Source organism: Nipponia nippon, unplaced genomic scaffold (assembly GCF_047370975.1).
Source record: "Nipponia nippon isolate SJK-2023a ecotype South Korea unplaced genomic scaffold, ASM4737097v1 scaffold_34, whole genome shotgun sequence".
Classification (NCBI taxonomy): domain Eukaryota; kingdom Metazoa; phylum Chordata; class Aves; order Pelecaniformes; family Threskiornithidae; genus Nipponia; species Nipponia nippon.
The window spans coordinates 523,965-648,642 of record NW_028262352.1 but is presented as its reverse complement, the minus strand read 5'-3'; the positions used below and the strand labels follow the sequence as shown (position 1 = coordinate 648,642).

At 38.9% G+C, this 124,678-nt stretch overlaps 1 protein-coding gene across 4 annotated transcripts; it reads left to right on the top strand.

Annotated features, from left to right (window-relative positions):
* Positions 1-23,474: 23,474 nt before the first annotated feature.
* Positions 23,475-114,962, top strand: LOC104020924 (rapamycin-insensitive companion of mTOR). 4 transcript variants are annotated; one of them, XM_087770899.1, is made up of 38 exons: positions 23,475-23,786; positions 23,955-24,002; positions 40,390-40,487; positions 53,823-53,887; positions 57,401-57,532; positions 58,564-58,627; positions 63,606-63,732; positions 64,710-64,879; positions 65,121-65,188; positions 66,208-66,275; positions 70,062-70,144; positions 70,851-70,938; positions 71,994-72,084; positions 72,220-72,286; positions 72,394-72,474; positions 77,315-77,415; positions 79,875-80,037; positions 80,439-80,540; positions 83,060-83,106; positions 85,127-85,262; positions 85,890-86,089; positions 87,109-87,235; positions 91,287-91,451; positions 91,907-91,983; positions 92,095-92,173; positions 94,109-94,218; positions 94,350-94,437; positions 95,231-95,323; positions 96,277-96,383; positions 97,084-97,313; positions 98,102-99,128; positions 103,033-103,210; positions 104,515-104,599; positions 105,992-106,225; positions 107,777-107,929; positions 108,737-108,860; positions 109,796-109,934; positions 110,102-114,962. In XM_087770899.1, the coding sequence occupies exons 1-38, from the start codon at positions 23,738-23,740 to the stop codon at positions 110,174-110,176; spliced, it is 5,139 nt and encodes a 1,712-aa protein (XP_087627025.1). In that variant the 5' UTR covers positions 23,475-23,737; the 3' UTR covers positions 110,177-114,962. The 4 variants fall into 4 exon arrangements, 3 of the variants coding, with proteins under 3 accessions (XP_087627025.1, XP_087627028.1, XP_087627027.1); XR_015707670.1 differs by lacking the exons at positions 108,737-108,860; positions 109,796-109,934; positions 110,102-114,962 and adding an exon at positions 107,328-107,413 and having other exon boundaries at positions 23,609-23,786; positions 107,777-107,914; XM_087770902.1 differs by lacking the exons at positions 23,475-23,786; positions 23,955-24,002; positions 40,390-40,487; ... (5 more) ...; positions 65,121-65,188; positions 66,208-66,275 and adding exons at positions 66,770-67,847; positions 67,950-68,291.
* Positions 114,963-124,678: the final 9,716 nt, after the last annotated feature.

The window sequence follows — 124,678 nt, the reverse complement described above, 5'->3', positions numbered from 1 at the left end:
GAGAGTGGCTTGGTGAGCACTTCCACCAGCTCCCTCACTACCCTTGGGTGGATCCCATCCGGCCCCATAGACTTGTGTGTGTGTGTCTAAGTGGTGTAGCAGGTCACTAACCATTTCCCCTTGGATTATGGGGGTTTCATTCTGCTCCCTGTCCCTGTCTTCCAGCTCAGGGGGCTGAGTACCCCAAGAACAACTGGTCTGACTATTAAAGACTGAGGCAAAGAAGGCATTAAGTACCTCAGCCTTTTCCTCATCCTTTGTCACTATGTTTCCCCCTGCATCCAATAAAGGACGGAGATTCTCCTTAGCCCTCCTTTTATTTCTAATGTATTTATAGAGACATTTTTTATTGTCTTTTATGGCAGTAGCCAGATTAAGTTCTAGTTGGGCTTTGGCCCTTCTAATCCTCTCCCTGCATAACCTCACAACATCCTTGTAGTCCTCCTGAGTTGCCTGCCCCTTCTTCCAAAGGTCATAAACTCTCCTTTTATTCCTGAGTTCCAGCCACAGCTCTCTGTTCAGCCAGGCTGGTCTTCTCCCCCGCCAGCTCGTCTTTCAGCACATGGGGACGGACTGCTCCTGTGCCTTTGAGATTTCCTCCTTGAATAACATCCAGCCTTCCTGGACTCCTTTGCCCTTCAGGACTGCCTCCCAAGGGACTCTGTCAACCAGGCTTCTAAACAGGCCAAAGTCTGCCCTCCGGAAGTCCAAGGTAGCAGTTCTGCTGAACCCCTCCTTACTTCTCCAAGAATTGAAAACTCTGTCATTTCATGATCACTATGCCCAAGACGACCTCCAACTGTCACATCACCCACAAGTCCTTGTCTGTTTGCAAACAAGAGGCCCAGCGGGGTGCCTTCCCTAGTTGGCTCACTTACCAGCTGTGTCAGGAAGTTATCTTCCACATACTCCAGGAACCTCCTAGACTGTTTCCTCTCCACTGTATTGTATTTCCAGCAGGCATCTGGTAAGTTGAAGTCCCTCATGAGAACAAGGGCTAGCGATCGTGAGACTTCTCCCAGCTGCTTATAGAATGTTTCATCCACCTCTTCATCCTGGTTGGGTGGTCTATAACAGACTCCCACCATGATATCTGCCTTGTTGGCCTTCCCCCTGATTCTTACCCATAAACATTCAACCCTATCGTCACCATCATTAAGCTCTAGACAGTCAAAACATTCCCTAACATACAGGGCTACCCCACCGCCTCTCCTTCTTTGCCTATCCCTTCTGAAGAGTTTATAGCCATCCATTGCAGCGCTCCAGTTGTGTGAGTCATCCCACCATGTTTCCATGATGGCAACTATGTCATAGATTTCCTGCTGCATAATGGCTTCCAGCTCCTCCTGTCTGTTGCCCATGCTGCGTGCATTGGTGTAGATGCACTTCAGTTGGGCCATTGATCCTGCCACCTTTTTTGGGGGAGAAGCCTTAGTTCCTGTGTGACTGTTCTCAGGCGCTTCCGTGGTTTCTAACACAGCCGTAGCCCTTGCGTCTTTGCTGCCGCATGGATATCCATCCCCTACCTCCACTGAGACGGCAGACCAAAGGACCTCACAAGCACACCGTCCCTCAAATATTGGCATGCTGCCCCCAGGCTTATCTCTAGCAAGCCTGGTTTTATCCCTTTCCCCCTTCCAATCTAGTTTAAAGCTCTTTCAATGAGCCCTGCTTACTCCTGTGCTAGGATCCTTTTCCCCCTTTGAAACAGGTGTACCCCATCCGTCACCAGCAGGCCTGGTGTCATGTAGACCAACCCATGATCAAAAAACCCAAAATTTTGCCAGAGGCACCAGGCTCGGAGCCAGGTATTGATCTGCTGCCTCTTCCTGCATCTTCCCTCATCATTCCCTGCAACTGGAAGGGTAGAGGAGAACACTAATTGTACTCCTGATCCCTTAAGCAGTCATCCCAAGGCCCTGAAGTCTCTCTTGACTGCCCTTGGACTTCTTGTTGCAAATTCCTCACTGCCTACCTGAAAAACCGATAATGGATAATAATCTGAGGGCCATACCAGGGTAGGAAGCTTTCTCTTCACATCTTTAACCTGGGCCCCAGGGAGGCAGCAGACTTCCCTAAGAAGTGGGTCTGGTCTGCATATTGGGCCTTCTGTTCCCCTCAAGAGAGAGTCTCCTATGACAATGACCCATCATCTTTTTTTCTTTGTGGAAGCTGTTTTGATGCAGGGTGTAGGCTGACTTAACCTTGGCGACACCTCCGAGCTGGATGTACCATCATCCCCATCATTGTTTGGTTCCACTTGCAGAGCTTCATACCTGTTTTGCAAGGGCACCTGGGAAGGTGGGGCAGTCACAGAGGAGACATCTGCTGCACTGGGCAGGAACTTGTCACCATTGCCCCCATCCCTTAAGTCACTGTGTTCAGCCAGGTGGAGAGAAGATAGGGAATCCTCCATATCATGGGTCCTGTCTGCCTGTTAGAATCGTATAATCGTTAAGGTTGGAAAAGACCTCTGAGATCATCGAGTTCAACCGTTAACCTAACTGCCTGGTCCACCTCTAAACCATGTCCCTAAGCACCACATCCACATGTTTTATGAATACTTCCAGGGACTGTGATTGCACCGCTTCCCTGGGCAGTCTATTGGGCTTGTCTCAGGGAAGGTAGGGTGCGATTCCAGTAATCTCTCTCTCTTACACTCCCTGATACTGCTCAGCCTACTCACCTCCTCCCAGAGCTCTATCACTAAGCAGAGGAGCTCCTCTACCTGGGCACACCTCACACACCTCCCACAGGTGTGCTCACTGCTGCCATCAGATACTGGCCTAAGAGTAGGGCACACCCTGCAACCTGACACCTGGGTGGCAGCATGTTCCCATCGGAGCTCTGTCTGGGAAGCTGTGTCAGTCGTGGTGGGTGCAGAGCTTAGAGAGGCCATGGCTTTTTGCCAGGTGGAGACCATTGCTCCCTGGTCTAGTTGGCAGAGCTACAGCGCCCTTCCTGCGCCGCGCCCTGTTTACCCGCCCTGGTCCCTAACACTCCCCAGAGGCTTCTTTTATACGTGTGGGGGGAGGGGCTTGGCCGCCGTTGTTCCTGGCCCCGCCCGGGTCTCGGCAGCCGTTGTCGCGCGAGCTGCGGGCTCCTGGCAGCTCTTTCGGCTCCCCTGGGGTTTCCCCGGTTCAGGAAACCCCCCTGTGCACCGTGCTAGAGCGCTCCGCTGCGGATCGTGCTGGCACCGGAGCTGCTCGTCTCAGCGACTGTATATTCATGTATATTTACATGAGAAAATGAATAGAAGAAACAGAGACTAGAATAGCCAAATGATTTGAAATGATTCCCAGTGAGACTTCAGGAGTCCTGGAAATTATTGAACTCTACTTAAAGAGAATTTTAAAAAGATAATGTCTTTAAAAAAAAAAATCCATTTCCACGCCTTTATCCCAGATAATAAAATCTGAGGAAAGACAACCAGGCTAAGAATATCCTGAACAGGCAGAGCTTTCCCTGTGTGTACTGACTTTCATTCAGCCTGAGAGAATACGCGGGTGACTGAAAATCTGCAGCGTTAGGTTCTTTGACTATTGAAGATTACCTGCAGTTTAACATTTTTAGTAGGCAAAAGTTATAATAGAATTTATGTACGTATCAAATCTTCATGACCCTGAAGATATAAATACAGGCAAATTAAGCATCTATTTTATCTTATATAGCTGCAATCAAATATTAAATGTGTAGAACTATTTTTTTCATTTTCTTAGCGACAAGAGCTTGTATCATTTTTCTCAAAGGATAACTGTAATGATTGCAAGTTTCAGATACCATTCAAAATAAGAAAACTGGTAAATTAATTGTTAACTTTCTTACAGAGAGTGCATTGTGGTTTGATGATTAATTTAAAATAGTTATTGAACTCATAGAGGCTTTAGCTAACACATTGGTTTATATAGAGGGCTAAGAAGGTTATTTTTCACTCTGCATTCATGTAACTGTTAAGTCATAAACAGAAGCTAAAGCAGATTAGAGTCAAATAAAATATTATCACATGAAATTAATGCCTTTCAGGCAACCTTCAGCTCTAGCACAAGACAGAAGTTTTCTTTAAAAATGCAGTGTGTTTTTCATGTATTATGGCCTTCACAGAGCAAATTGCTAATTTGTTCTACTTTATATGATTAGCAATTAATATAGCATATTATGGAAAAAAACTTATTTACATTTGAGATTTATAGCAATATCTGATATCTACCTATTTTAAGATGGAAATACCCCAAGTTAAAATGAATTATGCAAATGTTTCTTTATGAAGACAAGCTGTATATAAGAATTAGTTACTTATTACTATTTGGGATATTATTCTTGACATATAACTTGTCCAATATTCCATATAGGAATCATAGGGCATTTATATATTTCAAAACATTGGCCAGCTGAAGACTCTGATAATTCAGCAGCTTTTGGGAACAGTACTAGCTCATTGTGTCTGATGCCAATTTACAAGGGAAGGTTTCCCCTACTAGTAAAGTTACAGATCTTGTAAAGGGCAATTTCTGTTAGAATAAAACTAGGGACAACAACAAAAAACTTTCACGTCTTGTGTATCAATCGGAAAAGAAAAGTTCATGTGAAGGAGGAAATAATTCCTTTAGGTAAAACAGTAAGATCTGTGGATTCAGATAGACTGACATGAAGAATCACCACCAGAAATACTAGCAGAAAACTGATACTTTCTGTACTATATAATGGTTCCTCTAAGTACATGGAGCAGTAGCAGCTCCAAGAATGCAAAGGAGCTTTACAAGTAAAGCTAATAAATTTATTCTAAAACCTATCAATATGGTAGTGTATGAATTACTAAAAAACTGTAATTTTAGTGTGACCATTTAAGCCTCCTAATGAATAAAAGAAGGAAACTTATATAGTAATTTATAAATCTCCTTTAAAACTGTCCTAGTTTTGTACAAAAATACTAATGTTTACCTACAAATGTGTAATTATCGTTATGGCTTTCTCTTCGCTTGTATATGTTATACCAATTGACAAGTATTTCAGTAGATATCTTTTACCAAAGACAGCAAGTAATGTTTTTCAAGACATTAAATATATCGAAGAAGAATATGTGTAGTTTTATCTGATTTCATTAGTAATGCAACAGAGTAATAGAATAATTCACCAGTGAGTAGCTTCTCTAAGGTATTTCCATTGTCTTGTATAAAGAGTTCTTATCAATATGATACAGTTAAAAAAATTTAAACAATTACATTTAATGATAATTAATTGGTGTATATGTCTTGAAAGACATTTTTGTCCCTGTAACTATGCATATTTTTGTGATTTATTATTATAAATATTATTATGTGGTTATTATTATACCACATTTTTGTGCTATATTTTGTGAACTGTGCTATATTTTGTGTTATTAGCTATTGTTTCACACCCCTCTCATGCAATCAGAAAACTAAAATATAAGATGAAAACATAATCTTGCATAAATTGTATGTCTTGGTTTCAACTGGGATAGAGTTAATTTCCTTCCTAGTAGCTGGTATAGTGCTGTGTTTTGGGATTAGGATGAGAATAATGTTGATAACACGCTGATGTTTTAGTTGTTGCTAAGGAGTGCTTACACCAGTCAAGGACTTTTTAGCTTCCCATGCTCTGCCAGGTGCACAAGAAGCTGGGAGGGGGCACAGCCAGGACAGCTGACCCAGACTGGCCAAAGGGCTATTCCATACCATATGATGTCATGCTCAGTATATAAACTGGGGGGATTCAGCCAGGGGGCAGCGATCGCTCCTCGGGGACAGGCTGGGCATTGATCAGCGGGTGGTGAGCAATCCCATTGTGCATCACTTGTTTTGTATATTCTTTTATCATTATTATTATTATTATTATTATTATTATTATTATTATTATTATTATTATTATTATTATTATTATTATTATTATCTCTTCCTCTGCTGTCCTATTAAACTGTCTTTATCTCAACCCATAGGTTTTACTTTTTTTTCCAATTCTCTCCCCCATCCCACTGTGGAGGGGGGAGGGTGAGCGAGCAGCTGTGTGGTGCTTAGTTGCCGACTGGGGTTAAACCACAACATTGTATTACTATTTTTCTCCTTTCAGCACTAGTTTTGTACACAATAGAAACTATTGCAATGAAACAAGAGAAATTACATTGTATGAATATGTGAAGAACCTGACACATTAGACATCTGACTGGAGCTGCTGTAATATTCTGATTCCCTATCTAAGGCACCATGATATACTAAACAAGTAGATAAGAATAATTAAAACTAAAATTAGACATATCAAAATTTTCCATGAGTACATATCCATTGTACATTTTTATCCATCTATACATCTTTCTGTCTGAAATATCTAAAAGAGAAAAACTGCATTTCACTAATGCTAGCAACAGAAGAAATAAATAACATGAATATTTTGGTTTAACTTAAATACATATATATTTCAATTTTACAGATGGCTATGTTCTGAGAAGCAATTTAGTTGAGAAGTAAGTACAAAGTGATCCTTTTGAAAAATTTGTTTTAACACTCAATTTTGTTCTAAACTGTTTGTTAAATAAAAGTGAAATGTAGTTATTTTAGTATGTCATTCTAGTTCTGTAAATTGAGGTATTTTAATGGAGTTTAGATTTCTCAAGAATTAGTCGCATCATATATCCATGCTGGAAATTTTCCAGGGCCCCATTCCTCATTGCTTAACCATAAACTCTGGTTTAAACTATGAAAAATGACATAAGTATTATTGGTACTAGAATATGTTACTGAACTGCACATTAATGTGATTAAGTGTATTGATGCCATTTTCAAATGTTTAACTACAATGGACCAATTTTTCTTTAGGTTTATTTTTATTTCAGTCTTATTGGGATTGAGCAGATTTGGCTCAGTGTTGCTCCAAATAATTGCGTGGAGTTCAGTATTTAGGTTCTAACCCAAAACCCTCGTCAGACAAAGCCTTTCCATTTCCTTCAATGGGCTTTATGTTAGACCCTTAAATATCAAATCAGATGTCATTTTTAGAATTCAGGCCTGCAAACACTTATACACATGCTTAACATATATATATAAATAGCCTTATTGGCTTCCATGGGGCTGTTCACGTATCTAAGTGACATATTTTGAAAATTCCTACTCATGGAGCATGTATCATTTATAGACATTACCTAAATTCATTATCTAAAAAGCTGCTCCTCCAAAACTATTACGGCATTGCCAAGTACAGAAACAAATAAGAATTTCAAGGGCATACTGATTTTTTTTACTCATCTTTTCTGGTTTTGATTTTAAAAATTCAGTAAATATTTAATTTTTTATGGAAATGTCTCTATGAGTTTGTTAGAATAGCTACTTTAAAACTTAATTAAAAAACCCCACCTTTTAATAAAGCAAGCCTTTCACATTAGAAAGAAATGTATCCAGCTCTACCCTTCACTGAAAATCCTTTGACCTGACCATCTTGCTCAACACTGTTCTGTTACCACAAAGGTTGCACTTTTCAAATTAGGAAATGAATTGCTTGATAGCATGTCTGCACCATACTGCTACACTATTTTATATCTTCATGCAAATAGTAATATATATATGATGTCTCAATTTTTAAATACATTATTTTTCTCTTTTTCTAACTTACAGTGATGGAGAGATTTACAATGATATTGGTGATGGTATGTTGAACATTTCAAACAATACAATAACTATATTCAATTACAACAAATAACTTTATCCTTGAGTCAAAGTACTACACAATACTAATATTTTTGCATTTTATTTTCATTTCGGATTGCATCTATGATAATGACTGATGCAGAATTCTATGCAAGTAAGAGCTTCATTGAAGACCAAAATCTATTTTGGACTTCCTAATTGTCAAAGCAAGAGAAGTCACTAAAACTGATTACAAGTTAATCGGTTACAGTCTTCTAAATGTACAACATTCGGTTAACCTTTTATAAGATTTCAGGGTTTTGTCATCAGTTGCTTTGTATATGACATTCTTATTGCCATTTATCAGAGCAATTAAAATTCAGGGAATATGAGCTAAAGTTAAGGTTATCATTTTCCACTTCCTTTCCACATTTGTGACAGTCCATGTAAAAACAGTTCTTCAATTAGCTATACCCAAAGAGGCCAGTTCAGGTCTATGAAGGATACAGAGGACAACAAACCCTGGGAACAGGTTTTACTCTGGTTTGGGTCTATTAAACACCAGAGACTGCCACTCCGGGGAGGACAGTATCCTGAAAAGAAATGCCTCCTTTGGTGATAACATCCTGTTGTGAAAACAGGAAATCAAAAGTGGGCATCAGAGAAGACAATACATTGCTGACCTGCCATTCCAACAGTAATAGCTTTAGCTACACTGACATGTACAGCCATGTGCCATTATTGCTGAAGTTTCTTTTTCTACATTGTACTAGTGATAGAATACCATTTTCTAAAATTTGCTTGACCATTTTGTAAGTACTTTTTGACTAATATTAATAGTAAAACAGTAACAATAAGTTATATGTGTTACATACAGCACTCTGAGATATAAACCATAGAAGAGTCTACTTTATAGTATAATGTTGCTCGAATTATATTCAGAATGTTTAGGTTAAGATTTAATTTCTGTTTAGTTTGAAGATATGTTGTTGTCATCACTATAGTGATTTAGGCATTAAAACAGACCTATAAACTTATGATAAACTGGTTGGAAATAACTTCTAGATTAAATATATGTGTATATTTATCACACCATTTCGATGCTATCTTTTACTTCTAAGTATTATTTTTTACACTGGACTTGGCTAAATGAGAGTATATAAATTAAACATTTCCATGCTTATCCATTGTAGAAACAACATTTATCCTTAAAGATCATAGGTGATGCTATTATCTGAATGAGCAAGTAGCAAAACAAAGTAAAATGAACAGATGAATCATAATAATAAATATCACTTTGCACTTACTTATATATCAGAACTCACTGGAAATCAAAAGAAGTTTTCAGTGAACACCCAATAAAGAGGGTGAGCATGTGCAGAAAATGGAACATGTATTTGTAATGTGTGATGCTTTTGCTGTAGTGCAAGATAATCAAAAACCTGTAACAACCAATGTGGCTGGATCAGTGCAAGCAACTCCTCTTGATAATCAAGTCTCCTACAATCCTCAAGGGAAGTAAGGTACACTGTGCAAACCAGTGCAATGTAGCAAGCTAGCAAGTTTAGCTTATAAACATAAAGAAATTTTGGCTCTGTTGAAGTCAGTGAGTTTTGGTCTTGCCTCCAGTGGAGCTGAGATTTCATCTTACACAAGTGCCTTTTACTGATGGTTCAAAATACAGTAAATCTCTAAGGAGATATAATGCTATGGGGATATCAAACATAAAATTAACTGTAGAGATAATAGCCTGTAAGCTATTTTATACTGTATTTAAAATCACTGATAATACATTGAAAAGCTATATGCAAACTTAAGTTTCCAGTTCTATATTTGCTATTCAAACCAGCATCCAGGCACACAAATACCAATTTTATATGTAAACACCCAAATTTAAAACATGACCTTATAGCTTCTTCACTGAAAGAGTAGTCAGGCACTGGAACAGGCTGCCCAGGGAAGTGGTTGAGTCCCCATCCCTGGAGGTATTTAAAAGATGGGCAGACGTGGTGCTTAAGGACATGGTTTAGTGGTGGACTTGGCAGTGCTAGGTTAACGGTTGGACTCGATGATCTTAAGGGTCTTTTTCAACCTTAACAGTTCTATGATTCTATGATTCTATATAAAGTACAGTGAATGTGTCTGGCTATTTGGCTATGTAGCTGCTGCTGGTTTATTTATTTTTCAGGGGCATTCAAGAGGGTATCTGCATCAAATTAGTGATATGCCAAAGAACTGAGAGGGAACTCAGACATTTAGAAATACACAACCACTTGTCAGTTAACAATACGATAAATATTTTCATGCTTTACACAGTTAATTATCTCAAAAAGAGTTTGTGTTAAATTCCAACATATAAGCCCAGTCTTGTTTTAGTTTTAACTGATAGTAGAAATTCATGTGTTGCAGTAACATAGCATTTCCAACAAAGGATCTTTCCTTTTGTATATACTTTATCTTATATTAAAGGACTTCAGTAGAACACAAATCTCTTTTGTCCCCCTGCACAGATGTGAATTTTATTCTTTGTGAATTTTTTTTTTATATATTTTGAATAGCTTTTCCATTTTCTTAACTTTGATGTGATGTAGGTACTGTGTTTCCTTACTGATTATACTGACTGTATTGGTCTTATGATACATTAAATCACCATAAGAAATAATCATAAGATACCTTAAGCTAAAAATCTGTGCATTGTTTTCACAGATCAAATATAATGTGATTGTTACAGGATGTTGAAATGTATTTATAAGGTACTACACACTGAAAAATTACTGGTATCTCATATTTTTTCTTTTTATTATTTTACCAATGCCTTTCACTGGATACAATTTTTTTCTTTCTTCTGAATAAAAGTGTGCTTTCTCACAAGAAATGTGGTTATACCATCTTCTGCCAAAGTAGAACAGCAGTAGCTGAAAAATAACTTCTGAAAATTATCACCAAGCAACAGACAGTGAAAATCAACTTTATTATTGCTGCAATGGCAGCACAACTACAATGTGGCATTTGTTTGTCAGTAATTAGTATTCAGAAAGTGAAATGTAAACAGAAAGACTTCCAGACGGGAAAATCTATACTTAGGCAGTTTAATAAAGACTGTATTTTAAGGGTTTCTCACCTGTAATTTATTCTATTATCCTTAAAAAGTCATAAAGAAAGAAAAGATCGCTGTCCCAGTAAACAGACTAAGCAAAACAAAAACTGGGAGGGCAAAAAAGACTTCTCTAATTCAGGAGCTTTAGAGCATTTCTCTGCTGTTACCGCACGCTTTGGACTGCAGGAATGCAGCTGATCTCCTGTGCATTCCTGTGTAAGAGGTTTATATTCTCGATCCACATAATTGCAGATCCCTTGGCTACTCCTCCCACGGTGGTAACAAAACCCTCCTCTATGTGCGATCTTGTTGCATAATCCACCTCATCTGTGAAGATCAGTGCTTTAGTAAGGGGAAGGAAATTCAGTGGAGGAACCTAGATTCACTGTGTGAATTAGATTAGCCCTTACCACTACATTACTTCATGACAGATATAGGTGTAAGCATGTGTGTGTACGCATATGTGTGTCTCTGTGTATGTGTGTGTATTTTATGTCAAATAAGACAACTTCTGAGGAAACTAATGGACCCATAAAAGAGTACCCTTATGACTTCTGCATAGCAGCCCCAGACCATCCTACATGGAAAAGCTTTTACATGTAGCTTCACTAGAGAGTGAAACACTCAAATGCTAGGACGTGCAAGAAATGAGTTTGTATTTGCACAGCCTCAGTTCTGCCTCCTTGTGTGGATGCATCTTTAAATGTGTGCGCAGTCTATAATTCAATGATGACTCAGTATTTTTTCCCACAGGATCCCTGCCTCATTTAATGCTGAATGAGAGTTAACAGAAAAGGCAGTTGTTCAGCCCTGTTCATTCAGTTTCTGGCCACTCCTTTATTTAGTGCAAATCTTCCCAAGCCTATGCTGCACCCAGAACTATTAGTTTCTCATGGCATTCATCACAATGATATATCAGATTCCCATGAATAGGAATGGATTTATCTTGTGAAACAGGAAAATATTTTATTCCTTTTTTTAATGTATGAAAGGAAGGCACTAACAGAGGACAATTTGTGGAACATATCCATTAATTCTGGGTAAAAAACCAAATTGCTAAAGCTAGATTAATGATATTTTTAGTGCTTTCCTAGATTAGGACTCTCACTATTTTCTCTTCCTCTTCTTTGCCTGTACTTGTGGTTAAACACAAAGAGAAGAGAGAAAACACTTGTGTTTAAAAAGTATTAGCATCCAAAGTGTATCTTTTAAATACACCATGTTTACAGTAATAAAAAGGGGGCATATATAGGGGACACTGATTAAAATTTAATTTAAATAATAGTTTAGATGTGTCCTGGTTTCAGCTGGGATAGAGTTAATTTTCTTCTTAGTAGCTGGCAGAGTGCTGTGGTTTGGATTTAGGATGAGAATAATGTTGATATAACGCACTGATTATTTTGGTTCTTGCTGAGCAGAGTTTACACCAGTCAAGGACTTTTCAGCTTCCTGTGCTCTGCCAGGTGCATAAGAAGCTGGGAGGGAGCATAGCTAGGACAGCTGACCCAGACTGCCCAAAGGGCTATTCCATACCATATGACATCATGCCCAGTATATAAGCTGGGGGAAGAAGGAAGGGGGAGACGTTCGGAGTGATGGCGTTTGTCTTCCCAAGTAACCATTACGCGTGATGGAGCCCTGCTTTCCTGAGGATGGCTGAACACCTGCCTGCCGATGGGAAGTAGTGAATGAATTCCTTGCTTTGCTTTGCTTGTACGCATGGCTTTTGCTTTACCCATTAAACTGTCTTTATCTCAACCCACGAGTTTTCTCACTTTTACTCTTCCGATTCTCTCCCCCATCCCACCAGGGGGGAGTGAGCGAGCGGCTGTGTGGTGCTTAGTTGCTGGCTGGGGTGTCGTGGTTTAACCCACCAGCGGGATGGGGAGAGAATCGGAAGGGTAAAAGGGAGAAAACTCGTGGGTTGAGATAAGAACAGTTTAATAATTGAAGTAAAATAAATTAGAACAGTTAAATAGGCAAAGCAAAAACCATACACGCAAGCAAAAGCAAAACGAGGAATTCATTCACTACTTCCCGTCGGCAGGCAGGTGTTCAGCCATCCCCAGGAAAGCAGGGCTCCATCACGCGTAACGGTTACTTGTGAAGACAAACGCCATCATGCCCAATGTCCCACCCTTCCTTCTTCTTCTCCCAGCTTATATACTGAGCATGACGTCATATGGTATGGAATAGCCCTTTGGCCAGTCTGGGTCAGCTGTCCTGGCTGTGCTCCCTCCCAGCTTCTTGTGCCCCTGGCAGAGTATGGGAAGCTGAAAAGTCTTTGACCAGTGTGAGCGCCACTTAGCACCTATTTAGCAACAGCTTAGCACTACTTAGCAAGAACCAAAGCATCAGTGCATCATCGACATTGTTTTCATCCTAAACCCAAACCACAGCCCCATGCCGGCTACCAAGACGAAAATTAACTCTATCCCAGCTGAAACCAGGACATGGGGTTAAACAACAACAGTCCTTTTTGGCGCCCAATGTGGGGCTCGAAGGGTTCGAGATAATGACAGGTTTGATTGGAATGTGCTAGCTCGAATTTATAGCTGTTAGTGCTGTTTAGGTATTAATCGGCAGGCTTCTGTGCTTGCCACGGGGCTTGCTTGCCTTACTGTATATTAGAGTCTAGTGCTCGTTAGTGGCTGCTTTTTGCTTTTGCTGCTTGCTGAACTGCTTATCATCTTACTCTGCTGTGCCTGGGAACATTTTGATAACAGCAATGGCCATGCGCCTGGGCTGGCAGATGGCCAGGGCATTGCTGCTGTTTCTGTGCTGCTGTACTGGACAGGCTGGAACTCCAGTGTGAACTCGAGTCGAAGGGACTGTGACCTGTGGATGAGTCCATGTGGGAGCAGGACACCCCGAAGCGTCTGTGGACATGGATAAGCCCATGCCAGAGCAGGTACATCTCGAAGCGTCTGCAGCTGTGGTTATGTCTGTGCTGCAGCAGGTATACCTCTTGAAGGGATTGTGGCCCAAGGATAAATCCACACTGGAGAAGGTACACCTCGAAGCATCTGTGGCTGTGGATAAGTCCATGCTGCAGCAGGTACACCTTGAGGCATCAGTGGCTGTGCATGAGGTCATGCTGGAGTACCTCAAAGCGTGTGGCCATGGGTAAGGCCATGGTGGAGCAAGTTTACTTCTGAAGAGACTGTGGCTGCGGGCAAGGCCACGCTGGAGCAGGTATATCTCTGAAAGCATTGTGGCCCATGGAGAAGGCCATGCTGGAACAGGTGCACCTCTAAGTGACTGTGGCTGTGGATAAATCCATGCCGCAGCAGGTATACCCCTGGAGAGACTGTGGCTCATAGACAAGGCTCCACTTGGAGCAGGTAAACCCCTAAGGGACTGCAATCTGTGGATAAGTCCAAGCCGGAGCAGGGGCAAGGGGAGGAGTCCATTGCAGTGTTAAACCCAATGGTCTGGTCCAAAGGGACCAGGGGTGGAGATTGTAATGGAAATACCTTTAAATTGTTGTAACCCAGGATTTGAGTTGCATGTTATGGGAATTAGTATAGCAGGAACCCCTTGTTGCTAGCCAGGCTAGGAGCAAGGGGAGGAGTTCCTTGCAATGTTAATCCTGGCCCAAAGGGGCCAGGGGTGGAGATTGTAATGGAAATACCTTTAAATTGTTGTAACCCATGATCTGAGTTGCATGTTATAGGAATTACCATAGCAGGAACCACCTGAACCAATGGAGGACAAGCCTTACAAGAAGCAGTGCAAGTGCAGCAGTGACCCGACCTGAGCTGGCTTTGGTGCCCAATAACTCCATGCAACACACCACCTCTCCTGTCCTGAGTGACCACCATCACAGATGGAGCCCAAAGTCACGGACTAAATGAACTCAATGGACATTATGTGGACATTTGTGGGTGTTTATGGACCTTTTACAGACATTTCACAGGGGTGGTCCATAGAATAAGTGGGGTGGTGGTTAATGAGGATGTACTGGATAATGTGGGACCTGAGCATGACGTAAATGGTATGGAATAAGGGGTGGATACTGTCCTGGTTTCAGCTGGGATAGAGTTAGTTTTCTTCCTAATAGCTGGCATAGTGCTGTGTTTTGGATTTAGGATGAGAATAATGTTGATAACGCACTGATGTTTTGGTTCTTGCTGAGCAGAGTTTACACTAGTCAAGGACTTTTCAGCTTCTCGTGCTCTGCCAGGTGCATAAGAAGCTGGGAGGGAGCATAGCTAGGACAGCTGACCCAGACTGCCCAAAGGGCTATTCCATACCATATGACATCATGCCCAGTATATAAGCTGGGGGAAGAAGGAAGGGGGAGACGTTCGGAGTGATGGCGTTTGTCTTCCCAAGTAACCATTACGCGTGATGGAGCCCTGCTTTCCTGAGGATGGCTGAACACCTGCCTGCTGATGGGAAGTAGTGAATGAATTCCTTGCTTTGCTTTGCTTGTGCGCATGGCTTTTGCTTTACCTATTAAACTGTCTTTATCTCAACCCATGAGTTTTCTCCCTCTTACCCTTCTGATTCTCTCCCCCATCCCACCGGGGGGGAGTGAGCGAGTGGTTGTGTGGTGTTTAGTTGCTAGCTGGGGTTAAACCACGACAAGATGATATTCTGAAACTTAATAAAAACTGGGGACAAATTTTAGAATCGAATGGTCTACATTTTTCCCTCCATTTACATCATTTGCTGTCTGCCAGCTCCCATGTTGACAACAAGTTTGTTGGCATGGTTTTCAGTCTATGGCTTTTGCCAGAATTAAACACTTACTTACGTGTAGATGATCTGGGGATATGCCAGGCTGAGACACCCAAACCAGTTCTGAAAGAATTAACTTATTTATCAGAAGCCATTCACACAGAATAGCAGCGTAGCACTCCACCTCGACTACTTAGCCTGTCTAAGAAACAGGGTAGTAGTCCAGCTGAAGGGTCGTTCTAAGCAGTTTCCAGCATCCTAGCCAGCTGGAAGATATTTCCATGCCACTCAGATTAGCCACGGTACTGCAGAATGCCACTGCAACATGTCCTAACCTTGTGCAGAGCAGCAGCGTGGTAGCCCCAGGTCCCCTTCTTTGCCTGGATGGAGCAAAATGACAATGATCTCACAAAGCCTTTCTTCTCTGTGTTTCATTCTAGCTAGCTGGCTCCTGAACATATCTAGTATTTGTTAAATTATCTCTATTTGCCTCCTTCTAAAGCACTTTGAGAGAGAGGTTTAAGCTGTTATTAAATGTATCGAGTTTCTTACTTGAAGCTTTTTATATTGTGGGCCTTGTTGAAAAGAATATAGGAAACTATGTTTATTTTCTTTCTTAATGCATAGACACAGAAATATTGCTTAAACTTAAAATGTTCACTGTTAGGCAGAAAGGAAGTATGCAAAATGTCAACACGAATGTGAATGAAATGTGAATTAGATGGATATCAAGGGTTTTAAGAAACACTCTGCGATTTGTGTTACTTCAGTAGTATCGCCAAATCCTACAGCTCAAGCATCATGAGACAGACAAAGAAAAGAAAAATCAGCACTGCCTTTTTTTCCTGCCTTTTAATTCTTTTTTTGGCCTGATTCCTGATTTTCAAGTTCTTAGCAGGAAAAGCTGCCTGCTCCTTCATTTGCATGTGGGTGTACTTCAGGTGGAAAATGTACACAAAACACAGACACAGAATTCGGGGCTCCCGTCCCCTTTTCTTGCTGACAGAAGGGACACCCTGCCAAGCTCCCTTCCCTTCTCTGCATCTCAGCTTCTTTCATGTTCTCCTGCCCTGAATGATGCCATCACACACTTTCCAGCTCACACAGGTAAGCCCAGTTTCTTCTTCTGTATTGATCCAAAGACATCCTTTTTTTTTGTTGTCATTGCCTCCTTTCACCACCTGAGATGTTCTCTGTACTCTTCTACTTGCTTTCTCGATTACTTCCTGTTCCCTATAATTATTCCTCTTTTCCTTGATCCTCTGACCATGGTGTTCTGTCCTTTGCTTTTCTGCTTCCTTGTTCCTTTCTCTTTTCATCCTTTTAAACTTTTCCCCTACTTCTGCATTCCTGCCCCGGCACTTTCATTTTTATCTCATTTTTAAAAGCTGCTCTGTTTAAATGCCCATTTTTTGTGCAAGATTCCTAACTCTGTGGGTGACACCAGCAGAGGTTTTATGACTCACTCAACCACTGAGAAGACTTACAATTCTTGTATTTTGCATTCTACGCTGTTTATCCCATAGCATTTAAATTAGGCCAAACATACCTTCCTTCTGCCCTCAGTATTTGGTGGAGATTTTTTCAGTACTTAAGTTGGGATGCTATATGTAAGTAAATTTTACTACCAGCAGCTTAAACTAAATAAAAAATAAATCTTTTCTATCCCGTTCCTTTTTCTGCTCCTTTCCGTACTGCCAGGAATGTTCATAGCAAGCTACTTGCTACCAGCCATGTAAGAGACTAAAGCCTGTTCTGATGATATCCACTGACTGCTGAGCATCTCAGAAATTAAAATATTTCAGTATGGATACCATGATGTATAACAGTATTGCTATTAAAACGTTAGCCAGTGCCCAAAGAAAATGTTAATGGGCTTCTTCAGTTTCAAAAAAAGGACCATGAAGACTAAAAAAAAAGTTTCTGTTGCCATAAGGATTTTGAATCGGATGATGATAAATTATCCTTACATATAGCTTCAGCCCTCTTACTGGAGTTTATTTGGACTGAAATACTTAACAGCTGTGGTTTTTTTAAAGTGTTTTTTTCTTCAGGTCTAATTAATATGCCAACCATATGCAGACTCAACATCTGTTGCTTTTCACAGCTTCAATAGGATTATGTAGTGCAGAATGTCGTGAAAAATCTTACATGAATGGGTGCCTAAATGTGAGGTTGCACTAATTAACAATCTAGTTAGCAACCTGCCCAGTTAATCAGGAAGACTTGTTGCATCACTTGACATTCTGTTATTTTGCAGCTGGTTGTTGTTGCTTTAGTATGCTACTTATTGCTACTCTTGCATAATTTTCTGTCATGCACTGTATGTTCACTTTTTAATTTCTTCCATTACTGGATACTGAAGAAATATTAATATTTTTCCCAGTTGCAATCAATTCAAGTTTTTATTAATATTTGTTTATTTCTAGCTGGATTTAAGGGTACTATATTAATTAATTAACTTAGATCATGCTATCTTCCAAAATCAGAGCAATTCCAGAAAAAGATGTTTACTGAGCTAAAAATTTTGTTAGGAATTGTTTTTTCTTTAGCCAAATCATTTTGCTTTTGCAAACTGTATTATTGATACTGAAAATGTTATATATAAACTCCTTTTCCATAACAATATATGCAGAAATACACCTATTGGATTGTATTTGAAAAGGCTATCATAGGAATATATTAGGAATATACCACATCAGCCAGGAGAGCAATTACACCTCAGAAAGCAAATCCAGTGGAAACAGCCTCCCTGGGGAGCAAACTGTAAATTGCCCCTTGCTTTTTCTACAAGCTGCTAGGTGAATATGAGACCAAAAGGAGTTAATCAAAAAGCTAACACATGGCTCAAAAGTTCAACAAAAAATATTCAGCATCCATCTAAACCTAGTGGTGCCTTTACACACTAGGGTCCTCTTTGCTTGACTCATTCTCTGCACTGTCCCAGTCTGAGCAGTTTGGCAATTCACCCCTTGCCTATAACCAAATACAGCCTAGGCACTATAGCTGCATCCATACTAGTCACTTAAAACAGTGCCAGGGAACGAACATCCCTGGGCACCGGACCTTGATGGTCTCTACTGCCACATTGGCCAAACCGGACAGTTTTGGCTCAGGACCACTGTAAGGCTGTCCAAGATGGCCCAGCATGTACTTACAGGATCTCCATGTCACCAGTGCCCTCCCCAAGCGACCCCATGAGCCAGCTGGATTCCCAAGGGGACAGATGTGTGTAAAATGCAATATCCATGCTTTCACATTGCACTTGTGTTTCAAGTCCTCCATCCTTCCTGATAGCCCAAATTCTGCTAGGTTTTCAACAGAGCTCTGGCCACATTCACGTTTTCTCAGACCCTCTGGCAGGGTCCAGGGCAAAGAGAGACGATTCCCAGGAGGCAACTAGTTTTATACACAGGAGGAAGGACTTTTCCTATTTCTGCTCATTGCTGTATTATAGAGACACAGAACACAAATCTCAAGAACGGCTCATTAAAGGACTTTGATTTATGTAGATTAAGCTGCAGCTAGTAGGGTCACCTTTTTCCCCTCATTTCCTTTCCTGCATCCTCTGAAGATTCAGCCTTTTTAATCTTGCAGCACAACCCTCTCCCTAGCAGATCCTAGTGCCTTCCATTGAAAAACAGGCACACAAGCCCTGAGCTGCAGCTGCATCCTCCCACAAATTGCTCTGCATCACTGGATGGAGATGAGGTGTGTAGGCTCTTGCCACTTTGCACCCACTGTGTAGCACTTGGAGGTCTGAGAATATCGGTGTGTGGCTGCCCATGGGCCACACATTGTACAGATCTGCTCTAGTACCTGTGTGTTACTTCAGTGACCGCTGGTAGTACAGAGCTGCCAATAACTTAATTTGATTTTATGTGTTTGTCCAGCTGCTAAAAAAGTGCTTATGAGCTGGATTTGATTGTCTCAAACTGTAGAACTTCTAAACCAAACGCCCACCAGCATCTGTTCTTGACCTGACTCTGAGCTGCTGCTGAGCCAGACATTTTTACAGTCTAAGATTTTTTTACATAAGAAAAACCAGGTCAAGTGATTCTTGCAATATCAAATAGACAAACCAATATCTAGTCATTTTTGGTGCAGACCGGTTCATCTATCGTATTTGGCCACTGATCAACTTCCAAGATGCTTCATTCAATCAGTGATGGTTTCGTTATACCTTCCTTTTTTTATAACTCCATTGCCAATATTTCTTGACTGCAGAAAATAGAGCTCATGTCTTATCCTTTCCTAAGTAGTTTGATGGGCTTCATGTGAAGAAAAAGATTAAAGAAATAGAATGATTACAAAATTCTTGCTAACAATACTGAGTAGCAAAAGAAGCAATGATGTTTTTTAAACCTTTTAATCTCATTAACTAGATTTTTTCCTCTTCCTGTTTGTCCCACTGTCATTCAGGATTTAATGTCTATTTAAAGCCAATTTTATGATATTGCAAATTAAGGAAGATGACTGTTACAAATACAATTGGGTAAGATAAAATGCTCAAGTACAAACCACTGTAGCTCAGTTGAATTTAGTAGGCTAACTTCTTATTTGCATAGCTTGATTCAAGTTTACGTCTTTTCTCCTTCTACGTGTCTATAAAGGGCAAGCTGCAGCTGGTGTAAATTGCACATCCATATTCATTTCCATGGAGTTTTAACAATTTAAGCCAGTTAAAGCTCTGCCCCTAGCTTGTGCCTCATACCCATATTTCTTCATTTGACCCCAAACAAATAGAAAGCTCTTCTCCTTGATCTTCATATTAGATTTTAAATCTTGAAGATTTATAATTCATGTAGTAGCGTCACGTCCCACCTGGGGAGGAGGGGAGAGGAGTGACAAAGATTCGCAAATCCTCTCGGTGTGGATTAAGGTGGGCCAACACTCAAGGTCCGTACACAAACAGCAGCTTTAATAGAAAGCTTCTATAGAGACAAATATTGAGTACAAATATTCGATACCCGCCAACCCTCTCACAGTTATATTCAGCCCAGCTATGCAGTTTTACAGAAAATCAAGGTAGGCCATGCAGTACTTGACTTCAATTTAACAACTTTAACAACTTAATCACCTTAGGAAAAGTGAAACAAAAAGAGAGAGAGAGAGAGAGAGAGAGAAAGAAAGAGAGAGAGAGAGAGAATCACCAGTCCTGGATCCAGCGTTGGTCCTGCCAACAAGGGTATTCGGTGAGGAAAGAAGAAGATTCTTATAGAGATGTTAATTCTGCGCAGGGTGCTCGGTGAGAATAATTCCACAAACCACGCACGCACGAGCATGAGCACGAACGTAAACACGAGTACCGGTACACACACGAGAACACACCACACACAAACTACAGCACATTTATCAGGCTACATGATTAGTATAAACCCGCCTAAATTTACACTTATTGGTTAGTGATTAACATTTCGTACACTATTGGTTTACTGTATTTAAATTAGCCTTGCTTGCTATGTAAATTAGCACGCATGCTCCTTTCAGGTGGGGGGGGCAAGTCTTTTCGGTCCTGAATTGAGTCGGTGGTCGTGATCTCCCCTCGCCACATTTACCTTTCACCTACTTTCTGCAGTTTTATCTTCTCTGGCCACCGTCCAGTCTTTGGTGCCAAGATGGTCACTTTTGTCGGCTTGGTAGCTCTTCTTCAAGGTCAGAGCCGTTAGTTTTCCACAGTTTGTTATCTTTTAGCTCCCTCCCAAATTCCTTTCCCAAGGCACAAGTGGTTAGTAGTTTTGCTAATTGGAAAATTACATCAGCGACCAGTCAAAACTAAGAGGAGTGATACCAGGACTGTCCCCCAGGCAGTAGGTGTGTGTGGGGGGAATAAGACGCTTCACAGACCACGGGGAATGGGGCCGAGGCAAGGCCGCCCTGTCTCCACAGGACTCCCTCCCTCACCCCCACTCCAGGGTACTGTCCGGTCCTGGGTCCTAGCGACTGTCGCTCTGCATTGTGGTTTTAGCACCAGGCAGGTGTTCAGCCATCCCCAGGAAAGCAGGGCTCCATCACGCGTAACGGTTACTTGGGAAGACAAACGCCATCATGCCCAATGTCCCACCCTTCCTTCTTCTTCTCCCAGCTTATATACTGAGCATGACGTCATATGGTATGGAATAGCCCTTTGGCCAGTCTGGGTCAGCTGTCCTGGCTGTGTCCCCTCCCAGCTTCTTGTGCACCTGGCAGAGCATGGGAAGCTGAAAAGTCCTTGACTAGTGTAAACTCTGCTCAGCAAGAACCAAAACATCAGCCTGTTATCAACATTATTCTCATCCTAATCCCAAAACACAGCACTATACCAGCTACTAAGAAGAAAATTAACTCTATCCCAGCCAAAACCAGGACACATTTAGTATGAGGTCCAAAGCATTTTACATACAGATTACAGGTTCAAATCCAATCCAGAAGTTTAATAGCAGGCCAACTCTTAGTGGTGCTTCAAAGCTTATGTGAAATTAATTAGTCCCAGTAGAATTTGTAGTAAACAGGATACAACATTACTACCAGAAGCAGCGCTTAATTTGGCATATTCAGGAAGTCAAGGGTTCCCTGGACATAAAATTTTAAAGGGCAGCTCTGAGGCATATTGATGAAATAATTTAAGGAAGTTTGATTTGCTTTGGTCCTGTGTTATGGATGGATGGGATATTATTATTTAGACCTTCTCATTTTGAGAACATGAGGTTCTTCAGGAACATTAGTTTATGTGTGTCATGAACTGATATGCCAGAAAGTTAAAAGTGATACTACCACTGTTTTTCTACTCTGGCTTTATAAATAATTATTTTTAATCTCCTAAATTAGTATTAACATTTTAGAAGTGCAACCAATCAGTGTAAAAACTAATTTACAGTTTTTCAGATGAAACTTAATATTCATGAATACTTAATAAAATCAGATTTTTATGAGTAATGCAGGATCTGAATTGAAAGACTACCCTTAGAGAGGAGGGAAAGCTAAGTGGAAAATGATGGACTGCAAAACAGGAAAACAATTACCTGACCTTGCAAAGCTATTTTTATATGCCTGGCTACTTCTACACATCAATTTGATTATTATTTGCTGTTTTTTGAAGGTTTTGTTCCTGAGAATTTGGGAAGTCTGGGTGACAGAACTTGTCTTGGCTACAGCTGTTGGAAGCTTCAGGACAAGATGCAAAGTATATCTGCTTATTTAAACTTTTGCCTAAAAAGGACAAGAGCAAGTATATGCAAGTATACTGTTTCTTGTAGTGGAACTTCTTTTCCTTTATGAGTTAATTTTTTTATACATACACTGATTTTATTAGGTAATTTTAACAAACATCAATGTAAAAAATAGATCAACACATGAGCCTGCAGAGAGACCCACTGACTAAATCAAGAAAGCAATTAAAATATATTTTTTTCTTTAATTACTTCACATATTAAAAAGTGGAGCGCTGAAAACATCCGTTGTATAATGCCAATGGTCATGCTGTATCCACTTGAATTACCATCTCATCACAAGGCAAGTGCAGCTTAAAAAAGGAAAAGTAAGCGGGAAAACGTCATAAAAACAAAACAAAAAGTAACTTCACTTGACAGACCAAAATCTTTAGATGTGGTGATAGAGCAGTTATGTAGGAAGTCAGTTCCCAGCAGCACAAGCTCTTCAGGAAAAGACGACATTTTGCCACGTTTTCTGGCGGAGCGTACGCCTGCGACCGAAGCCGGCGCACCGACACGGAGCGGGGGCGGAGGGGAAGCCCCTCGGATGCCCTTTCGCCTCGCCACCCTCCTCTCCCCTCGACTTTGGCCTCTTGGGGCAGAGCTACCGGAGGCGCCTGCGGAGAAGTTATTACCGCGCCGAAGCCCCGCAGCGAACCCCGGCGGCGGACGCGGCCCTTGGGATCGCACGGCTCTGAGGACACCGCTGCTTCTCCCTAGGTCACGCTTCCAGCGCCTCTGTGCGGCGGGGTGGGCGCCACCCAGGCGTGACCCAGATGTTGCGCTTGGCAGGCAGAGCCCTACACCGCCGCTCCAGGGAGCCCGAAAAGCAGCAGCCCTCACCCGCCCTCTAGTACTTGAGGCCGCCGCCGCCCGTCCCCCCCCCGCGCCGAGTGGCCCTAGGGTCACAGGGCACCGCTTCGACAAGGAAGAGGGGCCGCGGCCAAGCAGGGCCTCACGGGGACGGGGACGACAACGGCCGCTCAGCCTCGCCTCGCCTCAGCCGCCCCCACGCTCCTCCCGCCGGTGGCGCGACTACAGGGGAGGGGGTGCTAGCCGTGGCGGCAGCTCCGCGGGTTTCTCCTCGCGAGAGTGGGCGAGGTTTCCGGTGTTGTGACTGTGGGGCCTTGAACATGGCGGTGAGTCTCCGCGCCCGCTCGTTGAGGCACCTCCGCATTCGAGGTAAGGGGCTCGGGCAGGTCGTTGCCGTTCCTCTACCTTCCCCCGGCGACTCTTGCCCTACGCCGGTATCTAGCCATCCCCTCTGCTCCCTCCTCTTTCTCTTCCTCCTCTTTCTTCGGTTCCTTCCTCCCCGCTAGCCTAACGCGCTTCTCTCACCTATCCCCGCAGGTCGAAACGATAGCGGTGAGGAGAACGTCCCCCTCGATCTCAGCCGAGGTATGGGCCGGTGGGGCGGGGGTTGCCGCCTGCCCCTTGCTGCGCGCCCGCCGAGAGGGGGGCCGCCGGTGGCGAGCGGCCTGGTGCCCCGGGCCGGCGTGGTGGCGCGTGGGGGGGGGTGGGGTGGGAAGACAGAGTAGGGGTCGCCGAGTGCTGGTGCCCGGCGTCCTGTAGCGAGCGGACCTTCCCGTAGGTGGAAGTCTCTCCCCAGCCCCCGCCGCCTGCGGGGCAGTACGGGCGCCCCTCGGGCACCGCGGGGCCGTGCCGGGGATACAGGGCTGGCCTTCCCCAGCCGCGGGCCAGGAGAGCCCCTGCGTGTGGGCAGAGGCTCTTCGGCCGCTTCTGGGATTGTTTTTGAAGGGGGCTGTTTGTAGACGGGGCTGTTTATAGTGTCCGGCCCACGGTGGGGCTGCCCGCGCCGTGCCTGTTGGCTTCGCCACCGGGGCTCCCTCTGGCCGTGGTTCCGCTCGGCGGGTCGGGACCGTGCGCCTCTGGGGAGCACCTCGGCAGTGCCGGCTAGTCCTGCCTCAGTCCCTTGTATATCCGTATCTGTCCTAGGCAGGCTGGCCGCGGTGCTTGCCGTGAGACCAGAAGACACTCATCTCCCATTTACTTGTTAAGTTGCTCCAGAATGCCCTCCACTGCTCTCAGATGTTTGGGGGGGATAAGAGGAAAGAAACAACGATAACATTTGCTGCACACTAACTAGTTGTCTCTCAGACAAATGGCAACTCGTTCCCTACCCAAATCTGTAGTTTGTCTTGTCTTGCTGAGGGCTAAGGTAAGGGTTCGACTCTCCCCAAGAGCTGGATAAAATGCAGAAAACAAAGTGGCCCACTAGCAGCAATGATCTTCCCTGGGGCAGAAGATCTTGATCTGGGGGAGGGAATAACTGTTCTGCTTCAGGAGATCCAGGACTGCTGCTATCCTGAATAGATCCATTTTATGAGGAAATAGGCAGGGAAATGACAGAATCAATGAGAGAAAAGTGGACTGTGAAATGTAAAGGAAGTACAAATATTAGCAGCATCAATAAAGTTTTCAGATTAGTATAAAGCTGTATCAACAATTCCACCTCTAATTCTTTTTTTCCCAGTATAATCTGGTTTTAGAATTTTCTTATTAAGCAGCTGAAAGTTATCTCTGGATAACCATGGGCTGAAAGTTATCTCTGCATATACATATCATATTTACAAATGTATTTTAGTTCCTGGGAAAAGCTGTGAGGTTTTTTCAGTTTAAAGCAACAGGCTCTTATGTCTCCTTCCATCCTATATCCAAATGGACATGATTGCTTTAGTGAGACATTGTCTTTAGAATTAAAACAAGTGGAACTTTTGTCAACAGAATGCGGGACAAAGGCCTCAACAGTTCAAACACATGACACAATTATTACTGTAAGCAGTGTTATCTGTTTATGAACTTGACAGAATCAGGATTTTATTGAATGGGTTTAGTAACTTTTTTATGCTGTGTAGCATACTGAATCGTTTTGATGTGAAAGAACAATACACAAAATTTAAATGCTGGAGCAGTTTCTATTTAGTGATGGCTTGCTGAACAATGAGTTAGCATACAAGTCAGACCTTTGCTAGTCCATAGTTGTGGACTATATATTAACTCAATTCTTTTCATGCAAGAAGCCAGTGCTGTTAAGTATTTCAGAACTAATAATAGATGCGGGGAGGGTGCTAGCCTTATTTGTGCTGCTTTGGGTCCTACTTCTTCCTGGCTTTTTGTGCAGTAAGACTCAGAGAATGCTTTGCTGCATGTAGAGCTGATCTAACTTTCTCTGTATGCTTTTTGTTTGCTCTTTTCTCTGCTGCTGTAGTTTGAGGGGTGCCCACATTTTCCCAGAACACACCATGTTGTTCTCTTAACGTATTTTTACCATGGCTGGTATAGTAGGTTTTACTCTTTGGAGCTTTTTGGTGTTCTGCATTTTTAAAAATATATATAATGTTTATGAAAGGCATTTTTATATGATGGTGCATTGTGTGTGATCACTCTATGTACAAGATTAGCCTGGTAAAAGATCATAATGTAAATTCTCTTATTCTGATAAATAGATCATAATGTAAAATCTTTTATTCTGATAAATCTTCTTTTGGGACAATGATTTTCTTAACTTTTTCCTAGAAAATCAGTTTGCTGAAAGGATGATCAACTCTGGAAAAATTGTCCCCAGCACAAACGTGTTTGGGCGTAGTTTTGGTATAGCAAGAAAAAAAACCTGTGCTGATACAGGTTAAACTGGTTGCTTTTGTCTACTTGAGGTCATATATCATGTCTTCTGTTGATTACAAAATTGCAATTAATAATTGGGATTCAGAATAGTCAGGTTTTGGCCTTGCGTTATATTACCTGCTCAGAATAGAACAGAAAAGGGAAAGGAGGACAGACTTGCCACCAGTGCAACTCCTATTGCAGTCACCTGACTACTGAAATCAAGCTCGTAACTTCTTAAGGCCAGAAAGGACAATTAGCGTTATTGCATTTGGTAGGAATTCTTGCATTGAGTCCAGTCATGGTTGTGTATGTAACCATGCTACAAGTAATATATGCTTTTAGCATAACTCATCTTCATCTCTAATTGTTTTACAGGGATTCCAAGCTGAATTACGGAAGCTTATATACCTCCCAAAGCTCTGGGCACTGTAAAAGGCTTATGTAATCTACACTTCGTTGCTAAATTCTTTGCTCATCTCTGTAACTGAATCTACGTACAAACTGATTTTTGAAAATTTGTTACTGTTTCAGTATCGCCTTATCCTGTTCGGTGACCAACACCCCTTCCTTTGTTGGAGTTTCAGCTGTTGCCTTTGGGCTGCGAAGGCCTAAATAGTTTGGAACTTGCCTAGTTGAGAGCAGTGTCTTACGGTGCCTTATCTGTAGTCAGGCTCCTTTTAAATGCCCTTCTTTCAAGGGATCCCCGTTTTCTTGGATTCCTGTAGCTCTGAGCCTGAAATGGCTATTAGGAACTTTTCAGAGCTTGTTCATTTACTGAAGCTTTGGAGAGATACAAGGGTGCCAACTGCTGATGGTCGAGTGCTGTTCATGTCTGTATGTTTTCATTTCCTCCTTTTTGAGGGTAACAGGTACATTTCAGTTAGTCTTCACTTTTAATTATCTCCAACATTGATACTTTCATTTATTATTAATAAATGTGCATTATGAGATACTACTTTGATTTAGCAACTTTTCTTGTATGGCTGATTCCTGTTTTGTAAATGTTGAGTCTTCTAGCTATAACACGAGACAAATATGAATAAAGTAGCTGAGAAAACTGGCTTTTTTTTCCTCCCCAAGAGTGAGTTTCACAAAATTGGCTTAGTGTTATCTGAAAAAATACCCTTTTCCTTTTTTTCTTCCCTTCTCCATCATTTCCTTCTATCATGTAGGTAAAAATAAATACAAAAGTTCAATTTAACTTCGCAAGATCTGAACTATATTGCTTTTCTTACTGTGCTTACATCATTTTAAACCATGTTGTATTTGATTTCATGTGCCGACATGGCAAATCGTAATGCATTGCATGCAGGGCAAATGTCTTGGGATGTTATTTGCAGTTTACAGCCCACAAAAATGTTGGGTGTTTTTAAGGGTTATTTGTGGGATAGTTAAAGAAGGCTGGATGAATTTTGTTTCCAAATTCAGCTTGAGATTTGGTGACCGTGCTGTTTCCAGCTTCCTTCATCAGTATGGAAGAAGCAGGGAGGGATGCTGCACACCTGTCTGATACTGAGAGTTCAGGTAGTGGTGGAGGAAAAAACCCTTTTGGAGTGCTTGCAGCAAGGTAGTAGGGAACCAGTGCAGAGATGGTAGCTGGTGTATACTTTCTTGGTGGCTCAAAGGCAATTCTTCCACACTAACAGCAAGACTGTTACGGAAAGCCTTTAAGTTCTTCTTTGCATACTCTTGCAATACATGGTCCGGCTTGAAAATATGGAGAAGTGGGGCTCCGCTGCACCTTAGAAACACTATTTTAATAATACCCAAATAAACAAAATGTGTGGGCACCTTTAACCCTCGCTTTGCGGTATGCCATTGTGATGGGTAACTATAGCAGGATGCTTGCGTTGGAGCAAATCACACAGAGCAATAGCTCTTTTTTTGCTTCTTTGTTTGTGAATCTGTAACAGAAGCTGTAATAGGAGCAAGGCAATATTTAGCAGCGTTTTTCTTGGTTCTTCTGAGATATAGAGGGGCAACTTGAAAAACAGCTGGAGGGAGATCTTACTTGCCTTGCTGTCTGAGAAATTCTCTACTGCATTATTCTTGAATATTGTTTTTGGTTTTGTTTTTTTATATAGTTGGAGACTAAAGGGGAAGTGATTGATGGTGGCAGCTTGCTAACTTTTTTGGCAACATGTAACCTTTTGGTAGATTTTGAAAGTAAGGGAGTTAGAGACACTCAGTATATGCACTCCAAAAAAAATTAAGGCATATGCTTAGCTTTCCTGTCTGCACTTGTGCTTCAGTTGACCCTTGTTTTGGAATTGTATAGCACTCTGGCCTGTTTAGATTAATAACACTTGCATACCTTTGGCTTTGCTTCCTAAGGTATTACTGCTTTTACAGTCTTAAGACTTTTCGGAACTACTAAAATGGTGCGTGCTTAAAATATTTTCACTTTCATTTCTTGAAAACAGGAACAACATCTTTAATGAAGGAAAGATCTTAACAAAAGGCAACTTTAAAACATTATCATTTGCTTACCTAGTGTTAAGGTATCTGTAGGAGCTGGGCACTACCATGTCTTTCAAGATCTGCATTCATGTCTGTCTTTTTGAAGTTATTGTAGGTGGATTCTTTGTTTTTCCTGCTGTGGTTCAGATTGGTCAATCTCTAATTTCTGTTGCCTTCTTGATATGAATGTTTTAGTCTTTGCCATAAATGTTCTTCAGGTTTGTTTTTTTTTTTTCTTCCCCTCTACCCACTTCCCCCCCCCCCCCCCCCCTTGAGATTAATACAGTGCTTAGTTTCAGGAATTTTTTTTGTGTGTGTGTGAGAGCCTATCTGGTGTAGATGATGTGTAAAGAAACACACCCCTCATCATAATTACAGTAAATAAGGAAGCTATGTCAATGATAGCCTTCCCAGAAAGAAATACATCAGATATTTGCCCAATCTCATGATCTTCATGCATACTTTACCAATTACCTGTCAATCTTGGAATTTTTTCCCTAATAACATAGAAGAGATGCTCAATATCAGGTAGAGGTTTTGTGTTTGTTTTTTGGTTGGTTTTTTTTTTTTCCTTTCTTAAAAGTGGGAAGAAGTGAAATAGTTATAGTGGAAAAATGGCTGTTTACAAACTGGTTATATCCATACAAACCCAAACACTGCAGGAAAGAAGGATGTTCAAGAGGGTTATAGGATGGCTTGAGAATTTGTGTTGAAATGATGGCTGACTAGTTTTGGGGAATGCGCTAAAAAATCAGATATGCTTTTTATCTTTCATACTAATTGAGACTCCTGCCTGAGACTTTTTAAAATAACAATAAATTACATGAATCATCTACCTTAAAATCAACCAGCTTCTTACAACGAAGACATAAGCATGTGACTTGAGGCTTTGATAACTACACAATAGATTACATAAAGAGGTTTGCTTTTCATTAGAAGTGTGTTTTACAGCATGCAGGTAGGCAGATGCTTATACCATAGTGCAGGTTACTTTGCATACTGAGCAGTGCTCCTGTGATGACTTCTGATACAGAAGGGAAGGTGCTATAACACTGGTACACAAGTGCTGGCTGATATTTGACAAATTGTTTTAACTGGAGCACTTTTTCACAGTAAAATGTATTTTGCTTTATTCTAGTTTAAAAATCTGTAGTATTAATATATTCATGTATACTGCAGAAATGATTTTTTTTTTTTTTCCTCATTTGCCAACCATCTGTTGTGGTGATGGAAAATTTGGGTGGAATGGATCAGAAAAAAAGTAGGAGTTGGCAAAACTTTAGAGCATGATTAGTAAAGAGTGTATTCGCGAAATCCTTGCAGCTGGTGAAGAGGAGGAATGCTGATAAAGATGTATAAGTGAGAAAATGGAGTAAAAAACCCAACACAAAACCCAACCAAAAAAACCCAGTCCCAAAGAACAAAAAGCCCTACTTACAGTTGTATTTTCTTAGTTATGTGACTGAATTTTACTGTTCTTCACTATCTAGACTTCTTTAAGCTCCTTGGTTTTGTCTGAGTGCTACTTATTGTTACTGTTTTGGCCACATCTAACCATTTATTCAGGTAGCTGCTCCTGGAACATTTCAAGAAGCTACTTTTTAAAAGTTATTTTTATTTTGTAGAAATTAAAGACACTTAATTGTCTGAGGTGTAAAATGAAAAGCACAAAGATTTTGAATTACCTTTCAGTTGGAGAAATGGGTAGTTAACAAAATTTCATGCTGTTTATGAGTGATACTTTGAGTAACCTTGTGAGTCTAAGACCAAAAGGATGGCAAAATGGTAAAGACGATAGGACAGTTACCCACCCATACTAGAAATGGCTACTGACAGTTAGCACTTGTTTGGTTAATATGAAAGAGGTACATCTCTATACCCAATGTATATAGATTTTATTTGTTGTGAAATGAACTACAGCTGTTGATTTATGAATACAGAATAATTAGTAGGAGATACTTGTGCATAGATGTATGGTATTTACAACAAAACAATATGGCCTTGCTTTATGGAAAAATATGTAATTAATATAAAAGAATAACAGAATAATTTCATTAATCTCTTTTATAGGAGTAAAAGGCTTGAACAGTCACAGCTGTGGGCAGATGAGACCTGTCCTGTCCCTAGTGCAAGGGACTGGAGTTTCCAAGCATCATCAATCTGTGCACTATTTTTAACTCTTCAGTTTATAACATTTTTTTTTGGGAGATGGCTGGGTAGTTATCATATATTCGCCACAGTTTAAAGGTTTCCTGTTGCAGTTAGTGCTGTGTTTCAACTATAAAACCTGTTTTTTAGAAGTTTTAGCAGTAAAGCAATACCGTCTCACTCACTAGGAATAATTAACATAATTCCAAGGGTGAGAATGTAAGGATGGCTTTTCTACACACATAATCTCAGCATCTTGGTTAGAAATAATATAAGAAAGTAATTTGGAAAGTGGTCCATTTTTGAGCTGCTGTCACTACTTCAAGCTGACTGCAACATCGGAATGTATATTTCATGTGACCTTTATCCATAGTTAGGAATCTTTAAAAAAAAAAAAAAAAAAAAAATTGTCATGGTTTAACCCCAGCTAGCAACTAAACACCACACAACCACTCGCTCACTCCCCCCTGCCCTGGTAGGATGGGGGAGAGAATCGGAAGGGTAAAAGTGAGAAAACTCATGGGTTGAGATAAAGACAGTTTAATAGGTAAAGCAAAAGCCAAGCACACAAGCAAAGCAAAGCAAGGAATTCATTCACTACTTCCCATCGGCAGGCAGGTGTTCAGCCACCTCCAGGAAAGCAGGGCTCCATCACACGTAATGGTTACTTGGGAAGACAAATGCCATCACACCAAATGTGTCGTTCCCCCCCTTCCTTCTTCTTCCCCTAGCTTATATATTGAGTATGATGTCATATGGTATGGAATAGCCCTTTGGGCAGTCTGGGTCAGCTGTCCTGGCTGTGCTCCCTCCCAGCTTCTTGTGCACCTGGCAGAGCATGGGAAGCTGAAAAGTCCTTGATTAGTGTAAACTCTGCTTAGCAACAACTAAACCATCATTGTGTTATCAACATTATTCTCATCATAAATCCAAAACACAGCACTATGCCAGCTACTAGGAAGAAAACTCGCTCTATCCCAGCTGAAACCAGGACAGTATCCACCCCTTATTCCATACCATTTACTTCATGCTCAGGTCCCACATTATCCAATACATCCTCATTAACCACCACCCCACTTATTCTATGGACCACCCCTGTGAAGTGTCTGTAAAAGGTCCATAAACATCCACAAATGTCCACAAAATGTTCATTGAGTTCATTTACTCCATGACTTTAGGCTCCATGTGTGATGGTGGTCACTCAGGACAGGAGAGGTGGTGTGTTGTGTGGAGTTATTGGGCACCAAAGCCAGCTCAGGTCGGGTCACTGCTGCACTTGCACTGCTTCTTGTAAGGCTTGTCCTCCATTGGTTCAGGTGGTTCCTGCTATAGAAATTCCTATAACGTGCAACTCGGATCATGGGTTACAACAATTTAAAGGTATTTCCATTACAATCTCCACCCCTGGTCCCTTTGGACCAGACCATTGGGTTTAACACTGCAATGGACTCCTCCCCTTGCCCCTGCTCTGGCTTGGGGTCCTTCCTACGGCAGACAGACCTCCATGAACTTCTCCAATGTTGGTCCTTCCCACAGGCTGCAGTTCTTCATGAATTTGCTCCAGCATGGGTCCCTTCCATGGGGTGCAGTCCTTCAGGAACAGACTGCTCCAGTGCGGGTCCACCCGTGGGGTCACAAGTCCTGCCAGCAAACGTGCTCCAGGCTGGGCTCCTCTCTCCACGGGTCTGCAGGTCCTGCCAGGAGCCTGCTCCAGTGCAGACTTCCCATGGGGTCACAGCCTCCTTCGGGTGCATCCACCTGCTCCGGCATGGGGTCCTCCACAGGCTGCAGGTGGATATCTGCTCCACCCTTAACTTCCATGGGCTGCTCTGGCATGGGATTATCCACATCCACAGATGCTTTGGGGTGTCCCGCTCCTGCGTGGACTCATCCACACGTCACGGTCCCTTTGACTCGAGTTCACACTGGAGTTCCAGCCTGTCCAGTACAGCAGCGCAGAAACAGCAGTGATGCCCTGGCCATCTGCCAGCCCAGGCGCATGGCCATTGCTGTTATCAAAATGTTCCCAGGCACAGCAGAGTAAGATGATAAGCAGTACAGCAAGCAGCAAAAGCAAAAAGCAGCCAGTAACGAGCACTAGACTCTAATGTACAGTAAGGCAAGCAAGCCCCGTGGCAAGCACAGAAGCCTGCCGATTAATAGCTAAACAGCACTAACAGCTATAAATTCGATCTAGCACATTCTAATCAAATCTGTCATTATCTCAAACCCTTCGAGCCCCACATTGGGCGCCAAAAAGGACTGTTGTGGTTTAACCCCAGCCGGCAACTAAGCACCACGCAGCTGCTCGCTCACTCCTCCCTACTGGTGGGATGAGGGAGAGAATCAGAAGGGTAAAAGGGAGAAAACTCATGGGTTGAGATAATAACAGTTTAATAATGGAAGTAAAATAAAATAGTAGTAAAACAAAAAGCCGCGCGCGCAAGCAAAGCAAGGAATTCATGTTATGAGAGATTACATAATTGTCCTGATATCCCCCCCCCCCCCCCCCCCAGCAAGTTGATAATAGCAGGATATGCCTTCTCATTGGTGTTTCATTTCATTATTTAAGGTGTTGATAGAAAGTGTTTTAGCAGACTGATTATCTGCCTTCTAGGCTTACTGTCCTGGTTTCAGCTGGGATAGAGTTAATTTTCTTTTTAGTAGCTGGTATAGTGCTGCGTTTTGGGTTTAGGATGAGAACAATGTCGATAACACACTGATGTTTTGGTTCGTGATAAGTAGTGCTAAGTTGTTGCTAAGTAGTGCTTACACTGGTCAAGGACTTTTCAGCTTCTCGTGCTCTGCCAGGTGCACAAGAAGCTGGGAGGGGGCACAGCCAGGACAGCTGACCCAGACTGGCCAAAGGGCTATTCCATACCATATGACATCATGCTCAGTATATAAGCTGGGGTGAGTTGGCCAGGGGGGAGCGATCCCTGCTTGGGGACGGGCTAGGCATTGGTCTGCAGGTGATGAGCAATTGTATAGTGTATCACTTGCTTTGTATATTATTATTGTATTATTATTTGGTTTTTTTATTATTGTTGTTATTATTGCTACTATTCTATTTTATTTTCCTTCAGTTATTAAACTGTTTTTACCTCAACCCACGAGTTTTCTGAGTTTTACCCTTTGATTCTCTCCCCCATCCCACTGGTGGGGGGGAGTGAACGAGCGGCTGTGTGGTGCTTAGTTGCTAGCTGGGGTTAAACCATGACACTTGCATAGACACCTTTAAGTAACTGATTCCTAATGTTTCATTGCTTTTAATAACTGATAACTCATTACTATTTCAGTGGAAATGGAGAACAGTGCATTAATGATCCTAGTTGCTGTGTGTTTCAGTCGTCTTCCTTCATTTTGGCAGCATGTGGTTTAGCAAGCCACTAAGAGCATCTTTGCAATATACAGTCACATAGCACTTAGACTTTAAAAATCTCTATTAAATGTAAAGATGTATAGTAAGCTAAGCAGGATCATCTATTGTGATTCTTTCCTTCAGTAAGAGGAAAATATTTCTTGTGTTCTTAGTCAATTATTAAATGCTTAACTGTAGTGAATACAACTTCCGTCTTTAAGAGAGGTCTTTAGGCATATTTAGTCTTTTATTATGTCACTGGAAAGCGGCAAAATAATTCACTCTCTCAAACTTAATTTTGGAGTTTTAGAAAGCAGGCATTCTTTATTGCGGCGCCAGGCAGCACTGGGGATAATTCTACCATAAGTGCTCCGAAGGCTTGATAGACTTTCAGTAATTATATACTACATATTCATAGGATTTCCGAGAATTCGTCTACATAAACATGAGATTTCCTGGAGCTTATTAACATATGTAACTGTCCGATCCGCATGCACAATCATCTTCCGTGGTGGTCTTCAAGTGGTCTTTGGGGGTCTTCAGATGAAGGCTCGTAGTCTTCTTCACTGTGTTTGCTGACTGACCTTTACTTCTGCACAAACTCAGTTCTGGGATCACGCATACTATGTCCTTCAAGGTCGGTTTGTTCTGGTCTAATGGTCATCTTGCAACTTTCTTATCCTCATGGCTCCGCATATCTGCTCTCCCAAGGCCTAGCTGTCTAAAGGGGAGTATTCAGGAGCTTCTTATCTTACAAGTGTCTTAACTATTCTCAAAGATTTGCTTTTTGTTTGGTAAAGGGGAGTATTTAGGAGCTTCTATCTATATTTGCAGGTATCAATTACACTTTTTGGCACTATCATTCTAGTAGGTGTGATACAGCTGCTAGTGCATTCTCTCACTTGAGAGTTTACTTACTGTACGTACATTGGTTACTGTGTACAGCTACTGTCCTAGCATCTGCCAAGTGATGCATATAAAATATACAATCCTCAGTTTAACTCATTATGCCTGACTTCAGAGTTACTGGATTATTTGCATACTAAAGCCTACCATTCTTTTTGTTTGCTTTTTATTCACATGCGCATAACAATAGTGAACTGCCATGCTGCTAGCCTACTGAATGTGGTCAAACAATGCTGCTAAATCCATCAGGGGAAAGGAGTCCTCACTTGTGCTAATATAGCTATTGCTGGTCCTGTTTCATCCCTGCATTAGATGGAGCCTAGCTGTTTTGTGTAGCTTGAGCTCTGCGATGATATTTCTTTCTGGAGAATGGGATCTGTCAGAATGCATCGTGATTCTCATTGGGGAAAAACAATGTCACAGTCCTGAAGGGATGAAAAAAATTAGTCAAGCCCTAAACAGTTATGAGAGTTTAAAAACAAACAACAGCACAACTTTGAAGATTTTTAATATACATTCATCTATGAATTACTTTCAGGCATAGAGAATCATGGAATTCTTGAGGCTAGGGTTTTAAAAACGCATTTCACTGTGTGCTAAGGATTATCATTATGTGTACCTGGTGTTACTCAGTGCAAACAGGTGTGGGTGAAGAACTGTGTTTGGTGTAGTAGGAATACACAGAACAAATATTGGCTACTGCAAAGTGCTTGCTGTCCAAAAAAGGAAGACAGATATACAGAAAATGAGACGGTAGTGATCAGCAAGTTAAGCTGCTGTTGCAGAACACAAGTGGGCTGGCTTGAAACTTTTGTATATATCAACAAGTTTTTAGATGAGATTTGAGACAAAGTGGCTTTGTATACATTAATCGAGACAACTTGCCGGGTGTAAAAATGCAGGTAAAAAAAAAGATAGTCTGACTTTTGTCTAATGAGTCTCTTCTGCTGTGTGTAGATTTTTGTATGACTTCAGTATTCAGTTTGACTCAGTAACCCAGCATAAAACTTACCCAGCCAAAAGAATGAAAAGTATCCTGCCGAATTAGTTAACAGAATCATTTTAATGTGAAGTCAATGGGTGCCAGAGTAGTTTAAAGGATAGGGTGTATCGTATAGTGGGACAGAGTAGAGGGAAGGAAAGTAAGGGAGGGGGTTGTGCATCTTTTGGTAGAAGAAAGCTGTAAGATCAGCTCAGTCATTTTGCACAGTTCCGCCCTCAGAAGCACCATGGGAAAGAATGGGAAGATATTTGGTTATCATTATGGGCGAACTTGAGTCAGCATCTCAGTGATAAATGAGGAAGTCGGGAAAGAATAGACTATTGAGGGGTCTTAAAATTATAATGAGTAGCTTCTCTTTTTTATTTCAGATAGAAAAGCAAGAACTTCTGAAGGGGTAAAGAGTAAGGGCTGGTTAATCAGAGCTAAGAAATCTCTGCAACAATGGTCTGAACTGGGGTTGTAAAAAAAAAAATAAATTTGTCCTTATCAACACCAACATGAGCTGTTAAGCTTGACAATGAAATGTTAAGGCCATGATACTACTACTATTGGGAGATCAGTTTCTGATTGTGTGCCATGTTTTTTCTGTTTCTGCGTTAGTCCATGTTCCTCAATGCTGTTGCATGAGATTTTATGACAGGAAGATATGCAGTGCTGTAACTGATCTTTAAGAGAAAGCCACATGGCTTAGTTGGTAGAATCTAGAATGTATTTAGTCTCTTTTCAAGTCTATTTTAATGTAAGGGACAGAATAGCAAGAAACTATATCTCTATTTGTGAAGTCACGTTATTTTGTTTAAATTTTTATATCTGCAACGTGTGACGTTCCATTAGGCCTGCCTACCTTCCCTATTGACTTTATTTTTATTAAAAATGAGTCATGCTAGAGTAACTGAGTAAATTTTCTACTTCTTTCTAATATATCATGCATTTCCAGAAGAGGAGAAGCAGGATAGCCTGTCTTTCCTTGAAGTTAATATGTCACAATTCTTTTGTTAACTTTTTTGAAGAGTTTTTTTGCAAGAAGGTTCTTCTGAAGTTTAAAACAAGGCTTGATGGAAAAGACTTAAACAATCTTAGTTCTTTCTGAGGTAGCATGCCATTAGAGGTTTTTTTTTTTTTTACTGTCTTGTTTTTTCTACAGCACTAGTGTTGCTGATATTATCAAAGTGTGAGCCAGATAACTTGCTGTATTCATATTATCCATTTGATAGTGGAAATGTCTGTCATGTCCTCAATTTTCTCACAGTGTTGTAGATCTTATGCTGGGGTCCCTACTTTGCTCCAAATTACTTATCTGCTAGTGAAGCTTCTGGGAAATAACTGGCTGCTCTGCTAAGCACTACAAAGATGGTTTTCCTCGGACTTTTCTGTCTCTCTAGAAATGAGAGCTTTTCTCAGCAGAAAGAGGACGATGTGAGAAAAGTTGTTATAACTGCAGTTTTTCATACATGTGTAGAGTAAAATGGGTTTTGTGCACGTTTTAATTATGCAGCCTCATTATAAAGGTGTGCTATTGCTACAGAATTGTTAACGTGGGAAGTGACAGCATCATCGTGTCCTGGTTTCTTCATGTCCAAATTGGCTGCCTTTCTGCACAGCACACCTCGCTCACTTCTGAGTTACTGCCCACAGTATCAGGTAGCTGAATAGAAACGTTCATTGCCAATGACATATAAGAGGTTTCCTGGGTTAGTCTCGTGGTCTTTCCTGTCCATATAGTGAGCTTAGTTTTGGTAGAGGTTTACCTTGAGTATGTAACCATCTGCACTTTCAAAATTAAAACTTATAAGCATATTTCCAGTCATTTTGGAAAGTTATTGTTGCTGCTTGTTCTTCAGGGAATTGAAGTAGAACATTCTGGAGAGCTCTAAGGCTGCTCAACTGGGATCTTTCTTGTGGTGTAATGGGGATATGTTACAGGTCCAAAAGTGGTGTGAGCCAGGGAAATTCCCACTCATAACCCACGGCAGGCCAAAGTGTAGAAATCAACCAAACTGTATTTTCAGAGAAACCAAATTATGAGGAAGTTATTTTCCTCTCTTATTATGTTCCCTTGAAATTAGGGGTTATGATGTAAACTATACCAACCTATTTGTCTTCAATGTTTCTCTTTTTTATTTTTTTTTTTTTTTTATGTTTTATGCTATTGCAAACCTCTAAAACTGAATTAAGCCCTGGAAAAATAAACTATGCAGAGGAATCCTAAACTTGGGATGGATCCAGTAAGATTTTCATTGTCTAATTTCTGTGATTGTATCAAAGATTTTTTTGTTGTTGTTGTTGCAGGGTGGGGGAGTCCAAACAGATGCATACACGTGTTCCAATTTAAATACAAAGTTATTGCATGTTTGGTTTCACTGTTTCATTATGCATAGTGTTCTGCAATGCAAGGTAGCTCTGTCTTGTGGCTGTGTATCTGACAGTTGACTTTGCTTATTGCTGTGACTAAGGTTTGTGGAAGAGGATATTTCATACAAGCTGTTGATGATTGAGATTGATGCCTGTCTTGTCTTCCCAAAATCCCACTGACCCTTTGTCTGAAAAAAATCATAATTATGTGGTGTGGCAGTAGCATGTCTGTACATGTGCTAAAGTCTCATTATAAGCAGTGTAGTCAATACAATTGATTCACCTTACCCTTGAGTAGACACCTTGCAGCTAGTCAGGTTAATTGTTTTAGACTTCATTGGCTGATAGATGAGAGATCCATTAACTACAATGGGAGCTGAGATATCTAGCACAGGTTTACGTACCTGAATTCAGGTGCCTACCTGTAGGTGTCTTAATCTTTAAATAGTGCCTTGTATTCCTGATGGTAGTGCAAGTACAGGCTCTTGTCTTTCCAAATATGTTCTGAATATATCCTGATGAGATTGCTAGATATGTCTGCTTTTTCAAATTTGTTGCTTTTTAAATTTTTTAAACTACAGAAGTTGATAACAAACTCGACTTGGTTTGTAGAGAGGTGGTGAGAAAGTCCTTTCTTTACATCTCTGATACTTTCTATTTCCTTTGTATAGTGAAAAATATACAAATATCCTTTCAGGATGAACAGGGAAATAAAAGACTATATATACTCCACAAATTCAGCTGTAGCTGTTCATACTGTAGTAGGAAGCAAGTTTCTTTTACTGGAAGCCAGTATGGGGCACCACACACAAACCCCTTCTCTTTGCTGCTTTCCAGATGTCCAATGTTTGGACTCTTCTTCAGGCTTTTTCTAAAGACTTTATTTTATGTAATGCATTTTTTTTTTCTTTTTTGGTAATGTAGTACTTTTTAACAGCTCACGTCTCCAGCGTAGCCTTGGTATTTCATTTATTTCAAGCTACAGTGCTGTTGATAGTGTTGTAGTGCCTGTCGCAGAATACAGTGTCTAATTCAAGACTGCACAAAAATCCTGCAGTCAAGCATCTCCCTTTGAAAACTGTCCTACCGCAATACCGTTGTGCACAGAGTTTACTGCAGTTTCTGTTACAGTAGCTCTGTGTGCAGCTCTCTGTGCCCAGCCCCACTCTATGCTGCTTGTCCCACTGCCTCAACTCCCAGACTTATTCCCAAAGGCAGGGCAATATTGTCTCTTCTCCCCATGTTTGGTAGTCCTTTTCCATTTCCCAACAAAATTCAGGGTTATCAACTGGTGTCTGAATCCTGGGGATTTTTTTGTTGGGATGGTGGACCCTTAGGAAGAAAGGAGAAGTTCCTACTCCCCCTGCTTACCTTGTAGTTCACTTCCCATGTCACTGCAAAGTCCCAGCCCTCTAGTAAGTTTAGGGTGATTGTGGACAGAGATTAATATGGAGAGCAGAAAGAGAGTCCTGTCTTCCCAAAATCTCACCGACCCTTTGTCTGAAGGGAAAAAAAAAAAAATCACGTAGTGTGGCAGTAACATGATATCTTTTTACTTCTGTCTTTAAGTTTACTTCTTGTCTTTAAATTACAAGGGGATTAAGGATAAAGCTGTTCAGTTATGAGATGCTAGGATTGGAGTTTCAGACACTAAATGGATTTCTTCATCAACTGTAAATCTAAGATATTGATTGAAATCTGCTTTAAAATAGGAGTCTCTCCTCCATAGGCTTTAGTATTTATTCTAGAGAACTCGGGTATGCCTGGTTTTGGTTCTAGGCATAAATCAAATTAATGCTTCTTGAGGGAAAATGATCTGCGTCCTTAATTAAGACCAGGAGAGTACCTGTTATATTTAGGAAACTGTATGTTGAATGCATGTTTAGATTTTAGATTTTTTTTTAAACTGTATCTGTTTTCTTTTGCAGAACCCTGTGATAATATGCGAGAGATTCTCCAAAATGTGGCCAAGTTACAAGGCGTTTCAAATATGAGAAAACTAGGACACTTGAATAATTTTACTAAGGTAAGAGCTCAAATGGCATCAGAACAAGTGATCATATGGGCAAAATATTTTATATGTACTCTATCAGGTGTTGGCTGGGAGATTCATGAAACAGCTTAGTATCATGGAACAGTACTTGGAATCTATGTACTGTGGGAGAGGAAAGGAGCAAATAAGGACAAGCAAATATGTGAATGCAGGGTTATGCTGAAGTTTGTCTACATGTCTTACTGGCTGAATTTTCGCAGTATTTTAGTGCTTAGAAGCCTGAATTATCTCTCAATTCATGCAATTCATATTGCACAGATAGAACTAAAGATTGGTTCCTGCTCCACAGAATAGAATAAAAAATATGAAATGCCAGACTCTCTGGATGTAAACTGACAAAGTATGGTGAGGGAGAGGACTGTATCGATGAGCATGATATGCAGTGGTTTGGGCATTAATAGAATAGCAACTGTCAACTTTCATTGCAGGTTTCATAGTGAAAAAGATTTAAAGGGACAATTTCTAGAAATGGTCTGTATTGCTGATTTTTGAGGTGCTGCTTCCAAATCATAGGAATGTGAAAGGTACTTGCCTGAAAGTATGACAGATACGTTGGAAGCTGATGTTGTGAGCTGACAGGGGGCAAGAATTAAAAACTTACTGCAGAATGAGAGATGGTAGTCTGAAGAAAGAGACCATGAAAGGCCCTCAGAAGGAGAGCAAGTACCATTTTTTTGGTAGAGGGGGAACACGTGGAGAGCAGCAGAGAGGGCTGATGGGATGTGAGCAGGTAGTTATGAAAGGGGTGTTTGTTGTAGCATACTGAATGGTTGTGGTTGGACCAGTGTTCCATTTGTTGAGGCAAGGGAAAAGTGCGCTGCAGTCAATGAGCTAGGAGACATTGGAGCTTCAGTGTGAGTGTTACCCAAATGGATGGACTGATAAACAGAAGGAGCTGGTAAGTTGTACACCTTTCTGATAGAGCGCCACAGATAGGGTGGCATGCCTGAAGATGAAAGCCAAGTTTCTGTGACACAGGATGAATCCTGCAATCAGCAGTAGCCAAGAAACAAGTTAGTAGTGGAAAATTTTGTGGGGAAAGTAAGGTTTAAATTACTGTTGTTGTAGATGAGCTGATAAAAAATCATTGAGTAAGATAACTGGGAGGCTGCTTGACAGTTTTGAAACAATCTCAAGTGAAAGAATAAATGCTCAAGGGCAGGTTTGGGGGACCAATTGATATGAGAAGGACAAACATGCATCATAGTCTTTGAAGTAGGCATGCTTCTTGGCTGTTGAAAGCACTCCTTGTAAAATTGAACAACACTTCAGTGGTAGTGTATGAGATTCAGTTAGCAGGAGGGTGAGTACTGAGAACAAAATTATGATAGCAAATAACTTTATCTTCTAGTGCATTAATAACAAATCTGTAAATGTTCCATTTTCTGAGTTGGTTCAGAGCACATGTAGGTGCATAGCATTCACTGAGGAACTGAACTTGTTTATACTGAAATCTTTTCTTTGGGTCATTGCCTTATTGCATCTATCAGTTTATGTCAGACATCCACCACTGGCAAAATGCTGCTGCTATTACTGAGATTCTGAACTGTATTTCAAGAAAACCCATTTTTCTGCTAGAAAAGGCTGATGCATAGCTGTATTTCCTTTTTGTGCTGACCTGGAAACTTATAAATGTAGGTGCTTCCAAATTCTCTAGTTGCCTTAAAATTAAAGAGCTGGATTAGGTTTGCAGATGAATGATCCTAGTGAAAAGTCAATATTTGGAAGTATGTATCTTAAAAGTGTTGATTTTACTACTGCAGATGTTAAGCACCTATAAATGTGGTAAATTAACAAATATGCATAATGTAATTAAAGAATGAACCAAATTTTTTTAAAGTTAATTTTGAAAAATTGAATAATTCCATAATTGAATATTTGAAGAATTTGTTCCTTATACTTACGTAGTGATAAAACTGGAAAATACGTACAAAAACACAAGGAAGGTTTTCATAAATTGAACTTAAGACTGGCAAGAAATGATGAATTTGTGAAAAGCAAATCGTTAAAATTAAATATGACTTTTGAAGACAGAGACTGTAGTTCATAACCTGGTTTTGATCCTGAATCAGAGTGATCCTGTATAAAGGAATCATCCAACTCTATTTGATGTTTAGCACTTGTTCTTACAGTCATCTCCCTGGAATATCTGTTTTTATAAATGTATAACTTGTGCATTTGGTTTTGGAAACTTCCTATTTTTATTTGAACTGTAAATGCAGTTATGAAAATAGAATAAAAGTTGCAAATTGTATTGTCTCCTTTGTGCTTGGAACAGTTCTGTGTTTTTTTTTCAGTGCAGTGGTTAAGACTGAAAGACTGGAGCTTGGGGGAGATGGTTTTATTTCCTTTTTGCACTCTGCTCTTCTACCATGAGTTGATATAGTCTCAGTTCCTCCTTTGTGAGATGGAAGTGTGGGGAAGACAGTGAGGTTTTGTGATGTTAGATGTGCTAAGGGCCAAGGATGTTTGTATCCTGTCTTGGAATTATATTGATGGTGATGAACTTGATTTGTCTGTAAATTCTTGCATTTTATGGTCCATCTAAAAGGCTACTAGTTATCTAGGATATTTGTCCTATGGGCAGGGAAAGTACCTTTGAAAATTTGTTTTATAGCATATTTCTGATAAAATAATACAGAAAAATCTATAAAACTTAACCTTCTTGCTAGGAATATTATTATACTTAAAAGAAAATGTCAGCACCAGTCTAAGCAGTTGCTCCCCACTGCCACAAATTTTTCCTTCAAAGACTGGGCAACTCTCACATTTTTGGTCAGAGGAAGCAAAATATTTGTATTCATATGGAAACAAGTAATGCAAGTTAACATGGATTTTCCTGACAGATATCATGGTAGACATTGTTTTGTATTAATTCCGAGACATCTGAGGTATGTTAGGTTCAGGTTTCTTTCCTTGAAAGAGGACTAGATTTTTAAGGGGGTGGTGGGGTATCCCCATATTTATTAAGGAGAAGGAAAGCAATCACCCTTCAAAAATTATTGAACTAGACTCCAGGATTTTATGCAGAAGTTAAATAACTTTGTATAAAATTGATTAAAATAATGGTGGTCAGCAGTCAACAGAATTTGTTACTTTATCTGCAAGAATGATACCGTACGGCAGATACTTTATTTGACGTTTGCATGCCTAAGAGATGTGACTCCATTTTCATTTGTCTTTCCCTTCAAGAGGAGTTTTAACTAGTGACGTTCAAGTCACCACAGCACCCATGCTTACTGTGCAAAGTACGCTGTATACATGATATTTTACAAAAGCTTGCATTTCATTCATCAAATTTTAGCTAGTACTTATTAGTAAAATCTTTAATGTTCACGTTCTTGGCTCTTTGGCTGTAGAACATGGGTTATTCTTGCTTAACAGGTGCTGTAGCATCTTAAGTTTTCTGCTCCAAGAAATTAGCATTCCTAGTTCTGATGATACTCAGGCTATGAAAGTTATGTTTTGTTCTGAATTGCAGCTGTGGCAGACTCAGAAATTTTTCTCCTCGTCTGCTGCTCATCACCTGATACCTGAAGCTGCAGTTTTGTGTGCAAAAGGGCTTGTGAAGTACTGCCTAATCTGTACTGGACAAAAATAATTTTCTTTCTTTCAAACTGCCTGTATCACTATTTAAGGTAACCTCGCACAACTGGAGTGCTGCAATGGATGGCTACAAGCTCTTCAGAAGGGATGGGCAAGGAAGGAGAGGTGGTGGGGTAGCCTTGTACGTTAGAGAGTTTTGACTGTCTAGAACTCAACGACGGTAATGATAAGGTTGAGTGCTTATGGGTAAAGATCAGGGGGAAGGCTAACAAGGCAGATATCCTGGTGGGAGTCTGTTATAGACCACCCAACCAAGATGAAGAAACAGATCAAGTATTCCACAAGCGGTTAGCTGAAGTCTCAGAATCCCTAGCCCTTGTTCTCATGGGAGACTTCAACTTACCAGATATCTGCTGGAAATACAACACAGCAGAGAGAAAGCAGTCTCGGAGGTTCCTGGAGTGTGTGGAAGATAACTTCCTGACGCAGCTGGTAAGTGAGCCAACCAGGGGAGGTGCCCTGCTGGACCTGCTGTTGACAAACAGAGAAGGCCTGGTGGGTGATGTGGTGGTCGGAGGCTGTCTTGGGCTCAGTGACCATGAAATGATAGAGTTTTCAATTCTTGGAGAAGTAAGGAGGGGGGGTCAGCAAAACTGCTACCCTGGACGTTAGAAAGGCAGACTTTGGCTTGTTTAGGAGTCTGGTTAACAGAGTCCCTTGGGAAGCAGTCCTGAAGGGCAAAGGAGTCCAGGAAGGCTGGATGTTATTCAAGGAGGAAATCTCAAAGGCACAGGAGCAGGCCATCCCCATGTGCTGAAAGTCGAGCAGGTGGGGGAGAAGACCAGCCTGGCTGAACAGAGAGCTGTGGCTGGAACTCAAGAAAAAAAGGAGAGCCTACCGCCTTTGGAAGAAGGGGCAGGCAACTCAGGAGGACTACAAGGATGTTGTTGAGGTTATGCAGGGAGAAGATTAGAAAGGCAAAGGCCCAGCTAGAACTTAAACTGGCCACTGCAGTGAAGGATAACAAAAAATGTTTTTGCAAATATATCAGCGACAAAAGGAGGGCCAAGGAGAATCTCCATCCTTTGTTGGATGCAGAGGGAAACATTGCCACGAAGGATGAGGAGAAGGCTGAGGTACTTAATGTCGTCTTTGCCTCAGTCTTTAATAGTCAGACTGGTCATCCTCAGGGTATTCAGATCCCTGAGCTGGGAGATGGAGATAGGATGCAGAATGAAGCCCCGGTTGTCAAAGAGGTGGCAGTCACTGACCTGCTCCTCCACCTGGATGCCCACAAGTCCATGGGGCCAGACAGGATCCACGCGAGGATACTGAGGGAGCTGGCACAGGACCTTGCCAAGCCACTCTCCATCATTTATCAGCAGTCCTGGCTAACTCAGGAGGTCCCAGTTGACTGGAAGTTAGCAAATGTGATGCCTACAAGAAGGGTCGGAAGGAGGATCCGGGGAACTACAGGCCTGTCAGCCTGACCTCGGTGCTGGGACAGGTCATGGAGCAGATCATCTCGAGTGCCATTATGCGGCACGTGCGGGACAACCGAGGGATCAGGCCCAGCCAGCATGGGTTTATGAAAGGCAGGTCCTGCTTCACTAACCTGGTCTCCTTCCATGACAAGGTGACCCGCTTGGTGGATGAGGGGAAGGCTGTGGATGTTGTCTACTTGGACTTTAGTAAGGCCTTTGACACTGTCTCCCACAGCATTCTCCTGGAGAAGCTGGCTGCTCACGGCTTGGATAAGTGCACTCTGCGCTGCGTTAAAAACTGGCTGGACGGCCGAGCCCAGAGAGTGGTGGTGAATGGAGTCAAATCCAGTTGGCGGCTGGTCACGGGTGGTGTTCCCCAGGGCTCAGTGTTGGGGCTGATTCTGTTCAATATCTTTGTCAATGATCTGGACGAGGGGATCGAGTGCACCCTCAGGAAGTTCACAGATGACACCAAGTTGGGTGGAAGTGTCGATCTGCTGGAGGGTAGGAAGGCCCTACAGAGGGACCTGGACAGGCTGGATCGTTGGGCCGGGGCCAACTGTATGAGGTTCAACAAGGCTAAGTGCCGGGTCCTGCGCTTGGGTCACAACAACCCCATGCAACGCTACAGGCTGGGGGAGGAGTGGCTGGAGAGCTGCCTGGTGGAAAAGGACCTGTGGGTGTTGGTTGACAACTGCCTGAACATGAGCCAGCAGTGTGCCCAGGTGGCCAAGGCGGCCAATGGCATCCTGGCTTGTATCAGGAATAGTGTGGCCAGCAGGACCAGGGAGGTGATAGTGCCCCTGTACTTGGCCCTGGTGAGGCCGCACCTCGAATACTGTGTTCAGTTTTGGGCCCCTCACTACAAGAAGGACATTGAGGTGCTGGAGTGTGTCCAAAGAAGGGCAACGAAGCTGGTGAAGGGTCTAGAGAACAAGTCTTATGAGGAGCGGCTGAGGGAACAAGGGTTGTTTAGTTTGGAGAAGAGGAGGCTGAGGGGAGACCTTATCGCTCTCTACAACTACCTGAAAGGAGGTTGTAGTGAGGTGGGGGTCGGTCTCTTCTCCCAAGTAACAAGCGATAGGACAAGAGGAAACGGCCTTAAGCTGCGCCAGGGGAAGTTTAGGTTGGATATTAGGAAAAACGTCTTCACCGAAAGGGTAGTGAGGCTCTGGAACAGGCTGTCCAGGGAAGTGGTTGAGTCTCCATCCCTGGAGATATTTAAAAGAAGAGTAAACGTGGCTCTTAGGGACATGGTTTAGTGGTGGACTTGGCAGTGTTAGGTTAACGGTTGGACTCGATGATCTTAAAGGTCTTTTCCAACCTTAATGATTCTATGATTCTATGAATTTTGACCTGAAAACTGTTTGAGGATTTCATAGAATCATAGAATCGTCAAGGTTGGAAAAAGACCCTGAAGATCATCGAGTCCAACCGTCAACCTATCACTGCCAAGTTCATCTATACCATGTTTTCAAGCACCATATCTGTCCGTTCTTTAAATACCTCCAGGGACGGAGACTCAACCACTTCCCTGGGCAGCCTGTTCCAATGCTTGACCACCCTTTCGGTGAAGAAGTTTTTCCTAATATCTAACCTAAACCTCCCCTGGCGCAGCTTGAGGCCGTTTCCTCTGATCCTATCACTTGCTACTTGGGAGAAGAGACCGACCCCCACCTCGCTACAACCTCCTTTCAGGTAGTTGTAGAGAGCAATAAGGTCTCCTCTCAGCCTCCTCTTCTCCAGACTAAACAACCCCAGCTCCCTCAGCCGCTCCTCATAAGGCTTGTTCTCCAGACCCTTCACCAGCTTCGTTGCCCTTCTTTGGACACGCTCCAGCACCTCGATGTCCTTCTTGTAGTGAGGGGCCCAAAAGTGAACACAGTACTCGAGGTGCGGCCTCACCAGTGCCGAATACAGGGGCACTATCACCTCCCTGGTCCTGCTGGCCACACTGTTTCTGATACAAGCCAGGATGCCATTGGCCCTCTTGGGCACCTGAGCACACTGCTGGCTCATGTTCAGCTGGCTGTCGACCAACACCCACAGGTCCTTTTCCACCAGGCAGCTCTCCAGCCACTCCTCCCCAAGCCTGTAGGGTTGCATGGGGTTGTTGTGACCCAAGCACAGGACCCGGCACTTAGCCTTGTTGAACCTCATACAGTTGGCCCTGGCCCAACGATCCAGCCTGTCCAGGTCCCTCTGTAGGGCCTTCCTACCCTCCAGCAGATTTGAACTCTAGTAAATGGTCAGTGACTCCTTCGGTTGTCACAGCAGTTCGCAAGCTCAGTATGTGCCTTTGGCTCCAATAAGCTGACTAGGTTTACCCATCTTTCATTTATATGGCCAGCTACATAAGGCAAGCGCCTTGAAGTTTCCTGACTTCTGCTGATTAGTACTAAAACATCATGGTTATTTCTTTTGGGTTTTCCCCACCCCCATGAGAAGTAGTAAGTGACAAATTACTGAAAACCAGAAGGAACTGTACAGTTGCATTTACCTAGTGGAAAATATCTTTTTGATTTGAAGTATTCATTTAGAATCCTTTATTATAGAAAGTTTATTCCACTGTTAGGTTCCGAGAGGTCCTTCATACCTTTTTAAACCTAAAAGCATATTTAAATAATGAACAGAAAAAAAGATCCACAGATATTGTTATCGGGATTTTTATTTTTCCTTCAAAAAGAAAGGTGCTTCTTTAAGGACAAAATGAAACTTAATTCATTTTAGCTTAACCCTAGCAATTGAATAGCATCAGTTATATGGAAGATGATAGTTTCAATCTGCTCAAAACTAATTCTATCATTATTTAATGAGGCTCCATTACTCTGCTTTATATATCTGTTAGCTTTTGACCATGCTGCTAAGTTTCACTAGGATATGGATTGATTTTGGAGCTACAGGGGCTCTCACAGATTCAGTCTGTCTGTCTGATTCATAGTCTCTTGCATCATTTCTTGCTCTGCTTCTGTTGTCATTTTAGGGTCTTGGCTGTCCTTTGCAAAACCTAAGTATCTTAGAATCTGAATATAGTATTGACTGACTGTAACATTCACCCAAATAGCTATACACCACTATGGGCAAAACTTGATACCTTATGATGAAATATGTAGCAGATAGGAACAGAATATCTGCTTAGGGGCATTCAGCTGTGGAACAAACATGGAGAGCTAATGGGTCTAAATTCAGAGGATGCGTTTTCAGTAAGGGCTTCTCTTAAGACTAGAATCTACTAAGTAGTCTCCTCATAAATATTACCAGTGATTGTTCACACTGTATTTCCAAAATTACAGTATAATAATTACATTTTGGACACTTGGAATAATATCATACTTTTACCTATTAATTGCTGTGATTATTCTGTTAAATTTGAATGGTCTTGGTGTGCACTCAACTTGTGTATGCTGTTGACCTCCTGTGGTTTTGTTGTTTTGAGCTGTTTCCAAGACATGTTGATGTGTTACTCATATTGCTATGACTCATCCAAGTAGCACGAAAAACTCATAGCTGACATTAAACATGAAAAAAACCTTCACTGTAAGTTAGTTACTGTCTGGCCTAGCATAAGTATCATTTTGTCCTAATATTAAATCATCCACTCAAAGATTCTGTGCTATTCCCATTCATTTACCATTATATCAAAAATTTAGAATTTTAGAGTTGAATTATAGGCAGTTTTAACAGGCAAAGTATATTCTGTGTGTGTATATGTATAAAAAAATTAAAATTTATTGTGTATATATAAAAATATACACACTTTTTATAAAATATATATGTAAAATATGAAGTCTATTTGCATAATTACAGGCATTTACATGATATGATAATCAATTGCCATTTTAGTAAAATATAGCAATGTGTAGCCAAAAGCAGATTTTAGTATTCTGGTATTGCTTGCCTTCAAACTTATACTACAATGATATGAATATTAATTGTTAAATGTTACAGTCAAAAACATGACAGTTATACTTGGCTTTGTCAGGAATTCAGACGTCTACAAACATCACTGCATTTGGGCTGGAATCATTGACCTGCTTAATGTTGTTTGAAGTTGAAATGAGAAGAAAGTGGCAAAGTTTTCCCTTAAATATATTTTTTAAGACCAGACATTTATAACTGAGCAAATACCCAAAGCATTGAGACCAGCTGAACAGTATCTTCTTTATAGCAGCTTCCATGACTCCCCCCCCCCCCCCAACATATATCAATCCAACCTTACTTTTGCCAATTTTTTCCCCTAGACTAAATAAACCCAGTGTTTCAGCCTTCATGGGTGTATTTTCTAGCTGCCTTGTACATTTTTCTGCTACACTTTTTCCAGTTTGTCTGCTTTTAAAATGTGGTGCCCAAAATTTTGTTCTTTATGCAGTTTTGAGAGCAACCTGTGAAGTGGAAAAAACTTCTTCAAGGCTAGAGCCGTTAGTTTTCCACAGTTCGTTACTTATACAAACACTTTCATATCTCTTAGCTCCCTCCCAAATTCCTTTCCCAAGGCACAAGTGGTTAGTAGTTTTGCTAATTAGAAAATTACTGTTTCTGCAGGACATCAAAAGGTCTCTTAATCTCAAACATAATGCAGTCCTATTAGTATTTCCAAAAGTAAAATTTCCTTTTTTGGAAACGACATCACATTAACTCAGTTTATATATTGCTGTAACTTATAGATCTTGCTTTACTTCTGAAATTTGTTTTTGTATTTGACATTCTGAATGTTTTCTGGACATCTTGTATTTCTCTGCTGGGATCCTTTCAGCTTTTCTGTCTCTCTTAATGTGTGGTACCCTGAATTATATGATATGCTGTTCCCTTTATTTAATTGAATTTTCTTATCCAGTTTGGGTGCTCCTTTCAAATCACTGAAACATTTTGAATTCTGATCTTGCTGTCCATCTTTTAAATTCTTTTCTAGCTGGAAATCCTGTAAGCACACTACTGTGTGTAAATTGTAAAGAAAGCCAATACATAAGTAATGGTGGCCTGTTGGAATGAGAGTAAACTAATAGCTGAAGTAGCTAATCTTGTACTTACTTTTTTTCAGCTAATTTTATCTGTTCATTTTCTGTGAGAAATGTTTCACATGTATGCACAGACACAATCACACACTTTGATAATAATTATCATCACATTCAGAAATTTGTATCCACACAGCGGTTAAACTTTCCTCAAGTTATAACTGTTGTCAGGTTACATGACTATGAGTTTCAAGATAAGGTCAAGTTTCTTTTTACATCAGTGAGGGTGTGTGCAATGGGAGTACATATATAGAGCAAAACAGTTGGTACTGAGGAGCTAATATCCACACTGTATGTGTTTGGTAAGGAGTGGTTACTGAAGACTAGACTAGACTAGAGTCCTGAATGCCCTTTAGCAATTGCAGCAGGTTAGGTGTGGGTTCCTGGAACTTGTCATCTGCTTTAGTTTCATCTCAGGACTGCTCAAGATGCAAACCAAAGCATGGTGAATGTGATGACAGGAGACTCGCTTCAAAAATGCACTCGTGTTCCACACAATAGCAGCTTTCTCAGAACTGTTTTTTTTTCCCCTACATCAGAATTATAATTTTTTTTTTTTAGTAGGAAAAAAGAGTGTTGAAGATAATCTGGTATGTTAAATTAGGATTTGTCATTTGTGTCTGGGGTGGAATGAATGGGAAAGGGTTAGATGTATAAATGATGAGCCTAAACAAATATTGATGTACTAGTCTGAAAAACGAACTGGTTTTACTTACTGTCTTATCACACTGTTTTGCTTATACTGCCAGCCAATTTTTAGAGTTCATAACTTGTCAACAGAAATGCTAAAGCAGCAGCGGTGGCCTTAGGCAGTCCAAGAACATGGCATAAAAATAGATTGATGCTAAGAAGTAACATACTGTCATAACCAGTTAATGCACGCAATTGCCTAGTTTTATTATCACTTAAATTTGAAAGGTGGGGGAAAATAGGATGTATAATAACTTTCCTTATGTTTTATAATCATCTCTGATTATAGCCACTGTTAAAAATGCAAAATCCCAAATATTTCAACTAACTTAGATTATTTGAGCCCAAATATGGAGCTGATCTGGGTCAATTTAATAATCTCTCTTATTAACAACTTTGGATTTCACCATTACCACTCTGCATTTTTCTCACAATATGAAAAATAATTGTGGTAAAAAAAGACGTAATGTGGTCCTTGGAAGAATTTGTACTCTGAGCATAAACTTAAGTGTTTGAATTTAAACCTTCATGCTAATAAAATGGATTTACTTAAAAGCAGAGTTTCTGTGCAGTATGCTGATTTTTCAGGTGGAGGTGAACAGTAGAACAGGAGCATGGAACATGTTAAATATTTCAACTTACAGTAGTCTTAATTTAACTGGTTATTTAGTTTATTATAAATTTCTTATTGTTAGTAGTAAATACATATAACAAATCATAGAATCATAGAATGCTTTGGGTTGGAAGGGACCTTTAAAGGTCATCTAGTCCATCCCCCCTGCAATTGGCAGGGACATCTACAACTAGATCAGGTTGCTCAGAGCCCCATCCAGCCTGACCTTGAATGTTTCCAGGGATGGGGCATCTACCACCTCTCTGGGCAACCCGTTCCAGTGTTTCACCACCCTCATCGTAAAAATTTTTTTCCTTATATCTAGTCTGAATCTACCCTCTTTTAGTTTAAAACCATTACCCCTTGTCCTATCGCTACAGGCCCTGCTAAAAAGTCTGTCCCCATCTTTCTTATAAGCCCCCTTTAAGTATTGAAAGGCCGCAATAAGGTCTCCCCGCAGCCTTCTCTTCTCCAGGCTGAACAGCCCTAGCTCTTTCAGCCTTTCCTCATAGCAGAGGTGTTCCAGCCCTCTGATCATTTTTGTGGCCCTCCTCTGGACCCTCTCCAACAGGTCCATGTCCTTCTTGTACTGAGGACTCCAGAGCTGGACGCAGTACTCCAGGTGGGGTCTCACCAGAGCAGAGTACAGGGGCAGAATCACCTCCCTCAACCTGCTGGCTACGCTTCTTTTGATGCAGCCCAGGATACGGTTGGCTTTCTGGGCTGCGAGAGCACATTGCTGGCTCATGTCCAGCTTTCCCTCCATCAGTACCCCCAAGTCCTTCTTGGCAGAGCTGCTCTCAATCCCTTCATCCCCCAGCCTGTACTGATACCGGGGATTGCCCCAACCCAGGTGCAGGACTTTGCACTTGGCACAGAACATGAACGTGGCACAGAGTTTGATATGTTTTAATAATTTTAGAACAGGGATATTCACTAATTGGCACAAACGCTTCCTGAATTCCTCACTGAGGAGAAACTGTTAATAACGCACTGGCTCAGAACTGAACGCAAAACTGAACCTCTTTCAAAAAGGACAAAGTGTAAAGCTATTGCAATCAGTATTAGTCACTTGAGTTTTTAGAAGTGCTTGGAAAAGTGCTTTGGGATTTGGACATAATATTAAAGTATGTTATAATTTTAGCTATGAGTAGTACATGAGGTTACTAGGAATTTCTTTGTGGCTCTTGCAAAGGAGAACAGCATCAGCTCTTCTTATAGAAGAGACCGTTTTCCTTTTCTCAGGAGGCCAAAACATAGGCACGCACTAGATTGCTCCTTTGGAGATTGGTTTTGGATGTAAAAACTGCACTTGTAAATTTTCAGTCTTGTGCTCAAAACAGACAGATATGGTTGACATGTTCAGCATTTGGGACAGTTTATTGGTGTCTTTTTGTGTGCATACATTCAACCTTTGCACTGATTTTTTCAGAGGTACAAATTCTATGGAATCGATGGCAGGCCAGGCCAAATGTCAATTACGGGACACTTGGCAGTGCCTTTTTTTCTACCTGTGCTGCTGTGGCAAAACATGACAGTGGACCATCAGTGTCAATCTTTGCTTTAAAACTCTCACCCAAGCCCTCTTTTTGAATGCAGATGTGCTTTGACTTCAGTCAATTTGTCTCTGCTCAGGTTAGGGATTGCTAACTAATGGCTCTTCTGAAAAGAGCTTAAAGGCAGCAAGAGGAGCAACCTGGAGTTGAAAAATTGATCAGTAGGCAGCTTACACAATTGTGCAAGCTTTTTTCTAGTATGAGAGGCCACAGATTTGTGTGTGTCTGGCATATATAGGCATAGAATACTGACAGTAGAAATTCTCAGGGAAGTCTGAAGTTGATAAGTTTCCCCTTGCCATGAATGAAATTCCTCAGCTTTCTTTGAAAGATTTGCCAGAAATCTTCAATTTTACATAGTAATTTTTAAAGACATACAAGTAATAGATGTTTTCTTTTATTTTCAGCTTCTTTGTAGTACTGGCCATGCTGAAGAAAAGCTAGGTTTTACGTATGACAGCATCATAATATGGTAAGTAATAAGGTGCGCTAGAGCAATACTAGGGTACTTTAATTGTTCTAGGTGCAATTAAATCAATTTTATTTGTACTTTTGAGCTAGTATTTTGTAGTTCTAATGTGTTTGAAATTTTATAATGCTGAATATATACACTTTATAAATATTTTAATAAGTAAAATCAAATACATTATATGTTTTGAGGCAAAGAGGGGAAAAACCCCTCCAAGTTAAAGTGTGAATTTATTATATTCCTCATAAATGTAGAAAATACCTCTAAATATCTCAGTACTTGCAGAAAGCACTTTCAGTAAAAATGTGCTCTTACAGAATTTAGAGTATATTCTTGATGTAGAACCAGGATTTAAAGATAAACATTTTATGTTAATTTGGTGTGAATATATATCTTTGTAGTATCGCTTTCCTTGCTATTAAAACACCCTGTGTATGTACTTTCAAGGGGAATTTTCCTATATTTTGTTGCTGTTTCTGAGAGTCAAAAGTAACTACATGCTTATTTCCAGAACTTCTGTGTTTTTGCACAGGCGTTGGTAAATTTGTCCTGAGTCTCAGCATTGGTGGCAGAAACAACTAAGATCTAGTATTTAATATGATTTAGTGTTCTTTCAATTTAGTTATCTGACTTAAGAAAGCAAGCTTAGAAAAAGCTAGTCACTTTAAGTAAAATTTTGGGAAAACTTGTGTACCTTTTCTTGTGGAAATATTGTAAGTTGTTTTCTTAAATAGAACTGATTTTCCTTGCTAGAGCTAGAAAATGCTAATAAGTGTTTTTGTGAATCCGTATTTTGCTGTGAGCTTTAATAGGTTATCATCTTCTGATCTTGTTTATGTAATCTATTATAGTGTTTTATGATGGGACTAAACATCACTTGAAAGTATAACTTCAAAATTCAGAGTTCTTTACAAAATGTTTTTAAATACAAGTCTTAAAAGTGTTATGCAAATACTATTGTTTGTTTTTATAGGAAAAAGTTTGCAAAAAGATCTGCTAATCCAAACACAATTAAGGATATTAATAAGGAACAGATAAAAATGTTGTTTTCAGCAGACACATGAAGAAAAATAGCCCCCTACTTAAAAAAATGCCAAAAATGGTTTCTCAAAAAATTAAAGACACATAGCAGGACAATTATCTTGGTTAGTGACGTTACTTTGGTCAGTCCAGTGATTCCTCTGTGTATGTACATCAGAAGCAAAATTTTTATACATATATGTAGATTATTCTGCTATAGTGATAATTTTCAAGCTCAAGCATACAGCCACAGGTGCACGTGGAGTGCGCATATCAAAATAATTTTCTTGATCCAATGGCTATTTTAGAATCATGTAGTATGGGTTTATAACACTTTTTTGTCTTGATGTGCATTAACTCATATCTAATAATCTTGAATTTTCTTCACCATCTTGTTAACTATGCATACAGATACTTTTTAAGTCCCCTTGAAGTTTCTCATAACAACATCCTATTCTCATTAATATAAACAACGTTGCCCTCTGTATTTCTTCCCCCCCTTCCTTTCTCCAAATCATGAATTGTATATTGAATAGTGTCTACAAAAGGAGATTGTGAACCTAGTACTTAACTGGATAAAAATCAGGACAAAAATTTGTCAGGATAAAAATCTTCCATTCACCTCCACTCTTTGAATTCATCTTTTCAGATTTTGATTTGTGAAACTACTTTTCATCACCCTATAACCTCTTTATATCCATTAATACAATCTTCAACAGCACCTTATGCCTTTTTATACACTATTGTAATAACTCCTTTCAAGTCTTTCAAAAGATTAGCAGAATACAGTTTGTGTAAACTCTTCTGGGTGCCAGTTTTATTTTAAGGTGGTTTTTAAGATGATAAACAGTCTTCTGGATGCGCTTTGGAATCCTTTTTGTATAGACCTGTTGATCACCTTTTCTCCATCTTGGCCGCTACCATTCATAATACGGTGCTAGCAAATATATGCAGATTGTTCATGTTAATGTTCTTTCCAAACACTTAGATGCGAAGCTTGATGGGCCAGTGACAATACTTACTTTCCTCCAGTTCTTCCGTCATTTTCACTTCTTAGTCTAACTCATATTTAGTATAATAAAAAAGACTTCAGGATAGGAATCTTCATGCAGACCTCTAAAGCAATGACTTAGTACAAAGAAAGTGCTTATTTTCTCTTATTTACTTCATTCCTTCTCCCTTTCCTTTTGGGTTATCCAGTAGGTCTGATTAATTTTTCAAGTTTTATGCTTGTGGTACAGCTGAGAAGTCAGAACACACAGACACATACAGACACGCGTATGTAGGTTTTCCTACATATTTTTTTTCTGCCTGCTGTAGCATATCTTAATTGGCTTTATAAGGTCAGGTTTCTCTTTTTGCTCATGATACATGCTCTCAGTTTTTTGCAGTTCAGTCATTGACTGGTGGGTTTTTTTTTGTTTAGTTCTTGTTTTTAATGGAGAAGGGTTTTGTTCAGCCTTGTACACTTCTATATGTCATTGCTTTCATTGGACCTTTATGGATTTTTATGGCCTTTATGTCATACAGGGCTATGTCTTTCTGGCTAGCTATATATTTTCATTGCATTCTCACTATTTAAAGATAGTGACACATCCATTTTGGATGCTATCCAGAGGGACCTGGACAGGCTGGAGAAATGGGCCTGTGTGAACCTCATGAGGTTCAAAAAGGCCACGTGTAAGGTCCTGTGCCTGGGTTGGGGCAACCCCCAGTATCAGTACAGGCTGGGGGATGAAGGGATTGAGAGCAGCTCTGCTGAGAAGGACTTGGGGGTACTGATAGACAAAAAGCTGGACATGAGCCGGCAATGTGCTCTTGCAGCCCAGAAAGCCAACCGTATCCTGGGCCGCGTCAAAAGAAGCGTGGCCAGCAGGTCAAGGGAGGTGATTCTGCCCCTCTACTCTGCTCTGGTGAGACCCCACCTGGAGTACTGCGTCCAGCTCTGGAGTCCTCAGTACAAGAAGGGCATAGACCTGTTGGAGAGGGTCCAGAGGAGGGCCAGAAAAATGATCAGAGGCCTGGAACACCTCTGCTATGAGGGAAGGCTGAGAGAGCTGGGGTTTTTCAGCCTGGAGAAGAGAAGGCTGCGGGGAGACCTTATTGCGGCCTTTCAATACTTAAAGGGGGCTTATAAGAAAGATGGGGACAGACTTTTTAGCAGGGCCTGTAGCGATAGGGCAAGGGGTAATGGTTTTAAACTAAAAGAGGGTAGATTCAGACTAGATATAAGGAAAAAAATTTTTACGATGAGGGTGGTGAAACACTGGAACGGGTTGCCCAGAGAGGTGGTAGATGCCCCATCCCTGGAAACATTCAAGGTCAGGCTGGATGGGGCTCTGAGCAACCTGATCTAGTTGTAGATGTCCCTGCCAATTGCAGGGGGGATGGACTAGGTGACCTTTAAAGGTCCCTTCCAACCCAAAGCATTCTATGATTCTGTAAGTCTACCTGCTGCTAAATAATTGTTTGTTTCCCTTGTTTTCTTCATTGTAGTCTGCGGTTAGCTTTACTAAATGAAGCAAAAGAGGTGCGAGCAGCAGGATTGCGAGCCCTCCGATATCTCATTCGAGACTCCAGTATTCTCCAGAAGGTGCTAAAGTTGAAAGTGGATTACTTGATAGCCAGGTAATTTTCCCTTCCTTCCTTGTTGTAAATTATGCAATTGTAAATCACTTGTTTTTTCATGGTTGAGACAGGTGAGAAAAGGTGTTTTTATATCCTCTTACATTCTTTATATGTAGCTTTATACAAGTAATTTTTCTTCAATATGAATAATGTCCCTCTTTAAAAATAGAGGGATAATACATCACACCAGCTAATCCAAATAAAATGCTGTCCTAATATATGATATACTATGAGTAATTAAAAAATTAGACAAATTATAGATTTTTTGAATCGTAAATGCCATTAATCCTAAATTAGTCTGTGGTGTTATTAGAAGGTTGAAACCTGAGTAATTTTCATGTCTTAAGTTGTTTTATGGGAGTTGTTCTGATTCTTTGTATTATCATAGTGCTTCGGAGCCTCTAGTACAAAGTCAGGGGAAAAAAATAGTTCATGCCCAAGAATTTGTAATCTTAAGTATAACCCATGACAGAACAGAAAAATACCAAAGGGCAAACTAATAATAAGATCAGCATCATGAGTAGATCTAAATATTATAATTTCTAGTGCTTCCTTTGTTAAAATCTTGTTAGATTTAATAAACTGATATATATGTGTGTGTTTCTGTTTATAAATATACAGACATAGTAAATTTTAGTGTGCTGTTTAATTTTGTTGGAGCAAAAGGACTTTTCTGATCTGAGAACACACACAAAACATGTTGATGTGAAACATTGCAAATACTTTGTTTAGTTTCTTTTGAAATGACAAATGTAGCTAGCTCAGAAAATATTCGTTGAAGCCATTATGCCTTGTCACTGTATGTTTGAGAACGTTCTAGTGATTTAATTATAATGAAGATAACTGGAAAAAAAATAAAATGAAGCTAATTGACCAATCATAATGAGTATGCTTGCTGAAAAGCAAAATTTTTAAACAATCAGTCATAATATTCTTCTGTTTTGTTCAATTGCATAAATATTAATGCAAGATGTTAACACCACTTTCACCTTAACTGTTATAAACAAAACGTGTTTTTTAACTTCTTTTAGGTGTATTGACATACAGCAGAGTAATGAAGTAGAAAGAACACAAGCACTTCGATTAGTCAGAAAGGTAAAATCTAACTATATATGGTCTTATCAGCTATGCCAGTCAGCTGTGCTGACTCCAAGTTTTCTCCATCAGCAGTTTTTGTTTCACATAGTCTCTAATACCTTACCTTACTTTATCATGTGAGAAGAAATTATAGCTGATAATTCAAAAGAGAAGGAGGGGTAGTGCTGAGACTTGGTTTGATTTTAATCTCTTACTACTGAGAATCTTGAGTGGGCTAGAAAAATCCTGCTAATTTTCCTTTGATAAAGATCAAACTGGACAAGATTTGGGAAAAAAATATCAAATAATGAATGTAAGGGTATAAGAACCATATTATTATGTTTCATCTAATGATTTAACTTTATTGTATAGTGTGTTTAAGCATCTGTAAATCAAGGATGGGAGATTTTCTGTCATTTGAGAAATGAGGCAAATTGCCATCGCTGGAATAATCAGATGAAGGAATGCTTCTAGCCTTATTGCTTTATCCATAGAGGTTGATGCTATCTGTAGTTCTTTTCTCAGATACACAATAAGACATAGTTAATCTGTGGTGGTTACTGTACTGTATACCTATGGACGTGAGATGTTTGAAGCTGTGGTAGTTGCATTTTCAAGTTCATCCTAGAGAAATAGGCATATACAGCTACTGAAGCTATTTTTTTCAGGCAGTATAGTACTCTGCCTTTGTACTGGACTTTGCTATTCTTTATCTTGCTTACGTTCTTCCACTTCTACTGAGCATCTTAGGAAAAACTACCAAAGACTCAAGTAAGGTTTGAAGTAGTTGGAAGAATTGTTCCCCAGGAGCACTGTGTGTGTTTAATCTATTTTGTGTGTACATGTATTTTTTTTATATATATATTTAGGTTGAAAATATGGAAGCTTGATATGCAATTTCTTTTCTTAAAATGAGCTTACTTGGTTTCTTACAGAAGAAACAATATGCTTTATTGACAGTTGTGCCAAAAAGAGTTTTAAAGCTTAAACACCCACCCCACCCAAACAAACAAAAAACACAACCATAAAGGAATGGATCCTTGAGGAAGTCACAATTTATAGAAGTACTTTGTTAATCTGGTTTAAAAAAGAGCTTTAGTGTAGGGCCAGAATAATTTAAATCAGAAGATGGAATGGAAACATATTTATAATGAATTGTTTTTATTTGGGTCAGAAATTTGTCCTCATATTCCTGGGCTTTCTTGAACATTTCCTAGTTGAGCAAAGACTTCTGTCTTGCTTGAAAGAAACAAGAGGAAGCAAGAGAAATAAATCCATTAGTTTGACTTTAAAAAATGATCCTGAAAGATAAACATAAAAAAAATCATATGGCTGATCACAATTGCTTTTTTTTCTCCATCATTGTACAAGGATGCTGTACATGGGATGTACATGCATGGAATGTACATGCTGTACAGGGATGCTGATGGTTCTCCAATGCTGAGAACTATGTTGATGAATGATGTTTCCTAACATCTTTTGCTACCTAGAACATCTTTGTTTCTTAAAAAATGATGTTAGACAAACAAAAAGCCACCCAACCTGGCTACAAGTAGTTAACACCTTTTTCATGTCCTGTCTGGGCTGCAGCAGTTAAGCATGCATTGGCACAGAGCAGTCAATACTTGAAAAAACTCTCTCGCAAAGGATGCTGTGACACATGTCCTGAATGGCACATTCTGTATTTTCACAATGTCTTTTTATTACCCTGCTCTTGCCCTTTTCCCATCTCTCCTCATCTCCCACAAGATCTCAGACTCAGTAGTAGATACCAGGATTCCTAAAAGATTATATGAAGGTCTTAGGAGAGGAGAATAAATGGCAAATAGAACAATCAGATTTAATTAATTTGTGCAGGAGATAATTTACTATGAGCTGTGGAAGAGCTGAACTGGGTTCCACCAGTATCTCAGAACTATTGTTTTCTGTTCCAAAAGTATGGATGCAGTTCTTTAACCTCATCTTTGATAGCAAAAATGCCCATGTAAGAATAGCATAGACATAAAACTTTAAAACATTCTCTCACTTTCTTTTCTTTGTTTTCATAGAGTAGAAGAACAAAATGGAAAATATTAATCCTGTTTTATGAATTTATAAAAGACACTTAATGATGAACTTGTTTAAAAAACAGTGCAGGTTAAACTAGTGTAGGAAGAGAAAAGAAAAACAACTTTAAAAAAAATCAGAAACCAAGTTTAAAAAGTTTAAAGACTTTTGAGTGCTCATATTCTCTTTTGACTATACTCTGTGGGGCAGTGTTTATAGAATCATAGAATCATTTAGGTTGGAAAAGACCCTTAAGATCATCAAGTCCAATCATTAACCTAACACTACCGAGTCCACCACTAAACCATGTCCTTAAGTGCCACATCTACGTGTCTTTTAAATACCTCCAGGGATGGGGACTCAACCACTTCCCTGGGCAGCCTATTCCAATGCTTGACAACCCTTTTGGTGAAGAAATTTTTCCTAATATCCAATCTAAACCTCCCCTGGTGCAACTTGAGGCCGTTTCCTCTCATCCTATCGCTTGTTACTTGGGAGAAGAGACCGACACCCACCTCACTACAACCTCTTTTCAGGTAGTTGTAGAGAGCAATAAGGTCTCCCCTCAGCCTCCTCTTCTCCAGACTAAACAACCCCAGCTCCCTCAGCTGTTCCTCATAAGACTTGTTCTCTAGACCCTTCACTAGCTTCATTGCCCTTCTTTGGACGCTCTCCAGCACCTCAATGTCCTTCTTGTAGTGAGGGGCCCAAAACTGAACACAGTATTCAAGTTTAGTACTATTACCTCTACATTTCCTAGTAAGAGCTTTGTAATTTAGCAGTGCTTGAGAAAGTGTTTCTCCATCTAATAGAATTCATTCTGCCCATTTTTTAATAATTTAATAGGCAGAAAATTTTATCTTCAAAGCAGAAGTCAGGGTGAGGTATAATATGAACCACCTTCTTCCTTTTTTTTTTTTAAAGGAATATTTAAAGACCAAATTCACAGTGTTTGTTACTTATTTCATCATAGCTGCTTGTAAGTAGCTTTGTATCACCTGTCCTTGGTCTTTAGAATTGCATTTCAATATGTAGAGCAGAATGAAAGCAAATAGACTGTATTTATTATTTGCATTTATTCTACTATTGTATTTATTCTCCATCCCTGGAGGTATTTAAAAAACACGTAGATGTGGCACTTAAGGACATGGTTTAGTGGTGGACTTGGCAGTGTTAGGTTAACGGTTGGACTCTGATCTTAAGGGTCTTTTCCAACCTAAATGATTCTATGATTCTACTAAAATACTTGGAATTGAATATTAAAAGAAAGAAATCTTTCCTTCTCATGTCTTAAAACCAAAGAAAACAACAAAACAAAACAGCCTTAAGAGGCTGCTTGTGTCCTCACACTTAAGTATATGTCAATGTCAGTAGAAAAAAAGGTTATAATTTTGTGGAGTAGATTGTTACACCCATTCTATTCCTAATTCTTGTTACTTCATGCCATTGTAAAAGTGAAAGACTGGGTGGGTGGGAAGAGTTTGGGTTTTATTTAGAGTCCTATATTAAAGCTTGTTTTATGGGTGACAACATTATGTATGACAAGAAGTTTCTCAAAACATGTCTTAAAAATAAACTTGTTGAAGCGTTCAAATATATTTGTCCTAATGGTTGATATCTTCTCATTTTAATATTCTTTGCAAAGAGGGGGGAAAAAAGTAATCCTCTTTGAACAAATATCTGTAAGACATCTAAGGGAGCTGTAAAATGAATACAGGACAAAACAATTTTGGAAAAATAATGGAGATAAGCCTGCTTCTGTTGGAAACAAGGGTTATTAAATTAAACCTTGGTTAGTCATTCTTCAATTAAAAAGAAAAACAATTTGCAATAAATTTGAGACAGAATAGAGAACAGATTTTAACAGCCAATGCTCCTTTACACTACTGAAGAGCTCCTGTGCCATGGACATCCTCAGCTGCTAGTTTAGGACAAGCAGAATTTATACCAGATGAAGGAGCAAGACCCTGTGCTCACATTAAAGGCAAAAAAAAACCCACTCCACCCCCACCCCCCCAAGAGACTTTGACTACAAAGGCTGAGTAGCTCTCTATTCACATTTTTTCATAGTTTGCTAAAATTAAATATACATATTCTGTATACTGTGGAACACGAACATCACTAAAGTTAAACAGATGTATTACTAAGGGGAAATAGTTTTTTTTTTGTCTGACTGCTTAAAAAGGGAACAACATAATTTGTTATAGCCAACTCAACCACGTCACATTTTTTTCTAATAAATAAAATTGAGATGTTAAAAAATGCTCGATATCCACTAAACATTTAAAAACTTTTTAAGTTTAACCTGCTTAAAGTGTGTGTGTTTTTTGTGACGTATAGTTACATAACTTATGATGAAGTTGTATTATACTGCAGTTTTAGGAAGATCAGGTACTATACAAGAGGATATAGGGGTGTTGCTGACAGTTGCCTTCCAAATACTATAGCAACTTCTTTTGCTGACTGTCCTTTTTTGTAGTCTGCAGCAGCCTAAGGATCTCTCTACAAAACAAGAGAGTTTAGTCTTGGCTAATTAAAAAGTTGAATAGGTATTGAAGATAGATATCTGGTGCAGTATGAATGAATCTTCTAGAAGAGTTTGTAATCTACTCTGTGTTATTGGATAGTGTTCTCTGTCGATAAAGAAATTCTTGGAAAAAATCTGAAGAAGGTAGCAGTAGTTCTCTCTGCAACAGTCAGGTGTTTTTTTTTAACCCTTTCTTATTATAATAATATAAAAATAAAAAACTGAAGCAGGAAGAAAATGGTAAATTGGCAAATGAAGAATTTCAAAAATAAAATAAAGTGTTTTGAGGATTTGCAAGATACAACCAAGTAATATACGGAGTGGTCTGGTAGCATCTAGGAAACAAAATGCAAGTGAATCTGTGAGTATATTTAGAGAAATATTATGAAGAAACCAGAGGGCTTTTTCTTTCACTTCTGGCAGATGATCACTGTGAATGCTTCATTGTTCCCCAGTTCTATTACTAATTCTTTGATAGCAGTTGGAAATGATGGTCTTCAAGAAAGAGACAGAATGGTTCGAGCGTGTATAGCCATTATCTGTGAACTAGGTAAGATAACTGAAAGGTAATTAAGAAAAATTTTGATGTGGTTGTCATCAGTCTTCTAAGAGATTCTCTTCTGTGGGTTCATATTAAATAGATTGTATTCAAATAATTAAGGGTATTTGTTTAATAACTAATGAATCAGATGTTAAATGTTCTTAATGTCCCTTTCATATATTTTAGTCATTAGTTTGATATAAAACAAAATCACTTTAACTTAAATTCAAAGTCTCTTAAGTGAAGTACCTGAAGATTTCAGGTACTATACTTTCCTTTAAGACTTGCCAATTTTTGTGTTACCTTAAAAATGTTTCCCTGCTGCAGTTGATGTTTCTAAAACTAATGGATTGGAAGTAGGGAAAATTCCATACATGATGTGCTGACAAATGTACAAGTGTTCAGAGAAGTACAAAGCATTTTCCTTTAAAAATTTTTTTTCAGTGGGTACTGTGGTTAGCTGGCTTCTGGAAGTCAGTAAAGGCTATCTGGACAGTGATTTATACTAACGCCCTATACTTGTATGTGGGTGCTGATTTTAAAAGTTTTTTTTTCAGTTTTGTATCAGTCAATGAGAAATAACTTCAGCAACATTTTCAAGATACAAGCTTCTGTTTTAAAGAACTAAACAATCTGTTACTCATGTATATTCTAGTATAAATATTTTTTCCATGTCGGTCCAGTGAAGCACAAAACCTTTTTGCAGGGAAATCCAGACACTACTGTATGGAAACTTGGTTGGAAATAAGTTGGGAAATTGCTGCACAATGGTGACTGACTGACCAGTATTTTTGTGGATGATAAATTAATCAAAAATCTCAATTTATTTCTAATGTCAGTTATTAAAAGCTTTATTGTGTGCCTCAGCAGTGTTCAGGAAGAAAAAGATACATGTACTAAACAGACAACAAGTTTGTTGTATTGGAAGTCATGAAATGTTTTCTTTCCTATCACTGGCTGGAAGTGACATGTTTTTCTTTATTTAGCACTTCAGAATCCCGAAGTGGTGGCTCTTCGGGGTGGTTTAAGTACCATCTTGAAAAATGTGATTGATTGTCAGCTAAGTCGAATAAATGAGGCTCTGATAACTACAGTTTTGCACCTCATTAATCATCCAAAGACCCGACAGTATGTGCGAGCAGATGTAGAGTTAGAGGTGAGTTCAGTTTTACTTGTTTAGTGACAGAAGTTAAACATCGTATTACTAATGAAAATGTTTAATTTTCACTTCAGATTTCACCCTCTGTATTAGTGCAAAATGTTTAAATGCAACATTTTAGGCTAAGAGCTTAATGATTAAGCAGGAATAACATGACAGATTGGAGTGGGACTGAGGAAAGGGCAAGACCTGTTAACTATTCTCGTGTGAAAGTAATGCATGTCTCCCTTCTGTTTAGCGAATTTTAGCTCCTTACACAGACTTTCACTACAGGCATAATCCAGACACAGCAGAAGGACAACTCAAGTAAGTGTTAGTGCTGCTACTTATGCTACCAGTTGTGTTCATGGTACTGGAATTAAACTATTTTTCTTTCCAAAGTGACAAAATAAAAGCAATTAGCTAATATTAAACTATTTGAACATGATAGCAGGTTAGAATGCAACTTCCTAAAATATTGTTAAGCGTTTCAGATTTAAAAGGGAAAATTAGTTTTACCTTTCTTCCCCCCATTATATTTATTTTACTTAAAAACTCATCACAATCATAATTTTTTACTTCAGGTATGGGTTTCTTTTTATCTAGCTTTAAACATCCACAATGAGGAGTTTACATTTGAGCTAGTTTTATAATTGATGGTTGTATGGTCAGGCTCAGAAATGGAAATGAGATGTTCCAACTTGATATCGGGGGTGGGGTGGGTGGGGTGGGTGGGGTGTGTGTGGGGTAGAATTCTGTGAGGCCAGTCAAGTGTTGGAACAGGCTGTCCAGAGAGGTCCTGCAGCCTTCATCCTTGAGAGTTTCTGAGACCCAACTGGATAAAGCCTTGCGTATACTCTGGTCTGGTCTCAGAGCTGACAACTTCTTTGTGCAGGAGTTTGGACTAGAGACCTCCTGAGATTGCTTCCAACTTGAATTATTCAGGTTTTTTTTTTTTTGTTATTATCCTCAAATGGCAATAGATGCTTAGGTCTGTGTAACTGAATCAGTGTCCAGGTAGCCCCTGCTGTAGTGTTACTGTCAGTGGAGGCTTCAGAGTGAATCATCTGACCAAATATAGGTGTTTACTTTTGATGTGATCCTCCTACCGTGGAGCCTCCACTGAAAAAGGAAAATAACAATACTTAAAAAATTCTAATCTTTGTGTGTACACATTGCATACATATATATATACACACGTATATGTATGTAACAGATTTTTCTTACTCTGGATTTTGTCCCCCATCTAAAATTTCAGTTAACTACTTTTTACTTGCTATGTTAGTAACACTGCTTGTTTTACAGTAATTAACCGTGTATTGTGACATTTGTTACTTTAATGACAGAGAGGACAGAGAAGCACGGTTCCTAGCTAGTAAAATGGGAATAGTGGCAGCGTTTCGATCATGGGCAGGTAAGATTTTTTTGTTTGTTTGTTTGTTTGAAATTGCATGATTGGAAGGGGAATTTTATTTTCTAGTGTAAAAGAGTGGTTTATTTAAGCACAGAATCTGTCTCTCTTTACAAGACACAGCTTTTTTTTTTTTTTTTAAGTATAGAATGCTATGTAAGTTGTACCTTGGTGGTATTTGACATTTGATGGGTGAGAGGATGTTGAAAATAGCATCATATCATAAGAATTTGCCTTTGAGATTATTCTGCCACTGTAAATAAGAAATCTATTTGTCTATGCGAAGAGATATCAACAGAATAGTGTCATTAGCACCTGCTTTAACCAAGTGCTAATAGCTGAAGATAAATCGCAGTATAGACATAGTTTTGGGTTTTTCATGTAGAAGTCATTTCTAAATCGAAAAAGTAGGTTTTCGCATTTTTCTAAATCCTTTCTCTACAATATCTAACATGATATTGCCTCAGGGACCGCTGGTTCTTTTAGTCAAGACAGTGTCTTGCAAATAAACTAAATCAGTTGATATGACCATTTACCAAAATTTCGGTTAGGATTTTTACAGGCTGTACTTAGGAAAGATTCCGACTGTATAGAAAGGCTTTTGCTTGTAAGACTATTTGCTTTATTTTTTAATGTTCTGAAAATGATCCGTAAGCTTAATTTAACATCCAGGTATCCTTCAAAAGTTGCTCACGTGTTCTCACTTGCTTGGGGAGGAAGTTTGGAGAGTTTGTGACAACTTTGAAACTTCTGAGAAGCAGTTTCCAATAGGAGTGTTGCTGCATCTTCCTTAACTCAGACACTTAGAACTAATAGTATAAGCCTGAAAAGTTCAAGTGACTGAAGAAACAGTTGTCTTGGAATATGTTACTTGCTGTGGTACTTTCACTGTTATATGTTCTTCCTTTTTGTTTTTTATATTACTTGTTATGTTGGAGACTAACATCTTAACAGTTTTTAGTACAAAAATGTCCTTACACTGTCATTCTTGCCAAAGGAAATGTAGCAAAACCAGGCTTGAGGCTGTTACTGGTTTTGGGTTTTTTTGTTGTGGCTTTTTGGGTGTTTTTTTGGTTGGTTTTTTTGTTTGTTTGTTTGGGTTTTTTTTTTCCTGTCCATACTGTCTGCTTTGTTTTACTGTTCTGCTCTCCTTATTCTCCAGACTGGGTTATTCTTTAGAGCTAATTACTGTGTCCTTTATCCTCATGTGTGATCATGTCCTTAGAGTTGAAATTGGGGCATGCAGCAATGACTGCATGCACCCAAATCTATTCCTGCATTGCAATTGGGATGTGGCCATGTATTGGGTTTGCATGGCAAGGTTTTGGTAGCAGGGGGCTACAGGGGTGGCTTCTGTGAGAAGCTGCTAGAAGCTTCCCCCATGTCCGATAGAGCCAATGCCAGCTGGCTCCAGGACAGACCCGCTGCTGGCCAAGGCTGAGCCAATCAGCGACGGTGGTAGCGCCTCTGGGATAACATATTTAAGAAGGGGGGAAAAAAAAAAAAAGAACTGTGCAACTGCAGCCAAAGAGAGGAGTGAGAATATGTGAGAGAAACAACTCTGCAGACACCAAGGTCAGTGAAAAAGGAGGGGGAGGAGGTGCTCCAGGCGCCAGAGCAGAGATTCCCCTGCAGCCCATGGTGAAGACCATGGTGAGGCAGGCTGTCCCCCTGCAGCCCATGGAAGTTAATGGTGGAGCAGATATCCACCTGCAGCCCGCGGAGGACCCCACGCCGGAGCAGGTGGATGCCTGAAGTGTGTGGAGCAGGCTCCTGGCAGGACCTGTGACCCCGTGGAGAGAGGAGCCCATGCTGGAGCAGGTTTGCTGGCAGGACCTGTGGCCCCGTGGGGGACCCATGCTGGAGCAGTCTGTTCCTGAATGACTGCACCCCATGGAAGGGACCCACGCTGGAGCAGTTCGTGAAGAACTACAGCCCATGGGAAGGACTCACGTTGGAGAAGTTTGTGGAGGACTGTCTCCTGTGGGAGGGACCCCACTCTGGAGCCAGGAGAAGAGTGTGAGTCCTCCTCCCCCTGAGGAGGAAGGAGTGGCAGAAACAATGTGCGATTAACTGACCACAACCCCCATTCCCCATCCCCCTGTGCAGCTTGGGGGAGAGGTGGTAGAGAAATCGGGAGTGAAGTCGAGACTGGGAAGAAGGGAGTGGTGGGGGGAAGGTGTTTTAAGATTTGTTTTTATTTCTCATTACCCTACTCTGATTTGTTTGGTAATAAATTAAGCTAATTTCCTGAGTTGAGTGTGTTTTGCCTGTGACGGTAATTGCTGAGTGATCTCCCTGGCCGTATCTGGACCCATGAGCCTTTTGTCATATTTTTTCTTCCCTGTCCAGCTGAGGAGGGGGAACGATAGAGCGGTTTGGTGGGCACCTGGTGGCCAGCCAATGTCAGCCCACCACAGGCCATTATATGCTCTTGGGTGGCGGGTGAGGCCTCTGAGGTGCACTGTGGAACATATTTAAATGCTATTAATGTGTATGTGGCCACACGTGCTTGCCATAAGTTTTTGTGACATGAAAGTTTTGAACTTGAGGACCTTCAAGTTCATATAAAGCACGTCATTAAAGCTAAATTTGTATTAGTGAAAATAAATAGATGAGTAGGTGATATTTTTCATCTTTTAGTAATTTTTACTGAATGAATATTTGGGTTTATTGATAATATGTAAGACAAAAAGGTGTGCAAACCTGGCTTCTTTTTGTTCATTTAAAGTTGCATTTTGGAGGAACTTGTTTGTTTTCTGGATAGCACATTACTGTAAGTTTTAATTTATTCTGTGATGTATGAAGAGAAATGGTCAAGGAAACGAGCAAGGTTTTTGCAGCCACATTTTGAATGAAGAGATTGTATGTGATTTGAGGCTGAAATTCAGTGTAATCATTAGCTTCAGGTGGTATTCTGTAACATTTATAAACAATTTGAGGGTTTGCCCTGTTAATATTTCAGTATTAAACTGAGTAGAAATATAGTGCAAAAGGACCAAATTATAAGAGATTTTATGCAAAGTAAAATCAACTGTATTGAAAAGAAGGAAGAAATGTTTTACGAGGATGGTGAAACACTGGAACAGGTTGCCCAGAGAGGTGGTAGGTGCCCCATCCCTGGAAACATTCAAGGTCAGGTTGGATGGGGCTCTGAGCATCCTGGTCTAGTTGAAGATGTCCCTGCTCGTTGCAGGAGGGTTGGACTAGATGACCTTTAATGGTCCCTTCCAACCCAAAGCATTCTATGATTCTATGAAAATTCTGGAGATGAGCACTTGTCATTTGGGAAAAGATGATTAAAAACAGTGCACAGAGAATGTTATTCCAAGTATATTTAAACTCTCTGTTTAGAATTCACTTAAGATTAAAGGTAACTAAATAAATTATTAGTTTAAGATACAGCTTTTGATGGAGAAACTGCTCACAGTTCTGCTAAGATGTTGTATTTCTTTCAGGTTTAAGATATATTCTTTACAGACGATTTTGTCTTTTCTTTCTGCCATTCCTTCCATGTAAATGTTAGTTTTGCAGATAATTTGAGAATACTGTTCATAGTAGAAAGGGTAAAAATAGCTATAGTTTTTAATGAAGAAACAAAGTTTTGTGATTAGAAAGCTTTGTTAAACATTGATTAGAAAGGAGATGACATTATAAAGGTGAAAAATGTTTGATTGGTAATTTTTATCATCTGTGCTTGCATTCTAACTTGAAATCAAATTTAACAGTGTGTCTAATGCTTTTTTTTGTTTGGTGATGGAAAATTATTATGTATTTAATGTTTTTTAGGTATTATCAGTCTGTGCAAACCTGGAAATTCTGGGATTCAGTCTCTTATTGGGGTACTCTGTATACCAAATATGGAAATACGGGTAGGTGGTAAATATTTAGTACTGATATAGGAATAATATTGGATGTTTTAATTAACACTTAAAATTTTAACAATTTTATCAGTTTTAGTGGTTTAAATGCAAACTCCAATTATGAGACCACTAGCCTCAAGTTTATTTTACCCCCAAGTCTAAGTCTATAATTCCATTATAAAATTCCTGTGTGATCTTAAGCAAGTTGCTTGCTTTTTCTGTATCGGCTCCTTACACATTAAATGAGAATGGAATCACACCCTGTATGTCTTAGAGGAGGGAATGGAGGAGAGAAAAGTGCATAAATTAATTTTTACTCTGGCCACAAGTCAAAGCAAATTCACAGTAGCTGCAGTTATGAGTTTAAAGAATTGAATCTGAGATAAATAAAAATGTTTCTTCCCAATTACCTGCTAAATGAAGAAGTTGATGGTGGCAGCACTAACTGTTCTAAAAAACTGTAATCCAAGTAGCCTGAGTTTCTGTAGAATTCATAGTGACAATCAGGCACACTTCTAAAGTAAGCAAGTCCCTTCTCCTCTTCTCCAGATTCATTCAGATTATGAAAATAAGCATGTTATCCTAAAAGAAACCCTGAAACAAAGACACCAATTTCAGCACACTCTAGAAATGTCAACTTCAATATTAATAGTGAATAAAAAGACCATTTTTTGTAAATCTATAAAATTTCTGCCTTTTTTTTTTTTTTTGGTAGCAAGGTCTGCTTGAGGTTCTTTATGATATATTTCGCCTTCCTCTCCCTGTTGTTGCAGAAGAATTTATTGAAGCACTTCTCAGTGTAGGTAAGTATTTTAGTTCTGTTTCGCATAATAATTCTGTCTGTTAAGCTCTTCTACAAATTTGAACCCTTCACTATTTCCTCTGTATTGTAAATCATGTTAGTCTTAACTGTTTCATCACTGAATTAATTGGTTGTTCTGAAGTCCTGTTTAAAACTCTATCAGCTGTTCAGTGTTGATCAGGCTACTAGAAGTCTAACTTTCTTCTGACATCCTTACTATATATCAGTTGTACGTTTCATACAAGAACAGTAATGGAGCATTTACACAAAAGAGTCTGTAAATACATTACTACAAATTAGACTTCTTTGAAGCGTTAGAAGCATTAGTAATGGAGAAGTGTTGGTGAATGTTACAGAAGTTATGAAAAAGGGTCTTTTCTATATATTATGTATCTGCTAGCTATCTCCGCTGCACTTCAGCAGACTTTTACTTTTCCTAGGTTAAGTGTGTATGTTTTCACATCTATATATTTAGCAGAGTTAGTCTTTTATCTTTAGAATTACTCCTTTGTAAACCTAAGAGTATCTTCTGCTTTGTCTCACAGTGAAAAAGTATGAGCCCAAAAGGAGCAAGTCTCAGCCTTTAATGTTCCAGCAATTCTCTGCAAACTCTGGTTATAAATGTCTTTGTCATGCAGTTGTATAATCAAGCTTAATCCTTGTTCTGTGCTTATAAGTAAATAAATAATTTTGTTCCAAACTTGCTACTTTGCGACATATGGATGTATGGTTTAAAATTGTAGGTGGTTATAATATTTTGTTAAACAAGTTTAATGTGCTTATGAATTGGAAATTTCATTATTTTGGTTGATACTTAAATGAGAACTTCGTTCTAGCTTTGAAGTTAGCCTTGCTTTGTGCAGGAGTGTGGATTAGATGACTTGTTAGAGAACCCTTCTGACAAAATTTTCTATAATTTTAAACGTGAAAGTTAGTAAGAACTATTAAGTAACCTGAATAGTTAGTAAGAACTATTATTTACATACTGACAACTATTAAAATAACACTATGAAATCCAATGTTATAATTACCATTGTCCATATTTTCTTGTTATAGATCCAAGCAGGTTTCAGGACTGCTGGAGACTTTCTGATGGCTTTGTAGCTGCTGAAGCTAAAACTATACTACCACATCGAGCCAGGTCAAGGTGAGCATTTTGCAAACTCAGTCTAAACTCTTGTTTTAGTTTTCTGTTGTTGTTGACAAAAATATTTGTTGTTTTCTTGCAGACACAATAAGAAATGTACTTTCTAAACCATTTCCATACTTTTTTTCTCCTTAGGCCTGATCTCATGGATAATTATTTGGCTTTAGTGCTTTCAGCTTTTATTGCTAATGGACTTCTAGAGGTAACTAATGACTTGAAGTTTAAATAGATGCTTGCTACTTTTTTTTCTATAAATATTAAAATAAGATGGTATACATAAAATGTAATAATTTTTAAACTTTTCTGAAGGGTCTGGTTGAAGTGATCACAAGTAGTGATGACCATGTATCTGTTAGAGCAACTATCCTTTTAGGAGAACTTTTGCACATGGTAAGTAAGACTTTTTGCTGAGAATAAGTAATATTAGTAGCTCATTGTAAATACATATTTCCTATTATAGCTTTGAATTTATGTTACAAATTTGGAACATCCACTTTTCATCAAAATAATGGGTTATTTTATATTACAGCATATGGCACTTCATATATTAAAACCAGCATGAATCAACAGGAAGGAGGTTTGGAATGTACTGAAACTGCTAGGGCTTCTGCTCCAAGGATAATCCTCAGTAACCAGTTGTATTTTTAAGCTGGAGTCCTGCAAACTCACCCATTGGTTACTGTGTTTGAGAAAAGGACTATTCATGTGTTTTGCTTTTCCTAAAATGATGGTAGCTCTGTGGCAGTGTGTTTAGCTTTCTGCCTTGCAGGCTAGGCAGATGAAACTTTTTTTTCATGTTCAGCTTGATGTGGCTTGGGCACTTCATATTATTCATTCAGGCAACTCCAACTTGATGGAGTACTCTTTCAGCACTGCTGTTGCTAGCCCCTGCTGCAGAGAAGCTGAAGGGACCTTGCTTCGTTCTTTTCCCTCTCCTTAAAATCTCTCTTATAGTAGCTTCTCTTTTTTCCTTCAAGCTGTATCACGACACGACAAGATTAAAGTCTTTACCATTCCACACTGACAGGATTTATACTTATTTCAACAGCTAGAGATGAGAGGAAATTGTAAATTTATTCATAGAATCATAGAATATCTCAAGTTGGAAGGAACCCATAAAGATCATCGAGTCCAACTCCCTGCTCCTCGCAGGACTACCTAAAACTAAACCATAGGACTAAGAGCATTGTCCAGATGCTCCTTGAACTCTGACAGGCTTGGTGCCATGACCACTTCCCTGGGGAGCCTGTTCCAGTGACCGACCACCCTCTCAGTGAAGAACCTTTTCCTAATGTCCAATCTGAACTTCCCCTGACGCAGCTTTCTTCCATTTCCTCATGTCCTATCGCTGGTCACCAGAGAGAGATCAGCACCTCCCCCTCCGCTGCCCTCTTTGAGGAAGTCGTAGACTGTGATGAGGTTACCCCTCAGCCTTCTCTTCTCCAAGCTGAACAAACCAAGTGGCCTCAGCCTCTCCTTGAAAGTCTTGCCCTCAAGGCCTTTCATCATCTTGGTCACCCTCCTCTGGACACACTCTAATAGTTTGATGTCCTTCTTATTTTGATGCGCCCAAACCTGCACACAGTACTGGAGGTGGGGCCACACCAGTGCAGTGTAGAGTGGGACAATCACCTCCCTCGACTGGCTAGCTATGCTGTGCTTGATGCACCCCAGGACACGGTTGGCCCTTTTGGCTGCCAGGGCGCACTGCTGGCTCATATTCAACTTGCCATCAACCCAAACCCCCAGATCTCTTTCCATGGGGCTGCTCTCTAGCCTCTCGACCACCCAATTTGTATGTATAACCAGGATTTCCCCATCCCAGGTGGAGAATCCGGCACTTGCTCTTGTTAAATTTCATATGGTTGGTGATTGCCCAGCTCTCTAGTCTATCCAGATCTCTCTGTAAGGCCTCTCTACCCTCGAGGGAGGCCACAGCTCCTCCTAGTTTAGTATCATCAGCAAACTTAATGTACGTTCGACTCCTGCGCCCAGATCATTTATAAAAACATTAAAGAGCACTGGCCCTAAAATTGAGCCCTGGGGAACTCCACTGGTGACTGGCCGCCAGCCTGATGTAACCCCATTTACTAGAACTCTTTGAGCCCGACCCATCAGCCAATTACCCACCCAACGTATTATGGACTTGTCTAGCTGTGTGCTGGACATTTTGTCCAGAAGGATACTGAGAGAGACAGTATCAAAAGCTTTGCTAAAATCAAAAAAACCCCACATCTACTGGCTTCCCTTGGTCAACTAGATGGGTGACCTTGTCATAAAAGGAAATTAAGTTGGTTAAGCAGGACTTTCCCCTCATGAACCCATGCTGGCTATGACCAATGGCTGCATTGTCTCTCAAGTGTTTTTCAATAACTCCCAGAATAACCTTCTCCATAATTTTACCAGGCACAGAGGTGAGACTGACAGGCCTGTAATTACCAGGGTCTTCCTTCTTACCCTTCTTGAAAACTGGGACAACATTTGCCAGCTTCCAGTCAACTGGGACCTCTCCAGACTCCCAAGACCATTGAAAAATAATGGAGAGAGGTCCCGCGATAACATCAACCAGCTCTTTCAGTACCCTGGGATGAATCCCATAGGGCCCCATAGACTTATGCACATCCAGCTGGAGCAGCAAGTCCTGAACAAGTTCAGGGTCGGCTGGGAGTTTATCATCCCCCTAGTCACTGTCTTCTAACACAGGGCTCCGGGGCCCATCATCAGTGTTGAAGACAGAGGCGAAGGCAGCATTAAATGTCTCCACTTTGTCTACGTCCCTATTTGTGAGGTGACTGACCTTGTCAAGTAATGGACCAATGCTATCTCTGATTCTCCTTTTGCTGTTAACATATTTTAAAAAGCCCTTTTTGTTGTCCTTCACAGTGCTGACCAACATGAACTCTAATTGAGCTTTGGCTGCACGAATTTTCTCCCTACATTGGCAAACAGCATCTCTGTAGTCCGCTCGTGTCACCTGTCCTTGCTTCCAATGTCCGTACACTTTCCTTTTCCGCCTAAGCTCTAGAAGAAGATCCCTGTTCAGCCAAGCCGGCCTTCTGCCCCGCTTGCTTGACTTCTGACACTTTGGAATTGCCTGCTCCTGCACTCTTATGAGATGGCTCTTAAAAAGTGACCAGCATTCCTGGACCCCAGTACCTTCAAAAGCAGATTCCCAGGGGACCTTATTAACTAGCTCCTTCAGCAGCCTGAAGTCCGCTCTCCCCGTATCCAGGGTCGAAGTTTTGCTGGCAGTTTTTCTCCTATCATCGCCAACGATTTGAAACTCAACTACTTCATGGTCACTGTGACCAAGACAGCCACCAATCACCACTTTGCCCACAAGTCCCTCTCTGTTTACAGACAAGAAATCTAGGAGGGCACCTTTCCTAGTCGGCTCCCTGCACCAAGAAGTTATCATCTTCAGTGTGCTTCAGGAATTTCCTGGACCTGTTTGTGTCCACTTATGATGTTCCCAGTTGATGTCTGGGAAGTTAAAATCACCCATAAGGACAAGGGCAGCTGATCTAGAGTTATCCCTTAATTCCTTGTAGAATAATTCATTGGTGTCATTGTCCTGGCTGGGTGCTCGATAGTAGACTCCCACAACAACATCCGCTTTATTTGTTTTCCCCTTCATCCTTACCCAGAGGCGCTCTGGGTACCGTGTCATCGCCAACTGCAAGTGCCATACAGTCCAACCCCTCCCTTGCATACAGCACTACCCCCCTGCCTCGCCTGCCCTGCCTATCCCTCCTGAAGAGCCTGTACCCATCCATCATGGCACTGCTGTATTTGTCTTGCTCAGGTTGCTTTAGCCTACTCCAGACCAAAACCAACCAAAAGAAAACTGCTTGAAGAGCAGAACTTAACCTAAATTATTTTGGGATAGAGATGATATTGTTTTCATGTATGCTGCAATGCTGCCTTTCAGCCTGGTGAGAAGCTGTTAGTCATATGTGAAGTGATATGATTCACCTTTCTTGCAAAACACTTCTTTCTTTTTCATGGCCTTTCTTGATAGCAAGAAGCATATGCAGCAGAGCACTTTTTGATCAGTTTTCTTGTGGTTTGGTTTTTGTGAGGAGTTGTTTGTTTGTTTGTTTGTTTGGTTTTTTCCCAAATGAACTGCTTTATAAGAGACAGTAAGATCATGAAATACAACTTTGTCTTACAAAAATTTAAATATGAGTTATCAGACATAGTCTGAATCTTCAGACTATAGACTTATTTCAGTGGTGTGGGATTGGCCTGTCCTTAAAGCTCCAAAAAACAAGATCACAATCTTCAGGTATAGGATTGCTTATTACTACAGTGATTTACAACAGCTGAGCTCAGCAGCATGGGTCACAACCACAACAAATCTGTTCTTTAGTCTCTTCAGTGATTTTTTTTTTCCTTTAAATAATTGGCAGAATTTTTTGAGTGTTCAGTCAGCCATGTAGTTTAAAAAGAGGAATCTGCATTGACATATATGCTATTTTTCACGGTTTCTGGAATACTTTTGAATGGGAGTGATTAGATGCACTGATGTTTGGGTATGCTGAAAAGCATAGGTATTTTTTGGTTTTCTAAAGAGATGATTCACTAGTCTGAGATGACTGTTTATGAAAATATTGAACAAATATTTGTACTCTATTTAATTTTCAGATAGTGAAGTAATTTCTTTATCTTCATTATTCTTTTTTTTTCAGAAGTTTTCAGAAGTATTTGCACAACTACCCAAATTGTTTCACAAAACCCAAATGTTTCCCAAAATAAAAGCTATTAAATGTCCAGTAACTTATGAAGTTATGTTTCTTTATCAGATAATTTTTTTGTGCAGAATCATTGATAGTTAAAAGTATTGAATGAACATCATTAGCTTAAATGTGTTTCTGATTTTAGGGTTTTTAGTACTTTTATACACATGACATAAGGATATCTGATGCTTTGCATGTTTTTGCATTTTACAACTTTAAAAACCACCAATGCAAAAAATACAAATGAGAAGGCTCCAAAAGAAGGCTCTGAGTCCTAAAATTGTCTTAAGTTATTTTCAATTGTATTTCAGATTGATTAATTAGATCAAATATTCAAAATGGTATGTATAATTATTGCTCTGACGTTATGGAAAAGGTAGTTTTGTTATCATGCATTTGTGAAAGTGGTAGATTCTTCAAATGCTGATCCTAAAGAGATGGCTGAAAATGTTGTAATAAGTTATTCTAACTGGTCTTCTGTTGTTGTTTAGGCAAACACAATCCTTCCTCATTCTCACAGCCATCACCTGCACTGCTTACCAACGCTAATGAATATGGCAGCATCTTTTGACATCATGAAAGAGAAAAGACTGTAAGAATTCAAAGTTACACTTAAAAGCGAAAATATGTACATCTCCTTTTCCCCCTGCAGTTGAGTGAAAGCCTACATTATGAGTTTTCTGATGGGTGAAACCACTGCTTTCTTTATTTAAAAGAAAAATAGAATATAGAAATGCTCTGTGACACTTACTAGGGAAATAGTTTCCAGTGCATCATTCCAAAAGTGTGATCTATTTACAGTAAGAATTTAGAAATTCATAAATTTGGAAAGAAAGTTTTGATAGTAGATTTCAGAACACTTTTGCATAGATTGCAAGATTTTTTTTTACACAGAATTTTTCTTAAATTAACTCTAAGGTACTGTTTGACCAAGCACCATCTGAGACATGTTCTGTGTTTGACCTCTCCATTGTTTCACACTTCTTTTTTGGCATTTTGATACAATTAAGCTTTCCAAACTAAAAAAGCCTGTACCAATTTTTTTCTTTTGGTGTTTCTCTATAGCTAAGTAAATAGTAATAGACCAAATCAGTGAATTGTTATTAGTGTGAACAAGAGCAAAAAACGTACTATTGGCATGGAGCTGTTTTTTAAACCTTTTTTCTTCAGAAGAAAATGGTCATTGTAACAATAGTAATTATGTTAAAACTTTCTGGTGCATTTGTTTGAAGTTTGCACTGATAATTTTTTCAGTTAATTTCATTTCCATTTAAATATAAGACTATGAACAGAAATTTTAAACAACTTAGTGTAGCATTCTGCAGTGGCATGTTAAGCAGCATTAGGAACTGTTTGGCACTCGTGGTAATCAAATGAGGTATATTTAGGCATCTGACTTGAAACAAATGTTTATAGAAGCTTTCTGTTCCTCTTTGAATGAGAAATACCTGAATTTCAAAACTTTAAAAAACTATAGGCTTTTTTATTTTATTTTCCTTATTTTTTAGAATTTCTCTATACATCTACTAATCTTGCAATTTAACCTCTGAAGTGTTCTGTCATAAAATATCATCTCCTGGGTACTTCACACAATTTAAACCTCTTGAGGAAAGAAGTCAAATAATTTGATAGATTCCAGTGTCTTTAAAATGCGTTTCTGTAACTCAGTTGTCTTTCTTGCATTTCTTTGTAGATGACAATTTGAGTGTGTTGGTTTTTTTTGTTTTGTGGTTTTTTTTCCTAATAGTAAATTATAGGAAATGTTTTTGTTAATTACTCTTGCCATTCCTGATCTGGTTTGTCAGATCAGTATTCTGATAAATGTGTCATAACTTTGTATTTTGTCTTTCATTGTGTTGTCAGTGATAAATTACAGAATCTTGTCGAACTGCTGCTGTGAAATGATAAATGCTGCTTGTAGAGTGCATCCCAGAAACTTAATGCTCTTCTGCTTTTTAGTTTTGAAGGTTTCTTAAATGTCACTAGAAGACTTCGATACGTGAAAACACAGTTATTTTTCAAAAAAGCATATCTGAAACTCCTTCACAGGGTATTCCACTTGGTCAAAACTGTGGGAGGAGAGAAAGGATGAAGAGCAGAAGGGATATGTTTGTGGATTACTTGCAGGTTTTTTTGCTTTTTGGCATTTGTGGACATACCTGATAGAGTAGTAAGAAGTCCTGGTTTTGTTGGAAGAAAGTGATTTTGTAGATGTACTATTTGTTATATTTGGGGATCTTGGTTTTGGTCAACACTCTGCATTGTTTCATACTCTGAAAAACTGTAAGCCCCATTACAGATTAAATTTATGTAATTTAGGTAGGCGACCAAATTCACAGGTATTTGTTTGTTTGAAGAGAATAAAAAAACCCCACTCTTCTACCCTATGGCAATTTTTGTTTATGGGGAAGAAAGGTAGATGTACCTCCTCATTTTTTAGACTTCCTTATTTTATTTGCTCATCAATTTTTTTTTTCCTCCTACCATTATTTTGCAATTAACTGTTTCTGCCCATGTCAAATATAATTTATATTATTTCCTATCTTTTCCTGGAAAATTTCTTACATGTTGTTGCTGAGCTGTTTAGATATAAAGAGCAGGAGATATACTACTGATACTCCTGCCACCCTCTGGGGAGGGGAAGAGAACAAATACTTTGTTAGTCAAAGTTGGAGCTAGCCGTCTCAACTTCACTGTAGAACATTGATCTATTGTGACATCTCACAATACTTTATCAACTTTAAACTTTGCAATATCTTCTGTGAACTCCGAAAGATACTACTAATTGCAGAGTAGAAGAAAAGCTATCAGTAAGGCTCATTCATCAGTACTAGAAATTCTGAAAGATAATTTTCTGTATAATTTCAGTACAAGACTGAGGGATATGGAAGTATGAAAACTTATATAAAGAAAATTATTTTCTTTTTATTGGCTTTGGAATTGTTGATGAATTCTTTTTTGAGCTATGTTTATTTAACTCAAGATAGAGCAGTGGCGCTCTTTAGTTGAATAACAGCTGTCAAATACTGATTATAGTATCTTTTCTATTAGACGAGCAAGTGCCGCACTCAACTGCTTAAAACATTTTCATGAGATGAAGAAAAGAGGACCTAAACCTTACAGCCTCCATTTAGATCATATTATTCAGAAAGCGATCTCAACCCACCAAAAAAGGGATCAGTACCGTGTGCAGAAAGACATCTTTATTTTAAAGGTATTACTATTATTGATTTTTCAAAACTGAATTTGATTTTGTATTTTGGAGACTTAGATCCCACTCCCCAAGCTTCACTCTCTCATTTAATTCAGAGCCATTTATGTGATTTCTTTGTAGAATTTTTTTCATTTAATTTGTCTTCTAGCTACTTGTGGATACTATATTGTATTTCTAGAAATTGAAGAGTGAAATTACAATAATTTTTAATGCTTTATAGTCCCAATTATGATCTCTTACTATTAGACTTTTAATGCAGTACTATAACCATGCAATTTACTTTCAAATGCAAAATACTATGTAGCATAGCCCTTTTAATGATTATTACATGAACAGTAAGTATATCATGTGACAAGACATGATGCAAGGAAACTTACTGTAGTTTTTTGTCTGTATTCCAGGATACAGAAGAAGCACTTGTAATGAATCTTCGAGACAGCCAAGTTCTCAATCATAAAGAGAACCTTGAGTGGAATTGGAATCTAATAGGGACCATACTGAAGGTGAGCATAAAAAGGGCGTGATACTATTTTTATTAAATTGGGGGGGGGGAGTCTCCATTTCACATGTGAGCTTTGACTTTCTTATATCAGTTCCATACTATATCCCATAATCTGTTTTATTTCAGAAAATTAGGATCTCATGGGTTTAATCAATGCTGATGTAGTCTCTTTGTATACAACCCTTAAACTATATACAAAAATACACTACAGTTAAATTCACAAGTTTCTTAATAAGCATATATTAAATTTTATATAACTTTATTTGTATAGGAATAGACTTTATAGAATGAGATATAGTGACTTTAAAGTTGCTAATACATTAAACTTCAGTCCAAACTACATAGAGATACTGCCTTGTTCAGTTTCATAGCAGATTTTTTTTTTAAATATATAATGTGCACTGAAGGTTAAGGCTGTGGAAGTGGGTTATAGATCAAGCTTCAGATGCTTAGACTGTGCATACTACTGAAGTTTTCATATGTGGCTGTCTTATTGTATGTTTTGAACTAATACAAATAGTCCCATAGCATCAAGTTCATTACAAAATGAATTTTTTTTCACAAAATACAGAAAATATCTCTGACAGGGAGGGCATTATCTTAAATATATTTAATGTACAGCTTTTAAGGGACTGCCTCTTTTTTAAGCAGAGGACTGACTGACTTTGAGTAAGAAAACTTTCTGACTGAGTACTCGGTATAATTTTAGAGCCAAAATAGCTCCTGTCATTCTGTGCATCAAAGCCATCCTTCCATTGTTACCCCCAAGTAACGTTTTCTTACTGTCGTCTTTACTATGTTGTTATAAAGATGGCAAAAGTACAAAACAGGGTTAATGGTGATAGACATAATCAAAATTATATTAAAAAAAACATCTACCCCTACCCCCCCCCAAAAAAAGTCCCCCTAAATATTTCTGTGCGTTTTTTTCAGGGACTGATAAACTTGAGAGAGCAGGAATCTGTCTGGTATAAAGACCTGAATAGGTATATGACCGTAGCTTTGCTCCACCGAATTCCACTGTTTACAGACTTTTTACTGGAACACTACTAGGCTACTAGATATCTGTGATTATTAATCATAGATATTTTTACCTTTGATTCAGTATTAAAGATATTATCAAGAAACTGTTCTTCAGAATCTCACTTTTTAATTAGTCTGTGTAGTACTTTGACAATGGAAGTTTTATGTAATTGACAGCTAAGGTTTTTTGGGGTTGGTGGTTTTTGTTTTGTTTTGTTTTGTTTTTCTCCTCTGAAATCTAGGTCAAGCTGTCAGTTGCCCTGCTATCTCAGACCTCCCCTGCAGTATATTTTCTAGTGTCCTGTCGAACAGTTCTAAATGTCTCAAAATAAGGGACTTCTGTCTTTCAGAATGAGAAGTTACTGTGTTTTCCAGTTAGATTCTAGCCACTTCCAGTCCTGTTAACATTATCTTAGCTTACACTGGTGTTGTGCAGTTTATCAGAGTGGTCCATCTTTAGTCCCTGAATCAGCAGGATCCAGATTCCAGTGTTTGGACTTCACCATCTCATGTGGCTACTCACCTCCCTCCCATCTCAGTCGCAACCTCATGGCTGTGGAGCATCAGCCTTCCTACCACCTCACTACTTGCATCTCATATGGTCCCTTACTGCCTTTTTTTACTTGCTCAGCTTGCTGTCTAAGCTGCTAAAATAGCAGCAAAAGTGGCAGTCGTCAGGATGGAGGAACTGAGATTGTGTTAACAGTAGAGCTTCATACTTAATCTGGCACTGTGGGTTCAATGTTACAAGTGTAGTCAGTTTTACTAATCATTAACTAGTGTACTATATGTCTTAATACTAGTATTACCAGTTGGAAATGTAGTACTGTATCGCTTAGGTAGAAAAGAAAAATGTTTGACACACTTTTTTCCATCCCTTCTAAGAAGATACTAGTAGCAACAAAAATAAATCTAAAACCATAGAGACAACAGATAGCCATAATACTCTCTTCTGGACCTATCCTTTCTTCATATTATATTTTCCTCTGTTTTTACTGCTTTGTGTGATCCTTTTTAAAACATCTTAAAAAGTATCAACAGAGGAGATTAAATACCTTTTAATAAGCAGTATTTAAGTGAGCTATAACAGAAAAATTATTTTTAAAACAAATTGGATTAATAGTGAAAACAACAACAAAACAACCCAATTTCCCTGTTATGCGTATAAAAATGTTTGCTATTTGCAGAGAAGAAACTGAGAAAAATTGTTTATTTTTTGTTAGCATGTCATAGTTTGCTATTTTCATTAGAATTATGGATTTGTACACATAGCATGCACCCGACATTCCCTGTCCTTCTCTAAAAAATAATAGAACAGTTCTTGGAGCAAGAATGTGTGGGCTTTTCAATAAAATAAGGGGCAACATTAGATGCAAGAAAACTTATGGTTCTATTCACCTAATAATTAGAAGTATAATAGAAATGAGTAAATTTTAGTGACTAATCAAGGACTGATATACAAGTTTCATATAATGCTATATTTGCTGTTTTTTCTAGTGGCCAAATGTAAACCTAAGGAACTATAAAGATGAACAATTGCACAGGTATGTAAAAATTGCATAGACTTGCTTTGAAGAAAGAAATTTGGAAAAACTGGGTTTTAATGTTGCAATAAACTATTCCTTGATGTGTCACATTTCTAAAACTTAATCTATAGATAAGCAGCAAAAATGAAAATTTAGATAATCAGGTTGCAATATTTGCTTTAAATAAACAGGTCTTTAAGCTTTAGTGGTTTCTTTTCTATGCACAGATACTTTATATATTTACCCCCTAAACAAGAATCATATCAGCTTTGCAAATGCCCTATTTCATTTTAAACCTTAAAGTATTACCTCTTTTGATATTTCATACATTAGTGTTTGATGTCAGCACTTGACAAATTTTGACAGAATAGGTCTACAGTTGTACAGTTATATAGTTACAGCTTTCATCAAAAACCAAGAGGAAGTTATTTCTAGTTGCTATTAAAGGCAAGGGAAGCATGTGTGATTTGAAAAGTCAATCAGTACAGCTCTGATTCCTTTCATGTCTGTTGGCATTAAGGCATTTTTATTACTTTGTGGTAAAGGATTATTTACCAAATCTGGTGGTTTATAACATTGCTTCTCTAAAGGAAAATCTGCAGTTCTGGCTGTGACACTCACATCCATTCCTCTACCTACCTACCTGGGACAGCTTTCCTGTTCCTTGGTTTTGTGCTGCACTCAAGCATTGTTCAGTGCCTAAATAATTAAATTCTAAATAAATTGAGAAAACATAGGATTGAGTTACTGTAAAGCTTCTACAGTTGATTGATCCTTTCTACAGGATTGTGGGTTAGATGCTTTAATGGCTTTAAAATGCTGTTGTTCTTGTTTAATTATAACTAATTAACCCCCAAATCTCTCTAGTTTAAATGCTGATCATAAAAAATTTTCAGCCACTTTGTTTTTGAAGTGTAAAGTAAATTTATTTGGCCCTCCATAAGATGTTTTTTTTTCTTTTACTGTTAGTGTTTTTGTGATGATCTTATGGCTGTTAAAGTGAAATTCAAGGTATTTTTGATATAGATCCCTTCATTTCATAGAGATACAGTTAATGCAGTGTGTGTATACACATGTACGTGTATATACATACATATATACACACTTAAGTGTACATATGTATATATACACTCACATGTAAATGTGTGTGCTATTATATATAATATATTTGTTGCTAATAACCCAGAATAAAATACACTTCATTTGACAAAATTTAAAGAAGCCCTCAGATTTCCTTTATAATTGGTCCTGTGTTTGGAGTTGGGATAGGGGCTTACTCTCACTTTTTTAACTAAAGGCAGTGCTTTAGTTACGCTTTCTTAATGCTTGACATATCTACCTTCAGGCAGAACATTCTGTGTTCTTTTAAAGCACAAATGTGTTTATTTTTTGAGTAAGAATTGGCAAGGGGAAGCTCTTTGAAGATTTATTCCTGCAATGCAAAATTCAAGCTAAATTGCTCACCATGGTTTCAAAAAGTCTGAGTGAGAGTCTGCATTTGCAATCACTGTGTTATGCTTCAGAAATGCTTAAGTGAGGTGAATGAAAATGCTGTTGCTGAATAAATATGGCCTTTTTCTGGCAGAACATAAAACTTTTTTTCACAGTAGCGTTAACTATTATAGCTAAAGAAAAGTCATGTCACAAATGTTAAGACAGACTCTTCTTTAGCTCTTTGTAAGTCTAGATAGTATAGTCTTTGAAATTCACCACAGGATAAATTACAGCAGAATAAATTATAAGCATGAGAATGAGAAGGAAGCTATGGCTTCTAAGAGCATAGAGATTTTGAGTTCCTTTGCTTATTTTAAGTCATGGCATAGAAAACCCTTTATAACAAACAGTACAGCTGCATCTCTGAAATCGTGTCTGGATAGACTCATTACTGATACCTGCTACTCTCTTTTAATAACTTTTGAAAATTTATTGCCAATAAGCTAATTTAGTGATAAAATATCTTTTATACCAGCATCATTTTGTAATGTGAGACTGTCCTTGTCTTACTGAAAAATAATAAATTCTTTTTTACTTTCCGTAGGTTTGTAAGGAGATTGCTATATTTTTACAAGCCTAGCAGTAAACTGTATGCCAACTTGGATCTGGACTATGCCAAGGCTAAGCAGCTCACTGTGGTGGGTTGTCAGTTTACTGAATTTCTTCTTGAATCAGAAGAGGTAAGAAATTTTCTGCTACAAGACTGGAGATAGAATGAGTAGTGCTGCTGTATGCCACTTAGAGGAAAAAAGAACTTAATTTTAGTAAAGACTTCTGTAGACTTTGGGTGTTAAACCTAAAATGATCAGCGTAATTAAGAAATATAACTTAAAATCTTGAATTGTCCAGATAAGACACTGGGGAGATGACTGTGTTTAAGTAGGAGTTTTATTAAATGCAGCTTTATTAAATGCAACTTAGGGTTTGGTTGTGGGTTTTTTGTTTCTGTTGGGGTTTTTTTTGTTTGGTTGGCTTTTTTGGGTTTTGTTTGTTTTTTTTTTCTTTGTTTCTCTGCCTCCTTTCTTCTTGTGTGCTAAAGACTTTTATGCCTCTGGCCAGAGGAAAATGTCATTGAACAATCCTTTTCTTGGGAAGAATAGAATTGGTCCTAAGATGTCTCCAAGCTAAACTCCTTTTATTTGCCTTGAACTTTTTTCTTTAGTCTGAATTGTGTTTGCCAAACAGCATTTCTATTTTGTATCTGTACTGTGTTTGTACATTTTAAGAAATTTTAAACAATGGATTTCAGTGAAGAAGAGAGACCCAGTTCTGTTACTAGTAAATGCTATTACTCTTTGTTTTGTTAGGATGGACAAGGTTACCTGGAGGAATTGGTTAAAGATATTGTAAATTGGCTCAACTCTTCATCGGGAATGAAACCTGAACATAGTCTTCAAAATAATGGGTTACTAAATACCCTTAGCCAGCACTACTTTCTGTTTTTTGGTACACTCTCTTGTCACCCTCATGGAGTGAAAATGCTTGAAAAATGTAATGTGTTTCAGTGGTGAGTGTTTTTATTCTGTTTGAATTGTGCTTACGGGTATAATTGTTATGAAACTTGTAAACTGTGCATGAGGACCACTGTCTATAGAGCTGAAAACCTTAAAATTATTTTGATTTATTTTCAAGTAAAGATCCTCAGTTGTGGGGGTTTTGGGTGGTTTTTTAAGAGATCTTTTAGTCTGTCTTGCTGAACAGATATGAGTGATTATGTTACAAAATAGCTTACTTTTTCCTGTCCACACCTATCTGACAGAAATCAGTATCAGGGAAGGATGATACTGTACTGAAATGTTTTTTTTTAAAAAAAAAAAAGGCCAAAAAAACCCGCCAACAAACTGGTAGGTATACTGTGTGTGAAATGTGATGATGCATGTTGTACCTAAACTTCAGTCCAATACCTTTGAGTAAAGCTGTGGAGTTCAAAATTTTGTTTGGGTACAAATAAACTTACCTTCCTTTGGGAGTAATTTGGCCAATGGCCAGTTTATTTCAAATATAGTAAATTTTAAGAGAAAATTCAGCTGTTTTGATGTACTCTTTTTTAAATTAAGTTGTTTTTATTGCTTATTAGAATGCAAGTTTTTTACTGGCTACAGAAAACTTCATTTACAATAAAATCTAGATAGTTAATAGGACTAACCTTATGGCAAGCTGTATACACAGAATGTTTTACAGTGTGGAATTGTTCACAGAGCTTCACGAACATTTATTTTTTTGTACTCATAATCACCAATCCAAGTATACTGACAAAACTGTTACATAGCAATTATTAAAAAACTGTTGGTTTGGTGTTTTTTTCCTTGCAGTTTAGTGCATTATTTGGTCTCCCTTTGACTCTAACAGCTGTAACAGTTTAAAGTCACTCCGTTTAATATGAGACCTTACTTTGTATTCTTCTGCGTTTATAGAACTGAAAATCTAATTCAAAGTACTTAAGTTTAAATTATTGATTGAATAAATAAGTGCGTTTGAGCGGGTTCAAATACTAATTTTTATATTCCCCCCCCCCCCCCCCCCCAGTCTTCTTAATCTTTGTTCTTTGAAGAACCAGGATCACTTGTTAAAATTGACTGTTTCTAGTTTGGATTACAGCAGAGATGGGTTAGCAAGAGTCATTCTTTCTAAAATCCTGACAGCAGCTACTGATGTAAGTTCAATTCGATTTATGTTCCATTGTTATTTGCCACTAGACGTTTATTTTGTTATTCAAGGTGTGTGACTTTATTCTTAAGATAATATATATGCAGAAAGGTTTTTATTTTTTTATTTAGAGAAATGAAACTCCTACTCATATAGCTTTTGAATTTGCTGTGGACTTCATACCTTGTATTGTATTTGTGCTCAAGAAATTAAGTCAAACAGATGTTTCTCTCATGTATGAAGGGGGTTAAAGTCTTTAAATGAATAAACCAAATATAACATTATTGTCTAGGTCAGTGGACATCCTAAACCAATGGTGAAGGCATTGTTTTCACAAATAGAAATGGTGTATTTCTAGCAGTAATAACCAGGTTAACCTTCCAGTGATAGATATCATTTTGATAATGATTGAGATTACTGTGTTGGAACTGAATAGAAGCTATAGCTCCTGGAACAAGGGGGTGGTTCAGAAATAGGCATTGGGATTTGTACTTCTGAATCAAAGAAGGTGAGTGGAAATAAGATGCAGACATAGGAAAGGAAGCTCTTGAACCTTTAAGAAAAGAGAAATCAATCAGGTGTCATATAGTAGACAAGCAAGCATTAATGTCAGGGAAATGACAATTATTAAGTTGAAATCTAATTAGGAAAGAACTTTTAGTACTTCAGGGAGAGCTGAGATCTCGTATTTAGGAAGAGGAGAGGGAAAGAAAGAAATCAAGGATATTTCTCTGAGACTATCAAAGATGTGATGATTCTTATAGGTAGAGAGAGGAGTCTGAAAGTAATAAAGATAGATGGGGTTGAAGGAATGACTCATTGAAAGAAGAGGGTAAGACTCCCTACTGACTGATTTTTAAGTAATCTTTCAAAGAAGTGATGACTTTGATATCCTTTCTCCAAAGGTGTTTTATGCCTAGTCTGAGCAAGGAAATAGAAATTCATATGTTGTGAGGACACATGCCTGTGTCTTTATTAGACTTCTAAGCTCCTGTTAAATGATTGCTGGTTAAGAGCAGTTTAGACAGTGGAACTTTATTCAGCTGTTTCTATTGAGATTTCATGTCAATGGATACTGGCCCCCTGCATCACCTCCCAGCTATTTTTCCTTCATAAAAAGAGGCCGTACAAGGGGGAAGAGCACTCCAGCATTTCAGTTTCTTCCAAATGCAGCTAGTTAACAATTAGAAAAAAGTCCAGGCGTGCTGTCACAGTCTCCTCAATGAGATATACAGTTCCACAGATAATTTTAGGCATTTTATTATGAATTAGTGTTTGTGTTTTAGATTTTAGGAAAGATTTACTGATCCTGATATCTAAGGTATGAGGACTTAAATTCTGTTTTGAGAGAGATTCTTCCAAACATTTTCAAGCATCCAGTACTTACACCAGAAACTTTATGTAAGTAGGAATGGGTTGATCATCTTCCAAATGTTCTATAAAGACCTAGTTTTAACTTTTTTTTATCAGGGGGGGATGACAAAACAGAATATATTCAACTCTGATACAGGTATCCCTAGCTGTAAGCAGACTGGCTTGAAGTGAGGTGCAGATACTGTCTGAAAATACTGTCCCAAGCATATACAAAGCCAGAAAACAGTTGAGAGCTACCGCTGCCGTTAGTGATGATAACTAAAAATACAATTTCCACCTATTTGTAGTTCGGCTTAATGAACTTAACAATGGAATGGTATGTATTAATTCAGAATCTAGAAGACAAATTGTGATTTTTTTGATTCTGTATGCTGCCTCTGGCTTCTAAATTATGTTTAAATTATGTTTAAAAACAATAAAAATGCATGGAACTGGGCATAATTTCTAAAAAGCTGTGTTTTGTAAGGGAGAAAGACCATCTCCAGTAAAGCTTCTTCCCTTCAGAAACTTTAATTCCCTGAGATGTTTTTTAATGAAATATTTTTAGTATCTGTTTATTTCAAGAGCTGAAGATGCTCTTTTTCATGAGTTAACTGAGGTTATAGCCTCATACACCTTTTACAGCTATCCAGAGCTGTGAAACAGGTTTGTTAGCCATTTGCTAACGAGTGTCTCAGAACAAGGAAAAGTCATTTCTGTAGTCAGCTTAGCATTAGAAGGGGAGAGTAGCTTTTTGGGGGGTGACTATATACAATAAAAACATTACAGAGCAGATCAGTGAAGCAGAAGCACATCTTAACCTACTTCCAGATGTGCTTTGGTCATTCATGCTGAAGCAAATTAATACTGCCTCAGCTGCCTTTCTGTCAGCTCATAATAGAAACAACAGAGTAGCCAGTGTGTCCTCAAGTGTTGCAGTTCATAACCTTTTATCTTCATGGGTGGCTAAGAGGTAGATTTATCCTATATCTACTGGCATCTATGCTGAGCTGTATGCAATCAGCTGAGCATAGTGACCTCTGACTTGCATCATCACTTCTATGGGTCACATAGACCTTTACTATTAAAAGTAAGAATCTTCTGACAGATATAGTACAGGGCTTTATCTATGGTTTTTCATGTAGTTCATGCTTGGGGGAAAGAGGGGGAATGCCTGTTTCCTCAGATATCCTCTACACTGGTTTTCCTTTTGGTTCCCATCAAAAGTAAAAACATTCCAGGATTTTGCTTCATCTTTTCCTTCTCCAAACAGAAAATAAAAGTTGTGTTATTTCTGCACTAGCTATCTGGATAGATTAATTCATGTTCAGGAAGTATTTCAGGAAGTGAAGGTCATTATCTTTTGTTGTCTGTATCCTATTCAGTATAGTTATAGCAGTAACAATGATTCTTTATAGACAGATTTTAACACGAGCTACATGACACTGAATTCTGGTTTCACATTATTGTGTTATTCTGTAGGCTTAACATCTAGATCAAGTGATCATTTTGGCATAATAGCTCTTGTTCTCATCTTTAATAAGTATGCTGCTAGTCATCTATTGCAAGCCATTTCAAAATGGTTGTGCAGCCTAGATCAGAGTTGCGAATCACTGTTGCCAGAGTCATTCTTGGTACTTATGTTATATCATTCCTCGCCTCCCCTCCAAAAAATAAGCTTCTGTATATTGAATAGAAATGTGCATGTTATACTTGAAGTTGAAATGATGAGACAAGGTTTTTGAAATGAACTGTGCACATTCACATTTCCTACTCCCATTTTCTTTCAAGTCCTTCTTGCCAAGTATTTCTGAAGGGAAAAAAAATAAATCTAGAAGATATTGTTAACCTAGGTAGTGCTGTCCAACCTGGTTACAGCTATCATAGCCTTAAAGGTGTAAGGACTGAAGACCTGAAGAAAGATTTGGGCACCTGATTTTGTCTTTTATAACTATGCTTATCTAAGTAAAGATAACACTTTTCTCAGTAAGCATACATTGTCAGGGTTGTTCTATGCTTACTCCAGAACAAATTCTTGTAGATTAAGCCTGTTTGCTTCTATTTTGCATGTAATTTTTCTAATAAAAATTTTGTTAATCAGTTTATTATGTTTATTCAGCAAGTTTTGAACAGCTGTACAGGAACTGACAAGGTACTTCATTCTGCTGTCACTTAGAGAAATTCATAGTAGTAAACTAAGTGTTGGGAAACTGTCTTATTACAGAAAATAACATTTTTATATTTAGAAGGTTTTCTGAGAAGCTTTGAAGATCAGATACTTTTGGGAAACAATTTAAAATGTATTCAAATAAATTCCCCAGAGGTTCTAAGATTTGCTTCTTAAAGTATTTTTTCAAAACATTACATACATGAAAGTATATGCAATTGCACTGGGCATTTACAAGGTATTTCTCCTGCATATCCTGATGAATTTGTGTGGTGCCATCACAGTGAATGACTAATTGATAAGGGCTTTCCAAGGAGACTTGCAGTGACCAGATTACTTGTGATCTCAGACTCAAATTTCCCATTTGATAAGATAGAAATAGCTCTCAAGTAGACTGTAGTTTTAATGCATTAAGGTGTGCATTGCAGTTATTTGCTATAAAATATGGTAATTGAAATGTATTTTTAAAAGTGATAGATCATTAACTACACTAGCTATTTTTCTTCCATTCAAAAAAGTATTTTCCTTACTTTTGCAGAGCTGCAGGTTGTATGCAACAAAACACTTACGAGTATTACTGAGAGCAAATGTAGAGTTCTTCAGCAACTGGGGGATTGAGTTACTGGTGACTCAGTTACATGATAAAAACAAAACTATTTCTTCTGAAGCACTTGATATTCTAGATGAGGCATGTGAAGACAAGGTGAGCATCCTTTCCCTCTTCAACTTCTTTTTGGTATGCTACTCTGTAAGCTGTTCCCCACCCCCTCCCCCAGTAGCAAAGTAAAAGTATGCAAGAAGCTACTGATGATTTCCTTTCTTGATTGTCATTGATGGACTTCATAATAGTTTATAGACCCCTTGCTGAAAATACTGCAGTATTAATGACAAGAAAATGTAAACTTGTGGATTATGCTTACTTTTAAATATGAATTCAGAGTAATTCAGCTATTTTGATCATTATACTTTTTGTGAAGGGGATATATATTAATGACAGAAGGTACTTAAAGTGGATAATATTAGGATGAGGTTAGTGCTGTTTGATACTTCCTTTTGTGAAAAACTTGCTGCCTCATTGCTGGCAGACTGTTGTAATTGTTGTAGTTTTCAGAATTATATAGTGTTTGGATATTTTTTATGCATTTTTAATTATCTTAGGCCAATCTTCATGCCCTTATCCAAATGAAACCAGCTCTTTCTCACCTTGGAGACAAAGGTTTGCTTCTACTCCTAAGGTAAATGTTGAATATGCTGTTTGACTTTACACTGTGGAAACAATAAGTGTTTGTTTTTATTCAAATCATGTGATTTAACTGGAGTACTGATTGTCTGATGTTACTTTACAGATTTCTGTCCATTCCAAAGGGGTTTTCGTATCTAAATGAAAGAGGTTATGTAACAAAACAAATGGAAAAGTGGCAAAAGGTAATACTAAGAATAAAACATGTGTGTTTGCTTGAAATTAGGAGGAGGAAGGGTGTGAATACGCAGATTTAGAAGGTCAACGATTATTAAAAATACTGTAAATTCATATATCTGTATTGCTAATGCCAATACATTTTTTTTTTACCTCAGTGACTTATGATTTTGCTGAAAGGTTGACAGGGACTTACAGTTCCATAGCTCCTCTGTACATGTGTGCTTTTGATTTACTCGGGCCTTTTATAATTTTGATATTCCAGCAAATATTTCAGGAGTTTAGTGACTTACTGACTTTTCAAAATAGGTTGTTGTGTAAGGTCTTATCTAGAGAAGTGTGGAAAGCAATACTACTTTTCAAGATGCCTGTCACCTCTGGTTATAGAATCATAGAATCACTTAGGTTGGAAAAGACCCTTAAGATCATCGAGTCCAACCGTTAACCTAACACTGCCAAGTCCACCGCTAAACCATGTCCTCGAGCACCACGTCTACTCTTCTTTTAAATATCTCCATGGATGGGGACTCAACCACTTCCTTGGGCAGCCTGTGCCAATGCTTGACAACCCTTTCAGTGAAGAAGTTTTTTCCTAATATCCAAACTAAACCTGCCCTGGCACAACTTGAGGCTGTTTCCTCTTGTCCTATCACTTGTTACTTGGGAAAAGAGACTGACACTCGCTTCGTTACAACCTCCTTTCGGGTAATTGTAGAGAGCAATAAGGTCTTCCATCAGCCTCCTCTTCTCCAAACTAAACAACCCCAGTTCCCTCAGCTGCTCCTCATGAGACTTGTGCTTTAGACCCTTCACCAGCTTTGTTGCCCTTCTTTGGATGTGCTCCAGCACCTCAATGTCTTTCTTGTAGTGAGGGGCCCAAAACTGAACACAGTATTCAAGGTGCGGCCTCACCAGTGCCGAGTACAGGGGCACTATCACCTCCCTGGTCCTGCTGGCCACACTATTTCTGATGCAAGCCAGGATGCCATTGGCCTTCTTGGCCACCTGGGCACACTGCTGGCTCATGTTCAGCTGGCTGTCAACCAACACCCCCAGGTCCTTTTCTGCCAGGCAGCTCTCCAGCCACTCTTCCCCAAGCCTGTAGCATTGCATGGGGTTGTTGTGACCCAAGTGCAGGACCCAGCCCTTCTTGTAGATGTCACATTTGCTAACCTCCAGTCAACTGTGACCTCCCTGGTTAGCCAGGACTGCTGGTAAATGATGGAAAGTGGCTTGGTGAGCACTTCTGCCAGCCCCCTCAGTACCCTTGGGTGGATCCCATCCAGCCCCATAGACTTGTATGTGTCTGAGTGGCGTAGCAGGTTGCTAACCATTTCCCCTTGGATTATGGGGACTTCATTCTGCTCCCTGTTTTCCAGCTCAGGGTGCTGGGTACCCTGAGAACAATTGGTCTTGGTTGTTGCTAATTAAAGTTAAATCTAGATCTCATGAAGACAGAATTAGCTTATGCTGTTAGGAAGTAAATAGGAACACAAAACCCATTAAGAAAAATGCATCATTGTCATGACCAGAATAAAACTCTTCATACGTTAATTTATTTTTATAATTGATTATAAGTGCTTGGTCTCATTCCTGTTGGCTTTTAGGCAATTTTTTTACTAATTTATATGATGTCACTTCTCTAGGAATACTGAAATGAGTGGTGGTCTGTTGAGATTATTTGGCTTAGTCACATGTGAAGTATTTCCTTCTTTCCTTCCTTTTTTAACAAATTCACTGAAATAATTGTGGAGTCAGTTGTCGACTCTCTGCAAACTCATTGTATGTTTGAAGTGCAATAATTTTGGTGAGCTTCATCTTCAAATCATAAAGAAATTCAACCTTCTTTAAAGAGCACTTCAATTGTTCCTTCCTTATAAAGTACCATACTATAAAAACATTAACCACCTAAATGTATTTTGTCAACCTTTGTCATCTTTTAGGAATATAACTTAAAGTATGTTGAATTGATTGAAGAACAACTTAATGAAGCACTTACAACTTATCGCAAACCTATTGATGGTGATAACTATGTTCGTCGGAGCAACCAAAGGTAAACTCTCCAAAAGAATCCTCTTCGTCTGAAAAAACTCAAGAGTAACTCATTGCATTACACTGCAGTGTAATTTATTTTAAAAGAAAATTTCAGAATTGCTGGGAAAACATGATTTCTCTTTCTACCAGATTACAGCGACCACATGTCTACCTGCCAGTTCACCTTTATGGCCAACTGGTGCACCATAAAACAGGCTGCCATTTATTGGAGTCTCAGGTGAGTATAATAACTATTTATAACTTGAAAGATTTTAAAGAGTATTGTAACTCTTTTGAAATATGTTTTAAAAGAGATGGCATTTAAACAGTCATTGCAAAATAAGTAGATTATGAAAGTCTCAAGTTAATGGGGCCAAAAAGTTGTGGAGACAGTCTTTGCCATCTAGTCTCATGTAAAATTCCTTCCTGACCATTGAAATATCAGAGAAATACCTTGCAACATTTTTCTTAAAATAGCTAGCAAAAACTTAGAATGGAAAGCAACTCACCAATAGAAATAATTTTTCAGTCTGTGTGTGAGTGAATTGTATATTGACAAGTAAAACTGTGCCTATCCTTTTATGCATACAAAAACACGGAGATGAGGGAATAAAATCTTCTTTGTAATATCCTGAAGTGCTAAGAAAACAAACCCTAAGCCAATTCATAGTTGCTTAAATGAATTGACTTTTAATGTGGGTTTGCAAGATGATGTAATGAATTGTATATAATAGTCGAAAAGTTAAAGAGAAAGCTTATATGTTGTAGTGTGTTAATCTGATGAATCTGTTATCTTTATAAAATCTGAAATAACCTGATGCAGTCAGTGGTAACATTAAAATTTTCTACCTGCATTATCTTTGCTGTTAATTTATGGTTATTTTGCTAGAACTACCACTATTTTATTTTAGGGTACATACTTTAAATTAGCACTTTAACTTTATTAAAACTGCAAGAGAACCTGTTTTACTGAGGTCACCTCCTTTTCATTTTCAACTGAGTATTTTTTTTCTTCCGTTTTTCTCCTTCAGAATATTGTTACAGATCTAAGTTACACTATTCATTCCCCAATGCTGGATAAGTGGGAAGGAATTAAGCAGCTGAAAGCAGCCCTTTGGGCCTTGGTTAGTAATAGATTTACAATCTTTTTGCAGCTGTTTGAGTTCTGTTATGACTCTTGATTCTGAAATAACTAAGCAAAATCCCTTAAAATCATTATTTAGGGTTTTTGTCATAAAATGTGTGTGACTTTCCAAGTTAGTGGAAAGTACCTTAACTGGACTTTCAGATGAAAATTGTTCACTGCACCTGTTTTGTTCTGAGTCTTTTAATAGTCACTTTGTCTTTCTTTTTGGGGGTTTTTGGGGGGGTGGGGTGGGTTTTGTTGTTGTTGTTATTGGGGGGGGGGTGTTTGTTTTAAACCAAATAAAAAGAACAGATTGCCACATGTAGCAACAGTATTACTATGGAACCAGTGGTTATCACTTGCTGTGGTCTATTTTTAATATATTTACTGTGGTGTTCCAAAATTCAGTTTTTCTGGAAGAAAGTTGGCTGCCACTGTTGATGTCTGTGAATATATATGGTCATGACATCCCTGGTACTTGGGATAACATGGGGAAAACCTAGTGTCTGTGCCTCTCCAAGCTACACTTCTAAAGTTGCTTTGCCACCTCAGTCTGCCTCTTTCTTGTCTTCCCCAAAGTTTATTTTGGAACATTTGTCCAAGGTGACTATTACTGGAAGATATTGTAGGTATGTAATAAAATGTCTGTTTAAGAAGAATGTAAAATGAGTAATTCAAGATCATACTGCTGGCTGTAGTAGAATTGGTAAAATGAGGAATACGTAGTAGTTAACTGTGACCAGTTTTAGGTATTATACATAGTGTCCCAAGTCCTTTTTTGGATTTGCATGACTATGAAATGCCAAAAAGGATGCTCAGATCTCTAATTGCTTTGAGAAGATATGGCTTGAAACTGTACCACCAACAAACAAAAATGTCGAAAGCGTTACACTGACAGGGCTGCAGATCACATCAAAATTAAAACTTGTTTGACAAACTGTTTTATTTCAGGGCAATATTGGATCATCAAATTGGGGTCTTAACTTGCTTCAAGAGGAGAATGTAATTCCTGATATAATGGCACTTGCACAACATTGTGAGGTTCTCTCCGTTAGAGGGTATGTGTATCTGATTTATACATAAAATTTACAGGTGGTAGTTCCAGTAGGTTTTCAAATAGCCTTACCTAATTTATGTGAATATAGTTTTGCCACTTACTTGGAAATCAGTTATTAAAGATCATTGATCCATCTCAGTCCTATACAATCTGAGAATTGTATAGGAAGTCTAAAAGAACATGCAGTAAGCAAATGAAATCTATGAAAAAGATACATACTACTTTTTTCCTTTTAAAAAAAAACCAATCAAAATACTTGCTACTTATATCTCTTCTTACCTTATCTCTTCTTATCTTCTTATCTCTGTTGGAATGAATTTATTATTCCATCATTTTTATTCAGTATCTTTTTTGAATCTTTAAAAGAAAGCATAAATAGATGGTCTTTTGCCTAATATTGCTACTGCATTAATGTTTGTCCTTAAAAAAAAAAAAAAAAGTACTCTTCTACTTTATGTATCAGGCTCTTGTAATAATTATTTTTAAATTTTTTAATAGTGTATTGTTCTCAGGTCTTTTAGTGCATTTCTTAAGCTTCCATTGATTTACAAATAAAAATCAGGAACAAAAAGCTATTTGGCAATTTTGTGAAGTTTCTGCTGAATTGTTTTGAAACTATTTCCTTTCAAGAGAGAAATAAGTTTAGTTAAATTAGATGCTATTATTGTTGCTCTTTTTTCCTATATATACATAAAATACAGAACCTGTGTCTACGCGCTTGGTCTAATAGCCAAAACTAAACAAGGATGTGACATTTTGAAGCATCATAACTGGGATGCAGTGAGACACAGTCGTAGACAGCCTTGGCCAGTGGTCCCTGATGACGTGGAGCAGCTCTGCAATGAACTTTCTTCTATACCCAGTACTCTTAGCTTGAACTCTGAGTCCACCAGTTCTAGGCATAACAGTGAAAGCGAATCTACACCTTCAAGTAAGTAACAACAGAAAACCCAAACAAGCAACACCAAAAAACCAAAACCACCACAAAACAGCATTTTGGTGTTCTTACCGACTTTTTGGCAGGATGAGGTTTGGGCAAATGGTTTAAAGGTGCTATTGCAAGAAAGAAGAGTGCAAGCCAGGGGACAGTTATATGCATTCAGAGAGATGTAATCAAGTGAGAGGGAAGAGAACAGCATCTTAGATTTACATTTGGTGTAGAAATAAGAAATTTTAATATTAGGGTAAGTTACTAGTTTTTTATGTCAAGTTGCTATAATACCCTGCAGAAATCTTCATGCTTTAGGTATAAAGATACATATATTTGTTTGTTGTCAAAGGAATAAAGGAATATTTAGAATATATATTCTGTGTATACACACACATATATACAGTATTGCTGTATTTAAATTCTTGTATATTTTGTGTGTCTAATACATTTTAATTTTGCTATTGATATTTGGAATTTAAATCCAGAAATATACCATATTTAGATATCATTAAAGGAGCGCATCAGTTGTAATCCTAGTAGCTGGATATTTGCACTGAAATAAGATAGTGTGGCTTTTCTTTTGAACCAATGAGACCTTCAGTTCAGGTACTCCTGAAGATACTTAATTTACAGTACTAAGTTCTGCAGAAAAAATGTTGAATTAAAATTGTGGTAAAACACACAGTCTCCCATTTTAGCTTTCATAGAATTGCTTACTTTTTCGCAACATAGTTTATACACTTTGAAGAAATGTCCATTTTCAGTGACAAAGTCTCATATAATTTCAGGTATGTTCATCATGGAGGATGACCGTTTTGGTAGTACTTCCACTAGTACGTTCTTCCTAGATATTACTGAAGATGCAGAACAAATATTTTATGACAGACCTGGACCTTCAAAGGACAAAGACCGTAGTCCCTTTCCTTTTTTTTCTTCTAGCAGACTTGTGAAAAATCGCATTCTAAACTCTCTTACTTTACCTAATAAAAAACATAGAAGTAGCAGTGATCCAAAAGGAGGAAAGCTGACATCTGACAGTAAATCAGGCCTGAGGCGAAATCGTACTGTAACAGAACCTTCCAGTAGCATAGACTTTCCTGCTGGGGAAGAATTCAGCCCTGTTTTCAGAATTCCTAAAATCCAGACTTTACAATTAGAAACTTCTTTTGTCGGAAGTAAGCACATGGAAGATACTGATAGTACCCCAAGTATTGGAGAAAATGATCTGAAGCTGCCAAAAGGTCTTGGAAATGAAATTCACCAGGAAAGCACAAGCAGAGAAAGGCTAATAGGAGATGGTACTACACAAACACATTTCAAGAGTCGTAGCTTAAGTTTTAATACAGATACCACAACAAGTGGCATAAGCTCAATGAGCTCTAGCCCTTCAAGGGAGACTGTAGGTGTGGACACTACAAACGTAGATACTGACTGTGGAAGTTTGAGTACTGTGGTAAGCGCAAGAACAGTTAAACCAAGTCACTGTTCAACACCACAGTCTAACCACCTGCCTCTCTCAAAATCCAACTCTGTATCCCTGGTACCACCAGGGTCTTCTCATACACTTCCCCGAAGAGCCCAGTCTCTTAAGGCTCCTTCTCTTGCTACAATAAAAAGTCTTGCTGACTATAACTTTAGCTACACAAGTTCTCGAGATGCCTTTGGCTATGCTACACTAAAACGCTTACAACAGCAGAGAATGCATCCTTCACTGTCTCACTCAGAAGCCCTAGCATCTCCAGCAAAGGACGTGCTGTTTACTGATACTATTACTATGAAGTCTGGCAGCCTGGATTCTCGGCTGACCCCAAGCCGGTAAGAGATTATTATGTGCTTGTTTCTTACAAGCTGTAAGAGCAATTAAATAAGAAAAGTATCTTTCTAATATTTTTTTCCAACTTCATCTAAAAGTGACAGTTGTTGCAGGATGATTCATAACTTCGCTGAAAGCAGTACCAATATTAGGAGAATAATAGGCTAATGAGAAGTCTGAACTTTGTAAGTGCCATCAGAGAAGCCCAGCTTTCATAGCTGTCCTCAGTCCCTTTAATGCTGTTAGTGACAAAGGAGTATGTTTCCTTCTATCACATTTGCCTCCTGTTTAACTTTTTTTTTTATATTTAAATGCAATTGTACTGCTAACATTACTAAAGTTACAATCACACAAAATTGCTCATGCAGTCAGAGTTGTATTTCAGAAGAGAATTTTCTTGATGTCACTTGGTGAGGTTTTAAGACATGGACTCCTGCCAATATGCTATATTACTGTTCATTGTGGCACTGAGGCCAGTGGTGAGATACTGGTACCACTGATACGAATGTGAGTTTGGCTTCTTAGCTACAACAGAGCAAAGATTTTACTTATAGGGTTTATTTTTAGATTGCAGTGTCACCTCTTTATTTTTGAGTAATATTAGCTCTTCTGAAGACTAATTGGATAGTTATATAAGATATCTAGCTCATGACATTGACACTGTTCCCAGCAGCTAAAGTCAGTGCTTAACAACTTTCTCTTAAAAGCTCTTCTAATTCCCAAACTTTTCCTTTCAAATCGGCTTTTAGCTAGTGGATTGGATTTTCAGATTACTATTGAAAGGGAAAAGACACTTTCTATCTCTGTTTTTACCTAAATATCCTGTCTCACATGAGAGAAAGAGAGGAGAAGTTACCAGCACATTAGTCACTTCCTTACTGCACAGAAGAGCAAATGCCTGATCCCTGAATTTCAATCCACATATACCCAGTTGAGTGTCTATAGTGCCTGTTTATTACTACTAGTTTCCTTCCTGCTTAAGAGAAACATTAATTTTTTATATTAAAAATAATTTTTGTATTAAAAAATAATTCTGCGTGTGCCCTGGCAGCCAGGAGGGCCAACCGTGTCCTGGGGTGCATCAAGCACTGTATTGCTAGCCAGTCGAGGGAGGTGATTGTCCCGCTCTACTCTGCACTGGTGTGGCCTCATCTTGAGCACTGTGTGCAGTTTTGAGCGCTACAGTACAAAAAGGATACAAAGCTACTAGAGAGTGTCCAGAGGAGACCCACGAAGATGGTGAAGGGTTTAGGGGGGAAGCCGTATGAGGAGCGGCTGAAGTCACTTGGTCTGTTCAGCCTGGAGAAGAGAAGACAGGGGAGACCTCATTGCATTCTACAGCTTCCTCACAAGGGAAGGAGGAGGGGCAGGCGCTGATCTCTTCTCCCTGATGACCAATGATAGAACCCGAGGGAACGGCCGGAAGACATGCCAGGGGAGGTTTAGGTTGGACATTAGGAAAAGGTTCTTCATGCAGAGGGTGGTGGAGCACTGGAACAGGCTCCCCTGGGAGGTAGTCATGGCGCCAAGCCTGACAATATTCAAGAAGCATTTGGACAACACCCTCAGACATATGGGGTGGTTTTTGGGGTTGTCCTATGCAGGGACAGGAGTTGGACTTGATGATCCTTGTGGGTCCCTTCCAACTCAGGACATTCTATGATATTTTCACATGATTCTGCAAAGATGCCATAAAAGATAGGTTTTGTTCCCTTTGTTCAGTTAAGTTAGAACTAGACTGAGTGTGCTGATTAAATTAAGGATGATTCAGTAGTTAAGCTGCACCATCCTGGAAATCAGAAGCTCTGTTCCTTGCTCTGTCACTGGCTTCCTGTGCTAATGCAAGAACAAATCAGTGTCATTTCAGTGGCAGTACAGATTCTATTGTGGCTGTAGTCATGCTGTGCCATTCCATGCAGTCATGCCCTTGATATGCAAAGCAGCCTTGCTGCAGTGGACTTTCATCCTGAGACTCAGCATGCAGTGTAATACTAACAGTATTCCTGGTGCTTAGCTGTTCATGATCTCTCATATCAGTGGTTAGGTGCAAGGATTTGAGCTAACCTGTTTAACGTTGAACTGAAATGACTGGAATGCTCATATCTCTGAGAAGGTTAAAAAATTGCAGATGTACGTATTACAAAAGACTGCCAGATTGCCTTGGTTACTGATATAATTGATTGGAAAGACTATGACTTAACTAGTATATGTATTTTTCTTACTGGTTACAGCTGATTGTCTCCACTGAATAATTGTGGTCCTTTTAATTTCAGAGTATGTTACTACTTCCAGCTAAATATTGTCTTTAACTGCTGTTTAAGTAATAAATTGGAAAGAAATATTCTGTCCTTTTTTGTCTTCTAAGGCCATTCTTTTGTCAGTCTTCAGAAAATTTTCTTTGATTAATGCTTCATTCACAAATTCAGGTGTTCATAGCAAGTAGCAGCTGTAAATTGACTTCAGTGATGTTGTTCCATTCATTCAAAACGTTGAAAAGCTTGTTTCTTTGCACAAATTATTTTGTGAGGCTAAATTTTCCATCTCTGTCTTTAAAGACCAACCAAAAATGTTAAGGTGCATGTCTCAAATCCTGATCGTGGCTCTTGCCCCATCACCTGCAGACATGATTTCATGAAAAAAGTGTTTATCACTACTAATGATATATCTGTTAGCTTTTCCAAGAGAAGCAGGGACAAATGTTTAGGAATAATACATATATCTTTATTTTGAGAGTAATTATAGAATGCTTTATTATGAAATAACTAATGCAATTGGTAACTCTGGGTTTTGAAGTATGACGAGTTTTATTGCAAGTCCACTGCTACTGTAATTAGCATTGGTCAGAATTAGCAGCAAGAAAATTGTTGATGTCCTATAATCTGTGTTCTGCACATTCCCATCACATAATAATGTCTTGAACAACACATGGTCAAACCATAATAATTTATTTTTATCTCAGTGTAAATCTGTTAAGCTGTTATGATTGAGAAGACATTTTAATTGCCCATCTAAAACAAAAAAATGCTAAAAAATTATTTCTAAGGCAGAAAGTCCAGCTCAAGAAATAAAATGTTCACTGTACTTACCTTCCAATGTGTAATATAATAAAAATTTACTGTTCCTAAGGAGTGTCTCTTTTTACTCGGAAGCTTTAATCCACTGCATAGACCATCTACTTAGGTTGTTTAGCAGAAAGCATTCATAGGTTTTTATCTTCAATGAGAAGTAAAATGAGAGATGGCCAAATGAGAGATTTCCATCATCGGGACTCTGATCAGCACTGAGGACTTGTTCTCCAGCCTCCTCTCTCCTGTCTCCTTTCCCAACCTATTTCTTTCTTTGTTCTTCAGGCTACTTGTCACAGTCAGCTCTGCTCACTGTGCAGGTTCTAGTTTGTTCTTTGTCTGTTCATGTTGAGCAAATTCTTCCATGCTTGGGTGACCCAGTGGGTGGCTCCTTTAGAATACAGGAAAAAAAATGTTCCTTGGTTGCATCTCTGGTACCTAGCAGGCTCAAGCTCTGCATTAGCAGTTTAAAAGCCTAAATCTTTACTGACTGTGTCTGAGCTGTAAATCTTCAAAGCCTGGTAAGTTGGAGAAAATTTGTGTTTTTACAGGGTTGGCAACCCCTTAAGCAGAAGTTCCATCCTGCTCTCTTTCAAGTCCCTGTTCCAGGACTTTCAAAAAAAAGATCACAAATTTTTACCCAAGGAACTGCCAAACCATGCAATAGAACATGACACAGAACAAAAGCAATAAGCCTATGCCTGTAATTTGACAGAGTAACAAGCTCTGGGTTCTACAATGGGAAGATGAGGATAGTCTTTGTGTCAGCAGTCCTCCTTACTTGTAATGTGGCAGAATGAGAGATTTACCAAGATTGTGATTTATTATTTCAATGTTACAGGTTCATGAAAGCTTTAAGTTATGCTTCATTAGATAAAGAAGATTTATTAAGTCCTATTAACCAAAACACGCTTCAGCGTTCCTCCTCTGTTCGCTCCATGGTTTCTAATGCTACATATGGTAGCTCTGATGATTACATTGGCCTTGCTCTCCCAGTGGATATCAATGAAATATTTCAGGTATGTATGTGATAACTTAATGGATTCATTTGCATTTTCAGACTGGAAGGTAGTTAACTGTTGCATTATCATCAGAATAGATTAGATCTACAGAAATGAGGAAAACAGGATGTGGTACTTTCAAGGAATGCGTTTTGGAGAACAAGAGTTACTTTTCTAACCCTGTTTACAGAAAAGTGCTAGTCTGTTTTGTATTATTAGGAAAATAATGACAGAGACTAGGTTAGAATTGTGTTAAACAGTGGTAGCATAAATATGCTGTCATAAGATTTTTAGCTGACAGCTAGCTTTTATAATACAATTAGCATAGTCTGTGGACATTTGTTAATATTTCTTTAGCCAACTAATTGATATGTTCATTGGTCAACCATAAATGATGTGCATAATCCCACGGTAAACTTCCTGCTACCATGATTTCTGCTACCATGATCTTGATTTAATATTACTTTATTTGTATATCTATCATCATAGCATTAAATTATATTGTCTTTACTTAACCTCACAGATATATTTCTTTAAGTTAAAACCGATTATCTTAAGTGTCTTATCAATTGCCTTCCTCTCTCTACTTAGTTAAAACACATTCCTATCTAACAAACTGATGCATCACAATGTTTAATATTCTGTTACCTAGTTATCAAAAACAGGACATGGTCTATGTCAAAGGTAAATCAGTGGCTTCCTTATCTTTAGTTTACTTAGCCTTTGCCTTTCAAACATAAATTCCTTTCTTACTAATCTCAAAAAAATTACTAAAGCTAGAGCAAAGGCAAGATTTTCCATCATACCTGCTTCTGTTTCCCCTTTATTAAATGACTATTTAATTTCTCTCTCCTCCACACTCTTTATGGCATGTTTATGTTGCCTCACTTCTTTTTTCTCAACTCTTTTTGTAGAGTCGAGACACATCTCGACTCTGCAACATCTTACAGGCAATATTTTAGATGTCCTGGGTGGTTTTGCTCTGCTTTCACGAGGTCTCCAGTGTTGTAGAGTGTTTGTGGACAGATCATAAATAGCCACTTCTGAGTCACTGGTTTCCTTGCAGCCTGTCACCACTATGTTTTACCATTTACTGGCTGTTCATAAGCCTTGTTTAATAAATGTTCATTCACAAATGTATGTTTTTCTCATTGGCTTTTCTTTACTACTCAGGAGCCCATTCTTAATTTCCTCCTCCACTTAGATCTTTTTCCTGAAGTAAAAAATTGACAGCATTTTATTTCCTCATTAAAAAATACCTATTTTTCCATTGTATATAATTATCACCTGTGCTAATTTTAACTTTCATTTGAATATTCCAGGTAAAGGAAACTCCATATTTCCAGAAGAAAACCACACCTCCATTTGATGACCGTGGAGCTAGGGTCTTTGCACCCAATGCAGGAGGTATTGGTTTTCTTCCTCTTCTGTACCTTTCTGTTGTTTGTCTGTACATTGGGTGGGGTGCGGTGTTGGGTTTTATTTGTTGATTTTTCTTTACAGAAAAGGTTATTTTTAGCTGTTAATTTTTGAGCTGTGTTCTGGATTCAGGATAGTGGGCTATTAATTCCCTGTTTTATGTAGTTCAAGATAATGTGGTGTTGCTTCAAAGCTTGATCCAGCTCTAATAAACTAAGAAGGAAAGTCTATGTATCTTTGATTATAATATGAGCTAATGTTAATTGAAGACTGGTAGTGATACTGCATTAAAGAAAGTAACAAAATTTAAGCTAAGATAAAATATGTATGCCAGATATATATTGAGCTGTTATATTTTTACTCCCCTTTGATTACATGTGAATTTACAGGAACCAATAAAGGTGTTAGATGTGTATTTCAGAAAGTAAATTTTGTCTTTCTGTGATGTTTCTGTGACAGTTGATCAGTGGAGGTGATGGAACATGGTACAAGAAAATTGCAAGTGCTCTGTAATGCCTGGCTTGTTCTGGAATGTGCTTTCTTTTTACTCCAGAGTAGTCAGAAATCTGTAGGGCATCAATATGTATCTTTTCAGTAGGACAACTGAAAAAGAAACATTGATACTGGTCCTAAAGTAGTGCAGAGTAGCTGTTGTCTTGCTTCTTAGCTAATTGGAACTTTATTACAAGCACTTTGAACATCCAAATAGACAGATCTTACTGATTTTTATTTTTTTTTCTTTTGTGTTGTTAATGTAATATATGTAAAGATGACTTTCCTGAAAGTGTGTTTCTGTAGTTTACTAAGTTTCAGTGTAAAGTAACGCCTGTTCAAAATTGTATTTGTTGGTATTTTCCACCCAGGGAAGAGCATGTTGCTAAAGTGTCTTCGACTTGTTTCTGCATTGTTGAGTCTAGTTTCATCCTATTGCAGGCACTAAGTTACAGTTTTTTAAATTGTGTTTCTGTTTTCATTGGTGCATGTCATTTATACATCTGGTATACTGTTGTACTAATTTTGTTTGATACTATGAAAATTCGTAACATATTAATGTTACATGGGTATTACTATCACTAATGTTGATATAATGTCAGGATTTACCACATATCTTCTTACAGTATGTGTGTTTAGACGTTGAATTCTGTCCTTTGCAATGTTTTGTTATGTATGATAAGCCGGGACTAAAATGTGATGTTTATTTCCCGTATGCTAACAAATCTTGGTAGCTTAACTGTTCAAAAAAAGTTTCTAGATCTTCACACACACACACCCCCTCCCAGCCTTAAAAGGCTTAAAAGGGGAAATGTAATTGAAATAATGTTTTATTAACTGTTGGTTGTGTGGTTTTGTTTTTTCTGATGTCTAATTGCTTATCTACAGGTCTTCCATCAGGTACAAGTGATGTTGTCAAAAGTCCTTTTCAGATGCTCCGACAGCAGATCAGTCTCACAGAAATAATGAATACCAGCCGTTCAGATGCTTCTCAGTTTTTAGAAAATACAGAGGATACAGGGCTACAGGAGCACACAGATGAGAACTGCCTTTACTGTGTCTGCATTCAAATACTGGGTTATCAGCCTAACAACAAAGTGAACTCTTCGTATAGTTGTACAGGTTAGTGTTCCTTGTGGGGAAGTATGATAAAACTGAATGAAAATATTGAATTTTGTTCATCTTTAAAACTGATGAATCTGTAAGGTTTTTTGTTGTGTTGGTTTTGGTGTGGGGGTTTTTTTGGTGGTTTTTTGGTTTGTTGGGTTTTTTTTTTCCTTTCTTACTGACTATTGACCTTGAAATTAATTCTCCTTAATAAGCTCGCTATGTAACCAATGGTACTTCTATGGTCGTTTCCATCTTTTCTGTTTCTAGTGGTGTTAGTAGTTAAATATTTCTAAAAGCTTATCAAAATATAAAATTCAAAACCTTATTTAGTACTTACAAATCGGTGTCCTGAAAACTGAGGTTTGCAGTCAAACTAATGAAAAGTCTGACTTCAAAGCAAGTCTGTACCATAAAACAAAACAAAGGAAATCTGATTGAGAAGTCTGTTGAAGTTGAGCTGTAACTTCTGGGATTTAGTCTTCTTTCTTCATATTTTGAGATTCAGATCAGATTCAAAATGATTTTCTTTCTAACCTCCTCTGCAGAGCTTGCAGTTACATGCCTTTTTACAATGTCTATCATAAAAAGATAATCCCATAATGGAAATTCCAATTTCTGCTTAGTAGGAATCCTTACCATTTTACAACAGCATTATGCATTCAGGTAGTAACACATAAAGAGTACTGTTGGCAAGGGGGATGATGCACAAAATGTGAGGATGCACAAAATGTGAGGAATGGCTGAGAGAGCTGAATTTGAGCTCAAGTTCAGTATCGAGAAGAGATGGCAAATAAAATTCCAATTGTAGTCTTCAATTAGTATGAGGGGATTACGGGCAAGGCAGAGCCAGGCTCTTGTCAGAGGCACACAGCTGAAGGATGGGAGAACACGGACACGTGCTGTACGAATGGAAATTCCAGTTAAACATAAGGGGAAAAACTCTTCGCAGTGTAACTTGATCTCATTTTGAAGTGAGCCCTTCTTTGAGCAAGGGGTTGAACTAGGTGATCTCCAGAAGTCCCTTCAGACCTATGTTTTTCTGTGGTTCTGTTAACTGCGCAACAATTAAAAGCTTGGATTTTACATTCATCTCTTTACATCCAAAACGCCAAAGGCTATGGATAGTGAAACCTCCCAGAAGAATCTTACTTGTCACATCTTTCTGTTGATGAAGTCAGAGCCCTTTCTGCAAGATCTGTGGTAATTATATGAACAAAAAGCTTGTGTATATGCAAGAGCATCTTTATTATGTTATTGATATATCCATGCTCTATTTTACATAAGAGCTCTACATTGATTACATTTTTTTTTGCTTCTGTCAGTGCTTAAGAGTTGATTATTTTCACTCGAGTATTATAAGATTAAAAAAAAAAGTTATTTTTAGATGTTTTGAGTATGATTTGTCCAAAATCAAACATCTAGTTTCCAGCTGTTTTATATGCTGATAGTTACCGTTCATAGTGCATCAGTGTCTTGCATGCTTAACATTGTTAAAAAATAAGAAAAGCATTTGAAGTGAGTTAAAGTGTGAACAACAAAGATGCAACATCTTGTTTCTCTCAGATTTTTCAGACATTCCATATACTGACTGGTGTGGGCAGACCATACACAATCACTTAGATGTGCATTCCTCCAAATTTTCTGGAATTTCAAGCTGTAGTGATGCAGTATCACATGGTTCAGCTAGCAGCACCAAGAGTACGGAACTTGTACTAGGTAAGTTTGAAAGCCTTATGATTATTAGAGACTATAACTCTTAAGGTATTTTTTAGGTATTGTGGAAAAATAATATTTTATTTATATATACTGCAACAAAGTAATGCTCTTTATTTAAAAAACAAAAAAAAAACAGACAACAACAAAAAAAAACCCTCTTTGGATGCCCTAATCATTATCCAGGAAGGTAGTTGCATTATTAGTGACTGTGGCAGATGGCATACTTTCAAACTTTTCTGCTTTAGCTATATGGCATTTTTGCAGGTAATGTAAATGCAGCTCTATATCTGACATTACAATCAAATTGATTGCCTTTTCCCCCTACAGTGTTGTTAGTTTAAAAAAAAATCTTTTTAAAAAATTACTGAATTTCTGTAAAGAGAAAGACAATTCTTTTTTAGGCTTGTGTTTTACATTTTGAATTGTCATAACTTCTTATGAAGTAGCTGGTTGCTAACTTTGCCGGTATCTGATACAAACAGAGCAGGTAATCACCCAGTTTGTGACATGATTTAGTGATAGAGACAGCACTGTAATTGAATCTCACAGATTTTTCTAAATGTCACACAGCATTTATGAAATGCTAGTTTACCTTTTTTAAATATTTCCATGTTAAAATTCATGAAAATAATATTTTTGTTCATTTGTATTAATTTTAATGGGAATATTTGTTGGTAGTTCAGAATACATACATAAATACATACTCGTGTGTGTGTGTAATGCTTAAAACAGACTTATGTGGCATAAGATTAGCACAATCAAAGACTATTCTGCTAAAACTCCATACTGTTGAATTTGTTTTTCCAGGAGTAAAATCAATCCCAGATGATACACCAGTGTGCAGAATACTTCTGCGGAAAGAAGTCTTACGTTTAGTAATCAATTTGAGTAGTTCAGTAGGAACTAAGGGCCATGAAACTGGACTCCTGACGTAAGTTAAATACATTTCAGATGTTTTAGCAACATTTAGTTGTATGTATTTTCTAAGATCTCTGAGATAGTGATTCACCTTATTTCTGACTTCTCAAAAAATTGTCAAGCAGGTATTATTGTGGGTTACTGGGGATGATTGAACGTAACGTAAAAGCTAAGCAAAGACTTTTCCTTTTAATATGTTTGTTCTATCTTTAATTTCTTACTCTTCCTCATTATTTTTCAAATCAGTAATTCAACTGTAGTGATGTTTCATTACATACCCACTATGTCATGCATCTTTAAAAAAGAAATGATAATTCTTTTTTGTTATTTGTGCCAAATAATATATATCAGATAACCAGAATAACAATCTGAAAGTAACTTCTTGAGAAACACAAATCTGCTTTAAGCAAGAGTACAACTACTGGAATTAATTTATAGAAAAACCCATGTTAAAAAATAGGAATATAAATCCAGGGACTACACGTTATAATAAAAAATGTAGGTTTCTGGGCTAGTGATGTTGGAAACTGACATACGACTGCTAAAAGGAAACGTAGAAATGCTCATTTTAGTTTTAAAAATGCTTACAGGTAATTAAGTTAGCTTTTTGTATTTTTTATTACTGCTGTTCATGTGGATGCCTATTCTTTGATATACTTTTCTCTTTCTACATCTATTATTTTAAGACTAGGTGATCTCAGAGATTCTGTACAACTTTCAAATTATATATTCTGTTTCATCTCATTAATATGGATTTCTTCCAGTTTGGTACAAAATAATGCTGTCTGTTCTGATTTTCTTGCTTCATCAGATCCAGAATGTATAATGCCTATTACTGAAGAGTTCTACTTTGTTAATGATGACAATCAAAATTTAATTGAACAGTTTCTAAAAATATGATGGAAATCTGTTCAAGACTTTTAAAATTTTGTTTTTCCTGTTGATCAGAATTAAGGAGAAATATCCCCAAGCATTTGATGACATATGCCTTTACTCTGAGGTGTCCTACTTGTTAGCACATTGTACATTTCGACTTCCATCTCGAAGGTTCATTCAGGAGCTATTTCAAGATGTACAGTTCTTACAAGTAAGTGGAGAGTTCAGATGCATTGAATGCACCAAAATGTGCCAGATGGGTGCAGGTTTCATGTTCTGAATGCTTTCAGATATGTCTTAAAGGAAACCATTTTATGATGTCTTTCTAGTAAAATCTCTGACAACATTATTAATACTTCATCTATCTTTTTCTTTTAGATGCATGAAGAAGCAGAGGCTATTTTAGCAACACCAACAAAACAGACAGTAATTGAAACATCAGTTGAATCCTGACCTCTGTCTTGTGCAGTACATTGCATATAGACTTTGAAATCCTCAGACAACCTCCGATTGACTGGATAAAAAGCTTTGGAGCATCATTTTCTAGACCGTTCCAGAAGCTACTGGTACCTGAAGACTGAACTGAAAACTTTCTTCCTTAACCAATTACTGCCCCAGTCTTTTGAGCCCTTTGGGGAGTTATTAAACATTACCATAGTTTTAATAATAGTAATTACCAGTATATGCAAGAGTCGAGCACTGAACACCTCCACAAGTTTTCATTTCATTTTTTACCATAAATTAAAAAAAAAAAATAAAATAGGACAACACGCAGAGACATCTTTTATGGTTGACTTCCGATTCTGTTCCAGAGAAGCAGAATGATGCCTTGCCTTTTAGCCCCTGGATACCAGGAATCAGAGAGATGAGGGTGCATTCCATTGCCAGCAATGGGGAGCCATGCTGTAATCATGGACACCAGGGGATTAATGTTAGCCCTTCTCTGTTGGTTTTTGTACTGTTTATAACACTACTTGGGGGTTTGTAACTTCAAACAGAAAGAAAAGCCTCTGTGAATGAGGTTTTCTTTAATATTACTATAGTTGTAAGTAATTTTATTAGCAGTCTCTCCAATTTCATTACACTTATGTACATGTATCTTATCTGAACCATTTAAGGATTTTCACTACAGTTTGATTTTAAAAATAACAAATCATTTAAACTTAAAATGCTGATATCAGATTGTTTTCCCTGAATGATATGCATGTGTTTGCAGTTTCTATACTCATGCTCATATAGTATGAATGTTGGTCTTACTCTTAACTAAAAACCTTTAAAAAGAATGATTTGTATCAGATAAATGAATATTGTATAAACTAAACTTGAAGACATTTAATCATTGCTGCTTTTGTGAGAAGACATAATATGAGCGTTTTCCAAGCTCCATGGAAACAGCCTTTTATAAAAATAAAGGTTTGATTTGAATTTTCAAAGGATTAGTGATCAAGCATCAGATAGTACTAATAATTGTAGTGAAAAGCCTTAAGTAGCAAATTTTGAAGCAACAATAATTATAATTTTATATTGGTATTTGAGGCTTCTTGCAAAAATTACATGATACAGTGACTGTTAATGACTGAAATAGTTGTGTCTATCATGTTACTGGTGAGGTTTCTAAATTAATGAGTGCAAGCTTAAAAAAAAAAAAGTAAGAATCCCCATTACTTTTATCATGGATCTAAAGATTCAGAAGCCTTTATACAAAGGTAATATAAATATATCCAAATATATATACACAGTAGCATGGCCACCTTTGTTAGAATGCCTGTAATAGAAGGGATTACCCTTTGATTTTGATATAGGTGAATCATTCAGCTGGACTGTACTAAGGTAGAACATATTTTTATCCATTCACTTTTATGATTTTTTATAATTGTCAGTTTAATACTTAAGATAAGTGAAATTTATCCTGATGCTCATAACCCTGTTCTTTCTAGCTATGCTACTGGAGATTTCAATAAGTAGTCCTGTGAACAGTAAAACATGATTCCTAGTGAAATGTAGAATTTATTTGCTCTTATTGGAAATTTCATCTTGCCACATAAGCACTGCTTTGCAGCTTTCACTTCACTGAGTTCTTATGTGCACTGCATACCATCAGGTTCTGGTAAAGCAGATCTCTAAGTTGCTGCTCATAGTCAAATTTAGTTCCTTAGATTATCTTTTCATGAGTTCCCACTGAAAGAAGGAGCAAAAAGAAACTGATTCAACTCTCTTATGGTTAGTGACGCAAATAATATATCTATGTGTCAAGGCATGTTTGAACTGCTCTGAAAACATACCACACCAGTAACTATTGGACTTCTCTGGTCATAAGAAATAAATGCTTCTGTAAAACCAAAATGTCAATCACAGTAGACCAAATAGTGGTATAAACTACAAAGGAAATAATGTAGTTTTCCCAAAAATGGGGCTAGCATATCTCATACAGTAGTTTCAAACACTACCTCAGTTAGGCTAGAGTATAAGAGATTTGTTTTAATAACTAGATGGGGTTACATCAAACAACTCCATGTTATTTTTCTGCAGTTAAAGCAAAATAAACAAATTTTATCACCTGTATTTAAAAACAAAAACACCTTTGTTCATTTGTTACCAGTTTAGTCCATAGCACTTAATGTAGAAAGCGCCATAGGAAGGCCTCTGATTATAAAAATAGTAAGCAAAAGCGATGTCAATATACTTTTGAAAGATTCTCCATCCTGAAATGCTTATGTGTTCTGAAGTACTTGCTTGTGTGGGGATCCATGACAACAGAAACTTAATGTATGAATTATTACTGCAAATTCAGTTATAAAACATAATTTTTTTCCTGAAAGTGTATGAGTGTCAGTCGATTTCAACAAGTATGCATCAAGGATGTAAAGTCTATACTGTACATAACATACAGCATTTCTAGAATTAATTTACATATTTACACGTTAAGCTCACCTGGCTTTCATTTTAATTGGCAAATGAAGGGATCCTGTTATTGAAGGAATTTGATATTGGCCTAGTTATAAACTGTGAATTTCTAATTCTATCAATTTCTTTTTTAAAATATCCCTTTCAAAGTTCTTATTTTGGGGTTTTATTTGCTTCATGATAAAACTTCAAAAGAAAACAGCAGTAAATAAAAATTGTGCTTATATTAACCCTAACAAAGAATCCTTCTACTTCCCCTAGAAAGGGTAGCAAGGGAAGCTGACAGACCACCTGCTTTGTATTTTTTGCAATTGTAACTATTTGTGATACTGTCGAACAAATGGTAAAGCATATAGCATTCATTTACACTATATACAAACACAATTTAGTTGCTGTGGCAAAGAAAACTCCTGAATGATTAAACATGATAACACAAAATACTCAGACTGCTCTGAGGCAAAAGCCTTTGTGGGAAGGAGAGGCTGGCTGTGAAACCAATTACATTTAATCTACAAAATTAGCTGGCTAATTTTCTTAGTCTGCTTTTACAGTCAGTGGAAAGGGATAGCCCTTTCCAAAGGGCAGAGAGCTAACTAAAGGGTTCACAATTACTTCCCTGAGGGCCTGTTTCTCTCCACTGTGTGGGGAGGAGGACAAAGCTGGGTGCTGTGAGTGTCCTTTTGGAGAGACCTACCTCTTCAGCTGTCTGAAATTCAGAGATGCTGAATGCTCCCAGCTGTCATGGACATCACTTGGAGACGGAGATGGTCAGGCTTTGAGGTGCCTAACTTGTATGTTGGGCCCTTGGCATGTTGTATTTGAAACAGTCGCTTTTCCTCATCTGACAGTTCTTATTTGACCTGACATATGTACTGTAAATGTGCTCTCATTGGGAGGTGGTGGTGTTTTTTTCCCAAGACACAATGAAGTGCTAAAGTATTTGGTAGTTCAGGGCACAGTGGCTTGGCACACTGAGGTAAGCTGCCCTTATAAACATTTAAAAAGGCAGCAGTAAGAATACCACTCATCTCTGTCATTTTATTTCAAAACGTATCTAGTGGTCTTGAACGTATGAGTTGTAATTTGTAGTGAGAAGCTGAAAAAAAAAAACCTATAGCACCTTTACTAGGTGCCTGAAGAGAAAGAGAGCTACTTGAGAAAGAGGTAATAATCAAAGCCTAGTGAGAGATGAAAGAGTTGTTACTGCTTCTTAGTCTATGTCCTGGTCTTGGTATTTGGCTCTTTGGACTTCAGGAAGCTGATGTTACTTTGTAAGTGTGAGCTCAAGCTGAGCAATTGCAGTGGAAGAATTCTTGCCAGGTTTCGGAGCATCTCTGAGGTTTCTGCTCACCTCCTGGCAGGGCTGCACAGAAGTCCTGTTATTCAGAGCTTTGCTGTGGAGCCAGTTGAAAGCAAGTCCCATAACTTTTTTTTTTTTCAGTTACGCTTCTATTATCATGTGCTTATTAAAGGTATACTAGGTGAGAGTAAAATCTGAGAACTGTAAAAGACCTTTGGGAACATACTAGAAACCATGTTTGTATTTTGCTAGAAGCCCCCCATCTCCTTGGTTTTTTTTTTAACTCCTAATTCTGGTTCCCTGGATCGTTTTATTTTCAACAGATTTGTACGTTCAGTAAAGAATGTGGATTTTCTTTGGAATATTTTTGTAACATAGATGGATAGCAATGCCACAGCATGCAGAAAATGCACATTTTGCTTGAATTGCTTTGTAAAATACACTATTTTATTGGAGAAATGTAATTTATGCCAAAAAGCGTAACATGCCATTTTGCCACTGAATAGGGTGTTTTAGCACAAGATGCAATGTCTTGGGGGGGGGAAAGGCAGATGTCTTCTAGATTTAATTGAAAAATTTTTCCAATACTGGGCTGTCAGCATCCCTAAAACTGCATTACAAGAGATGATGTAAATTAATCTGAGGAGGGAAGGGATCAAGGAAAATCTCAAGACTTATTTTCCTTGTCCCGTGTAGTCTTTTTTTTTTTTTTTTTTATTAACACGCTGCTACATATTTGGAGGTTCTAGTGGTTGTAGGTCACTGAACAGACATTGAAATCTGATTTATATTGTATACCTGTAACATAGAAAGAAAAAGTATTTATATATTTTCCATAAGAATATTGTATTGAGCTGTGTATAATTTAAACAGAGGCTTGTCCCAAAATGGTATTGCCCGCTTTGATTTTTTTTGTGTGTTTTTTTTTTTTTTCCCCTTTTTTTTGTGTGTGTGTGCAGTTCATCTCTATGGGCATTAAAAGCCTCCTGAAGTGTAATCTTATCAAAGGGATGCATTGTTAATAAAATGTACTTAAACTTCTTAAAGTTGTTCTGGTCTCATATGTACCTCTCAGCACTAAAAATGGATTGGAATTTTATTCATATTTCTAAGTTACTAATTAACTAGAACAACCTGAAGCTTTCCAAATAAACATTTTTTTGGTCAAAAATATATTTTACATTAACGCTTTGTAAGATGTCTTCTAAAACTAGTTTCATAGTTTGTACACCATTTTTATTTTGAAATTTTAAAAATTTAGAGTACTGATACTAAGAATTAATAATTTTTCATTATGTGATGTTTGCACATTAAGTATTAGCATTTTGACAACAGATGTGAAAGTTGAATTATAAACAATGACAGAAACAAAGTTTTCAGTTTTGAAATCATTCAACCATTAATGTAAGACAGATGTCTTAAAAAAACAAGTTATATATCCCCCCCCCGGCCGCAAAAATCCTTTTCTAATCTTTAGTTCTAGTGCCTGGACTGTATCCTTTGACTTTGGCATTATGCTCCTTGGAATTCTCTGTTTGACTGTGTGCTTTTAAGCACAGGTAGTTTCATGAAACACCATCTGTCAGGACCAGCAAGCAGAAAGATTTCTAGATAAAGAGGAGCTGACGTCTCATCACATCACCAAGCAAACTGTTTCCTTGCTTTGAGATGATGAAATTTCATCAGTGCAAAATCTCCCCAGGAAAAGACCAAGGGAGCTGCCTTTGCCAGAGCTGAAGTGGGAACTCCCACCAGGCCAAAGTGTCTCACCCCACCACCAAGAAGGCACTGCTGGCTACAATCACCCCCACCCACACACACCCCTTCACTTACTTACTCCCTGGGCTAAATTACTGCAGCCAAGCCCCAATGAGAGCAGCTCAGATGTAGGAAATTGTGCCTTGTTAGAGCTGTCCTCTGGCATGAGGAACTGCAGCATGTTGAAATTTAAAATGTTTTGTGGGATAATCTGAATTTTTTCACTGACTCCTGTATCAGAGTTCCTTACACATGTAACTCTTAATTTAGGATACCTTTCAAACCTTTTTAAATAAACAGGCTTTTTTGAAATGCACAGCTAGGAAGTCTTATTTTGGTAGTGGCAAAACAGCTCGCTTGGAATTTTCTCTAGCAGCAAAGCTTTTAAACTACACAAGTACATATGATGTGATTAAACACTGTGGAGAAGAAAATGTTTTTCTAAGTTGTAAAGATAGTGTGGTGTTCAGCACTCATAAAGAAAAACTTTCAAATTCACTATAACTCAAAGGAGAGTAACATAAAGGGAGGAAAAATTTATCTAGGATGTCTCCATCAAATAGCATCAGCCTGTTCTCTTACTTCCCTATTCTCTGTCAAACTGCACTTCAGCTAAATGTGACCAGACATGTTTCCTTACTCCACTGTCTGAAGGCTGAAAGAGAAGACCATACTGCATTTTTTTTTTTCTACTTCTCAAGTAAATCTGTGTGCAACCTTACACTTGGATGCAGCACAGTGTGCGTTGACTGGATACCTCTAACCACAATTAGCAGTCTGTGTGTTTGTATCTTTGTTTGTACATAACCTCAGTGTAGACACTCTGGAAGGGAGAGCCAGGTGCAGGAAATCGGGCAAGGAAGGGAAGAGGCTGGCATGGCTGAGCCATGACCTGTTGGTCAAACTAAAGGGCGAGAAGAGAATGCACAGGCAGTGGAAGAAGGGACTGGTATCTTGGGAAGAGTACAGGGACACTGCCCGGTTGTGTAAGGATGGGATCAGGAAGGCCAAGGCTCGGCTGGAGCTGAACCTGGCAAGGGATGCAAAGAATAATAAGAAGGGCTTCTACAGGTACGTTAACGAGAAAAGGAAGGTTAAAGAAAGCCTACCCCCTCTGATGAGCAGAAGTGGTGAGCTGGTAACAACAGATGAGGAGAAGGCTGAGGTACTCAACAACTTCTTTGCCTCAGTCTTCACTGGCACCCTCTCTCCTCACACCTCCCGAGTCAATGGGCCATTTGATGGGGATCAGGGGGGCAGAGGTCCTCCCACTGTAAGAGAAGATCAGGTTCACAACCACCTGAGGAACCTGAATGTACATAAGTCTATGGGTCCTGACGAGATGCATCCCAGAGTCCTGAGGGAACTGGCTGATGTAGTTGCCAAGCCACTCTCCATGATATTTGAAAAGTCATGGCAGTCAGGTGAAGTCCCTGGGGACTGGAAAAAGGGAAGCATTGCACCCATTTTTAAAAAGGGTAAAAAGGAGGATCCTGGGAACTACCAACCTGTCAGCCTCACCTCTGTGCCTGGGAAGATCATGGAACAGATCCTCCTAGAAGCTATGCTAAGGCACATGGAGGACAGGGAGGTGATTCAAGACAGCCAGGATGGCTTCACCAAGGGCAAGTCCTGCCTGACCAACCTAGTGGCCTTCTATGATGGAGTAACTGCATCAGTGGACGAGGGAAGAGCTATGGATGTCGTCTATCTGGACTTCTGTAAGGCCTTTGACATGGTCCCCCACAATATCCTTCTGTCTAAATTGGAAGGATATGGATTGGATGGGCGAACTGTTCGGTGGATAAGGAATTGGCTGAATGGTTGCATCCAGAGAGTAGTGGTCAATGGCTTGATGTCCAGATGGAGATCAGTGACGAGTGGTGTCCCTCAGGGGTCCGTACTGGGGCCAGTGCTGTTCAATATCTTCATCAATGACATAGACAGCGGGATCGAGTGCACCCTCAGCAAGTTTGCAGATGACACCAAGCTGAGTGGTGCGGTTGACACGCCTGAGGGATGGGATGCCATTCAGAGGGACCTGGACAAGCTCGAGAAATGGGCCTGTGTGAACGTCATGAGGTTCAAAAAGGCCAAGTGCAAGGTCCTGCACCTGGGTCGGGGCAACCCCTAGTATCAGTACAGGCTGGGGGATGAAGGGATTGAGAGCAGCTCTGCCAAGAAGGACTTGGGGGTACTGATAGATGAAAAGCTGGACATGAGCCAGCAATGTGCTCTTGCAGCCCAGAAAGCCAACCGTATCCTGGCCTGCATCAAAAGAAGCATGGCCAGCAGGTCGAGGGAGGTGATTCCGCCCCTCTACTCTGCTCTGGTGAGACCCCACCTGGAGTACTGCGTCCAGCTCTGGAGTCCTCAGCACAGGAAGGACACGGACCTGTTGGAGAGGGTCCAGAGGAGGGCCACAAAAATGATCAGAGGGCTGGAACACGTCTCCTGTGAGGGAAGGCTGAGAGAGCTGGGGTTGTTCAGCCTGGAGAAGAGAAGGCTGCGGGGAGACCTTATTGCGGCCTTTCAATACTTAAAGGGGGCTTATAAGAAAGATGGGGACAGACTTTTTAGCAGGGCCTGTAGCGATAGGGCAAGGGGTAATGGTTTTAAACTAAAAGAGGGTAGATTCAGACTAGATATAAGGAAAAAAATTTTTACGATGAGGGTGGTGAAACACTGGAACGGGTTGCCCAGAGAGGTGGTAGATGCCCCATCCCTGGAAACATTCAAGGTCAGGCTGGATGGGGCTCTGAGCAACCTGATCTAGTTGTAGATGTCCCTGCCAATTGCAGGGGGGATGGACTAGGTGACCTTTAAAGGTCCCTTCCAACCCAAAGCATTCTATGATTCTGTGAAGTACATCAGAACATTGACAACCAGAATATCACTGAGAAAACTGATCTTAATGCCAATCTGAGGAGGTAAATTGAGTAGGAATGTGTGTTTCTTTATTTTAAAATAATTTTTACTTTCAGACAATGAGGAGGAAGACCAGAGTTTAGGATATACCAGACCATTATAATGTATTTTGTTTTATGTAGAAGTGAGATTTGGTCACTTTTACTAAAAAGATAAAGAAACTAAATAACTTCAGAAATAAAATACTGCTCAAGGATGGGTGGGTAAGATTTAATTAGGAATGGGGGGGGGGGGACAATAAAGAGCAAGAATACTGATTTAATGAAATCCCCATAGCTTAAGTAGGCAGTGTGTGGTTAGAAGGATGCAAAGCAGGCCAAAAAGCATCTGGGGAAAGCCCTTCCACTGCTGCTTGAGGCTGGTCAATCAAAACAAAGTGAAGTGGAAACAGTAAGCTGAAACCATGTTCTTAATACGCGTGACCAGCTATGCAAAAAACATGCCCTAACAGAAGGAGTTTGGGGCAAATTGAGAGGAGCTGTGAGTCATTATGATCTCGAAGTCCATGAAGGGGGGAAGGAAGCAAGTACGTGGAAATGAAATGGACCACCAGCGGAGACTCATGTTCTGCAGGCGTAGCTACATGCAATAAGAGACAGCCGTATAACAAAGTACATTGTGATTATGGTCTGCTAAATGGTGAGCAAACCAAATTGTAAGCCATATCACCATTTACATCATTCCTGAGTTTACTCATTTAGATCTCAAAATAAATAAAAGATGAGCCTCATATTTTGAGAGGTTCTACTTCAGCTTGAACAGAAGTTTGAACATATTCCTTGAGTCCAAAAAGATGTGGGGAATGTTCATCTGTCATTGATGCCAGTGCCTCTGAGGTGAAAGCAAGCTGGGTTGTAGGTGCTCATAGTGCACACTGTACTGCTGGGCTGGCCACACACAATATTGAAAGTAATAACAAAAATTAAGATGTAGCTTACTGCTCATTTGAAATATTGGCCTTCTATGATAAAGTGACCTGCTCGGTTGACATGGGGCAAGCGGTGGACGTCGTCTACCTGGACTTCTCCAAGGCTTTCGATACGGTTCCCCATGGTCTTCTCCTGGAGAAATTGATGCATTACAGCCTAGACAAGTGATCTGTGCAGTGGGTGAGGAATTGGCTGACAGGCTGCACCCAAAGGGTGGTGGTAAATAGCTCTTTTTCAAACTGGCAACCTGTCACAAGTGGGGTCCCCCAGGGATCGATATTGGGCCCAATGCTATTCAATATCTTCATAAGTGATCTGGATAACGGGATCAAGTGTAGCCTGATGAAGTTTGCAGATGACACCAAACTGAGTGGGGAAGTAGACACTCTGGAAGGGAGCGCCACCCTGCAGGAAGATCTGGATAGGCTGGAAGAGTGGGCTAACAGGAACCTTATGAAGTTTAACAAGGACAAGTGTAAGGTCTTGCACCTGGGAAAACATAATCCAGGAGTGCAGCTCAGACTGGGATCCACCTGGCTAGAGAGCAGCTCTGTGGAAAGGGACCTGGGGGTCCTGGTGGACAGGAAGCTCAACATGAGTGAGCAGTGTGCTGCTGCGGCCAAGAAGGCCAATAGGATGCCGGGTTGCATCAAAAAGGGCATCACCAGCAGAGATAAAGAAGTCATTATCCCTCTCTACTCGGCGCTTGTCAGGCCACACCTGGAATACTGTGTACAGTTCTGGTCCCCGTTATACAAAAAAGATGTGGACAGGCTGGAGGGGGTCCAGAGAAGGGCCACCAAGATGATCAAGGGTCTGGGAAGCCTGCCATATGAGGATAGGCTGAGAGAGCTGGGTTTGTTCAGCCTTGAGAAAAGGAGGCTTAGAGGTGATCTCATCACCATGTACCAGTACTTAAAGGGGAGCTACAAAGAAGATGGAGACTCCCTTTTTACAAGGAGTTGCATGGTGAGGACAAGGGGTAACGGGTACAAGTTACTCCCAGGGAGATTCCGATTGGACACGAGAGGTAAATTTTTCACAATGATGAGAACAGTCAATCACTGGAATAATCTCCCCAGGGAAGTGGTTGACTCAGCTATGCTGAACACATTTAAGACTCAGCTGGACATGGTGCTGGGGCATCTCATCTAGATTGTGCTAGAAAGTTTGGACCAGATGATCCTTGAGGTCCCTTCCAACCTGTTATTCTCTGATTCTATGATTCACCTTTGTCTGCCTGAAGACTTCTCCCTCTGTTTGCAGTCAATGCTTGTCTCAACTAAAGTCTATGTAAAATTTTGTTGGTTTTTTTCCTGTGGCAACACAGCTCATCAACATTACAATAATATCTATAAGCAACAATATGAAACCTAGATGTGGTTCAGTATCAAAACTTGTTTCTGTCTGCAGCTGCTTAGTTTTTAAGAAGTGTGATTAGCTAGTTAAACATAGGGAAGAAGAGTAACTGCATTTTAACAAATTATCTCAGCTGAAGATCAAATTGTAAAAAACACTTAATTTTTTTTCCTTTTGAAAACTGATTATTCTGTGCTCTAAGTTGAAGTCTTATATTTGTGAAATGTTCCAGACTCAGTTCTTTCATGTGTAATTCTTCATCTTGTATTGAACAGCATCATAATTAGGCAAAACCAAGGGTTCCTTGCACATATGGATGTTAATCTGATGAGACTTTCAGATACAATTCTAACTGTTCTGCTTCATTACAAATATACAATTTTTAAAAATCAAAATGGAAGACCAAATTCACCGCTGCCTACTGTAGGGATTCTGAGTTATAATAAAAATCTATGGTACTCAATTTGTGTTTCTGCAAATACTGCAAGCCAAAAAGTATGGTATCAAGAAGAATGTCTTTGTTGAGTTTTGAAGTCACAGTTAGCAATGCCTTTTATCACTAGCTGAAGGAAGTTTGGTTTGTTTGGTTTTTTAATACATGCAAATGTAGTGTTGGAAGATCTAGCTGATATGCAGCCTGAATATGATGTTCTTCACAAATGGGATTAATATACCTATGCATCCATTGTTTCTGCTTACCTGGTTGTTTGGGGCTTGCTACATAAGTGCAAGGGTTAATGCCAAAAGAAGTTAAGTTCATGTGCACAACAGGAGAGACAGTACCATGATAACACCTCTGCAAACAGCTGTCCTGCTGGAAAAACAGGTGGAAAGGAACTAACTCCCCACATTTCTTTGTGTAGTTAAGAGGATTTTGTTTAGGTTTTAACACGTCATTCTTCCAGGCAGAGAAGGCAGAACTGTAAGAAGCCGCAGTTACCAGAAATGGGAGCCTGTACTATAAAAATCTGTTTTCTGTGCTTTTTCACCCACCAAGTGCAGTTAGAAGACAGGTGAAGTAAAAGCAGGAAGATCGTAGGATTTTGGTGTACGAGGTAGCACTCGCAGAGAAGGCAAAGTTAGAATCATAGAATCATAGAATCGTCAAGGTTGGAAAAGACCCTTAAGATCATCGAGTCCAACCGTCAACCTATCACTGCCAAGTTCCTTCTAATCATTCAGTAATGTGCCACATTGAATACAGGTGACTCTTCCATGTTGATTCCTTATATCATCTGAGAGAGAAAATACAACCCAACCACCACCACCCTCCCACTGATGTTACTGTTCTGAGGCATACTCCAAAGCCAGGTAATGCTCCATGCACAGCTGTATAATACACACCGGCTAGGGGTGGCCAGAGCACATGGTAAACACACACAGAATACTGCAAGTGAAATATACTCCTTGAGTGTGACAACCAATCTGCTTGTTTAACTTGCCCCTCTGCTTTCTGAATAAATTTTTAACCTCTGCAAAATATAGTAGTTCTTTGCATCAGGCTGTGAGAAACTGCTGTGATCTAACCCTCTACATAATATGGGCCACAAAACATTGGCCTGTAAATCTTACATAATGCCCATAACTTGTGATGAAACCATACCACACATCATTCCATTGCGCAAGTCAATATTTTTAAACTAGTCCTGAAGCAATGGCTTTGCAGCATTAACAGAAGTAGGGCAGTTGGGCTTGTGAAAGCCTTTGTCAAAAAGAGAAGTTGTTGTGGTTTCAGGAATTCTTATTTATATTGTGTAACCCAAACACTGGATGGACTCAATGGAAGAGAGTACATCAAATAGAATCATAGAATCATTAAGGTTGGAAAAGACCCTTAAGATCATAGAGTCCAACCGTTAACCTATCACTGCCAAGTCCACCACTAAACCATACCCTCAAGCACCACATCTACCCTTCTTTTAAATACCTCCAGGGATGGAGACTCAACCACTTCCCTGGGCAGCCTGTTCCAATGCCTGACTACCCTTTCGGTGAAGAAGATTTTCCTAATATCCAACCTAAGTTTTCCCTGGCGCAGCTTGAAGCCGTTTCCTCTTGTCCTATCACTTGTTACTTGGGAGAAGAGACCAACCCCCACCTCACTACAACCTCCTTTCAGGTAGTTGTAGAGAGCAATAAGGTCTCCTCTCAGCCTCCTCTTCTCCAGACTAAACAACCCCAGCTCCCTCAGCCGCTCCTCATAAGACTTGTTCTCTAGACCCTTCACCAGCTTCGTTGCCCTATGGACACGCTCCAGCACCTCGATGTCCTTCTTGTAGTGAGGGGCCCAAAAATGAACAGTCAATCACTGGAATAATCTCCCCAGGGAAGTGGTTGACTCAGCTACGCTGAACACGTTTAAGACTCAGCTGGACGTGGTGCTGGGGCATCTCATCTAGGCTGTGCTCTTGCCTAGAAAGGTTGGACCAGATGATCCTTGAGGTCCCTTCCAACCTGGTATTCTATGACTCTATGCTGCAGAAGCTGCGTGAGAAGCTAATCTGCCCAGAATTATCAAGCAGGCTGTGGATTTCAAGATAGATTTAATTGTCATTATGAACGAAAAATCTTTCCCACTTATTTTCTGGAGACTCTGTCTTTTTGCCTAAGTATTTGAAAATGCACCCACTGCTGCCCTGAAATATGAAGTAGTGAATAATGCTCCTGGTTCTTGCATTTAAAACATTATCCCTGGAGCCAAATGATACCTTTGTAGCAATTTGAACTATTACAGAAGCAGTTACATTGTAGCTTTCCTAATGCAACAAGGCCACGTTCCTGAAATCAAGACAAATAAGTTTTTTTTTCCTTGAAGAGCATGTCTAAGTTTTGGATGCTCATGCTTGAGGGTGCTTCCCCATCTATCTAAAGCAGGTGTGTGCAAGCTATCCTTGTCCACTCAGATGCAGCTAACCACCAGTGATTCCCAAACTCTTTCTGTGATTATTCTGTGTGATTTCATGGAACCATGAAGAAAGCATCACCTTTGGGCTTGGAAATCTAGAGAAGGGTATTTCCCTCCTCTAAGTGATTTTATAACAGAATTATTTTTAACTAGCAGTTTTCTTCTAAGTTCTGTCTACAATTGAAAACAGAAATAAAAGCTACACTAGTGCCTTCTGGGAACAGTCAGTAGCAAAAGAGAACAGAAATTATTTTACAAATATCTTCCAGATTTGAAGACAGAGTACAGCAAATGTGACCATGCAAGCTGAACTGAATTTGAAGCTAAATCTATATTTTAAGAATACAAAAACAACTAGGCGTGAGTCACTGGGGAGGCAAAAGTAACCATGAAGTTCGTGCATAGTCTATACAGTAAGCTTGACATTGTTTCCAAAACCTTTAATTTCTGTTGGTTTAGGGGAACTAAACACATCTGTTGTTAAGCAAAATGCTATGCTTTTACAAAGTTTATGCTTTGCAAAAATGAAAAAGTTATTGAAGACATTAACTCTTCAGTGCTGTAATCACAGCAAATGTGGGAAAGATATCTACTACTGAAAATCTTGCACACAGGTCACCGTGGAAATGGGTATCTGAACTACGGGCCTGACCTGAAAAGTATTAGTTGAAGAGAAAGAATATTTTTCAGCCGAGTTGCTGTTATAGTTCAGAGCTTCTATTTTGGATGTATTTCAAGATACAGTATGATGGAGGAGATATGATTTCATTTATAACATAAAAATTAGGTCCCTAATTTTAGCCAGACAACCCTGAGCGCTAGTGTGGACACAGACTTGTTATCTGGACTGTTATCTTGAATAAATAACTAAA

Coding starts and splice junctions, on each gene's coding strand:
- LOC104020924 (XM_087770899.1), top strand. CDS start 23,738: ATGGCGGTGAGTCTCCGCGCCCGCTCGTTGAGGCACCTCCGCATTCGA. Junction 66,276..70,061: donor AGCGTTTCGATCATGGGCAG/GTAAGATTTTTT, acceptor AATGTTTTTTAG/GTATTATCAGTCTGTGCAAA. Junction 108,861..109,795: donor CATGAAACTGGACTCCTGAC/GTAAGTTAAATA, acceptor CCTGTTGATCAG/AATTAAGGAGAAATATCCCC.